Genomic DNA, 129,011 nt, shown 5'->3' on the forward strand with positions numbered 1-129,011 from the left:
AAGCCCTGCCCTCATGGTGAAAAGACCAGGATGACTCAGTCCCATACCTGGCCTCATCTTCCTCCTGGACTATCTTCCTTCGGAGGGAAAACCCCTTCTCCCAGATCAGTCCCCAGCCCCTGGGTACCAGTGGGGAGGTGGGGTTGTGGGAGCCTTGGGCCATCCCAAACCTGCTGGAACAATCTTCCAGGAAATGAGTGGGGATTGAGGCTAATGTGTCTGGGCTTCTTTGGAAGGCCAGTGTCTGGGATCCTCGCCCAGGTCAGAGCACCTGACTGCTCCTACCAGAGAAATGTCTGGTCCTACTATTTTCTCACCGTGAGCCTTCTGTTCCACTGTACATCTGTCCAAGGTCGGGATTCTGGCCAGGAGCTCCCAGGGAGGACGATGCCCTTCCTGCCCTTCTCAGGGTCTCCCCCAGCAGGCTGGGCAGACATCTCTGGCTGAGGAGTGTTTCGTTTTTTCCCCTCTTCCTCTAGATTTTCTGGGGTTTCCATAGACACAGGCAAACTTCTCTGGCACTGGAATTCCTTCTCCTGGGGAGTCAGGCCAGCTGGCTGTGGCACCAAGACTAGCTCTTTGTTCTTTCTGTATACAGTGCGAGTGGAGACAGTCTGGCTGGTGAGAGAAGTGGACAGGAAACACGCACCAATCTAGCAGCATGGGGCTGGGGAGGAGGGCAGGTAGGAGCACTCAGTATCAGGGATACAGGATTCAGATCCTGGGAGCCACGGGTGGCATAGGGGAAAGGACAGAAGCAATGACGTCCAACAGAGCTGGTTTCAAATCCTGTTTTAGTATATCAATGCTGTGTGTCTTACGGCATAAGGCTTATATCTGTCTGAGCCTGGGTTTCTTTATCTGTAAAATTATGCTATAACATTTTCTTTTTAGGATGCCTCAGGATTAAACAAGATAATGTTTGCGAAGAGCCTGGTGTAGCACCTTACACTCTATAGGCATTTAAACTGGCTTCCTTTTTCTTTTGTGGAGGTTGGGTCTGATTTGATACCAGATCACACACAATCATAATATCTTCCGTTTTTTTTGAAGATTTTATTTATTCATTTGACACACAGAGATCACAATTAGGCAGAGAGGCAGGCAGAGAGAGAGGAAGGGAAGCAGGCTCCCTGCTGAGCACAGAGCCCGATGTGGGGCTTGATCCCAGGAACCTGAGATCATGACCTGAGCTGAAGGCAGAGGCCTTAACACACTGAGCCACCCAGGTGCCCTCATAATATCTTTCAAATGGAGGTTATTCCTTTACCACAAGGTGGCTGGAAGAACCAAAGAAAATAACACATGGAGGTTACAGTATGAAAGCTGGGTTTTAGGCACAGGTCAAGGACTCTCTCTGCTTCTGTTTATTTTTTATAATAACTTTATTGAGATATAATACCTTATATTTCTTCCATTGAAAGTGAGTAATTCAATCGTTTTTAGTGTCTTTACAGAGTTGTGCTGCTATCACTGTGATCAATCTTTTTTCAAGATTTTATTTATTTATTTATTAGAGAGAGAGAGAGAGCGCCCAAGTAGGCAGAATAGCAGGGAGAGGGAGAAGCAGGCTCCCCACCATGATCAATTTTAAAACATTTTCAAGATTCCAAAAAGAACGATGTTACCTGTTAACCATCACTGCCTATTTTCCTTGTCCTCCCAGACCTAGGCAACTACTATTCTGCTTTCTCTCTTGATGGATTTGCCTGTTCTGGACATTTTCTATGAATGGCATCACACAACATGAAGTCATCTGTGACTGGTTCCTTTTGTTTGTATAATGTATTCAAGATTTACCTATGTTGTAACATGCATCAGTACTTCATTCCTTTTTATGACCAAATAATATTCCATTTATGACTGAATAATATTTCATTTACACCATAAAGTCGATCCATGTTTCAGTTGATGGCCATTTGGGTTTTTCCCCCTTTTTGGCTGCTATAAACAATGCCGCTCTAAAATTCTTTTATAAGATTTATGTGGGCATAGAGTTTCATTTCTCTTAAGTGTATATATTTGGAATGGAATTGCTGGGTTACATGTTAACTCTATGTTTAACCTTTTGATGGATTGCCAGACTGGTTTACAAAGAGGCTGCACCATTTTGTTTTCCCACTAGTAGCAAATGAGAGCTCCAGTTTCTCCCCATCTTTGACAATACCTGTTACTATCTGCTTTTGATTATAGCCATCCTAGTGGGTGTGGAATGATATCTCATTGTATTTTTGATTTGTATTCCCTTCATGATTAATGATGTTAAACATCTTTTCATGTGCATAATGAACATTTGTGTATTTTCTTTGGAGAAACCTGTATTCAGATCTTTTGCCTATTTTTATATCTGATTTTTTGTCTCTCTATTATGGGGCAGTTCTTTATATACCCCAGATACAAGTCTCTTACCAGATATGGTCACATGTATTTGTAAATGTTTTCTCCCATTCTATAGGTTTTCACTTTATTTCTTTTTTTTGGAAAAGAGTTTTATCTATTTATTTGAGAGAGAGAGCAAGAGTGTGGACACAAGTGGGGGAAAAGGGACAAGCAGACTCTCCACTGAGCATACAGCCCGACATGAGGCTCGATTCTAGGGCCCTGAGATCATGACTGGAGCTGAAGTTGGATGCTTAATCAACTGACCCACCCAGGTGCCCCAGGTTTTCACTTTCTTGATGATGTTTTTTTGAAGCACGGAACTTTAAAATTTTGATGAGACTCACATTATCTGTTTTTCCTTTTATTGCTTGTGCTTTGAATATCATATATAAAATCCTATTGCCAAATCCAGGGTTATGAAGATTTACCCTTATATTTTCTCCAAATGGCTTTTTATTTTTCAATTTTTAAATTAAAAAAAGATTTCATTTATTTGTTTGAGAGACTGAGTGAGAGAGTACAGGAGCAGGGTCAGAGAGATAGGGAGAAGCAGAGTCCCCCAGCACCAGGCTTGATCCTAGGACTCTGGGATCATGATCCAAGCTGAAAGCAGATGCTTAACCAACTGAGCCACCCAGGCGCCCCTCGTAATTTTTTTTTTTTTAATTTTAAACTCTTATATTTTGGTCATCAGTCCATTTTGAGTTGTTTTTGTATATGGGGTGAGGTAGGGGTCCAAGTTCACTCTTTTGCATGAGACTATCAGTTGTCCCAGCCCATTTGTTGGAAAGACTTGTCTTTCCCCTATTGAATGATTTTGGCATTCTTGTCGAAAAGCAGTTGAGCATGGACATGTGGTTTTATTTCTGGACTCTCCTACTGTCTTAATGAACATTCTATAGTAAGTTTTTAAATTGGGAAATAAGTCTTCCTACCTTATTTTTCTTTTTGAAAATTGTTTTGGTTATTCCAAGTCCCTTGAATTTCCATATGGATGTTAGAATCAGCTTGTCAAATTCTATGAAGAAGTCAACTGGGATTCTGATGGGGGTTGCTTTGAATTTATAGATCAATTTGAGAAGTGTTGCCATTTTAACAATATTATTTTCAATCCATAAACGCAAGGTGTTTTTCCATTTATTTAGATAGTATTTACTTATTCCAACAATGTTTTACAGTTTTCAGAGTATGATTTTTGTGCTTTTTTTTTTTTTAAGATTTTATTTATTTATTTGACAGAGAGAGATCACAAGTAGGCAGAGAGGCAGGCAGAGAGAGAGGAAGGGAAGCAGGCTCCCTGCTGAGCACAGAGCCCGATGTGGGACTCGATCCCAGGACCCCGAGATCATGACCTGAGCTGAAGGCAGCAGCTTAACCCACTGAGCCACCCAGGTGCCCTGTACTTTTGTTTTTAAAGATTTTATTTATTTATTTGACAGAGAGAAATCACAAGTAGATGGAGAGGCAGGCAGAGAGAGAGAGAGTGGGAAGCAGGCTCCCTGCTGAGCAGAGAGCCCGATGCGGGACTCGACCCCAGGACCCTGAGATCATGACCTGAGCCGAAGGCAGCGGCTTAACCCACTGAGCCACCCAGGCGCCCTGTACTTTTGTTTTTAAAGAACTTTTTCTTATGAGGTGCGGTTCATACAACATAAAAGTAATTATTCTAAAGTGTACAATTCAGGGGCACATTAACTGTGTATTCATAACACATTCATGGTATTGTACAACTGATACTCTATCAAAAGTTCCAGGCATTTTCATCATCCCAAAGGATGACTTTGTACCCATTAAACAGCCACTCCCCATTCCTCCATCCCTGCATTTCCTGACCACCAGCAGTTTTCTTTCTTTGTGGATTTATCTATTTTGGATATTTCATATAAATGGAATCATACTATATGTGACTTTTTGTGTTTTTCTTCTTTTACTTAACATAATGTTTTGGAGGTTTGTCCACATATAGCATGTATCTGTACGTACTTCCTTACTTTTAATAGCTGCACAATATTCTGTTGTATATGTATACCATATTGTGTTGATCCATTCTTCGTTTGATGGACACTTAGGATGTTTCCATCATTTCACTATTGTGGATAGTGCTGCTATGTACATTTGTTTAACAATTATTTGAGCACTTATTTTCAGTTATTTTGGCTATTCTAGCAGTTCCCTAGGGCTGCCATAACAGATTGGCACCTGAGAAACTTACTCTCTCACATTTATAGAAGCTTCAAGTTCTCAGTTACAGCTGTTGCTTGGGTCGTGCTCTTTGGGCACTTCCCTTAGTGTTCTAGGGAAAGATTCTTTCTTGCCTCCCCCAGTTTTTGGTGACTCTAGGTGTTCTTATTTTGGGGCTGCCTACCACCCATCTCTGCCTTCACATGGTCTTCCTCTTTCATGTCTAAGTGTCTCAAATCTCCCTCTGCCTTCTCTTATAAGGACATCACTGGATTTAGGTCCCATCCTAAACCAGGATGATTTCCTCTCAAAAATCTTTAACTTAATTGCATCTGAACAGACCATTTTCCCAAATAAGGTCACATTTACAGGTTCCAAAGGTTAAGACTTGAACATAGCTTTTGAGGGGCCACTCTTTAGCTCACTACAGTCTACGTTTTGCCTCCCCAAATTCATGTCTGCCTCACGTGCCAAACATATTTGGCCTCAAGTCCCTCAAAGTTTTGATACATGACAATATCATCTTAATCCAAGATCTCGTCTAAATATTGTCAGCTCAAAGTCCCAAATGTGGTTTTCTGAATCATCTAGATCTGGTATGGGGAAGACTCTGGGTCTGATCCATTGTAGGACAAAATTCCTTTCTGTGGTGGACATGGCAACCTGAAAAACCAGTTATATGCTTTCAAATACAATGGTGGAAAGACAAAGAGTAAACATCCTGCTCAAAGAAGTAGAATGTGGAAGAAATAAAGGTGTCACAGGTGTCAAGCACGTTTGAGATCCAGTACAGAAAATGGTGTCACAGGTGTCAAGCACATTTGAGATCCAGTACAGAAAATTCCATTACGTTTCAAGGCTGGAGAAGAATACTTTATGGCTTGATGCTCTGCTCTCCTGCCTTACCGCTCCACCCTCTGGGCCTGTAGCTCTGCCTTCTGCTTCTGCTTTCCTCTCTACCTCTGCCCTTGGAGTTGTTCTTTCTTTTCCTGAAGAGTAGCAAATGTTTGAAGACAACAAGAGTTCAGCAGAGAGAGGAGAGAACAAGTTCCACAACTGAGCCAGGTGCACACCATCTTTAAGATATAGACTCTGGGGGCTGCCTGGGTGGCTCAGTGGGTTAAGCCTTTGCCTTCAGCTTGGGTCGTGGTCTCAGGGTCCTGGAGTTGAGTCCCACATAGGGCTTTCTGCTGGGCAGGGATCCTGCTTCCTCCTCTCTCTCTCTCTATCCCTCTGTGCCTACTTGTGATCTCTCTCTGTCAAATAAATAAAATCTTAAAAAAAAAAAAAAAAAAAAAGAAGTAGACTCTGCAAAGGAGATTGAGATGGGGAACTGGAGAGATAGGAGGAATACAGGAAGTGAGCGGTCCATGTCCAGGAATCCACATGAAGAAAGTGTTTCAAGGAAGGAGTGATCAGTTGTATAAGTGCTGTCAATGGGAATGATGACCGAGAATTGTTTTAAAAACAGGAGAAGAGAGTTGGGGAGATCGGGGGGGAGACGAACCATGAGAGACTGTGGACTCTGAGAAACAAACTGAGGGTTTTGGAGGGGAGGAGGATGGGGGAACATCTGCCTGGTGGTGGATGTTAAGGAGGGCACGTATTGCATGGAGCACTGGGTGTGGTGCATAAACAATGAATCTTGGAACACTGAAAAAATAAAATAACATAAAAATAAAAACAGGGGGCTGATTACAGTGGATTCAAAAGAGAAAGACAGGAGGAATTTGGGATAGTGAGTAGATCAGCTTTTTTGAGGATATTTGCTGTAAAGGAGAGCAGAAAAATAGGTAGGTAGTTGCAGGATGAAGTGGAGTCAGAAGAGGTTTTTTTTTTAATTTGCTTTTGTTTTTGTTTTGTTTTGAATAAACCCAATTGCAAAGATAGTATAAAGGGTTCTCATATACCCCATACCATGTTTCCCCTGTTGTCAGCATCTTATGTTATTATGGTACGTTTGTTGCAATTAATGAACCAACATCAATGTATCACTATTAACTGGTCTATATTTAGATTTCCTTATTTTTACTGTCCTCCCCAAAATGTCCTTTCTCTTTTCCAAGATCATCCAGGATGCCACCACTTTTAGTTGTCCTGTCTCTTCAGGCTCCTCCAAATCATAACTTACAGAACACAGCTGGGTGTAGGGCAGCATGCTGTAATTAAATATTTCAGCGCCAAAATGTATAAATGTTCAAACCAGCTTAGGTCAGATCAATCTGTTCCAGGTTTTGCCTCTAAATAAGTTATGAAAGAAATTGGTTTTCAGAGTTTTGTTGTTATTTTTAGAATTGAGGAGGAGGGACTTTAGACTTCGCTCTTTGTGATTTTTGTACTAATATTCATTTTGGGGGTTAGTCAATGAGTTTCTCTTCTTGTGTTACCCTTACTTAGTTTTGGTGTCAAGGGTCAATTCAATTCATAAAATGCATTGGGCAACTCTCTCTCTCTCCACTCTTTGAAACAGAGTGAGAGGGATTTGGTTAAACTTCCCCCACTTGATGACTGTCTTGGGGGAGCAGCATTAAGGGCATAGAATACAATTTGAAGATGGGTTAAATTGGTGATGAGATTAAGAAGCCTTTAGTTTTGAGTGAAGCACAAGACAAGATAAGGTTCTGTAGCAAGTCCAGACTTCCATGCAAGCTGCTCTGCCAGCTGCTCTGCCATTTGAACCATATGGTCCAGCAGATCTCATGGAGCTCAAAGTCAGCAGCAGATAGAGATGTTGTTTGGGGCCTTTGACAGGCCACTAAAGGTGAATCACAACACAGACTCTGAGGATTTTGGAGTAAAGCTTTGATACTCTCTGAGGATAACTACTCTTTTTTTGAAAAACAGCTTTTGGCTTGCTATTGGGCTCTCATAGAGACTGAAGGCTTGACCATGAACCACCAAATGAGCATGTCATCTAAACTTCCACTGTGACCTTGGTCTTGTTGTCTGACTTACCAAGTCCAACATTGTCATGCACAGTAATACCACACCATCAAATAGAAGTGAAATGTGTGAAACTGGACTCCAGCAATCCCTGAAGGTACAAGTAATTTGCACGAGAAAGTGGCCCAAATGCCTGTGGTCTTGTGGTTGTCCCCTGCGATGAACTGATGAGGAAGAGAAAACTCAGGCCCAGTTTACAGATGGGTCTGCATGATAAACAGGCACCATCTGGAAGTTGACAGCTATACTACTTTCTGGGTACTTTCTTGCTTTTATTCCCCTGAAGGCCCACGGTGTAAAGAAATCCTCCTAGGCGGTAGAATATCAAGCTGGGCACTTGGTTGTTCATTTCATCTGGAAGGAAAAATGGCCAGAGGTAAGAATCTATATTAATTAGTGGACTGTAGCCAGTGGGTTGGCTGGATGGCTGGGGACTTGGACTTGGAAGAAAACTGGAGAGACCAGGTCTGAGGGTAGTCCTCTTCCAGCTAACAAAGAATGTGATGATGTTTGCATTCCATATGAATGCTCACCAAAGGGTGTCCCCAGCAGAAGATTTTATTTATTTATTTATAAAGATTTTACTTATTTATTTTACACAGAGAGACACAGAGAGAACACAAGCAGGGGGAGAGGCAGAGAGAGAAGCAGGTTCCTGCTGAGCAGAGAGCCCTATGATGCAGAGATCCCAGGACCCTGGGATCATGACCTGAGCCAAAGGCAGACACTTAACTGACTGAGCCATCTAGGTGCCCCAGAACTAGATTTTAATAATCAAGTGGATAGAACAATCTGTTCTATCTATAAGTCAGCCTCTTTCCCCAGCCACCACAATCACTGCTCAATGGGTTCATGAACAAAGTGGCCATGGTAGCAAGGAGGAAGGATAGGCATGGGCTTAGTGACTTGGACTTTGACTCACCAAGGCTGACCTGGGTGCATGTCTTCCTTCCTTTCTTTCTAGGGAGTTGGTTGTTAAACGTTTAACATTATCCCACTTGTTAGTACCTACACTGTCAGTTAGTGGCTCTCAGACATTGTTCATATTACAAATCTCCATGACTCAGTTTCCTCATCTGCAAAATGATGAAGATTACACCATCTATTTCATAAGGATGTTTTGAATATTAAATGAGTTACTGTAAGTAAAGGATTTAGAAGAGTGCCAGTCACTCAGGAAGCAATACCTCATAAGGGCTGGCTGTGACTACTATCATTACCATCATCAGTATCACTGTGTTTGCTGTTACTATTATTCTATCCCTGTAGCTTGTCTGGGTGGCTGCCATTGACTCACACAAGATTCACTGCCTTGGGGGGGATACAGACACCCAGGAGTCAAGATGCTGAGGGGATGCATGGTTGGGTCCCTGGGAGTGACTCATTATTGCTGGTCAGATGGACAGCTCGTTCTTCCAATTTCCCAGAGAGCAGAGCAGGGCGGGAAGCTTGGAGATGATGGAATGGACCCATGGCCAAGAAGCAGGAGGTCTGGGTTCTAGTCTCCTCCACTAAGTCATATAGGCCCATGACTTTCCTTCTCCCGGCTTAATTTTCCTGGCTGTGGAAGAGGAGTGGGGAGCTGGGCATGCTGACCTTGAAGGCCCCTTCTGACCTCAGCATCAAAGTGACCAAAACCACTATCAATGCCTACTTGAGGACCTGGCCTGTGACAACTGCCCAGCAAGTGTCTGTCACCATTGTTCTCATCATCTGTAAAATGAGGACCATAACACCTTCCTCACAGGAGTGCTTAGAGGACCTGGTGATAAAAAACACATGTGAGGGCGCCTGGGTGGCTCACTGGGTTGAGGCCTCTGCTTTCAGCTCAGGTTATGATCTCAGAGTCCTGGGATCGAGCCCCACATCGGGCTGTCTGCTCGGTGGGGAGCCTGCTTCCCCTCTTCTGTCTCTGCCTGCCTCTCCGGCTATTTGTGATCTCCATCTGTCAAATAAATAAATAAAATCTTAAAAAGAAAAAACACACATGAAAGTGCTCTGTAAACTGTAAAGTGCCATGAGCCTGTCCCAAAGCACCAATAAGATAATCTTGATCATTAGAATCATCAGCACCTCCTACTATCTGTTCAGCCCCTCTCCTAGACACAAACCCAGAAAACTTTCTGCGGCACCTGTCTTAGCAAATGAGGGCCAAATCCCACAGGGTCCCTCCCAGAGGCGTTCTCCGCCTGGGGCCAATTAGACAGCCCAGGTGGTTAGCACTGTGGGCCTCAGCCCTCCCCTTCTCAAGAGCCCACCCTCTGCCCCTTGAGGCCTGCGGGCCCCTGGGTCCAGAATCAAGCATCTGGAGTACAATCTTCTCTCATACCAACCCCTGGCTGACCTCACCCCCACTAGCGACTGCAACCAGCTCTGGGGACAGCAGGCAGGACTTCAGTTAGAGGTCATGTATAGCCATCAGCCCAGATTGGAGCACTGAAGCATGTGATATTGTGGACACAGCATCAGCCCGGGAGGCAGGCACCAGGGTTCCGGTGCTGGCTGTTCCATTGTTTAGCTGTGTGGTTTTGGCCAAATCCCTTGGCTCTTTCTGGCCATGTTTCATGTTCTGGGAAACAGAAGGTAGACTATGCTTGGCAGTCTTTAAGTAATTCCATCATGGAGAACTCAAGGTGTCCCGAGTTTCATCCTATTTATGACCCTAGATTGCTTCTGACCTGGGGCAAGTCAGTGTACCTGCCTGGGCCTCAGTTTTTCTCCTCCATTTAGCGAGAAGGTGGGCACCGGCATGGATACCTCTTCACATCCGAGGTGAGGGTACAAGACAAGTACTTCAGGGCCTTGGGTCCGAGCAAGGGGTGCTTATCCTTTGCATCATGGTTCTGAGAAAGAGAATTGAATGAAGCATGTGTTTATCATCCTGAGTTCTGCACCCAAACTCAGTCCTCCCCTGAATCTGTGAGCTCATCAGGAGGGGCTGGGAGAAGTGGGGGGATGTGGTTGGGGTACAGGGGAGGACTACCCCAGGGCAATCCCCTGAGAGTGTAGCTGAGGCTGAGGAAGAGCTGAGGGTTGGAGAGAGGCTTGGGATCACAGTTCCCTTCACCCCACCCTGCCCAAGGAAACACAAAGCAAATTCCATGCTCCTAGCTCCAGAGATGCCACGCAGGAGGGAATGTGTCCCCTCCCTGCCAGGTGTGACTCGAGGAAGTGGGAGTGTGAGGGGAGATCAGGAAGTAGATACAGGGATGAGATTAACCTTTACTGGGTGCTTCTTCTATGCTAAATCCTGGGCTCCAAAACACACACACACACACACACACACACACACACCATCTCTCACCGTCTATTGATTTGCATGGTAACAAAGCGGGAAAGGGAGAGGGAGAGGGAAGTGTTCCCTATTTTAGAGATGTGTAAACTGAGCTTGTCTCATCTGAGGAAGCCTGGACGCTGCCCCAGTGTTCCTCTGCTTCTCAGCCATGTGATCTTTGGCAAGTTCCCTACTGTTTCTTCACCTATCACATCCCTGTCCCCTGAGGCTGAAGTGGTGCCCATGCAAACTAAGCTTGGGGGGATTTTGTCCTTTGCTTCCACTGGGGCCTGGGAGGCACCAAATGGCAGAGCCAGCCTGCTACATGGTCTGCATCAGAAGGCCTCGACCATGGGTCTGAGGAGGCTGACAAAGGTCCAGACAGAAGGGAAGGAAGGGCCAGGGGCTATGCCAGACTGTCTGGGAGCCTCTGTCGGGGTGTGGGGGTGGGGGTGGGGAGAGGACTGAAGCTGGTGGGCTGTGCCTCTCCTGGATGAAGCTGCCCCTCAGGGCTCTCCTAATTCCTACCAATGCCTCCAGCATTAGATTATCCTGAGATCTCGAGATTCTTAGGACTCAGGACTAGAAGCAGTGGTGTGCTGGTAAATGTGTAATAATCATTCCTGGAAGGGAGAGAGGGGTTCTGATTTGTATCGTTTGCGGATTTCTATGGTATTAATAACCCATCATGGCCAATTTCAAGCTAAAAACATGATGTCACTGCACCCAGAGGTGGGAGGAGATGCACAGAATTATCTCATTATGGAGTATTTCCATCATACAGCTCTAGTACACGCAAACAACTTCTAGATCATGGAGAACGCTAAAATGTAGAATAATTAAGTATGAAGAGTTTTGAGCACTTTTTGATCTTTTTTTTCATTTTGTAAGCTGATTTTTGCTCCAAATTATTCAGCTATAATTGATATATGACACTGCACAAGTCTCAGGTATACAAATGTGATGATTTGATGCAGGTATATATTGTAAAACACTTACCGCTATAAAGTTAGTTAATGCATCCTCACCTCATGTAATTACCATTTTGTTGTTGTCTTGAGAACGTTATAGCTCTCATAGCAACTTTCAAGCGTACAATACAGTAGTGCTAACTGTAGTCAGTCACACGCTGTGCATTAGGTCCCCGGAACTTGATCATAACTGAAAGTTTGTACCTCTTAACCAGCCTCTCCAACCCCACCCCGCCGGGTCTGGCAACCATTCTTGTTTCTGAGCTTGATGTTTTTAATGTTCCACAAATAAGTGAGATCATACAGTATTTGTCTTTGCCTGATTTATTATACTTAGCATAATAACCTCAAGGTCCATTGCCATTTGTGTTGGTGTCATTTACTTATCCTTGTTTACATAGATTGAATTTAATAATGGCTTTGTTTAGTAACCCTCTGATGACATTTGTGAACATTCAAATGGGCTCTGTGGCCTGTGGCTGGTGGGGGAGGTGATCAGAGCCCAGCCTCCTCATTCTGAATAGACGGGGAACGGAGGCCCAGACAGAAGGCAGGTGCGAGAACTCATAGTCATGGAAGCATGGCCAGGACTCCTGCCTGGGCTTTCAACACATTATCATATTTAATTCTCCCAGGCACTGTAGAAGGTTGGGGATATTAAGAAATTATTATCATTTTACAGAGGAGAAAGCTGAGGCAGGCTAACAGCAAGTTTAAGAGAACAGGCACAAGAAGGTGATAGATCCTGCTTTGAGTTCTGGTTCTGTACTCAGAAGATGTGAGCCCTTGGGCAAGTTCCTTACTCGGCCGGACCTCAACTTCCTTATAGGCAATATGGGACTGCTCCATTTCCTTTCCAGATACTGTTTGCCAGGACTGGCTCAAGATCTGGCATAGGGTAGGTGCTTCATGGTCAACTCTTTAATTATCATCGGAGAGGCTGAGTAAGTTGTCCGAGGTATTTGACTGGTGGGGGATTGGGGGAGGATTGTGATTTGTCCCAGGTGGTTCAGTAAGCAATAGAGATGTGACTCAAACATGGTCTAATTGATAAATTGGGGGAACAAGGGTTTGGGAAGTAAGAGGCAAATGAGAAGGAGGCCTTTTTAAAGTTCTTAACATTTCTTCAAGTTGACCAGGTCCAAGCCCTTCTCCTCTGGCTGAAGCATATCCTCCAAAAGGCTGGAAAAGGAAAGCCAGGTTACTACCCTCCCCCGGCCCCCACCCCAACGTGGGTGTTGTTTGCTTTAGCTGTGTCCCCAAAGGCCTCTTTCTTGTAACGTTCTTGTTAACTATGTTCAGAGACATTTGCCATCCTCACCAGGGACAGGGATGGTGGCAGCAAGAGACAGAGGGATGGCCCTTCTTCAGGTCTCCTAGGAAAGCCTGGTGAGGAGCGGGTCCATAAAGCCTCAGCAGCTTGGTCCACTGAGAGGAGCCTGAGATAGCCAAAACTCCCTTTTCCTGTGCCCCAGGACCAGGCAGGCAAGGCCTTCAGGAGCCAGAGCTGCCGGGCCAGGTGCAGACAGCTGTACAATGGAGAGAAGGCAGGGGGTTCAGCCTCCAACCTCTCCGAAGTCTCATGTTTTTCTGGAGACTAGGCTGTCTGGAATCCTGATACACTGGACTCAACTGCCCAGGTGTGCTCCTGTTAAGTCTTTTCCTCAAGTTCAAGTGAGAGCCTCTCTATGACTTGTTTCTGTGGCTAGCTGAGGGGTGGGATGGTCACTGGGTTTGGGGCTGTGGTCAGGATCCAGGCATGTATAGGGCCTAGGAATCAGAAGTAACCCAGTCCCCTAGTCCCTGGGTCTTCTCTGGACCTCCCCACCAACACCTCCCGGCCCCGATTCCTTATTTCCTAGTGTTCTTACCTCACCACTTCACACTTCAATCCCTGCCATTCCTTCCTTCTTCCTAGACCCCCTTCTTTCTTTCACTCATTTATTTAATAAATATTTGTTCATAGTTGCCCTGTGTTAAGCCACTTTCCAAGGGCTAGAAACAGAGAAATGAATCATATAATTTCCTGAGCTCAAGGATCTCCCAGTCTAGCTGAGAGCTAGATCCATGAAAGGACAATGATGATAGTTATCTTGGGAGAAGCCTGCAACAATGACAGGGGTCGTCATGATGACTAGGACCCCCCTCCGTGCTCTCGCAAGTCTGGCTTGGGTATTGTCTATTAAGACAGAGACTACTGGGCTGACAGAATCTCAGAAGTTTTTTTTTTTTTTTTTTTTTTTTTAAACTGAATGATGTCCCTCATCCCATGGAAATCAACTACTACTCTGAGAGAGGCTTTTACGAAGATTTGCTAAATTCCAGAATGGCAATACTTTCCCATGGATTCTTTTTTTTTTTTTTTTTAAGATTTTATTTTTTATTTGACAGAGAGAGATCACAAGTAGGCAAAGAGAGAGAGAGAGAGAGAGAGGAAGGGAAGCAGGCTCCCTGCTGAGCAGAGAGCCCAACGTGGGACTCAATCCCAGGACCCTGAGATCATGATCTGAGCCGAAGGCAGAGGCTTTAACCCACTGAGCCACCCAGGTGCCCCCTCTTCCATGGATTCTGTCTGCTTCCTGTGCAATCCTGTGGCTCCTCATACCCATATGATGGGAGCAGATGGAGGGAGCTTTATGATGAGAGAGAGCTTGTGGCTGCCACTTTAGCCCTTTGCCTTTGGAGGATTCGATCCAATCTTGTCCGGTGGCTGTCTGAACCTCAGAGGCCATGATTCCATTGAGCAGCTCCTGACCAATCTCAAGATCAAACTGATGCATTGATGGGGAAGTTTGCTTTCTTCACCCTTCCCACGTACAGCCTGTTTGCTGGAAGCCAGTGAAGTTAATAATTAAGAGTTGGCCCTGAAACCACATTGCCTCCACTCCAACCCCAGTTCCACCACACAGACCCCATTATTTGGACTGAATCACTTCTCTCTGTGTGCCTTTATTTTTCCCTCTGTAAAATGGAGGTCATCGTACTTACCTCAAGGGGCTGTTGTGAAGATGAGGTAGTGTAACAATGTGTGGCACACAGAAATTAGTTAAATATTATCTATTAGTTAATTAGTTAAATATTGTCTATTATTATTATTATTGTTGTGGTTGTTGTTGAAAAGAAGGTTATAAATTTACCCATATATCCATACTTTATTACAGGTATTCCAACTCAATTGGTGGGAATTAAGTTAACGGGAGAAGGATTTCCCAAGATATTAGATCTCCAGCTGCATATCAGAACCCTCTAGGATTGCTGGGATTATAACTTGCCGGTAAGCACAGGTGTTCTGGGAGAAATAGAGGCAGCATCTAGTTGAGGTTTAGGAGTGGGAGATGGCAGTGTACGTCAGCGGTGGCTTCCTGGTGGGATGATACCTAAGCTGAAACCTGATGTAGGAATAAGGGCTGGCCCAAACGGAGTGCATGTGGGTGGAGGGATGCAGCAGGTGGTACTCCTCCATGCTGCAGACCTCGGCAAAGGTGTGAAGGTGTGACAGCGGTAGACACATACAGGAAATTGGGCACACCTGTATGGAGACTAGGCTTGTATGGAAGGAGATGCACAGGAAGAGGGTTGGGTTTCTGAGGCTGAAGAAGTCAGGGGTGGGGGGCAGATCTTTCAGGCAGGGCTCTGTGAATCTGTCTAAAGTGAGGGGTCATGGGGAACACTTAAAATATTTTTAATGGGGGAAAAACAGTGCTTCTTATTGTATTTATTTTGAAATTGATTTTTAGCCAATTTCATGATAATCAGAGAATATACTCTAAATGACTTCCATCCTTTGGATTTTGGGATCTTAAATTTCTTTTCTTTGTCTGTTTTAAAAGATTTTATTCATTTATTTGACAGAGAGAGAGAGCGCGCGCACACGAATGAGCACAAGTAGGGGGAAGGGCAGGCAGAAGCAGAGGGAGAAGCAGGCTCTTGCCAAGCAAGGAGCCCAGTGTGGGGTTCAATCCCAGGACCCTGGGATCATGACCTGAGTCAAAGGCAGACACTTAACTGACTGAGCCACCCAGATGCCCTCAGATGTTACATTTCTGATGCAACATATGGTCAATTTTGATAAATGTTTCATGAAGCGACATGTTTTTTTGACTAGTCTCTGCATGGTATATTTTTTTCTGTTCTGTCTTCCTAGTGCACTGGTGTCCTTAAAATGTGTTCCTCTCCTCCATCCCACCTTTATTGAGCTATAATTGACATAACATTATGTAAGTTTAAGGTGTGAATTGATTCGATACATTGAAATATTGGAAAATGGTTAAGGTGCTTTTCTTGTAAGCAATATGTAGGGTTTTTTAAAACCCAGTTTGAAAATATGACTTTTATTAAAATATTTAGTCCTTTTGCATTTAAAGTAATTGTTTAAGTACTTAAGTTCATATTTACCATTTTTCTATTTATTTTCTATTTGGCCTACCTCTTTTCTGTTTGATTTTTTCCCTCTCTCTAAAGAGCATTATTTTGGATTAGTAGACATTTTTTTGTCCATTTTCTACTACTTTAGGTTGTTAGTAATGCATTATTTATTCTTTTTTTTTTTTAAAGAGTTTATTTATTTATTTGGCAGACAGAGATCACAAGTAGGCAGAGAGGCAGGCGGGGGGGGGCAGCAGGCTCCCTGCTGAGCAGAGAGCCCAATGTGGGGCTTGATCCCATGACCCTGAGATCATGACCTGAGCTGAAGGCAGAGGCTTTAACCCACTGAGCCACCCAGGCGCCCCACATTATTTATTCTTTTAATGATCTCCTTAGAGATACAACCTAAATCTTGCATATTAAAGTCTAAGGCAAATAATTAATTTTACCATTTTTCCAGTTACACTGCATACTTAGAAAACTCTGACTTTATTTCCCCCTCAATTTCTTGTGTTATTGTTATCATTATCTTTGCCCTTCATTTTTTAAAATTCCACAAGAGTTTATTATTGTTTTATGTTCATTTTAAATTTATATTTTACCCACATATTTATCCTTTCCTTGAAGGACTTGCCCTTCTTTTTTGCATTTTCATGTTTCTATCACTTTCTTTTTGCCTGAAGAACTCCCTTCACATAATCTTACTTTTTGTTTGTCTGAAAAAGTTATTTCACATTTAAATATTTTTTTTTAAATTTTAAAAGACTTTTGGGAATAATTTCAAATTTATAGAAAGGCTGAAAGAATACTACAAAAAAATCCCGTACGCCCCACACCCAGATTTATTAATTTTTAATAATTTGTCATGTTAATGTTATAATTTCCAGATGACTTGAGAGTAATTTCCAGACATCCCATTCCCTTACCCTTTAATACTTGTGTAAATAGTTCCTGAGAATAAAGGAATATTCTCTTACATAGTAGTTGTCTAATTCAGGAAATTTAATGACACATATATCTAATCTAATTCATATTTCAGTTTTATCAGTTGTCACAGTAATGTTATTTATGCCATTCGTCCCTTCCCAAATTACATATTGCATTAATTGTTATGCTTTGTTTTTCAGTATCCTTCCCCCTATATTGATTCTCGGCTTGCCTTTCTTTCTTCCTTTCTCCTTTCCTTTCTTTTCTTTCTTCTTTTTTTTTAAAGAGAAAGAGTGCGAGAGAGCGTGTGTGGGGCGGGAGGATGAGTGAGGAGAGAGGCAGAGGGAGAGAGAGAGAGAGTCTTAAGCAGTCTCCCTGCTCAGCGCTGAGGGGGACTTGGGGCTTGATCCCATGACCCTGCCATCATGACCTGAGCCTAAGAGCCTCAACGGCCTGAGCCGTGGAGGCACCCCGATTCACCCAGCCTCTTTTTGTCTTTCGTGATGAAGATATTTTTGAAGATTAAAAGCTAGTTATTTTTATGGAGTATCCCTCAATTTAGGTTTCTTTGATGTTTCCTCATAATTAGATTCAGATTTTGCGTTTTGGGGCTGAACTAATATATAAATGCTATATTGTTAGGATTTCCCATACGGAGACACAGTGTGTCTATCTGCTCCTTATTGGTGATGTTAACTGTAATCGCTCAGTTAAGATATTGCCCAGTTTCTCCACTGAGAGCTACTATTTCTTCCTTAGGTAGTTAATAATACTTTATAGATAGAGAGCCTGTAACTATTCCCATTCCATTCCTTATCAAATTCACTTGACATAGAATTAACGTCCATACCAGTTAGGGTGCTGTCAGAAAACAGAACACATCAGTCCTGTGAACAGGGAAAATCCAATATAAAGAATCATTAACTGGTAAAATGTGGGTAACTATTAAAAAGGATGAAAGAGATCCAGAAATAGCAAGTAGGGGAAAAAAGCAGCTACTATCTCATGGCTGAGCGAAAGGACACACGGAGGGGGAACTGAGGATTTAGAACCTCTTTCTCTTTCACCCCTGCTCCTGATCCCCCCCACCCCCCAAAAGACGGATTTCATACTTTTTCAAAGAGGGTGTGGCTACCACAAGGATACCTGACAGCTGCTGGTGGCCAGGGTTTGCATAGGAGTGGCCACTGGATGGGAAGAGTGTGGCCTGTGTGACTATAGTTGGTCCATTGAGGTCAGTTGAGGTGAGTGCTACTGGCCCTTCCACCAGTCCACTGGCTCTCAAGCTGAGTGAAGGACTGAAGTCCCAACCTCAGTGCCTTCCGGTGATTAGCACATCACAGTGCCCCTCTAGCGCCCTCTATTGACAAAGCCTCATATTGACTGCCAGCCAAGGAGAAAGGTTTGCGGAATGAGGAGAGGCTTGTAGGGGCACTTCCAGACAAAGGATCTCTAAGGCAAAGGGGAACTCCACCTCTAAAGGTTTGAGGGCTGGAGCTGATGTGCTGTACTTCAATTGTTACTAGATGTGGGTAACCAATTTGTCCGTTGAGGGGTGGGGAGTAAGACTGGGGTGATTGCATATGAGCACTTGGCATTCTGTATTCTTTTAAGGCATTGTATCAGATGCTTTATATATATAATATATATCCTCTTATACACACACACACACACATATATATATATCCTCTACTCCTCATAAAGCCCCTGAGAGATGAATATTACGAGCGACATTTTGCAGATGAGGAGACCGAGGCTCAGAGATGTTAAGTAATTTGTTCAAGACAGTAGAGTCATGGGGGTCAGAATTAAAATCCCTGCCTCTAGGGCCGACATTCTTGCTGGATTCATATGATGTTTAAACGAGTGTGATTCCCTTATAGGCCCCACCATGTGGATGCCTCCAGGGCAGAACCAAAGCTGGGTTTCTGAGTTTATTCTTCTTGGCTTCTCCAGTGACCCCACATCCAACAGAGTCCTCTTCATTGCCTTCCTTCTCCTTTACCTGAGCTCAGTCCTGGGCAATGCGCTCATCATCACCCTGATCTGCCTGGACATGCAGCTCCACACACCCATGTACTTCTTCCTCTGCATCCTCTCCCTGCTAGATATGGGCTATGTCAGCACCACCATCCCCCAGATGTTGGTGCATCTCCTCGCTCACTCTCAGACGATCTCCTTCGCTGGCTGTTGGCTGCAGATGTATGTGTTTGGTGCCCTGAGCCTAACTGAGTGTATTTTCTTTGTAGTCATGGCTTATGACCGATATGTGGCCATCTGCCACCCACTGCGTTATACTGTCATCCTCAGCTGGGACCTCTGTACACAGCTGACAGCTGGGACCTGGGCCTGTGGTTTCTTCTTCTCTCTGATCCATACTTTCCTCACCATGAGGCTGCCGTACTGTGGGCCCAACATGGTCAACCACTACTTCTGTGAAGGCCCCTCAGTACGAAGCTTGGCTTGCATGGATACCCACTTCATTGAGATGGTGGACCTGATCATCAGTATCTTCATAGTTCTTGTCCCACTGTCCCTCATTTTGGCCTCCTACATCCGTATTGGCCAGATCATTCTCAAGATCAAATCTACTCAGGGCCGCTGCAAGGCTTTCTCCACCTGTGCTTCCCACCTGACCGTGGTCACACTCTTTTATGCTCCAGCCATATACATCTACATGAAGCCCAACTCCAAATATTCTCCTGAGCGAGACAAGAAGATCTCACTCTTTTACAATGTCTTCCCTGCCTTCCTCAACCCTGTGGTCTACAGTCTGAGGAACAAGGACATTAAAGGGGCTTTTTTCAAAGTGATGGGGTGGGGTAGGGTGGCCTGGTAAATTAGGAGACAGGAGAGGCCTGAAGTAAAGTGTCCAGTGCTAAGGAAAAGGACAGCATTTATGTCTGCAAACAGTACTGCGCATTGGAACAAATATAGCACCTAGTCAGTGGAATAAATGTGGTGCATGAAACCAACAGGGCCGACTTGCTGGACTTGCTACATTGTGGTACAGTGACAAAGAACTCCCTAATCTTCCTGGCTCGCAACAGCAGAAGCTCATTTATGGCTCATTTTCCATGTCAGTTGTAGGTGGACTTTGGCCTTCTGCCATTGGATTCTTGGATCCAATCTGAAAGGGGAGGCTCTATCTGGCATATCCCATTCTTGTAACAAAGAGAAAGACATATGGTGGCTCTTAAAGCTCCTGCTCAGAAGTGAAACACATCTTTTTGCTGATATCCTACTGGTCAAAGCAAATCATATGGTCAAACCCAATAGCAAAAGGGCAGGAAGTATTTTCTTCCCACAGAAAAGTAATACATGTCATGTGGCAGCAGTATGGATATAGAATTCTTCTATAGTGAAAGCAGCAATAATGGGGGTGGAATTAATATAATCTACCATAATGACATAGGAATAGGATACATGTAACCAACATGAAACATGGTAATTATAAATGACATGGTACATGGACACAGTAGAGGGCCAAGATGATGTAGATGATCAAAGTGGTACATGCAAACAGTGAATACATGTAGCCAACATTGAAAATTAAGCCACTGGTATATGGAACCAAGGTAGCCTGATACCTGACTTGGTGCACAGAACCAATGTGGTTCATGGAGTCAATGGTATACTCTGTGTTGTGTTGTAGAAGGACACAGAATCTGACATTAAGAGACCTGGGTTCTAGTTCCAACCTTGTAACTTGTTTTATGACTCTAGACAATTCATTTTCTTTCTCTGAATCTCACTTTACTCATCTATAAAATAATCATCTTTAATGTAATGGTATCCAAGACCTCTGTATCTCTAAAATTCTATGCCATAGAAGGTGGAGTAAATGAAACTTGAATGCGGTAAACTTGTGAATCCTCTCTGAACCACAAAATGGGTTAAGGAGAACCTAGAAGAATAAAAGTCGCTGCATGTGTGTTGTCTTTTTGTAAACTACAGTGGGCAGCACACATAGCAGTGACTCTCATTCTTTCAAGGGATTTAAATGACATATGAAGCTAAGAATCCTGGCATGGGGACTCAGAGTTAGCATGAACATGCAGCTTCTTTTCAGGCTTCAGTGGTGGCCCAAAGGCCTCAGGGATGAGTTGATTCAGTTCCAGTATTTCTTGAGCATCCATTTTGGCCAAGTATCAAGCCTTGGGGAAACCAAAACAGATATGTGGAGAGATTTACAGTCATGAAATTACAATGCCAAACCCAATGCCACAGTGACTCTGAAGGACTGATGACCTCATAGGAATGAGGTTCTCTCAATGGGTGCCAGACACAGAGGACCAGACCACCTCTCATCCCACTCCTATTCCCACTGCATACCCCAGCACTTTGTAAGTTCTCCAGAACTTGGAGTCAGGGAGAGGGAGACAGAAATCCCAAGAAAATGAGTATTATTTTTCTCATACTGGAGTGATAGCTCAAAATGGAAACTAAGCTCAGTTATTGAGAAATGAAGTTATAGTTGTCTCAGGACATAAGTAGGTTCTGCAATAGAGAAAAATGGAGGCAAATCTACTTACTGAAAGCTGACAGGTTAAGGCCCTGGTAAGGTTTAAGGTTTAGCTGATACCTGTGGATGAGAAGAGTCACCCTTGCAAAGAGTCAGGAAAATGGCATTTCAGGCAAGCGGATACTAGATACAAAGGCCTCAGGTCAGGAAAGGACTTTGCATTTTCCGAAGAGCTGGAAGAAGTCTCCTATGGTCACCATAAAATGAGCAGGAGAGGTAGAGATGACATTGAGAAGTAGGAAAGAGATAGTCCTAATGAGCCCTATAGAAAGTGTTTACTTTATGCTCAGTGCAGTGGGAATGTTTGGATTCTTACTGAGGAGCAGTGCCGATTTAGGAGTGATGGACTCCATTGTGGGTGTGGCTTGAGATGACCAGAAAGGAAGTGGGAGAAGAGGTCATTGGGTTGAGAATGTCTGGGAACTCACAGGTTAGGAATGAGAACCAAGAACTTCTCTCTTAGAGAGCGTGAGGGGGTGTGGTGTCCCCAGGGAGAATTCCAGGTTGAGGATACTGTGGGCGCAGTGGCTGAATATGAGGCCAAGATGGCAAAGAGAGACAACTGGGGAAAGGGAGAAGTGGGGACTTGGGTAAATGGAGGGGGGGATATGCAGAGTCTGAGAATAATGAATGACTAGAGAGCTCAGGGTTTGGGGGTGATAGAGATTTCGTCTCTGGTACTTAGGTGCAGATTTGGGTGCTAGTATTGTCCAAAAACATTTACTCAGTGATGAAACAGCCCTGGGCTAGGCAGGGCATTTGGGTGGGTGGGTACAGCTGCACCAATGGGCTCCAGTATCTGGCATGACAAAGAGCCAGGCAGCAGTTCCAGAGGGCTTCAGGCAGAAAGTGAAGGGTCTCGTGGGTTTTTGAAGTGTTTCCTTCCCCCATCTGGGGACAGGGTAGGAAGCTATGGGGTTGGTGGAGGGAACTTGGTAGCTGATGAGAGCTTCCTGCTTCAGGCCTTGTGGGGAAGTGGGCTACCTCGATAATGGGGAAGTCTTCTTGGCTGTCGGAGTTCCTTCCAGAAGGTGGGATGTCCACCTGGTGGCTCTTTTACAACTAGACAGTCAGGGATCAGGGTAGTGGAGAGGTGAGTCTAGTGGCTAAAGTGTGATGAGGTTTTATTAGTTTTTCTACAAGGACAGATTGCTACAGTTTGTAATTCAGGGTGATAATGGATTTTATCTTAACAATGATGAACGACCTGTATTTTTAAGCAACAGGGGTGGGGGATGGGGTGGAGGAGAGGTGGTGATGCAGTATTTTCAGAAGAATGGCTTGGGATACCTGATGAGGGGTTGGATTGAAGAGCACTTACTGAGGGAGATCTCGGCATCGTTTGTGAAGGTGCTTGTCATGGATGGCGGCAGTGAATGGGGAGATGCTGAAAGATGTGACAAAGGAAGAAGGAAGGATACGTAATGCCTTGGTGTGTTGGTGAACTAAAGAAATCAAGAAAGCTAGCAAGGTTTTATTTAAGCCAGCTTTACCTCCATCTCTGCTTCCCTATAGTTCGCGGATGGGAGCCAGTTGATTGCCCATTGTCATTCCCAGATCCCTGGCACTGCAGAAAGAAGTCACAGTCCCTGTCCTCTTGGAATTTGGTCTACAAACCAGCACAGGTCATAGGAGGCAGATGTATATTCAGGGATGGAGTTAGAAATTATTATTGTTAGGGATGCCTGAGTGGATCAGTTGGTTAAGCATCTGCCTTCAGATAGGGTCGTGGTCCTGGGGTCCTGGGATGGAACCCTGCATTGGGCTCTCTGCTCAGTGGGAAGTCTGCTTCTCCCTCTGCTTGCTGCTCCCCCTGCTTGTGTTTCCTCTTTCACTCACTCTTTTTGTCAAATAAATAAATAAAATCTTTAGGAAAAGAAATTATTATTAAATAAATTCTCTGTTAATTTGGGTCTCAATGAATTAGGTTTTCTTTGTTTTTGTTTTTTGTTTTTTGCTTTGGTTTTTACTCCCTTCCCAGTCAAGTTTCCTTGAGTTTTTCCTAGAGGCAACACTCTTGCATTAACTTTTTTCCTAAACACCTGAAATATTGCACACCTTGAAGTCTAAATTTCCTGTATTCTCCCTGTCCTCCAGAACTCCCCCAGTTCTCTCTAAACCTTAATACCACAACACTGTTCTCCGGCCTAATCGAATCCCTTTGTCCTTCCATTTCCTCCTATTTTGTACCACTATTATCTTGATGTAGCCTGGAAAGCGTAACTAACTCCTGTAATATCTCTACTATCCATTCTTTGCCCATGTAATCTGGGGGCTTGGTGTGTCCTGTCAGTCCTTCTGTGTGGTATCTGCTTGCTCTCTCCCAAGGCCCAGCATCTCTCCTCGAGCCTCCTTCCTTACTGCTTTCTGAAATATGTTCAATAAATGTCCTATAACCAGCTATGAAATGTGAGCCCAAATATTATCCTTCCAAATACAAGTTCTAGTAATAACTGCCATTAATGCCACAATTATTACTACTTGATTTGCTGAGTTCAAAACACCTTCAGTGATATCTGGTTGGGTTGAATCTGTATAACTTTTTTTTTTTTTAAGAATTTATTTATTTATTTGTTTGTTTGTTTATTTATTTGACAGACAGAGATCACAAGTAGGCAGAGAGGCAGGTGGGGGGTGGGAAGCAGGCTCCCTGCTGAGCAGAGAGCCCGATGCAGGGCTCAATCCCAGGACCCTGAGATCATGACCTGAGCTGAAGGCAGAGGCTTAACCCACTGAGCCACCCAGGCGCCTCTCTGTATACCTTTTGTTGGAACCATTTTGGTTTTATTGAGGACTATCAGTTAATGGAAGTTCCATCATTCTGAGGTTAAAGAGGCCTGATATTAATCACAACGTGGCTTAATAGTCTCGAATTTCCTTTGTGTTCAAAGCGAGAATCTAACAGTACTTTTCCATGGCATCATTACACTGAATAACCTGTCACTTTTATCCATTAGGTGATTTAGATTTCAAATTCAAAGCCAAATTTGGAACAGGAAAAGCTGGGATAGTTTTGTGGGCTATGGGAATTCAGAATCATGACAAAGATAAAATGAATGCCAGGAAGTCCTGCTTCTTTCCTTTTTTTTTTTTTTCCCCTGGTCGTAGAAAGATTGAAGGCAAAACTTGGAGATTTTGTGAAGGTCAGTAGGGGCTCCTCATGAGAGCTTACCTTTCTAATCCAGGCTTCACTGAAGTGTTGCTTTACTTTCTTGCTTCTGGAGTATTGCCTGACTCTTTTGATAGGTACTGGCTGGTCAGTTCAATTGCTGAGATTCTGTGGAGCAACTTTTCTGTGCCTCCTCCAAGGGGCTGGGCAGTCTATGGGGCCACAGCTATAGGCAAAGAGTTCTGACACTGGTAAAACAAGCCAGCACCATTATGATCATTATATCCTGCCATTCCCATCAGTATCCTCTTGAATCGAGTATTCTTGTAACACCATTATTACTCAGTTTAGAGTTGAAGAAATGTTTATTTAAAAAGCTCTACCCAGGGGCAACTGGGTGGCTCAGTGGGTTAAAGGCTCTGCCTTCGGTTCAGGTCACAATCCCAGGGTGCTGGAATCGAGCACCGCATGGGGCTCTCTGCTCAGCAGGGAGCCTGCTTCCTCCTCTCTCTCTGCCTGCCTCTCTGCCTACTTGTGATCTCTGTCTATCAAATAAATAAATAAATAAATAAATCTTAAAAAAAAAAAAAAAGGTAAAAAGCTCTACCGGGGTGCCTGGGTGGCTCAGTGAGTTAAAGCCTCTGCCTTTGGCTCTGGTCATGATCCAGGAGTCCTGAGATTGAGCCCTGCATTGGGCTCTCTGCTCAGCGGGGAGCTTGCTCCCCGCTCTCTCTCTCTGCCTGCCCCTTTGCCTACCTGTGATCTCTCTCTCTGTCAAATAAATAAATAAAATCTTTTAAAAAATTAAAAAGCTCTACCATGTGAGGATATCAGTAAAGGTATCTTTTGAGGAGTGCTGGCTGTTTGTAATCAGGTTCTCTTCATTTGGTATCTTGAAAGGGTGTCATAATTTTTCTGTAGTTTTTCCAATTCAGAGTTCATGAGCTTCTTGGTGACAGACCCAAACTTAATAAATCCACACCAGAATGAAATATAAACAAATGCCAACCTCTTTATTTATAATGTTAGCTATCCTTTCCAGAAAGCCAAGTGGCCCCTCTTTTGAAGCTGAAATGGTCTTGATCAGTTGCTTGGTAATTGTGGTATTAGGAAAGGGAAGTAGAGCATAACAAGAATGGCAATGTTTATATAAAGCGTGCAATGCATCGAGCACTATTTTGAGAAGCTTACTTGCATTAACTTCTCACAGCAATCTTACAAGGTGAGGGTTTGCTGCAAAGTATGCACTCTGACCTAGTGTGAAATGGTTTGGGTGATGTTTTATCTGTATACAAGGGGGCCCCTCAAAATATCTCTTCACCACAACAGGGACTCTCCGTGTACCTTGGACCCATACTCCCATGGGAAGTGCTGTATGAACACTGACCGATTTCTGAACCCTATTTCTAAGACCACTTTTCCTTTCTCCTGAGACTGTGTTTCTTTGATCTCTTCATGCTCCTGACTGAGATAAAATAAAGTCACTAATATGGGTCCTGTCAGTCTTCTTGTCCTGGCCATCTTGAGTTGATTTAATAGGCTCAATCCTTAGGAACTCTGCCATTTGATTAGCAAATGTTAATGATGCTTTGTTTGTTCCAGATCCTGGGCTAAGCCCTGGGAAAGAGAAATGAATCAGACACAAGTCCTGATTGGCACTTTGTCTACAGTAAAGTTGGGTTTCTTAATGTTTGAAGGTAGCTCAACAAGTCACAGCCAGGCACCTTCCTTATGTATTATCTTCCTTCAGTCTGTGATTCTTGCTTATCCAGTGGGTAATGCAATGGAATGGGGTGGCACTTGTGGTTTCAGTTCTGGCTATGGCCTCCTGTGCTCTGGTGGCCTCACTCAGAGGCCCTGCTCCAGCCTGTTAACTTGAGGAAAGCCCTCTTCACATCTTTGTTTCTAAGGCTATAGATGATGGGATTGAGAAAGGCAGAGATAACATTGTAGAACAGAGCCAGTTTCTTGTCCCTCTCTGGGGAGGCATTGGCCCCGGGGTTCATGTACATAAACATGGCAGGTCCACAGAACATGGTGACCACAGTGATGTGGGAGGCACAGGTGGAGAAGGCCTTGAGTCGACCCTGGGTTGAGCGGATCTTCAAGATGGTGGCAAAGATGCAGACATAAGAGGCCAGAATGAAGGAAAGGGGTACCAGGAGAAGGATGAAACCCAGGATGAAATCCACTTGGTCATTGAGGGATGTGTCCGCACAGGCCAGCTTCAAAACAGCAGGGACCTCACAGAAGAAGTGATTGATCTCATTGGGGCCACAGTAGGGCAGACGCATCGTGAAGACAGTGTAGACTAGGGAACAGCTGATTCCCCACAATCCACAAAAGACTACCATTGCCCCACACAGCCATGGGGTCATGATAATCTTGTACCTGAGTGGATAACAGATGGCTACATATCTGTCATAGGCCATGACAGAGAACAGCCAGCCCTCAGTGATGCCCAGCACCAGAAAGATGTACATCTGGGCCACACACCCAACATAGGAGATAGTTTTCTTCTGGCAGATCAGATGTACCAACATCTGGGGCACAGTAGTGGTGACATAGCTCATGTCCAACATGGAGAGGACACTGAGGAAGAAGTACATGGGTGTGTGGAGGTGGGAGTCCATGTGGATCAAGGTGACAATGAGCCCATTGCCCACAAGTGTAGAGAGATAGAGAAAGAAGAAGATGTTGAAGAGGATTACATTAATGTAGGGATCCCTGGAGAAGCCCAGAAGGATGAATTCAGACACGAAGCTGTGGTTGTCCCAGGGGAAGTTCTGCATTCTCCTTCAGCTGCAGGAAGAGAAAGAGAACTACTAGTAACCCAGCATAGGGTGCACATTCAGGTACCATGACAATCACTTGCTGACAAAGTCAGTGATTATTTGCATACTCCTTGGAAGTAATATGAAGTCAGAGACTGAGGTCTAGCCAGAACGAGGCTAACTTTGGGGAGGGTAAAGGGAAGGAAATCTTCTTGGTATTCTCTATTTCTCAGGCCCAAATCTTTTTTTTAAGACTGCCAGAGACTCATTTTATTATATCAGCCCCAGCAATGCCACCTGCTTTCTTGTCATTCAGGAGCTACCATCACATAGTACATTGGGATTCTTCTCCCCTAGCTCTGGCTATAGACGGGGGTGATGATCTGGAGTTCTCCCATCCATCTTCTCAAAAACCAAACACTCAGAACACTTTTCTTTGGTCCTCTAACCTTCCCATGATTACAGATATATAAAGTGGGTGAGTCAGAAATATGGGAGGATATATGAATCCAGAAATGTTAAAAGTTTTTAGAAAATTTTACCCATGTCTGTGTTTCTTAAATCTTTTGAGTCTCTGGAAGCTTCTTCACATGTGATTTTATTTGAGATGAAGTTGTTCACCACTCTGCCTTCTCCTGGCTTTACCCACGAATTAAGGGAGGAATCTGCCTGATTGACCCTAAAACTATAAGAGAGGTAGAATAATAACCAGGTTTTTGTTGTTGTTGTTTATTTGTTTGTTTGCTTAAAGGCAGCTTCAGTATCTCTGAATCCTTGCAACCTGGTGGGAAGCCCCTCCCAACCTATCCCTTGGAGTTCTTTCTTTCTTGCAGTTGAGGTTTATGATTGGAAGAGAGACATATTTAAAGACTGTGCATGGATTCAGTTTATATCTTAAAAGATAGGACTGTTTCCTTGATTGTGGTGCATAGAAGGTGGTGTGTTCTAGTGGAGCATGGGACTTGGAGTCAGAAGACTTGACTTCAAGTCTTGGTACTTCAACTATGACTCTGTTCAAGTAATTTAATCTCGCTGAACCCATTTCCTTCTTTGTAAGTTCTGTGTAATACCTACCAGGAAGAGATCTTGTGAGGAGTACATAATAGGTGTGAAGCCTATAGCACTATGACTAGGACAGAGCAGGAGCTTAGTAATGTAAGTTCCCATCAAATTCCCTTCCTTATGGTGTCATTCATCAAATGGTCAATAAACACTAATTGAGCAACTCTTACGTACCAGGTTCCGTTCTAGGAGGCAAAGAGACGAGGACAAACAAATTATATTCTTAATTCTCAAGGAGCTTACAATCTGGTTGGAGAAATAGAGGAATAGAGACATAAACCATATTCCAATGTGTTAAGCACTATGATGGAAATATGTGCTAGCAGTCAAACCTCTTTGCTAAGCACTAGGAATACAATAATAAAACTCTCTGACCTCAAAGACCATGCATAGAAAGGAGACTGGTAAGCAATGAAAGGCAGTCAAATGATAATTGCTAATAGAAGTAAGTACAGGGCATCACTGGAGCCCATTACAGAAGCAGCTAGATAGTCTTTGGGAGTTAGACTTCTCCAAGAAGAGGACACATGATGTGAATCTTAAAAGATGAGCAAGAATTAACTAAGTAAAGAACTTAAGGAAGAGTTTTTAAAAAGATGGAGTAATAGTTGTAAAGGACCATAACTAAGGGAGAGCTTTGTGAAAACACGGAGCACAAACCATAAACACGGATGCAGTCAGGCATCCACAGAGCACAAGCCCTGCACAAGGTAAGAGGGAAAAGATTGATGGGTATTAAGGAGGATTGCATGGAGTACTGGGTGTTATATGCAAACAGTGAATCATGGACCACTACATCAAAAACTAATGATGTGCTGTATGGTGACTACCATAACATAATAAAAAAATCAAGGATATTATATACCTTGATAAGGAGCATGGAGTTGATCATTTAGGTCATGGCAAGTTGCAGATGAGTTTTAAGCAGAGAAGTAATTCACTGAGGCTTAGGTTTTAGAGATATCACTTCTTGGGTGGAAGTTAGAAGAAGACATTGGAGGAAGACCACTTGAGGGTTATGGGGAAAAGGCAGAAGCAATGGAACATTCTAGACAATGAAGAAGAGAAGAGAGATTAGAGAGAAGTATAGGAAGTAGAAGCAACAGAACTTGGTATCTGAGAGGTTCGGAAGGTGAGTAAGAGGGAAGAGACAAAGATGAACTTGACGTTTCAGGCTTGGGAACCATTTCAAGATAAAACTTGGGTAGAGGTGGAGAAGGAAGAGATGGCATGGGGTAGAAAGTAACTGGCAGGTAATGATTAACTCTGTTACAGACATAGAGCTTGAAACATAGGGTAGCCTTGAGAATCTCCCCATCAAAGAATAGGACAGATAACCTTGAAGCTCAGGATGGAGATTTAAGTGGAAGATCAAAATTTGGGAGGTAAATACAGTCAAAATGGATGAGAACCCTCCTGGACACTTCAGATAAATCGCAAGGGATAAAAAGCTGCAACCTGGGATGTAAGCATCCCTCAGAATAATATACTGCCTCAAATATAATAATGAGGAGTTGTGCTGGTCACACAAGCATGCCTAAAGATGACCTTGAGAAAAACATGTACTAGCAGTGGGCCTCTGGTGGAGAGGATGATATCGGTCCTTGAAGCCCAGCAACTGGGGGTGCCTAGCTCACTCAGTGTGGAACACTGGCTGCTTCCCTTTCTCGTTGTCTCCGCTGCCTCAGAGAAAGCCTGCTGTTAAGATAATTCCTTTAAGTGTGCTTGGGCTACTACAAATTCCATGCTGCTCGACCAGGCACACCGTATTCTTTCTCTTGTTTACCTGTAAGATCTATGACGAATGTATAACCTTCTTCTCCTTTGTTGGTTGTTATCTTGTATCTAATAAAGAGGGGACTGAGGAGTTGTTCAGGGCGACAGTCCTTTCAGCTGTCATCCCCTGCTCCCTTTCTCTTACAGCTGACTTGTTTGTGCCTCGTTCTTCTCCTGAGCACTGGAAGTGGCCCTGGGGCACAGATCCTGGAGAGGTCAGCAGTGGAAGAGCCAGGGTTTGAGCAAGAGCAAGCTGCAAACTGAGGGAGCTGGCATCTCCCAAAGGGCACATGGTGCCAGACACTACAGAGAGGGCAGGAGGAGTAAAACTTTAAAAATATAATAATGTGGAAATTATTCTTGGCTTGTAAGTGGGAAATGTTGATGGAGCGATATAGGTGGAAATCAGACACCAGTAGGTTTGAGAAGTGAACTAGGTGGTGAAGTGGAGTAAGGGGGAGATATCTAAGGTTGGGACATAAGATGGTAGGAGTGTTTTGCTTATGTTGCTGTTTTTTAAGAGAGAGGGGAGTTCAGAATATATGTACACTGCAGGGGAAGCTGAAAGAGAGAGAGGGAGAAGTGACATTGCAAGGCCTCTGAGGCAGTGGGCAGCTGCAGGACGAAGGGCACAAGTCATGAGAGGCAGCTTTAGGAAGAGTACAAATGGAAGGGAAGGAGGTAAGAATGAGTTGCATACAGATCAGAAAATTCAAGATCATCTTCCCCTGGACCAATCAGTCTCATGACTTCTTCTTTCACAGCCTCTTACATAGATGGTGAGGAAGACAACCTAATCCAGTGGTTGAATCTCAAGTGGATAGAACAAGAAGCTGATGTCAAGAAAAGAAATGTTGGGGGTGCCTATGTGGCTCAGTGGGTTAAGCCTCTGCCTTCGGCTCAGGTCATGATCCCAGGGTCCTGGGATCGAGCCCCGTATTGGGCTCTCTGCTCAGCGGGGAGCCTGCTTTTCCCCTCTCTCTGCCTGCCTCTCTGCCTACTTGTGATCTCTGTCTGTCAAATAAATAAATAAAATCTTTTAAAAAAGAAAAAGAAAAGAAAAGAAAAGAAATGTTGTAGCACAAAGTTAAAATCCTTTGTTCCTTCCTTAGGTTGAAAAAGCCAACCATAACAGCATAGGTGGGGTAGCAGTTCATTGGGCAATAACTGAGGACTGAAAGTGGATCAGTGTAAGGAAACTTTCTAATAAGTCAATGTTACGGGCACATGGGTGGCTCAGCAGGTTAAAGCCTCTGCATTTGGCTCAGGTCATGATCCCAGGGTCCTGGGATTGAGCCCTGCATCGGGCTCTCTGCTCAGCAAGAGCCTGCTTCCTCCTCTCTCTCTGCCTACTTGTGATCTCTGTCAAATAAATAAATAAAATCTTAAAAAAAATAAAAATAAAAAGTCAATGTGAGTGACAACATTGATAAAGAATGCTGACAGATAACAAAAGGTATTTTGGAACCATATCTGCAGTAGCCAGACTTCCTATGGGGGCAGGTTTCTCATTTCTGGGGCCACATTTTTTTTTTAAAGATTTTAATTATTTATTTGACAGACAGAGATCACAAGTAGGCAGAGAAGCAGGCAGAGAGAGACGGGGGAGGAAACAGGATCCCTGCCGAGCAGAGATCCCGATGCCAGGCTCAATCCCAAAACTCTGGGATCATGACCTGAGCCGAAGGCAGAGGCTCTAACCCACTGAGCCACCCAGGCACCCCTCTGGGGCCACATTTTAAAGGGAGTGTGGCTATGTTGAAACAGGTTATAAGGAAAGGTCTGGAAGCCACATCATATGAGGGAGAGTTGAAGCAATTGGGGATGTTTGCCACGTGGAATGAAAGGTGAAAGGCATTCTGGAAGCCAAGGGCCGACTCTCTGAAAAGCTTTCACATGGAAGACTTATCTCAGACTTGTTCTGGGTAGTCTCAAGAGTACAGTTGGGAGTTACATTAGGGAGGCAAGGTTCAATGTAATGTAACCAACTTACATTAGTGAGGGCAGTCCACTGATAGAATCAGTTGGCCTGGAAGGCTGTGAACTTGCTGACCCCATGATAGGATCAAACAAAATGTCAAAATGCTAATGAATCGGGACGCCTGGGTGGCTCAGTTGGTTAAGCAGCTGCCTTCGGCTCAGGTCATGATCCCAGTGTCCTGGGATCGAGTCCCACATCGGGCTCCTTGCTCAGCGGGGAGCCTGCTTCTCCCTCTGCCTCTGCCTGCTATTCTGTCTGTCTGTGCTCTCTCTCTCTCTCTGATAAATAAATAAAATCTTTAAGAAAAATGCTAATGAATCATTGAACATTATGTCAAACACTAATGAGGTACTATATGTTGGCCAATTGAATTTTTTAAAAAGTACACAGTTATATTACCGAAGAAAAATGTCAAAATGCATTGTGACCGATCTGCTGATGGGGCAGGAGTTTCTTTGGTCTACTCTATCTGGAAGAGTTAAGGACTTTGCTATCCCTCTGTGCTCTCTTTCCAGCTCCATCTGGACGTGATGTCTGATGCCTGGACAATTGCAGTAGGCTCTCGGTAGACATCCCATCCCCGGTCCTTGCTACATACACAGTGACCAGAATATGGTACAGAATTAAGGAAAAGAGGAGTGTAGCGGGGGAGGGGATAGAAGGGCCAGGAATAGATGAATCGCCTCCAAGTCCACTGTGAGGCTTCTTGGCAGCTACCCCAGGGTCTGGCCTGGAGCTGTACCAGAGAGGAATGATAGGATATTAGTATCCTCTTTAGAAGCATTCATCTCCTTCCCCTTCCCAGTTAAGAGCATTGCAAATCTTCCTAGTTCTAACATCTCCCTCCGGCTCCTCTCCTCTATAACTTGTCATCCCCACTTTCATCTCTTCTACCAAGGCCTTGCCCTAGATTCTCCATGGAGAGCCAACTGTGTTAGCTCCACAGCAGCAAGCCTTCACTTCCTTCCACCTCTCTCCCCCTCAACTGAGGAGCACACCCAAAAGACAAGGAGAGAGAGAGAGAAGGACAAAGAGACAGACGGGTCACTGTATAGAGAGAAATCAATGTCACAGGAAGACAAAGGTCAGGAAGTTGAGCAGTTGCCTAGGAGGACCTGAAGTGGATAGAAAGGAAGGAGTCAGGCATTCAGTGAGACAGGCGGGGACAGGCATGGGTACCCAGGGATGGGACTGCATGGCTTGGGCCCCTCCCTCTGCCCCTTCTTTTCTTACCTGGCACTGGGCTCAGTGTGGGATGAGTTGCGAGCCTGCTAGGTCCCTCTCTTGTATTCTGCTCCTGATCCTCAGGGAAGACAAATCAAGTAGCTTCCTAATGAGCCTCTGTGTTGTGGGATTCTCCAGGGCCCATCACAGCGTTCCCAATCCCTGACCACACTTCACCTCCCCAGACTGGCACTCAATGCCTACAATGCCCAGGTCTCCAAGCCTCCTAGTTCAGTACCTCTCTGCTCTCCACTGGCTTCCTCCTACTCTGCCTTCAAGTCCAAGGAGACAGATGGGTGGGTGTCAGTTACCCTAAGTGCATGGATTGAGAAGTGCAAGACATAAGGGTTAGGCAGGCAGGCTAGGGAAGTCTTCCATGGACCATAAAGAATCCACAGAGGTTTTAGGAAAAGGAAGATGGCAAGGAAGGGCTCTGTTCTGCTCTCAGTCCCTGGGGCCCTGATGCACTCTCTCCATCGTGCCCTGCTGGGTACTGGCCTGTGTTGTGCTCTGACATCCTGTGCCCCCCAAAGACTGTGGCTCCCTGCAGGGTAGAGAATATACCCCCAACAATTGTGAGCTCTTACACGGAACCTGGCTCAGGATGAACAATTGATAAATATTGCACATGGGAGCAAAGTCCTAACCAGTTGGAAGGTCTGAACTCAAATCCTGGTTCTGCCACTTACTGATAGTATAGTATTGGACAAGATATCAGCCTCCCTGTACCTCAGTTTTTGGACCAGTAAAATGAGGCAATAACAGTATAGGGTAGCTGTGGGGATTAAATATGACTAGGTAGGAGGATGGACAGTGGTAAAATATGCATATTGTTTATGCTTGACATGACTCCCTAGTGTATGTCAGATGGTTGATCTGCTTGACCTACAAACATGTATTTCTACGAGACTCTGAGTGATCAGACCCTACAACATCTCCTTCTCAATCTGCTTCTTGCTTGGAGCAGGACACATAGAAGGTACCTCATAATTGTGGACAGAATCTGTCCCAAGCATGGATGGGGGAGACAGCCCCTTGGGTGACTTAAGGTGAGAAGTCTGAAGTAGCCTTCTTTGATTTGAAATCACTGTCACCGGAGTCCAACACTAGTGCTACTTGGAGATGGCAAATGGAGTTGTCTTATGTTCAAACTCTGGTTGGTGGCAACTGCCTAGAACACCAATCAGGACAGATGCTGAGCCACCTCAGGCTCACTGAGAAAGACTGCCGTGATTGATCAGTAACAGCTGCCATGAGCACTGGAAGGAGGTTAGTGGAACAAGATGTAGATATTAGTTAGTATGGTGTTTCAAAAGCCCCCTTCAAGTTTTTATCATTCTTTTTATTAGTATGTGCAATTCAATTCAGCAAAGTGAGTATCCTGTCCAGGGGATACTGGATACCGGATACTCCAGGTTTTCCAGGTATGTCCAGGTTTTCCAGGGGAAAACCTCAGCTGACTTTCATCCTCCTATCTGCAAACTCCCTCTATGTTTTTGTTGAAGAGAAAGAAAAAAGAACGCATTAGTTATGTTGAACAGAGCAGGGAAAGGGGGTAACACCTTGCAGCCAATTTTCCTGCCAGTTGCCACCCATTTCTTTGCTCCCCTCTGGAGGAAGTGGTATGCAGTTCCTCTCCCCACTTCATGTCCTACATTCTTGCCCAAAAACATTGTAGTCAGGTTTCACCATCATCATGTCACTGTGCCTGTTGGTTTGGCAGTGGTGGCCAAGAGGCAATCTCAGCTTCTAATTAAACAGAATGAAGGTTTTCTTTCCTAATGAAAGGATTCCCCCTTTGAGCACTAGAACCTCCAAACACCCGCAACCTGAAGTTGCAGAGAGGAAGCAGAAATTTCTCCAGAGTTTTAATTCATGCATTCGAGAGAGGGACCACTCCCATCACACCTGGACCCATATTTCCCTTCAGAGGAAGATGGTACCATATAGTGATTGCTGGTTTAAATCACAAACTGTGTTCTTTAACAACACTAGAAACTTACAGGGTGTTTTCTCCCATGTGACATGATAACAGAACCTTCAGTAGTAACTCTTTCATCCCATTAGACCCAGATGTTTCTGGGTGTTTGGGCACAATGAGAGACCATTGAGTTTTGTGAGTGTAAGGTCATTGTCATATACATATATATACACACAGACATATATAAAAATATTTTTTGAGATAAAGTGTGTCTCTTGTTCAGAGATGATGCTGCAAGTGATACTATGGCGATGGAGAACACTGTGCTCACTGTGATAACATATGCTGTGATAACTGGTAACATATGCTCACTGTGCATGTGTATGTAGCACACGTTTGTGTTAGTGTTCTGGGTCATGGAGAGGCACATCCACATGACCTTCTCTAGATCCCACATCATTAATCCTCCAATCTTCTTCTTTCCAAGTTTCTCCCATCCCATTAGCAACTGCCCATGAAATAGTGTATAGCCACATTGAGGGGCCTCTCTTATTCCCTGTAAAGCAGATAGCCAGATATACACTTAATATGTGATTCCATTTCTATAAGATTCGTTTTCTTTTAAGAGTTTATGTATTTATCTGGCAGAGAGGGAGAGCTCCAGCAGGGAGAATGGCAGGCAAAGGGAGAGGAAGAAACACACTGCCAATGAGCAAGGAGCCCGATGCAGGGCTCGATCATGGTGGGTCCATGGTCAAAGGAAGGAGACTGATACAAAGCGAAGGTCAAGCAAAGCTTTATTTCGCGCCAAGCATCGAGAATCAAACCCACCGTCCGGGGCCTTCTCTTTGCAAAGAGGCGACCTCTCCCTGCTTTACAGACTAACTTTTATAGAGCAAAGGCCATGTGGTTGAGCCTGGCCACACACAGGTGGCCAATTGAATTACAATTCACCCTATAGTAGTTATTTGAACTAGCCTATCGCTCTGGTCAGTATTGGCGCCCAAAAGGCACCCAAAAGGCAGGGCCCACATTCTTTGGTAGTCAGGGAGATAGTATGTATGCTTTACTGATTGGGTATTTCCACCTGGCCTGACTCATCCTTGCATTCTGGGCTCTGTTATCTCTCCCTGACCTGACACATCCTGGTATATGGGCTGTTTTATCAGGGGCTGGTTGACCATATTTTACCCTTTTCCCAGACCCGTTTCTAAGTGAGTTCCTCTGGGGTGCAGGGTCAATCTAAGTTCACTGCATAAACAACAAAATGGCTGTTCTACCGAGGTGGGGCTGCTTGGGCTAAGTAGATTCCAGTGATGAAGTTCTAGAATATAAGTGAGGTTCCGTGGGATGGAATCCAGAGCCGATGACCAAGAAAGAATTCTTGAGACATCTTTGGTGCAGAGTGGTGGTTTATTAAAGCACAGGGACAGGACTCATGGGCAGAAAGAGCTGCTGCCCCTGGATTGTGAGGGGTGGCAGGTTATACACTATGGGGTTGGGGAGGTAAGGAAAAAGAGAGGTTTCAAAAGAACTTTCATATGCTAAAGATACGGGAGGCCTTGAGGCCTTGCCATTGTCAAGGTTTTTCCCTCTAGCAACATATTAACATTAAAATAGTTGGGAGATTCTTAAAGAATGCCACAGCAGTCCCACCCAGGAGTGGGGGTGCGGGAAGGTTGCATGGTGTCAGCTTTTGCTTCGTTCTCAGCCAGCCTTCTTCTTTTTTTTTTTTTTAAATTAAATTAATTAATTTATTTTCAGAAAAACAGTATTCATTATTTTTTCACCACACCCAGTGCTCCATGCAATCCGTGCCCTCTATACTGATCCCTCATCACCACACCCTGGGATCAGAACCTGAGCCTAAGGCAGATGCTTAATCAGCTGAGCCACCCAGACACCCCCATTTCTGTAAGATTCTTGAAATGACAAATTAAAGTGATAGAAAACAAGTTAATAGGTAACAGGGTGAGAATTTTGGGGAGAGATGACTACAAAGGGGGTAACATGAGTGTCTATGGAAATGGAACAGTCTGTGATAAAATATCATAGAACTCATACTGGTTTGCTAGGACAGCCATAACAAAATCCCGCAGACTAAAAGAATTAAACAAAGGAAATTCATTTTCTCACAATTGGAGGCTGAAAGTTCAAGGCCAAGTTGTTGGCAGGGTTGGTCTCTTCTAAGGCCTCTCTCCTTCTTGCAGACAGCTGCCTTCTTGCCAAGTCCCCACAGGGTTTTTTCTCTGTGTGCAAACATCCCAGGTGTCTCTCCGTGTGTCCTGATTTCCTCTTTTTATAAGGACCCCAGTCAGATTGGATTAGGGCCCACCATATTGATGAGGGAGCAGGAGGCTGGCTGAGGACAAAGCAAAAGCTGGTGCCTTGCCTTGCACCCCCCCCCTTCATCCGCTCCCCTCCATATGTGTAGCATCCCTCAGGCAGCCCTGACTGCCATGAACAATAAGCAAATAGTTAACTTGCAGAGCTCACAATCCTGCTAGACCGGAGTCTCCCTTGGCTTACAAATGTTCTAAATCTCACTAACAAAGACGATTGATAACAGGATTGTGACACCCCACCAAAAAGTCTCCCAACTATCTTAATGTTAATGACTGGTCTAAAGACAACATTGATCCAGCAGCAAGGGCAAGGCCTCCGGCAGGCCCGGAACATCCTGGCACCTTGTAGGCCCTCTTTAGCATATGAAAACTCCACTGAAACCTCCCTTCCCCTCACCTTCCCCCAACAGCAGGGTACATAACCTGCCATCCCTCACAACCCGGGGCGGCAGCTGCATCTCTGCCTGCCCACGGGCCCTGTCCCCGTGCTTTAATAAACCACCATTTTGCACCAATGACGTCTTAAGAATTCTTTCTTTAGTCGTCGGCTCCGAACCTCCTCACCCCACCGAACCTGACTTAGGTTCTGCGACTTCATCATTTTTGGCGAGCCAGCCAGGAGATTTGTGAGTCTTTACATTTGGACTCTGAGCTTCGGTGCAAAATTGGTGAGTACTTTCTTTCCATTTACTCTGATTTCAGGGGCTTTTCAAGGAGTATGGTCTTATTGGAACACTTGCATGTCAATTGCTCAGGCTGTAATCCTCTAGCCCGTGGCTACTCTATGGGGAGGAGAGCGTCTGCCTTTTGGCTGTAAGCTAGTACCCTGGCCGGAATGGCAATAAGACCCAGAAACTTGATGGCCTCACTCTATTCCTGTTCTTATAGAAAGTTGTCTCTCTTGGGCACGGGACAGCCACCTAAGTCACCAGGACGGCTGCCAATCTTAAGACTCCCGTGTGAGGTTTCCTCCTGAATGATCTAATGTGATCCCCTCCACATGTCCGGTCTAGCCACTTCTGGCCGCGAGACCTCCACTGGGAGCCGGCCGAAACCAGTACCCGATTGAATTAAAACGCAACCGGGGACCATTTCCTAGGGAAGTTGGCTGTAAGGACCACATGTGTTGGAATGTCGCATAGACCATGACGGATTTCAATCTTTACTGTTTCTCGTCAGTGTCCTCTGCAAACCGCCTAAAGCTATGAAATTGGGTAATTTCCCCTTGCCAAACTTTTCTAGTACTTCCATGGGTTAATATGGCAAAACAGTATGCAGTCTTCAGGACATAGGATAGTATGGCACAAGCGTTTTAGTCCATTCACCAGGCACCCATTGGCAGCCTAGGATGCGATGGGGAAGCGGAGGGGCGCCGGCACCCCTTCCAGGGCCTTTAACGGCAGGAATGCCTTCCCAGGGAAGGCAAAACGGTGATCAATAGCGATTTTTGTTGAGGGACGCCTCCGGTCGCTTTTGATACACAGGAACCTCTGACATATCCTGCGTGGGACGCTACCCAGGAGTCAGGGGGGATTTGGTAATGGACCTTCATTACTTTTCTGGAAGCATGGCCTCAGTAGGCTTCTTCAGTTCCCAAGGACTCTACCTTGGGGTGCCTTTTAACCCACTGGAAATAATTTGGATTGCAAAACTTAGGAAAGGACTGAGCTCCTGTAACACTGCATGGCCTCAGTGGGATCTATCAGTTAGATCTCTGCAGGAAAGAGGGCAAATGGACCTAGGACACCTTCACTGCTCATACCTAGGCCTTTATTGCTCTACACCAGGACCCCAGACTAAGGGGCTTTTGCAAAATGTGTTTGCCCAAATGAGTCAGCTAGTAAACTTTCTCCTGACATATTGGATGGTAATTACGTAAATAAGCCTTCTTCTAGTAAACCCAGGTTGCTGGGCCATCCCTAGCAAAGGGGACTCTGGCTTTATTTCTTTCTGTTTCTCTTAATAGATGTGGGGGCTTCTCCCTCACTCACATCCCGTGTTAATGGCTATAACTGGAGCCAACTGGGGTTGGTCTAACTCGAGACCGAGACTATAAGGAATATTCCCAAGCAGCTGCCGAAACTCTCTTTGTTTCGGGGAAGTTTCCCTGTGTTCTCTGGCCTGACTTGGACTGCCTAACCCCTCCCCCCTTGCTGGTGGGAAAGCATGGCGTCTGCTCCTCTGTTGGGGCTTATGAGCTCTGAAACCGGGAATCCCTTCTCTGCCTCGTGGCAGCACTTTGTTTCCTCTGTTTTCCCCTTCTGTTTCTGCACCAAGGTGCGTGCAGCCTGCATGACTAGCCTCTAGATCATGCACCACGGCTCCTTCTCTCTTCACTGTCAAGGAGCAAGAAGAACACCCCCACTCCAGATCTTCCCACTTGTGTCTCAGGTAAACATTCAAAGCGGAGTGGGCCCAGGTGGAACGTAAATCGCTATTGAAACTAAGTTAAGTTTGTTGGTTTAATTAAGATAGATGCATCTTTGAAGTTAACAGCAGTAAATGTGAAGCTTTATTCTATCGAAGTTTACTGAAGGTCAAATAAGCTTATGTTACTTGTTAAAATCTGTTAGCAAAGAAATGACTAAACTGATGGTTAATTGTCTGTCTCAAAGTTCTAATGGGTAATTGCTGAAGTAGCTTTCAAAGTCTTTGGTAACCTGAAAGTTTTAAAGTTTTGCTTGGATGACAAATGGAATTAAATTGTGGACATCTGTATCTTAACCAAACAGGATAAAATGCTAAGTCGTTAATTACTGGATGTAGGCTTGTGCTTTTTGACTTCTTACTGCAAAGAAACTAAGAGTATTTAAATCTGTTGGTAAACTTGTTTGCCACTTAACTGATTCATAAATTTGCCACCTGAAGAATTCTGTTGTAACAGTTCACAATTGGTTAATAACTAAAGGTGTTTCTAAGAATACAAAGTTCTGCTTAGTGTAACTAAGACTGATGGAAATAAAGGGAAACTCTGTATGTAGGAAAGTAAGAGATATGTAAGAAAGACTTAAGGAATGGAAATACATTTTGTTGAAGGTAAAGGAAGGTAATTTTGTCCTAAATGAGATGGTTGTTTAGAAGGAAATGGCTTGGGACAAAACCTGAATGCAAAGGAAAGTTGTAGAAGGTTTGTGAAGGGAAATCTTCAGAAAAGGAATTTTAGCTATGGTCAAGAATGGATTAAGATTGAAATGAATGGGTTTTAAAGGTACATTGGTACAAGACAGAAATTGTCTCTGTTCAAAAGGACAATGTTTTCTTAGATCAATTGATCTGCTGTTAAGAAAATGTAAATGGTTTTCTCTTTGCCTGCCCAGAAAAACGAGTTTCTATGTTCAGTTTTATCAGGTGTTTAACATCCCTAATTATATTTAGGCATGTGCTTCAAAACTTTCTAAGATTTTAGCAAATGTTGACAAGATTTAAATTGTAAATCTCTTTAACTCAGGCTTTTCCTTGGTATGTGAAGTTGCTCATGAAGTACTACTGAACCAATGATAAACCTTGGGTTACATTTGGGAAAATGCTATAACTATTCTAGAGATTCTATGCACTTCCTAAAGTTTTAATGTTTTGAGAGATCATCGCTTGATATTGTAATTATGGGAATGTTATATGTCACAGAAATTGTAACCTGATTTCCTTGCAGCTAAATTGTAAACTCCCGTGTCTCTTTAGCTCTAACCATATCCATTCTGAGTTTTTGTCATTTATAATTGTTTTAATTCTCTGGTAAAATAAGTTTTATCTTCAAGTAGATTCCTATAAAGGACTTTCAGGACAAATACAGATATTTGATATGCTTGAAAATCCTAAAACTGAAATGGGTAAGAATTTCCAGAACTGACTAAAGCCGCATTCACCAGAATTAGTAACATGGGACTAAATGAACTAAAAGATTATAGTGTTGTGTCTCTTAATGTTTTGTCTTACTTTAAACATTGCTGGTTCTCTCTAATGTTTGCTCTTCCAGACTAGGGATACTTCTTAAGTTATCTGTAACTTTACAGAGATGTAAAAGTGCTCATTTGTAAAGATGCTCAAGGCATTCACCTTTTCTCTCTATCTGAACCCTCTGAAACCAAAAGGTCTTAGTAAGTATTTTTCTTCCATGACAATCAGTCATTTGCATAAGTTCAATAAGAATCTGTTCTCCTTGTAACAGGAGAGAATTGGAAACACGGGTTATTTTACCAAGGCTTTGACTGGGATGTCATATTTGAAAAGACTCAGATATGACCAGACAGCTTTAAGGAACTAAGGTTAACTTTATGAAACCTGGAGCCATAAAGCCCCTTGGGACTGTTGGCCTGATACCTTGCTTACAGAGTTCCCAGCAGCCTCACCAGGTGAGTAAAGAATGTCACTCCTTGGTAGGTGCAGTCTCAGGAAGAGGAATTCACCCAAAGGTATTGCAGGCAAGCCTGATGGCAAATACAGGGCTTGGCTTCTGGCCCGGAGAGGCTACTAAAAGTTCAACCTAGAGATTCCTTATACAAAGTCCCAGCAAAGCAGATTCTAAAAGATCTATTGATCACACTCGCTGTTCTTGCTGAGCTTATGTAAATAAATAGGCCAAGTTTGTTAAAACTGGACTTATTTCACAAGTGAATTAGTCTTGATTTGGCTACCTCTGTAAATGAGGGTTATTTTAGAGAAAAATTATGTTTTAGTAACACGCCTTTATGGATGTTAAATTCTAGATTTGATTGTCTTTAAATGTTTACCTATGCTAAACAATTTGAGGTAAACTTCAGAGAAGTTGCACAATAGCTTCTTTAGTCGATCTTATTATTTTGTGGGGATATTAGCAGACCCCACTGCATATGATTAAACAACTGGAAAATGGGATTGATTCCCTGCAATTGTATAACTTAACTAACACCTTGTGTGTGGCTGGGATAATGAAATTGCCTAAAAGCCAACCTATCGCACTCCATAGGATTAACTATGGACTTGTGGAGATAATGGATGACCCCACTTTCTTTATGAGTGGATTGAATGATCCATGGGGGACTCCCCTTACCTCTTGACAAGTTTTCTCCCACTTGACAATGATCCTCTGTAATCAGGATATTGTTAAGGCTGGACCACTCAAAGGTCGTCTTATTGGTTTCACCCCTTTGTCATATTTATCCTAGAGGCCACCTCTGTTGAGGTGCAATTGCAAATAGATGCTTTAGCTAAGCATGGAACAGCCCTCCTATAAAAGAGCCTCAAAGCTCACTATGGGACAGTCCTTGACTGTAATGATGTCACATCAGGTCCAGATTTGTCTTAGAAGGCAAAGGCCACCAATGGATGATGGAGGCCAACTTATTAAATACTGGGCTACATTAACAGATATGCCCGAAATAAAACTTGTCAAACTTTAAACCTAGTTACCTGTATGCCTGAACCTGACCACTGTACTTCTTTCTCTATAGAGCAAAAAGGTTATTGATCTTGCATACTCTATCTGGCCAGATTTAAGATGCCCCTGTTAAAAATATGAACGACAGTTGGTTTTCTGATGACAGTAGTTTTCATAGAAAAAATAAGAAAAGCTAGGTGTGCCAAAGTGCTCACTAGCACTTTTCAATTGCCAAAGCCTAAAAACATTAACACTGACTCCAAATATGCCTTCCTGGTACTACATGCCCATGGAGCTATTTGGAAGGAAAGGGGATTGCTGTCAATCCATAACTCCCCAATCCAATATGGGCCTAAGTTCCAAAACCCTCCTTATTGCTATACTAAGGATGGCCTTAGATGTCCTGACAGCAGCCCAGGGTGGCACATGTGCAATTATCAAGACAGAATGTTGTGTGTACATTCCAGACTATCACAAAAATGTCACAGGACTAATAAAAGACATGAACACCCAGATTAAGGCCCTACAAGATCCCTCTCTCTCAGTGAATGGTTAAGTTCCTGGTTTGAAGGAGGACTATGGCCAAATCTCCTTTTCGGGCTTCTCATTCTTATCGCCTTATTAACCTTAATATGTTGCTTTGTTCCATGTTTCTCTACTTGGTGCCGAGACTCCATTGCTACAATGACTACACCACGACAGACGATCCTTGTCGCGCGCGAGGACGCCTCCTCACTGTCAGCGCTGGATTCAGCTGCCTCCACCTTTGTAACTCCCTTATGTTCCTACCTTGATCAATATTGACCCGAGCAGGTAGGGACAGCTCTACGCCCCTATTCAGCAGGAAGAAGTTACAGAAGAGGAGACCTTCCACCTTCAACCACCTTAAAGATTTAAGGGTCAAAATTGTTCAGGGGGGAATGATGAGGGAGCAGGAGGCTGGCTGAGGACAAAGCAAAAGCTGGTGCCTTGCCTTGCACCCCCCCCCTTCATCCGCTCCCCTCCATATGTGTAGCATCCCTCAGGCAGCCCTGACTGCCATGAACAATAAGCAAATAGTTAACTTGCAGAGCTCACAATCCTGCTAGACCGGAGTCTCCCTTGGCTTACAAATGTTCTAAATCTCACTAACAAAGACGATTGATAACAGGATTGTGACACCCCACCAAAAAGTCTCCCAACTATCTTAATGTTAATGACTGGTCTAAAGACAACATTGATCCAGCAGCAAGGGCAAGGCCTCCGGCAGGCCCGGAACATCCTGGCACCTTGTAGGCCCTCTTTAGCATATGAAAACTCCACTGAAACCTCCCTTCCCCTCACCTTCCCCCAACAGCAGGGTACATAACCTGCCATCCCTCACAACCCGGGGCGGCAGCTGCATCTCTGCCTGCCCACGGGCCCTGTCCCCGTGCTTTAATAAACCACCATTTTGCACCAATGACGTCTTAAGAATTCTTTCTTTAGTCGTCGGCTCCGAACCTCCTCACCCCACCGAACCTGACTTAGGTTCTGCGACTTCATCAATATGACATCATTCAACTTTAACTACCTCTTAAAGGCTCTATTTCCAACTGTAGTTATATTGCAGATTAGGGCTTTGACATGTGAATTTGGTGAGGGACAGGGGAGACACAATTCAGTTTGGAACAAAACTTCCAAAAAAGCTAAATGCATATTTAAAAAACTGGTGGAATCTGAATAATGTTTAGCATCTTGGTTCTTTCCATAGTTTAGCGACTGTGGCCATGGCTTCTATGAACACTGGGGTACAGATGGCCTTTCTTTCATTACATCAGAATCTTTGGGGTACATACCCAGTAGTGCAATTGCAGGGTCATAGGGAGGCTCTATTTTTAATTTCTTAAGGAATCTCCATACTGTTTTTTAAAGTGGCTGTACCAACTTAAATTCCCACCAACAGTGTAAGAGAGTTCCCCTTTCTCCACATTCTTTCCAATATTTGTTGTTTCTTGTCTTGTTAATTTTGGCCTTTCTAAGTGGTGTAAGGTGGTATCTCATTGTGGTTTTAATTTGAATATCCGTGATGGCTAATGATGATGAACATTTTCATGTGTCTGTTAGCCATTTGTATGTCTTCTTTGGAGAATTATCTGCTCATGTCTTCTGCCCATTTTTTGATATGATTATCTTTTTTTTTTAATTTTTAAAATTTTATTTATTTATTTGACAGACAGAGATCACAAGTAGGCAGAGAAGCAGGCAGAGAGAGAGAGAGAGGAGAAAGCAGTCTCCCTGCTGAGCAGAGAGCCCGATGTGGGGCTTGATCCCAGGACCCTGAGATCATGACCTGAGCCGAAGGCAGAGGCTTCAACCCACTGAGCCACTCAGGTGCCCCTGATGATCTGTTTTTTGGGTGTTGAGTTTGAGGAGTTCTTTATAGATCTTGGATGTCAGCCCTTTGTCTGTAGTGCCATTTGCAAATATCTTCAGCTATTCTGTGGGTTGCCTCTTTGTTTTGTTGACTGTTTCCTTTGCTGTGCAGAAGCTTTTTATCTTGATGAATCTACCTGATTTCAAGCTTTACTACAAAGCTGTGATCACCAAGACAGCATGGTACCAGCATAAAAACAGACACATAGACCAGTGGAACAGAGTAGAAAGCCCAGATTGGACCCTCAACTCTATGGTCAAATAATCTTCGACAAAACAGGAAAAAATATACAGTGGAAAAAAGACAGTCTCTTCAATAAATGGTGCTGGGAAAACTGGACAGCTATATCTTGATGAATCTAATACCTTTACCTTTTTAAAAATTTATAATCAATTAATTAACATACAGTGTTATTAGTTATTAGGATTATTAGTTTCAGAGGTTTTCAGAGATAGAGTTTAATGATTCATCAGTTGCATACAACACCCAGTTCTCATTACATCCAGTGCCCTCCTTAATGACCATCACCCAGTTACCCCATCCCCCCACTTACCTTCCATCCAGCATCCCTCAGTTTGTTTCTTTTGAAGAAAAAAATATATATATATATTTATTTATTTCAGAGGGAGAGAGTTTGCAAGCACAAGTGGGGGGGGTGGGCAGAGGGAGAGGAAGAAGCAAACCCCCCGAAGAGCAGGGATCCTGATGCAGGACTCAATCCCAGGACCCTGAGGTCATAACCTGAGCTGAAGGCAGATGCCTAACCACCTAAGGCACCCAGGCACTGTTTTCTATGTTTTCTATGTTAAGAGTCTCTTACATAACACAATAAAAAAAAAATTTTTTTTAAATCAGCTTATTGATAAAGAAAAAAGAGTCTCTTATGGTTTTTCTCTCTCTCTGCTTTTGTTTTATTTTATTTTTCCTTCCTTTCCCCTATGTTCCTTTACCTTTTTTTTTTAAATTTAATTTTATTTATTTGACAGAGAGAGACATTACAAGTAGGCAGAGAGGCAGGCAGAGAGGGAGATGCAGGCTCCCCGCTGAGCAGAGAGCCCGATGTGGGGCTTGATCCCAGGGCCCTGAGATTATGATCTGAGCCAAAGGCAGAGGCTTAATCCACTGAGCCACCCAGGTGCCCCTGTTCCTTTACCTTTTTATATAAATTTTCAGATCTACTTGCTCATATCAACAAAAAATTTCTGCTGGGATGTTGATAAGAATTGCATTAAACTGTAGACTAATTTGAGGGAAAATTGGCATCTTTGTTATGTTAAATTTACAATCCAGGAGCATGAAATGTCTCTCCATATATTTACTTCTTTGATTTTTTTTTCATCAGTGTTTTACAGTTCAACATAGATACTGTACATATTTTGGTAATTTATACCTAAGTATTTAATTTTTATGATGCTATTATAAATAACATCGTGTAATTTTAGTTTCCAATTGTTCATTGCTAGTATATAGAAATGTGATTTATTCTTGCCTGTTAATCTTGTATTCTGTGATATTGCTAAACCCATTATCTAGTTCTAAGAGTTTTTATGTAGAATCCTTGCCTTTTTTCACATGGACAGCTAGGTTATCTGCAAATAGAGACAGTTTTACTCCTTCCTTTCTTATCTTCTCTTTTCTTGCCTTATTGCACTGGCTAGGACTTCCAGTACCACTTTGAATAGGAGTGGTGAAAACAAACTTCCTTGTTTTGGTACTGGTTTTAGGGGGAAAGCATTTGGTCTTTCACCACTATTTATGAGGCTAACTGGAGGTTTTACCAAAAAATGATCACAGAGAATAAATTTCCTTTTACTCCCAATTTGCTGAGATTTCTCTTTTTTTGTCTTTTTTTCTTTTTTTTTCAAATTATGAATGAGAGCAAGGACATTCCAAGCTACATGCATTTGAGCCTTATGAAAATATATTTGAATGATATGTTTGCAATTCTTGGTGTCAAAGGGACTGGAGGCTAAGATAAGGGTTGGACTCCTTTAGATCTCTCCCAGCCAAGTATTCTATGTGGGACAAGGAGGATGAAGAATTTTTTTTCTGGGCTGAAAGTAGTTAGGAAGCTTCCTGAAGAAGGGACCTGCATGAGTCCCTTATGGATGAACACGTAGATAGTAAGCAAATGCGGGACAGAGCTCTTTGGGTGGAACAGCCTATGCGAAGACCTGAGCAGTCGGGACTGGCCAGAGGAGAGGGATCGTGCCAGGAGGTGGGAACATTGAATGGGCCTGCTATGTATTTCTACTGCTTTGAGAACTTGAAGAAGGAAGCCCTATTAGTTCCAGAAGATGATCCTCAGTTGCCACCTCTAATGACCCAGAACAATTTTCCTAACAAGTCCCCAAGACACACAATCAGCATGTTTTGCTGACAATTCTTTTTTTTTTTTTTTTCCTCAAGATGATCAAGGCTCCTCTTTCCCCACAGTTTTTCTCCTTAGAGGTTGTGGCCTTCAGGGAGGGGAAACCTTAGGACTACAAACACTTCCCTCCTCAAGATTCCACATCACTCTTAGAGTTCTCATTCCTTTAATGCTTGGGGAATGCTAAGAGTGCTCTGGGCTGACCATCCTCCTAAATTTATCTTCTGGAGAAAGTTGCTAATCAGCAAAACTCACTTGTAGCATTTAGTAATCTTTTAGGCTTTATTAATGTTCAGATAATCCTTGTTTTAAAATAAAACTTTTTTCTAAGTAGCTAAGAAAAATTGGAATATTTTGTTAATTGAATTCTATTAGAAAGATGTGTAGAGAGCAGTTGATTTTTAAAAGGTTCATTTTATATTGCCGTCTGGAAAGCAATTTAATATTGGTCTGAATTCAGAGTGACCGAAATTTGATTTGCTTTGAGAGAGTTAGAAATACTTTAGTTCCTGGTTAATATGGCAGCTGATGTGATTGTGTCTCACTAATTTTGGTGTGTGTGTGTGTGTGTGTGTGCGCTTAATGTATGATTCCGTATATACAGTCAGTTATCATCATGAGTATCTAACCCACACATCCTGACCTCACACTACTGATCTTAACACTTACATTTGACAAATACAAGCTACCGTTAAATAACTTAATGAACATTTTCTAAGGTATCTAGCTTTGAAGACAATGACTCTCTAATGATAATTCATATAATCATTAAAGTTTTGAGGCCTCTTCCCATTTGAACTTAAAAATAATTTTATATTATAACCCGAGTCAGGTATGATCACTATCTCCATTTTAAAGATTGGGGAACCAGGGGCACTGAAGTGGCTCAGTCATTTAAGCATCTGACTCTTAATTGGGCCCTAAATCAGGCCCTGAGCTCAGCAGGGAGTCTGCTTGAGATTCTCCCTCTCTGCCCCTCCCTCTACTCTCTCTCTTTTTCCCCTCTCAAAAATGAATAAATAAATCTTTAAAAAAATAAAATAAATATTGGGGCACTGAGTTCCAGAGAGATTAGTTGTTTTTTCTAAGTTCTCAACAAATTAAGGAAGGATTAAACCTCAGGGATCTTCCCATTGTCCCCGTGGTCTCTCTGGTGGCAAAAGAAATTTCAGAGTAAGTTAGTTGTGGAAATCAAAACACTCTATTTGTGAATAAAAGACTAGGTTTCTGGAAGCTACAGTTGCAGTTATGTATAATGAAATGAGAGAGAGACCCAGGAAAGTGAAGAGGAGCTGAAAAATTGGGGAGCTTGCAGACCAAGGACAGAGGTGGGGCTAGGAAAAAGCACTCAATAAACACTTACTGAGAAGTTAATGGTCTACAGCACAATGCTATTTATTTAGCCTGTGGAATGCTGGTGAGGAAGATCTAAAGAGTCCAATAGAGCTCTAGACTTCATGGGTTTGACCCTATAGTTGTGGCTTAGAATGATAATCCTAAGTATACATTTTCCTCAATACCATCGCATCCATTATCTCAGCTGAGCCTCAAAACTCTCTATTAACAATTCAAGAAATAGCATAATATAACAGATGGCATTTAGCAACTTACTTAATCTTCTTGTGCCTCAGTTTCTTTGTATGATGAAGATAATAATACCTATCTCTGGAGTTAATACTAAGTGTATATAGTATATTAGTAAAATTCTAAGTATATATAAAGTGATACCACTTAGTGACACCATATGCAAAGCAATCAATAAAGTCAGTTATTATTACTTAAGCACAATGAGTATCATAAAAAACATTTTATAGATGTGGAAATTACATCTCAGAGAAGCAAGGTGATCCTTCCAAAGCTGCAGAAGATCAATGATGTATTTAATATTTTTTGTATTTACTTTGTTTATTTTTTCTTATAAAAATAGAAAGTCAGTGATTTTTTTGGTCAGTGATTTTTTTATTACATTAAAAGTGAAGGTGATTATAAAACCTTTAAATATTCTCAGTATGATGATGAAAAAAAAAAAAGTTGAACACTTTTCATAGAAAGCCATAAGCCAAAGGCAATTATTTCTTGGCTCTTTTTTTTTTTTTTTTTTTTTTGCTCAGTTATGTAAATGTCCATTTGTGCGAGCAATGGAGTTGATCCAGAATATCATTTTATTTTATTTTTTATTTTCTTATTGTGTTATGTTAGTCACCATACAGTGAGTGCATCATTAATTTTTGATGTAGTGTTCCATGATTCATTGTTTGCATATAACACCCAATGCTCCAAGCAATCTGTGCCCTCCTTAATACCCATCACTAGGCTTACCCATTCCCCCACTCCCTCCTTTCTAAAACTCTCTGTTTGTTTCCTGGAGTCCATAGTCTCTCATGGTTCATCTCCCACTCCGATTTCTTCCCCTTCATTTTTCCCTTCTCCTAATGTCCTCCATGCTAGTCCTTACATTTCACAAATAAGTGAAACCATATGATAATTGACTTTATCTGTTTGACTTCTTTCACTTAGCATCATCTCCTTCTGTCCCTTCCAAGTTGATGCAAAAGTTGGATATTCATCCTTTCTGATGGCTGAATAATATTCCATTATGTATATGGGCCACATCTTTATCCATTCATCTGCTGAAGGGCATTTTGTCTCTTTCCAGATTTTCCAGTTTCCACATTTTGGCTATTGTGGACACTGCTGCTGTGAATACTGGGGTGCATATGGCCCTTCTTTTTGCTACATCTGTATCTTTGGGGGTAAATACCCAGTAGTGCTATTGCTGGGTTATTATATTGTATTGTATTGTAGGGTAGCTCTATTTTTAATTTTTTGAGGAACCTCCACACTGTTTTCTAAAGTGGCGCCTGGGTGGCTCAGTGGGTTAGGGCCTCTGCTTTCGGCTCAGGTCATGATCCCGGGGTCCTGGGATCGAGCCCCGCATCGGGCTCTCTGCTCCGGGAGAAGCCTGCTTCCTCCTCTCTCTGCCTGCCTCTCTGCTTACCTGTGATTTCTCTCTGTCAAATAAATAAATAAAATCTTTAAAAAAAAAATAAATAAAGTGGCTGCACCAATTTGCATTCCCACCAACAGTGTAAGAGGGTTCCCCTTTCTCCAGAACTTCTCCAACATTGGTTGTTTCTTGCCTTGCCAATTTTTGCCAGTCTAACTGGTATGAGGTGGTATCTCAATGTGGTTTTGATTCGTATTTCCCTGATGGCTAATGATGATAACTCTTTTTCATGTGTCTGTTAGCCATTTGTATTCTTCTTTGGAGGAGTGTCTGCTCATGTCTTCTGCCCATTTTTTGACTTGATTAATTGTTTTTGGGGTGTTGAGTTTGAGAAATTCTTTATAGACCTTGGATATCAGCCCTTTCTCTGGAGTGCCATTTGCAAATATCTTCTCCCATTCTGTGGGTTGCCTCTTTGTTTTGTTGACTGTTTCCCTTTGCTGTGCAGAAGCTTTTGAACTTGATGAAGTCCCAGAAATTCATTTTCACTTTCGTTGTCCTTGCCTTTGGAGACATGTTTTGAAAGAAGTTGCTGTATTTAAGCTTTGAACACAGTTCTCCCTGAGTCATTTCCTAATATTTTTTAGTGGTCAAATTAATGCAAAGTGTTTTTTCTTTCCAGATATTTTCCTTACCCTGGGCTCCTCAACCAGTCCAGTGACTTCAATGGAAGTGTGGATGGGACGAACAGAGATCAGAGATGAGGGCACTGTAGGTAGCCTCAGTTCATGGCCTATTGGCCATCCTCACTCATTCCAATTAACTTGAGGAAAGCCCTCTTCACATCTTTATTCCAGAGGCTATAGATGATGAGATTGAGAAAAGCAGAAATAACATTGTAGAACAGGGCCAACTTCTTGTCATCCTCTGGGGAGGCTTCAGAGCCGGGCCTCATATACATGACCATGCATGGAATACAGAACATAGTGACCACAGTAATGTGTGAGGCACAGGTGGAGAAGGCTTTTATTCCCCCCTGTGTGGAATGAATCTTTAGAATGGCCATAAAGATGCAAACATATGAGGTCAGGATGAGAGATAATGGGATCAGGAGCAAGAGGAAACCTAAGATAAAGTCCACTTGGTCATTGAGGGATGTATCTGCACAGGCCAACTTCAAGACAGCAGGAATTTCACAAAAGAAGTGGTTGATTTCATTGGGGCCACAGTAGGGCAGATTCATTGCAAAGACAAGGGTGCAGGTGAGACTACAAAGGGCAGAGCTGACTTCCAGGACTACACACAGGGTTTGACCCATCTTGACCCCGTAATGGAGTGGATAGCAGATGGCAACGTATCTGTCATAGGCCATGGCTGCAAAAATCCAGGTCTCAGTGATGCCTAAGGTCAGGAAAATGTACATCTGGACCACACACCCAATATAAGATATGGTCTTTCTCTTGCTTATTAGATGGACCAACACCTGGGGCACTGTGGTGGTGGCATAGCTAAGATCCAGTACAGAAAGGATGCTGAGGAAGAAGTACATGGGGGTGTGTAGACGTGCATCTACTCTGATCAGGGTAACCATGAGCCCATTGCCCAGGACTATAAATAAGTAAAGAAATAGGAAGAGGAAGAAAAGGATTCAGTTGGTCCTGGGATTTCTGGAGAAGCCCAGGAAGATAAACTCAGTTACAGAAGTGTCATTTCTCCAGCCTCAGCTATGCATGGTCTTCATTCTGAGGAAAGAAGAGAATATATTCCTGAATATCTTGCTGTCTCAATGAGAGGACACCACACAAGATACACAAATGCAGGGACCAAAGGCATCTCGTAGCTAAACAATCAAACCAAGTATGCACTTCCATGCCCAGGGAACATTCTGTTCCAATCGGCCAACTGTTGCTCCAGGCACTTAGTAGGAATTCTAGAAATATGTATTGGTTTGTCTAACAAACTAGCTGTCATAATATTCTAAGGGTTCTCTGGAAGGAATTGTACCAGCAGAAGTTTTTTGAAGAATACACACACATACACACACACACACACACACACACACACACCATAAACCAAAGTACAGAGGCTAGAAAAATAAAAAATGTTTTATAGTAAACCAAAAGTTGTAGTGGTCTCTGTAATTCTTAGTCATTCTTTCAAGTATCAACGCTGTTAGGTGTTGGAAAGGACAGTGTATGTGTGAAACAAACAAAACCCTTAGATTCTTCTCTTTGCTTTCTTCCTCTCTGGTGCTGTACCATTGAAAACTCACATACCGTAAGTTTTCAGGAACAAGGCAAGTTTTAGATAATCTTTTTGGGGAAGAGCAATATTTCCCCTAGAACATTTATCCCCTTTTATACTCCCACTTCCAGGCCTACCTGCGGTGATTACAATTATAAAGAACAAATTGGCAGATAAAGATGGTCAGAGATTCAACAATTGAAACCTAGAGAAAACGTCTGTGCCCCTGGCATTTCTCAAGAAATGAAGCATATTTACTTGAGAATTAGGTACCTGTGTGTCTGGAAACTTTTCTTAAAAACCAATAAGGGCTCTTTCACAGTCATATTGCTCTCAGGAGAGATTTAGGTAGTGGGTGAAATTCCAGTTAGACGGAGACTCAATCCTTAATGCCACGTGGGCAGACCTGAATGACAGAACATGTCACTGACCAGTCCTTTTCTCTTTCTCCTTGCTTTAGTCCCTAAATGACTGCAACAGAACACAGACAGCTGGGTGCACCCCTTTTCCAGACCCAAAAGAAAGAAATGGTCATTTATAAAATGGCATTCTATAAAAATGTTCTAATAAATGTGATTTTACTAGATTATCACCGCAACCCATGGAGGTCAGAATTACTATTCTCATTTCATAAAATTAGCCACCTGAGGTGAAACAGAGTAAGACTCAAACTTCCAAAGTCACAAGCTCTTCACACCACATTAAACTAAAATATGTCTCTCACACCATTAGATTTCATGCAGGGTTTAGCAGTTATTAAACACAAAATAGGCCCACTTTAGGTGACATTGTGAGAGAAAACTGACCTGTGTAGAGGGCAGAGTGTGCGTATTGCATAGCCTTGCAAATGGTCAGGTCTTTTCATAAGAGAACCCTAAAACCTTGGATCGGTATTTCAGTAGCTGGAATTGACTGGTAGTGAAAAGGCTGAGAGCTGTCAATTAAGGTTAAAATAATGCCATATGAAGTCATGGACAGGACTCAGGCTCAGAGGGATGAGAATAATAACACTGATACTCATTTAGAGAAGCAATGGAATGGTGGCTAGTGGGATTTGAATATAAACCCTCACTCTGATTGTATATACAACCTAAGGCTTTAAATAGTGGTGTATGTTGATATATCTTTTTTTAACTTAACATATAATGTATTATTTGTTTCAGGGGTACAGGTCTGTGAATTATCAGTCTTACACAATTCACACCACTCACAATAGCACATACCCTCCCCAGTGTCCATCACCCAGCCACCCCATCCCTCAGCTCCCTCCCCTCCAGCAACCCTCAGTTTGTTTCCTGAGATTAAGAGTCTTTTATGGTTTGTCTCCCTGGTCCCATCTTGTTTCATTTTTTGCCTCCCTACCTACCACAACCCCCCACCCTGCCTCTCAAATTCCTCATATCAGAGAGATGATATAATAATTGTCTTTCTCTGGTTGACTTATTCCGCTTAACATGATACCCTCCAGTTCCATCCACATCATTGCAAATGTATGCTGGTAAATCTGAACTATATTTCTATCCTAGATTTCTTCTCTTAATTCATTTATCCAATTGCCTCCTTGCCATCCATCTTCATTTGGATATTAAACAGGCATGTTAAAATAAATATTTTCTAAGGTCAAACTTCTAATCCCCTATAAGCCTGCTCTTCTCACAGCTCAACTAATGGCAATTCCACCTTTTAATGTGGCTTAGAGTTTTTAAAAAAGCAAATTAAAGACTTTCTAACTTTTCTCTTTCTCATCAGCAATATTGCCAGTTCTCTTTTAAAATATGTATCCCAAAAAAAGATCACTTCTTATCATCTACACCATTACTGGTCCAGATAATTATCTTCTCTTGCCAGGAATATTGCAATATCCTCTAACCAGTTCCTGGGAATCCACTCCCTTCCCCTACAGTCTATTCTTAGCACAGTAACTACAGTGATCCCATTAAAGTATAGGTCAGATCATTTAAATATTACATAAATCATCCTTTCAAACTTTCCAGTGGCTTTAGGTAATGCCCAGAAGAAAAACCAAGCACCCCCACCCCCATCACTTCCCTGGCTTCTTCTCTTACTTCCCACTTCTCACTCTGTATGTCCAGCCAACCAGCCTTCTGTTGCTCCTCATTCAAGACATGTTTCTACCTCAGAGCTTTTGCACTTACTGTTCTCCCTGTTAGAAATTCTCTTTCCCCTTCATCTCCTTCAAGTGCTTGTTCAATCTTCTCAGGGAAGACTTGAGTCTTTCTGACCATCCTGCTTAAAACTAAGATATCCCACACACCCTATCCCCATCTCCTGTTTTATTTTTCTTCATTGTAGTTTCTTCTAATATACAATATAATTTTAACAGTTTCCCTCACAAGAATGTAAGGATTTTTATCTTCCTGATTGATTGTGTACCATCAGATTCTAGAACAGTGCCTGGAGTGGAGTAGGCATTATAAATATTGGATGAATGGATGGACCGAATCTGAGCTGGGCCTCTGAGGGGGCAAGCCACTGGTGATACTTATGATGGAACTATATTTAGTGCTGAACTTGGCTTCCTGTAAAGCTAGCTATTGTGATAAGCTCGTTTTGGGCTTTCTCTTGCACTTACATAGCTCTCCACAGGTTTCTAAATAAGAACTGGACCAGACCATCTACAGAGAGACACCATCAATAGTCATCCCATAAGGCCACAAGGTCAGTACTTGCTATTAACTAGGTAGAGTCCAAAGGCTGCCCAGAGAAGTTTTTAATTTTTGGACCTACAATTTAAAAGGGAAAATGACAAACTAGAGCTTGTCTACACAGAGAAAAGAGCTTTTCAGTAAAGGACCCATGAAACCATGCTATTGAGGGAAGAGTGGAAGATACTAGAATGCTTAGTTATGGGATTTATGAGGAACCAGAGAAACCTCACCAAAGACTTCATAAGTTGTCCTACAGAGAAAGGTGGAAAGAACCAAGCTGCCCTTCAACGGACGAATGGATAAGGAAGATGTGGTCCATATACACTATGGAGTATTATGCCTCCATCAGAAAGGATGAATACCCAACTTTTGTAGCAACATGGTTGGGACTGGAAGAGATTATGCTGAGTGAAATAAGTCAAGCAGAGAGAGTCAATTATAATATGGTTTCACTTATTTGTGGAGCATAACAAATAGCATGGAGGACATGGGGAGTTAGAGAGGAGAAGGCAGTTGGGGTAAATTGGAAGGGGAGGTGAATCACGAGAGACTATGGACTCTGAAAAACAATCTGAGGGGTTTGAAGTGGCAGGGGGGGAGGTTGGGGGAACCAGGTGTTGGGTATTAGAGAGGGCACGGATTGCATGGAGCACTGGCTGTGGTGCAAAAATAATGAATACTGTTATGCTGAAAATAAATAAAAAATAAAATTTAAAAAATGTCATGCCACCCAAAACAATCTCCACATTCAGTGCAATCCTTATCAGAATACCATCAGCATTTTTCATAGAGCTGGAACAAATAATCCTAAAATTTGTATGGAACCATAAAAGTTGCTGAGTAGCCAAAGGAATGTTGAAAAAGAAAATCAAAGCTGGTAGCATCACAATTCTGGACTTCAAGCTCTGTTACAAAGCTGTAGTCATCAAGACAGTATGGTACTGGCACAAAAAGAGACACAGAGATCAATGGAACAGAATAGAGAACCCAGAAATGGGCTCTCAACTCTATGGTCAACTAATCTTTGACAAAGCAGGAAAGAATATTCAATGGAAAAAAGAGAGACTCTTCAACCAATGATGCTGGGAAAATTGGACAGCCACATGCAGAAGAATGAAGCTGGACCACTTTCTTATACCATACTCAAAAATAAACACAAAATGGATGAAATACCTAAAAGTGAGACAGGAAACCATGAAAATCTAAGAGGAGAACAAAGACAGCAACCTCTTTGACTTCAGCCACAACAACTTCTTGCTGGTCACATCTCCAAACACAGGAGAACTAAGCAAAAATGAACTACTGGGACTTTATCAAGATAAAAATTTTTGCCCAGCAAAGGAATTAATCAACAAAACTTAAAGGCAATCTACAGAATGGGAGAAGATATTTGCAAATGTCTTATCAGATAAAGAGCTAGTATCCAAAATCTATAAAGAACTTCTCAACACCCAAATCCCCCCAAAAATCCAGTGAAGAAATGGGAAGACATGAACAGACATTTCTCCAAAGAGGACAACCAAATGGCCAGCAGACACATGAAAAAATGCTCCACATCATTCATTATCAGGGAAATACAAATCCAAACCACAATGAGATGCCACCTCATACTGGTCAGAGTGGCTAAAATAAGTAACTCAGGAAACAACAGATGTTGATGAGGATGCAGAAAAAGGGGAACCCTTTTACACTGTTGGTGGGAATGCAAACTGGAGAAGCCACTCTGGAAAACAGAATGGAGGTTCCTCAAAAAGTTAAAAATAGAGCTAGTCTATGACCCAGCAATTACATTATTTGGTATTTATCCAAAAGATACAAATCCAGTGTTTTGAAGAGGCACATGCACCCCAATGATTATGGCAGCAATGTCCACAATAGCCAAAATATGGGAAGAGCCCAGATTTCCACTGACAGATGAATGGATAAAGAAGATGTGGTATATATATATATATATATATATATATATATATATATATATGATGGAATATTATTTAGCTATCAAAAAGAATGAAATCTAGCCATTTTCAACTATGTGGATGGAACTAGAGGGTATTATGCTAAGCGAAATAAGTCAGTCAGAGAAAGACAAATACCATATGATTTAACTCACATGTGGAATTTAAGAAACAAAACAGATGAACATAGGTGAAGGGAAGAAAAAAATAAAATAAGATGAAAATTGAGAGGGAGGCAAACCATAAGAGATGTTAAACTCTAGGAAACAAATTGAGGGATACTGGAGGGGACATGTGTGGAGGAAGAGATAAGTGGGTGATGGCCATTAAGGAGGGCACTTGATATAATGAGCACTGAGTGTTATATGCAACTAATGAATCACTAAATTCTGCCTCTGAAACTAAAAAGAAAGAAGAAAGAAAGAAACAAAGAAAAAGAAAGAGAGAGAGAAAAGGAAAGAAAGAAAGAAATGGAAAACTCATGAGGGGAACATGATCAAGTAGATGGTAATGAGTTTCCTTTTGAACATGTTAAGATCTGCCTCTGAGATATTAAGTTGGATGCCAGTTAGGCAGAAAGACACAGATGTATGTTCATTAACTTTAACATTATAGAGGGCTAAGATTTACTATACTGAATCCCAATATTCAAATGGAATTGGAATTAGTTTCACTCCATAGCACAGGATTTTAGAATTTCCCTCCATCATGGGCAACTGGGTGGCTCAGTCAGTTGAGCATCTGCCTTCGGCTCAGGTCATGATCTCAGGGTCCTGGGATCCAGCCCACATCAGGCTCCCTGCTCGGTGGAGAGTCTACTCTGTCTCCTTCTATTCCTACCTGCCCCCCGCAACCCCAGCTCATGCTTGTTCTCTCTCTCTCAAATAAATAAATAAAATATTTTTAAAAAAAGAATTTCCCCCCATTGTAGCTCTCCTCCTCACCATTGCACATACTTTCTTTCTCTAATATTGGACATGAATTTAGAAATTTCCATTATGGCCCCAAGAGCTTCAGTTGCTCTGTATTGAGCAATTTTTATTTACACCCAGACATAAGGGTGAGAAGCTTTGTCCTTCCAAATAATTCATTTTCAGAGCCATTTAGACCTTCTCTCCTCTCCATGAGGGAACCTCAGCTTGCCTGCCAAGGGTTAGATTGGCCTCTTAGGAACTATTCATTCAGTTCCATAACATTTGCCTGGGAGCCAAGGAGAAGATAAAATTTTAAGCAGGAAGCATCAAATAATAGAGCTGAATACCACAGAGAAGATCATCCAGAGTCAAGTCTTTTAAGCTGAAGCATACTTGCCATGCCAGAAAAGAATGTTTCACGCCAGTTGAAGGTTTTGATGTTATAACCCTGCCTATAACCAAACTCACATCAATGCAATCATTCTTAGATCTTGATATTAGTTCTCATAATGAGCTGGGGAAAAATCTTGAAAAACCAAATTGAAGCAAACTATGGATAATTTCATTTTTATTTGTCTTTTTCCAAATAATTTTTCTTCATAGAAAACTTGTGTCACTCTTTTCCACCCTGAGTCCTATTAAGATTATTTTAAATATTAGTGAAATAAAACTTCCACACAGTGTAATACACATGCATCTTAAATGCACAATGATAAATGTACATGTACCTAATACATGTACTGTATTAGCAACAACTGACAGAATTAAAGTGAAAATCGGGCAATTTCATAATTGTAGTGGCAATTGTAATACTCTTGTCATAGTACTTGATGGAACAATTAGACAAAAATCATAAAGATGTAGATCTGAACAACAATGTCAATGCTCTTAATCTAATTGTCATTTATTAATCATTATAGCCCAAAACAGCATTCATTTAAAGGCCATATGGAATGTTTATCAGTATAGACCATATATCAGGCTATAAAATTTCAAAATATTAAAATCTTACAGAATATGTTATTTGAACACAATGGAATTAAATTAGAAATAAAAAATATATATATACCTGGAAAAGATCCAAATATTCGAAGTTAAACAGCACATTTCTAAATAACTCATGTCTCAAGGAGGAAATCACAAAGGAAATACAATATTTTGAACTGACTGATAATGAAAAAACAACATAGTAAAATCTGGGGCTGCAGCTAAAGCATTGCTTAGAACATTTATAGCTTTAAGTACTTATGTTAAAAAAAAATGAAAGGTCCTTTAAAAAAAAATCTCAGGTTCCACCTAAATAAATTGAAAAAAAAAATCAATGAGATAGAAATGGACAAACTATAAAGAAAATTAATAAAATCAAAAGATAATTCTTTGTATTGTTCAATAAAATTGATAAATCTCTAGCTAGTTGATGAAGAAAAAAAAAGGAAAACACAAATTATCAGTATTAGGAAGAAAGACGAGGTATCACACAGGTCTCACAGATATGAAAAGAGTAATAAGCATATGTTCTGACCAACTTCATGACAGTAAATTCAACAATTAGATAAAATGGACAAAATTCTTGAAAATTACAGCTTATCGGAATGGGCATGAGAAGAAACAGAAAGTCTGAATATTTCCATGTACTTTAAGTAAGTTAAATTCATGACAAAAAAACTTGTTTCACAAAATAAAAATTAATAAACTGGATTTCAGCAAAATGAAAAACTTTCACTTATCAAAAATACCATTTAAAGTGGGGGGAAGCAGGCACCTGGGTGGCTCAGTTAGTTAAGTGACTGTCTTTGGCTCAGGTCATGAGTCCGGAGTCCTGGGATTGAGTCCCACATTGGACTCCCACAAATTTTACTATGTTGTTAACCACAGAGGGCAAACTTACCATTACTGGAGGGGCAGTAAGTGGGGGATCGGTGAAACAGGTGATGGTGGTTAAGGAGCACATTTGCTGTGATGAGCATGGGATGTTGTATGAAGTGTTGAATCACTATATTGTACACCTGAAACTAATATTATACTATATGTTAACTAACTAGAATTTAAATAAAAACTTAAAAAGCACCACTAAAAAATGAAAAGGCTCAAATGGATAAAAAGTTTTGAACATAAGACCCAAAACCATAAAATTCCTAGAAGAAAAGACAAGTGGAAACTTACTTCAGCCTAAACTAAGATGCTCACTGAAAAAAAAAAAAAAAGAGCTAAGGATGTACATACAGAGATGATCATTATACCCCAGCTTAGAAAAATATAGCAAAAATAGGACAGTTAGTCATCCTCTCTAATGCCACACTGAGATTGAGAAGCTGAGCTCAGGGAATGGAAGGACAAAAATCAGACTTAGGGTAGTTTAAGGAGGAGTGCCCTGGCAAACATCACAGACTTTCAGTTTGGGACCCCCAGGGGACTGTGAGTAAAAGTCAAACAGGAATATACCCATAAATACAAAGACTGAAGCTCAGCTTTGAGTCAGCTCAACCCCTGAATAACCTAAGGTGATTTTCCACTGCCCAGAGTGCCTCCCAGAGCAAAAAAGTAAATCCACTCTGAAGGGATACAGCATAATCCAGAGCCTTAAATAATCTCTAGAAGGTTTTTTATTCTTAGTGTCTGGAATTCAATAAAAAATTACCAGACAAACAAAAAGATAAGAATTTACTCAAAATTAAGAGGAAAAACAGAGGCAATAAGAAATGGACCTATAGGGCATTTAGGTCTTGATGTATATCAGACACAGACTTAAAAATAACTGTGGTTAAATAATAAGATGGGGAGGGTGCCTGGGTGGCTCAATGGGTTAAGCCGCTGCCTTCGGCTCAGGTCATGATCTCAGGGTCCTGGGATCGAGCCCCATATTGGGCTCTCTGCTCAGCAGGGAGCCTGCTTCCCTCTCTCTCTCTCTCTGCCTGCCTCTCCATCTATTTTGTGATCTCTGTCTGTCAAATAAATAAATAAAATCTTAAAAAAAAAAAAGACAGTCTCTTCAATAAATGGTGCTGGGAAAACTGGACAGCTATAAGTAGAAGAATGAAACTCGACCATTCTCTTACACCGTACACGAAGATAAACTCAAAATGGATAAAAGACCTCAGTGTGAGACAGGAATCCATCAGAATCCTGATGGATCCATCAGAGGAGAACATAGGCAGTGATCTCTTCGATATCAGCCACAGCAACTTCTTTCAAGATATGTCTCCAAAGGCAAAGGAAACAAAAGCGAAGATGAACTTTTGGGACTTCATCAAAATCAAAAGCTTCTGCACAGCAAAGGAAACAGTCAAGAAAACAAAGAGGCAACCCACGGAATGGGAGAAGATACTTGCAAATGACAGTACAGACAAAAGGTTGATATCCAGGATCTATAATGAACTCCTCAAACTCAACATACACAAAACAGACAATCATATCAAAAAATGGGCAGAAGATATGGACAGACACTTCTCCAATAAAGACATACAAATGGCTATCAGACACATGAAAAAATGTTCATCATCACTAGCCATCAGGGAGATTCAAATTAAAACCAATTGAGATATCACCTTACACCAGTTAGAATGGCCAAAATTAGCAAGACAGGAAACAACATGTGTTGGAGAGGATGTGGAGAAAGGGGAACCCTCTTCCACTGTTGGTGCAGGCTCTTTGGAGAACAGTGTGGAGATTCCTCAAGAAATTAAACATAGAACTTTCCTATGACCCTGCCATTGCACTCCTGGGTATTTACCCCAAAGATACAGATGTAGTGAAAAGAAGGGCCATCTGTACCCCAATGTTTATAGCAGCAATGGCCACGATCGCCAAACTGTGGAAAGAGCCAAGATGCTCTTCAACGGATGAATGGATAAGGAAGATGTGGTCCATATACACTATGGAGTATTATGCCTCCATCAGAAAAGATGAATACCCAACTTTTGTAGCAACATGGTCGGGACTGGAAGAGATTATGCTGAGTGAAATAAGTCAAGCAGAGAGAGTCAATTATCATATGGTTTCACTTATTTGTGGAGCATAACAAATAGCATGGAGGACATGGGGAGTTAGAGAGGAGAAGGGAGTTGGGGTAAATTGGAAGGAGAGGTGAATCATGAGAGACTATGGACTCTGAAAAACAATCTGAGGGGTTTGAAGTGGCGGGGGGGTGGGAGGTCGGGGTACTAGGTGTTGGGTATTATAGAGGGCACGGATTGCATGCAGCACTGGGTGTGGTGAAAAAATAATGATACTGTTATGCTGAAAATAAATAAATAAAAAAAAATAAGATGGGGAATTTCAGCAGAGATTTGGAAACTAAAAACGAATAAAATTAAAATTTTAGAATTAAAAATATAGTTGTAATTAAAACTTTATTCCTGGGTTTCATGGCAGACTAAACCCAGCTGAATAGAAAAATTAGTAAAGGAAAACAGGTCAAAAGAAAAAAAGGAAACTGAAGCACAATAAATAAAATTATGGAAAGTATATGTGTAAGAGACATATAGGTCATGATGAAAAGGTATAGAACAATCTTTATATATGATCTCAATTGTGACCAATGTTACATAGAGACATAAAACAAGACACAAAAATATTAAGAATAGTTAGCACTGAGGGGTGACATTTGAGGCATATTTTAATTACTTTACATTTTTCTGTATTTCTCCCCTCAAATCCACCCATTCATACACTAGCACTTCTCCAAGTGCATTGTGGGAAAATTCTAGTTTCTTCAGGAAGAAAGAGCTCTGTGATCCAACAAGTTTGGTAAGTATTGTGTTAAAAAAGAATTAGCATAGGTGTTTTCCTTGTTTTATCTATTAACACTTGTTTATCTATTCATTCATTCATTTATTTATTTATTTATTTTTTTTAAGATTTTTTATTTATTTATCAGAGAGAGAGAGGGGGAGAGAGCGAGCACAGGCACACAGAATGGCAGGCAGAGGCAGAGGGAGAAGCAGGCTCCCTGCTGAGCAAGGAGCCCGATGTGGGACTCGATCCCAGGACGCTGGGATCATGACCTGAGCCGAAGGCAGCTGCCCAACCAACTGAGCCACCCAGGCGTCCCCATTCATTTATTTTTAAGGAGAGACAGCATGAGCGGGGTGGAGAGGAGCAGGAGAGGACCAGAGGGACAGGGACAAGCAGACTCTGTGCTAAGTGTGGAGCCTGAAGCAGGGCTCCATCTCCTGACCCTGAGATCATGATCCCAGACAAAATCCAGAGTTGGACACATAACTCTGTGTTATGGAGCCTCAGTGTTTTCCTTGTTACTAATTTTTCTTGTATCTATTGGTTGATTACTGTCAGTCTTCTCAGATTCTTTAACATCCTATCTTGTGCCCTGTGAAGCATGAAGAGGACGTCAGTGTTTCTGAGGCTATGGGCAAGAAATCTTTTCATTGTTTCACAGGGCCAGAGTTCCAGGTATCTGTACTTGGTAAATACAGTCATTTAGAGGAGAGGAAATCCTGAAGTTCTCTACCACTGCTGAAGTTCTTTACCCTATCGGTCATAACTGCTCTCCCCTCCCGGGGCCTGTGTCCCAGCCATCCTGCCCATTCTCTATAAGCTCCACGCCTCTAGGCTTTCAACATCCTATCTCCCCTGTCTAGGATTCTCCCCACCCCTGCTCCTTGCTCTCTTCTTCAATGTATCCAGTTTCTACTCATGCTGCCAGCACCCAGCACAAATATGGCCTCATCACTTCCTCAGAGCTTTGAACATGTTTCCAGCAGCACAGTTAGTACCTTATAGCATCCTTGTCTTGTACTTGTCTCTTACCAATAGACAGGGGCTTAGCTTATCATGCCTGCACCCACAGGACCTAGCATTTTGTCAATGAATGTTTGATGCCATCATTATGGCTAATTTTCTTTTCTCAGACAGGACAAGTATTTCTCAAGTAATCTTAATTTCTTTCTCCTATAAAGATAATATATACTGATTGTAGACATTTTAGAGAGTAGAGAAAATAAGAAATAAAATAAAAATCATTCATTATCTTACTATCTGGAGATAACCATGTTAACATGTTAATATGTATCCATTCAGGGGGCGCCTGGGTGGCTCAGTGGGTTAAAGCCTCTGCTTTTGGCTCAGGTCATGATCCCAGAGTCCTGGGATCGAGCCCCGCATCGGGCTCTCTGCTCAGTGGGGAGCCTGCTTCCTCCTCTCTCTCTGCCTCTCTGCCTACTTGTGATCTCTGTCAAATAAATAAATAAAATCTTTTAAAAAAAAATGTATCCATTCAGGCTTTTAAAAATGAACATATTGCATGGAGCACTGGGTGTTGTACATAAACAATGAATCTTGGAACACCACACCAAAAACAAATGATGCATTTTATGGTGACTAACATAACAGGATAAAAAAATAAAAAATTTTAAAAATGAATGTATGAATATTTTATAAAACTTAGACTAACTTTATATATATATAACTTTATATCTCGATTTTTCTATCTGACATTATATCACACTTTTCAATGCCATTAAATATTGCTTTAAAGCATGATACACAGTATTGATTGCATAGCATTTAATAAAGTTGATATATCATATATATAGCTTCTTCTAATAACACTCTGAATAACATATTTGTACATAAAACTTGATCTACATTTCTGATTTTGTTCTTTTTTTTAAAGATAACTTATTTTACTATGTGACAGACAGAGATCACAAGTAGGCAGAGAGGCAGGCAGAGAGAGAGAGGGGGAAGCACGCTCCCTACTGAGCAGAGAACCCGACACGGGGCTGGATCCCAGGACCCTGAGATCACAACCCAAGCTGAAGGCGGAGGCTTAACCCACTGAGCCACCCAGGCACCCCTCTGATTTTGTTCTTAAGACAAAGTTCTAGAAGTGAAATTTCTGGACCCAAGCTTATAAATATTGTTAAGTTTCATGATACATATTATTACATGCTTTCTAATTATTGGTGCTTTTATTAAATGAATTAATATATGTAAAATTTTAACAACTGTGTTGATACAGAAGTTTTGAATAAATAAATCCATAATTATTAGTATTATACTCTTCATATAGCAGATTTATTGAGTGCCTACTATGTGGAAGGCACTATTCTAGAAAGGTTCAACCAAGGATATTCTTTTCAGCAATACGTGTGGGTATCAGTCTCACTGCATTCTTCCCATGGTCTCAGGGTCCTAGGATCGAGGCCCGCATCAGGCTTTCTGCTCAGCGGGGAGCCTGCTTCCCCTCTCTCTCTCTGCCTGCCTCTCTGTCTACTTGTGATCTCTCTCTCTGTCAAATTAATAAATAAAATCTTAAAAAAATAAGATTGACATGTCTACAAGATATTTCATGGTGACTAGTCTGTCAATTAAATGTTTAAGACATTGACTGTGCATCCTGAATATTGTTTCTCTGTTCTCAGCTATCCTTCCAGGATCTCATTCTGGAGCCCTGCCCCAGCCCACTACCTTGAAGAAAGCCCTCTTCACGTCCTTGTTCCTGAGGCTGTAGATGATAGGGTTGAGGAAAGCAGAGATGACATTGTAGAACAGGGCCAACTTCTTGTCCTCTTCCAGGGAGGCCTCAGAGCCAGGCTTCATATACATGACCATGGCTGGCACACAGAACATGGTGACCACAGTGATATGGGAGGCACAGGTGGAGAAGGCTTTCAGTCGCCCCTGGGCTGAACGGATTCTCAAGATGGCAATGAAGATGTTGACATAAATGACAAGAATAAGGGAGAGTGGGACCAGGATGACACTAAAACCAAGAATGAAGTCTACCCAGTCATTGACTGAGGTGTCTGCACAAGCCAGCTTTAAGACTGCAGGGACTTCACAGAAGAAGTGGTTGATCTCGTTGGGACCACAATACGGCAGACGCATGGCAAAGACAGTATAGATAAGAGCAGAGATGACACCCCAGAGTCCACAGAAAATGACCATTAGCCCACATATCCATGGGCTCATGATGACCTTGTACCTGAGTGGGTGGCAGATGGCCACATACCTGTCTATAGACATCATGGCAAAGAGCCAAGACTCAGTGATGCCTAGCACTAAGAAAATGTACATTTGGGCCACACAGCTGGCAAAAGAGATGGTCTTCTTCTGGCTGGCTAGGTGTGCCAACATCTGAGGCACAGTTGTAGTGGTATAGCCCAGATCCAACATGGAAAGGATGCCAATAAAGAAGTACATGGGTGTGTGGAGGTGTGAGTCCAGGCAGATGAGGATGGTGATAAAGCTGTTGCCCAGAATAATCAATAGGTAGGTCATCAAGAAGGCTGAGAAGAGAAGAGGAGTTGTCCTGGGGTTGAATGAAAAGCCCAAAAGGATGAATTCAGTCACGTAGGACTGGTTAGGTTCTTGCATCATGTCCTACTTCTAAATGAAAAAGAAAAGAATCTATTCAGACAGAGAACTAGCTAAGCTATGCACCAGGGTGAGGGTTACTGATGGGACTGGAGTAGCAGTTGTCAGTGTCCAGTTATGATGAGACACCATGATCCCCCTCAACATGACAGCCCATTTATTTATTTATTTATTTGAGAGGGAGAGAGAGAGTGAGAGAGAGAGAGCAAGAGCACAAGCAGGGGGAGCTGCAGAGGGAGAGGGAGAAACAAGCTTCCCACTGAAGAGAGAACCTGATATGGGGCTCAATCCCAGGACCCTGGGAGCATGACCTGAGCCGAAGGCAAATGCTTAACCAACTGAGCCACCCAGGTGCTCCATGACAGCCCATTTCACCTGCTCTTGGCCACTGCCACTCAAGAAATCTGTGAAGAGGAAAGGGCTTCCACCTCAGGTCAAGGCTCTGTCTCTGACCCACCAGTAATTACCCATTTCAGCCTCTGATCCCTCAGCTGTAAAATGAAAGCATTGGGCTAGCTGATCTTTACTTCCCCTTAGCATCCCTTCTCCTTAATAAGGCAGCCAGACATTTAGAAATAAATATTGGCATACAGCCTCTATGCAATTTGGCAAATTACAGTGAGAGAACTTAGTTTGTCCTGTTGAAGACATCAATTCTTCAGTTTAATTTTATCTTCAATCTGCCCCAGGCTGGGCTATTCCTCTGCTACCCACAGGCCCTCTCTCGGGCCATGGCGCAATAGAAGGCACTGAGTTCTAAGTCCCGGCTCTATAATTTACTAAGTGAATGACCTTGAGCAAGCCCTTTACCCCACTCATGTACCCCTTTGAGACTGCTTCCTTGAGCACAAAATGAGGATGACTGTCTCCTAGCTACAAGTTTGCTGTAAGAATATGATATCTATGATATATGATATCAAGGAATGACGTTTGGGCATGAAAAACATCACACAGAAGGCCAACAGAAGGGGTAGGTGCATAGTGAATGTTAACTGTATTTCTGGATGGTTTTCCATACACAAAACTGAGATTCAGGTCCGAGCTATGCAAGCAAACTTCCTGAGAAGTACCCCATCATACTTGAAGCCCATAATCAATTTTCACTCTCCCAGATGTCCACTCTCTGTTGCTCCTTCCTATAACAGACAGTATTTCTTTCTTTCTTTCTTTTAGTTTCTTACTGACTCTCAGCTGTTTCTCAACCTCCCTGAGCTTCAGCTTCTTCATGCAGAACAGGGAAAGGACAGCCTCACCGAAGAGGTGTCATCTGCATCATTGGTACTTAAGGAATGGGAGCAATCTTGATGCTGTCAATATTTTCCTTCTCCTAGCACTAATTTATCTGATGCAACCTACTTGTTCTCCAGTCTGCTTGTTCTTCTTTGGAGCATCATGAATGAATCTGCGCAAAAACTTGTGTCTCCATTGAACCCATCAGATGGTTTCTTGACTTTGACCAAAGGACTGCATTCACTTTGAACCTCCTATATGCTAGGCATTTTTCCAGAACCTTCAAAGACATTATCCAATAGTCAGATAGCTGGAAAATAACTATTTTTTATTAAATCCCTACCTTTCACTGAAGGGTCTTTTTTAAGTCACATTCTCTCCCCCGGGGGAAAGAGCGTGGGGTTTAGAGACAGTGGGTTCTGCTTCGATCCTAGCTCTGGTTTTACTTGGGCTGCTAGCTTACTTCCCAAGCCTCAATTTCTTCATCTGTAAGATAGGAATAAAAATATTTACCTTACAAGCGACCCTCTTCCTGAGAGGAAGTTTCCCACGGACCCAAGGTTAGAATACTCCACCTTGGGGCCAAGAGTGGGAAAATGTGCTGACATTTCTGCTTTTAATTTTTTACACACAACTGATGGATGGACTGACTCTTTCATGGTCTTATGTTAAAGAGTGCTTAACATGGTTTATCCGTGCAGGGAGGCTGAGAGCAAGTGGAACAAGCTCTCCATAAACCAGCAATGTATGCCCAAGGGTGATGTTCCATAACCAGGATCTTGGGTCAGAAACTCAGGCTCCCTGAACCCCTGGCTCCCTGTCATCCTTCCCCGACTCTCCTGAGGGGAAAACATTTTTTTTTTCCCCTGGGGTAAAAATTGCCTGACTCTCAGGATTATAACCAGAAGCCCCATGTGAGGGAGAACAAAGGGAGGCATTATTATCTACCATGATGAACTGGCTTCTGTGACTCTATTTGGGCCAAAAATATAGAATTTGGCTTTTGAGGTATAGCTTACAATATACCTTGACATTCATTCTCTTTGAGCAGCATGATGACTCTGTGAGATGTATAGGATAGGGGTCATTGTTCCTATCTCATAGATGAGAAACTGAGGCTCAGAGATGGAGAATATAGGAGAAATGGAGTCTCATTCATTCTGTAGTAACAATAAGGTTTTCTATGTGTAGCAAAACCATAGCTAACCAGAACTCAACTAATGAGTCCTCAATTTACTGAAATGTTTTCTGTTTTTGATTCTTGGGGGAAAGACAGATGTGAGGGCAAAGAATTTTGTGTTGGGCTTTTAATTTAACTATATATGATATATGGGTATAGATGTGTACATGCGCGCGCACACACACACACAGATTAATTGATGGTATCTCTGAGGTGAACAATGTCATATCAATCAGAAATGAGAAAATCTCCTCAGCTCCTTTCCCAGCTCCCCACATGCTATCCAACCCCAACTTCCTATTGCTGCCACTTTCAAAATGCCTTTCACACCCACCTGTCCCTCTCCAATCCTACTGCCACTAGACAGAGTCTAAACTAAACACTTGGCCCCTCTCCCTCTGGTTTCATTTCCATCCTGCAGCTGGGTCTTTACCCAGACCATTCTTTGCACTAGCCTCCAGAGTGCTCTTTCTAAAACAGAACTCTGACGGGGCCATTCCTTCCTTTCATCCTTCAGCAGATCCCTCGTCTACAGGGAAAAGTCTAAGAGAGTTAGACCCATACCCTGGCATCACTCCTTAAAGTCAGATTCAGTTTTGGTCACCAGGTTCCAAGGCAGGTTGGTGGGATCTTTGGCCACTGCAAGGGATGAAACAGAAAGCCTCCCTGTGACCCAAGATGCTGTGTGCAGAGAGGACACATAGGAAAGAGACAGATCCCAGGTCACAGTGGGAGCTTGTCCCAGAGTTCAGATTAGGACCCAGAACCCCTGGCTACCAGCTGCTCAGCTCCTCAGCCTCGGTGCTAGCTCAAGATAAGCCCAAGCAAACTGGGATCCTGAGGTCAGACAAAGCCTGCTAGCAGCTCTTTAACTGTGTGCAATTTAATGGTTTCCCACTGTACCTTCATTACTTCATACCGAGCCCAGTGCATAGTAAGACCTAGTAACTGCTTGGCTGAATGATAAACAGACTGAGAGACCCTGGGAACCAGAAAAAAAAAAGAGGGAGAGAGCAAAGGAAGAGATTCCAGACATTGTCTCTGTCCTACACTTTCCCTTTGAGTTTATCAGAGATCTGGAGAAAAGTATCTGTGTCTGGAAATCATGAGTGCCTTGGGGAACAGTCAGGACGCAAGTAGGTTAGGTTGAGGGAAAAAGAATGAGAGAGTTGGCACTCAGGTTACAAATCTCTTTCATTTCTCTCAACTCCTGTCCTAGCCACTAAATAAAATAATAAAGCAAAAACACTATTTTAAAGACTATAATAATTTAATAATTAAGGTAGTGATTATTACTATTTAACACTTTAATAAAATATTATTCTTGTTCTTTTAGCAACTCTCTATGGACCAGATGCTGTAACACATGCTTTACATGCACTGTAATTGGGGCGATAGCTGAAGGATTTGATAGTAAATATGGGCACCCTCTGATCAGAATACACACCTGCCATAGGAAACAGGAAAAGCTGTACCAGCAGGAGCGCAAGCTGAGCAATAACCCTGCGCATAGCCACCCTACGAGCGGGTGTTATTGCTGAGTCCACGCTGCAGGTGAGGAGAGCGGAGACACAACTTGCCCCGGGGTGACAGCTGTAGCTGACTCCAGAGCCTGGGCTCATAACCACCAGGTGATGCTGCCTCTCGGAGCTTCTCTGGTAGGAATGGAGTTGGACTGACCCACCTGGAAATAGGTCCTCCTGTTTTCTCCTCATCCCCTACTCTCTCACTTGCTCTCTTGTTTTCTGCCTCCTCCAGGGTAGACGCTGAAATGAAAGAGAAGAGGAAGAGCAGGAATCGTGGCCAAAAAGCAGAGGGAGTGAAGCTGTGGGGAGGCAGCCCTTCAGGCCAGGCAGATGCGGGAGGCAACAACGCCAGCCATGCTCCTAAGGCTGCTGCTGCCGGCTCTGCACACAGCAACACAGACATATGCTGGCCCTGCATGAGCCCATGGGTCCCCTCCACTCTCCTTTCCATGGACTCTGTCCTCCCAGCAAGGTCCAAGAGGGGAACCGGGCACCCTGATGGGAGGTCAGAGGCTAGGCAGGCGCTGGCCCGGAGCTGGCCCTTCCCACACGTCCTCTGCCGCAGCATCCGGCAGCCCCTGGAAGCCTCCAAGAGAGCACTGTTTGTGCACAAGGGCAACCAGGGTGTTCTCTGATGGGCCCGAGGTCATCTGCACCAGGGGATTGGTGGAATGAGCCACGGGAGCCTGGTGAGATCCAGAGAATGCTGGGAGACCAAATACAGAGCAGGTGTAAGGAGGGGTCTGAAGTGGCAGCTTCCCAACTAAGGGCAGCAAGGATGGACTAGGGCATGGACCAGAGACCCAGAAGCAGACCAGGAAGGATCAGTGTACACAGATGGACAGATAAGAGGACAGAGGACTATGAAGGCAAGTGAAAGTATGACTAAACTGGAAAGGGATGGAAAGTGAAGTCAGAACCTGGCTGCTGGGCTGGGCGGGGGGGCGGGGGGGGAGGCTTCCACCTTCACTCACCCCCTTGCCGGAGCACACCGAGCGTGGATGCCGGAAACATACAGCCTCTCCGAGCACTGCAGGCAGATGCTGGCTTCAGAGTAAGACCCTGCCCATAACACTCCCAACCCTGGTCCCCCCCTCCCAGCCAAGGAGGGCAATCCCAGTCCTACTAAGATCTTGTGTCAGGTGGCAGGTGATTCACCAAACCTTGGGACTGGAGGCGATCTTGGAGAATCTAATCCCGGTCAGGACATGCATTTTCTCTACAGCCTCCCTGGCAAAGGATGCTCCAACTCTCGTTCACATATTCCCAGGGACAGGAGGCTCAGTCTCTCTCAGGGTAGCTTAGGTAGCCTTGACTGCCCTTCACAAAATCCTTTCTTGTACTGAATGGAAAACAAGTACTTCTGACATCAACATTGTGTTCTATAAAATACTTCTTTGCCCCTCCACCCTGCTGCTTCTAATCACACCCCCCTCTTCCAGAGTCCCCAGTCTGCATTACAATACACTAGCAGCCCTTACCTGCCCCACCTTTCCTTAGGAGGGTCTGTGAGGCTGTGTGGGCTGCCTTCCTTGCCCTTGATAAGCCCTCCTGCTCTGATCAGCCCATTTTCCCCAAGCTGGAATCCTGCTTTGCCCAGCATCTCTGATGCCAGGCAGCACCCCACCAGAGCCCTCACACTGGCAGCCCAGGGAGGGCCCCACCCTTCAGCTCAGCACCTAAGGGCTCCAGTGAACAGCCTCTGGGGAAGCAACCAGTGCTCTGATGAAGACCCAGGGATTCATAGTCAGGCAGATGTGGACCCTGTGGCCTAGTCAAGCCACACAGCTTCCCAGAGCCTCAGCTTCCTCTCTGTAAAATGCACCTGTGTTCCCTAGATCAAAATAATACTGGCTATTGGGTTTTAAATTTTTATTTTATTTTATTTTTTCAGTATTCCAAGATTCATTGTTTAACCACCATACCCAGTGTTCAATGCAATACATGCCCTCCTAATACCCACCACCAGGCTCCCCCATCTGCGCACTCCCACCCCTCTAAAACCCTCAGTTTGATTCTCAGAATCCACAGTCTCTCATGGTTCATCTCCCCCTCCAATTTTCCCCAATTCACTTTTCCTTTCCTTCTGCTAATGTCCTCCATGTTATTCCTTACGCTCCACAAGTAAGTGAAACCATATGATAATTGACTGTCTCTGCTTGGCTTATTTCACTCAGCATAATTTCTTCCAGTCCCATCCATGTTAATACAAAAGTTGGGTGTTTATCCTCTCTGATGGCTGAATAAGATTCCATTGTATATATGGACCGTATCTTCTTTATCCACTCGTATGTTGAAGGGCATCTTGGCTCTTTCCACAGTTTGGCGACTATGACTGTTGCTGCTATGAATATTGGGGTACGGATGGCCCTTCTTTTCACTACATCTGTATCTTTGGGGTAAATACCCAGTAGTGCAATTGCAGGGTCATAGGGTAGATATTGGATCGTGTGTGCGTGTGTGTGTGCATGTGTGTGTAGCCATTATGGGCCAGACACTTGATATTTGCACAGCATTATCATCACTACTTTAGAAATACAGAAATGGAAACTCAAAGTATTAAGGAGCCTATACAGAGCTGGGATTCTGCACGTAGGTTTGTCTGACCACAGAGGCTGTGCTCCTAACCAATGCTGAACCCAATGTCATGATCAGACACAAGGCAGACCAGAGGCAGGGAACCGTGGGGCAGCTTGGGGTGGGAGGAAGGACAGAGTCACAGGTGGGGTGGAAGGTGGTTGGCTTATGCACTCTACACCTAAGAGCAGCATTTTTGAGGGTGGGAGGCTCTTCGGGGACTTCTTCCAGATACACAGTATCCTGAGGATAAGGAAGGAAATGGGGAAAGGGTCAGCATTTAAGTACCTCTATGTGCCCAGCACTTCACAGGTACCATTTCGTGCAATCCTCCAAGAATCAATTTATTTCCACTCTATCAATGAAGATACTGAAGTTCAGAGAGGTGAAATGACTTATTCAAGGTCAAGCAGCTATTGGAAGCAGCCAAGATCCCAATGTAAGTCTCCCAGATTGTAAAGTGCCTCTAACAACACACTCTGCTTGGGGGTGGGGGAGGATGACAAGCCAGGAGCACCCAAGTCTCTAGTCTGGGGATGGGGTCTGCCCCCAGCTTTTCTGATTCTCCTAATTTGCAAACCAGCCTTTCTTCAAGTCCAAACTTGTTTCTGAGGCCTCCATGCCTGCTACAAGGTGCTAGAAGCTGAGTGAGAGACAGAGAATCCTGTTCTCAGTCAAGAGGCTGTTCCACTGCGAATTCCTTTATATCCAGAACAGTCCCTGATGGAGTCATCCCTGTTTTCTGAGTTACAAAAGTAACTCACGTTCATCAGAGAAAAGTCATAAACAGAGAAAGGTAGAAAAAAGAAATAATTACTCTTCAGTTCTTTCTGTACTAGAGAACATTTCACTGATGGCTTCCAGATGTTTCTCTCTAATATTTTCTATGCCTGGATGATAGTAGCTTTTTCTCCCTCATTTCATTAATAGCACACTTTACATACAACTTTATTGTGACAGATACTGCTTGGCTAACTGTCCATTTCTCCCTTCTTTGCTGATACAACTATGTTCTTGCTGACAACATTTGTTTGAGGCAGTCAAAGCCCAAATGACAGTGTTGTTTCTTCCTTTCCCAGAATCCTTCTCAGCGAGGACAGTCACAAGATGTAGTCCTGTCCAGTGAGGCATGAGGGAAACTCACCTGAGGGGATTTTGTGGAAAAAAAAACCCTTCTTTTCCTAACAAAAAGGATAGAATGACAGATACATCCCCTTCCCCCCAAACCCCATGAATACAAATGTTATGTCCACAATTGGGCAAGTCACCTTGAGACCATGAGGAAGAGGCTGAGAGAGTCACAGGGGTTGTCTCACTAATGTTATCCAGCTGCAAAATATTAAGTAGCTTCCTACCTCGAAACTTCTTTTTAGATGAAGAAAATAAAATTGATTCTTGTATATCTAAACCACTGTTCGGTGGGTTTTCTGAGTTTTGTATGCAAATCCTAATGGATTAAGTACCTGCCTTTTAAAACATTTACCATTATTTAATAAACCTGTCACCATCTACTTACCTATTCTTTATAACCATTAATGTCAAGCATTTATTCACCTATTGTTGGATATGTAGTTTTAAACCCATTTTTTTCTATTACACATGATACCACATTGGATATTACTGCAATGTATTGATTTCCTGGCACAAGAAATCTATTGGGTTGAATTAGAGTTATAAAATAGAAAGACACCGGTTCCATACTTTTGTTCCCAATCAGGATGAAGTAAAAGAGACCAGAATTACTGCCCCACCTGTAATAACCAAAAACCTAGACAGATTGCATGGAATAATGTTTTCCAAGACACTGGACATCAAGCAACAAAATACAGGGATTTGTGAGAGATGAGAAACTGATGAGTTGAGCCCTGCAGTTGTCCCAGGTTACTGTTCACAAAGTGCCCCAGGCTGCCACAGGAAGTGAGGACTCAGAGGAGGCTAGTGGTTTCCCTGGGTGGAAGACACAGAATTGAGAGTGTGGGTGGCTGCCATGGACTGAATATTTGGGTCCCCTCAAGGCTCGTGTGTTGAAATCCTAATCCCTAATGGGATGGTATTTGGAGGTGGTGGTCTTTGGGAATTAACTAGGTGATGAGGTTGGAGCTCTCATGATGAGATTAATGCCCTCATAAAAGAGGAAGAGACAACAGTGTTTCCCTCCACCACATGAGGACACAAAGAGAAGACAGCCAACTATACCTCAGCAAGAGAGCTTTTACCAAGAACCTGACCATGCTGGCACCCTGATCTTGAACTTTCAGCCTCCAGAACTATGAAAACTAAATGTTTGTTGTTTAAATCACCCAGTCTATGGTACTCAGTTATAGCTGCCCAAACTGGGTAAGACAAGGGCCAAGTTTGCTGGAGTTCGTAGAATGGAGTACTGGAGAAAAGAGAGTTCTGGAGGCCTGCAGAGGGTCCTGTGCAAGTCTCAGATGAGCACTGAGGAGTGGATTGTGTGAAGAAAGCACACAAGTTGGGGAAGGGGGAAGACAAGCGGAAGGGTTAGATGGAACCATTCTCGGAGCTTGTCCAGGGTCAGGGATGTGTCCTGTTCTCACTAGCTAGACTAAATTCTGCTCTCATCTTGCCCAACAAAACTTAAAAGCCAAATATAAGAGAGTCAAACTATTTACAAGTAATATAACTACATTCTAAAAAAAAACAGCTTAAGAATATTTACCACGAATTCAAAAAATTTGTGACACTCAGTAAAGTAAGATTCAAAAATGCCTGGTATCCAGTGAAAAGTTACCAGGAATGCAATGAACTGAGAAGATACGACCCATCATGAGAAACATCACCCAGTTAAAACCAACTGAGAAACAACACAGATGATGGAATAAGTAGGCACAGACATCAAAAAATTATATCTAAATTTCCTATGTTTAAGAAGCGACAGGAAAGACTGAGCATATTAAGGGAGAAATTGAAAGATAGAAATCTAACTTCTAGAGATGAAAACTGTATTAGATGAAAAAAGCACTGGGTGGGATTACAAAGATTAGTACATTTTGACAGCATGATGATAAAAGCTAAAAAATTTCATAGTGATTAGGGTTTTTTTTTGAGAAGATGAATAATATTGATAATAGTCTAGCCAGACTGATCAGGAAGAACAAGATAAAACACAGATTTCCAATGCCAGGAATAAGAAAAGTAACATCCGTATGGATTCCACAGATACTAAAGAGATTTCATAGATATTATGAAAAACTTTATTCCAATAAATCAGATATCTTATATGAAATAGACAAATTTATTGAAAGACATTAATGAACCAGAGCTCATTTGACAAAAATAAGAGAGCTGATAACCACATATCTATTTTAAATTTTGAATGTGGCATTAAAACCTTTTCACAAAGAAAACTCCAGACTTAGTTCCATACAAGTTTTAGGATCATTTGTTCCAACTCTTTAAAAATGCCGATGGTGTTTTAATAGGGATGGCATTGAAAGTGTAAATTGCTCTGGGCAGGATAGACGTTTTAACAATGTTTATTCTTCCAATCCATCAACGTGGAATGTTTTTCCATCTTTTCGTGTCTTCCTCAATTTATTTCATAACTGTTCTATAGTTTCTTTTTTTTTTTTTTAAGATTTTATTTATTTATTTGACAGGCAGAGATCACAAGTTGGCAGAAAAACAGGCAGAGAGAGGGGGAAGCAGGCTCCATGCTGAGCAGAGAGCCTGATGCGGGGCTCGATCCCAGGACCCTGGGATCATGACCTGAGCCAAACGCAGAGGCTTAATCCACTGAACCACCCAGGCACCCCTGTTCTGTAGTTTCTAGCATATAAACAGTTTACCTCTTTGGTTAGGTTTATTTTTAGGTGTCTTACGGATTTTGTTGCTACTGTGATTGGAATCGATTTCTTAATTTCTTTCTATAGTTACATTGTTAGCATATAGAAAAGCAGCTGATTTCTGGGCATTGATTTTGTGTCCTGTTGCGTTGATGGATTGCTGTATGAGTTCTAGTGCTTTGGGGGTGGGGTCTTTTGGGTTTTCCACATAAAGTATCATGTTATCTGTGAACAGGGAGAGTTTGACTTCTTCTTTGCCAATTTGGATGCATTTTATTTCTTTTTGTTGTCTGATTGCTGAGGCTAGGACTTCTAGCACTGTGTTGAACAATAGTGGTGAGAGTGGGCATCCCTGTTGTGTTCCTGACCTTAAAGGAATACAGCTTTCCTCAGCTTTTTCCTCAGCTTTCCTCCACTGACAATGATATTTGCTGTGGGCTTTTCATAGATGGTTTTTATTATATTGAGGAATGTTCACTCTATTCCTATACTTTAAGGAGTTTTAATCAGGAATGGATATTGTATTTTGTCAGTTGCTGTTTCTGCATCCATTGAGAGGATCATGTAGTTCTCTCTTTTCTTTTATTGATGTGCTCTAGCACATTGATTGATTTGCAAATGTTGAACTACCCTTGCATCCCAGGCACAAAACCCACTTAGTCTGGTGAATAATCCTATTGGATCCTATTAGCTAGGATCTTGTTGAGCATTTTGGCATCCATGTTCAGGGATATTGGTCTGTAATTCTCCTTTTTGATGGGGTCTTTGCTTGGTTTTGGGGCAATAGACACATGAAAAAATGCTCAACATCACTAGCCATCAGAGAAATACAAATCAAAACCACAATGAGATACCACCTTACACCAGTTAGAATGGCAAAAATTAACAAGACATGTAACAATAAATGTTGGCAAGGATGTGGAGAAAGGGGAACCCTCCTACACTGTTGGTTGGAATGCAAGCTGGTGCAACCACTCTGGAAAACAGAATGGAAGTTCCTCAAGATGTTAAAAATAGAGCTACCCTACAACCCAGCAATTGCACTACTGGGTATTTGTCCCAAAGATACAAATGTAGTGCAAAGAAGGGCGCATGCACTCCAGTGTTCATAGCAGCAATGTCCACAATAGCCAAACTGCGGAAGGAGCCAAGATATCCTCCAACAGATAAGTGGATAAAGAAGATGGATGTACAGTATATTACTCAGCCATCAGAAGGGATGTATACCTACCATTTGCATCGACATTAAAGGGTATTAACCTAAGAGAAATAAGTCAAGCAGGGAAAAAGAATTATCATATGGTTCCACAAATATGTGGAATATAGGGAATAGGGCAGAGGATCATAGGAGAAGGCAGGAAACCTGAATGGGAAGAAATCAGAGAGGGAGAAAAACCATGGGATTCTGGATTCTGGGAAACAAAGGTTGCAGAAGGGAGGGGAGGGATGGGGCAAAGGGGTAACCGGGTGATGAGCATTAAGAAGGGCATGTGATGGGACAAATTATACATTATATGTTAATAAAAATAATAACTTAAAAAAAGAAGGGCGTGTGATCTGATGAGCACTGGGTGTTATACGCAACTAATGAATCATTGAACAATACATCAAAAATGTACTATATTATGTACTACATAATGTACATATTGCTAATTCAACTTAATTTAAAAAGGAGAGAGAGAGACTAATAGAGAGGCAGGGAAGTGTTCCGGAAGGAAGGGGCACCAGAAGGGCACAGGTCTGGGTGCAGCTTACCAGCTGTTGGCCTCAGAGGAATGGTGATGATTATGACCATGACCATTACAATGACCACAACTTCTTCCATCCCTCAAACACATACCATAATTCTAGTGTCAGATGCTTAAATATTCCATTTCGCTTAGTCCTAGAACAAAAATGTGAAATTCACACTTTTCTCCAAATTTTATAGTTTAAGGAACTGAGGCTTGGAAAGATGAAATAACTTGCCTGAGTAACAAGTAGGGACAGACTGGGATTTGAACCACGTTCAGGACTGAATGACAAGGACTAAACAGTTGGCACCACACAGCCCGGCTCAGTAGATGAGCTCCCTTATCTGCTCAGTCATTTATGGATGCACCAGCCCCTCTGGGATGTTAAATCTCTGCTTCCTGTCCCAAAGATGCCAGATTCGAAAGTTTCATCCTCTTTTTGGGAGGAAGGAAATGACCACTCCACAAGCACAGTCCCCTCTTGCTTGAGAAGTGTGACCTGGGTGGGGGTTCCACTCTGCAGGCGGGCATCCAGGCTCCTGCCCTGGCTATAGGGTGTCCGGCTGCCAGCTAGGGAAAAAGTAGCTTGACCCTTAATACTGCTCACTTATTGCTGTTAGTATGGGATCTGCCACAACTAAGTCCCTTCTATGGACCAGCACTTGTGCTCAGCACCTTACACGTACCTCCTTAGTCCTCACAGCATTGCTTTCTGTTCTAAATATGATGAAAATGAGGCCCAGAGAGGGGAAGTGATTTTCCCAATGTCACGTGGCAAGAAGGGTAGGGACAACATTCGACCACCAATCTGTCTGGCATTTTCTTCCCTGTCTTGCCCAACAAACACTGGCTTTGTGTCTTCTGGAACTTTAGAACCTAAGCCTGGGGCAGAGAATGATGTAGAGATAAACAGTTATGAGAGAAAATATATCAAAATCTAGGACTCTATTGTGCATCACCTGTTCCCTGTGCCCTGGGTGGGGCTGCCCCATGTCAGGCAACCAGAAGGCTCATGACCGCTAACATAGACCATATCAAGTCCAAATTCAGACACATTTTGAGAGTAAAAAGGAGAGCTTAAAACAGTGACAGGAGTTAATTGATTTACAGCAGGAATAAGCCAGAACTGTTCCACAAAAAACAGTGTATGAGATCACCCTACCCAATCCCATCCTTGCCTGTCTTGTCTCCCCACAGTTGGAGCCAAGCACTGTAACTGAGACTTGTCAGCCCTAAAAATCTATGTTGTCTGGATGTGCTATGTCTCTAGAATAACATCCAGTTTTTCTCACTGCTGGCTTGTCCAACTTTGCCCTCTAAATATGTTACCAAGAGTTCTTTGTTCTTGACCTTGAGAACCTGTCCTTGAGGATGATTTGCTCTTTTCAGAACCCCTTCCAGTTCCCAGGTCTCAACCAATTCTGCCCTCTCAGTTCCCATCCAGTGTTCTGTAGACAAATACCCTTTGAACTCTAAGTATCACTTGAGCTGGATTCTTCATCACTGACTTCTAGCAAGGTTAAAAAAGTACTCCCGTTTGTTCTCAAATCCCCCAGTACCCAAACTAGACTTCATCTTGCCCTGAACTTCACCTTCATTGCCACACTCCTCAGAATTTTAATTCTACCTCGCTGGACTACACCATCACTCATAGTTGTTTGGTGCCTCCCACCCATGGGGCAGTCTCCTTTCCAGTGAGCCTTGTCCTGTTAATGAGGCCAAGCCAGTCTTCTGACTTTCTCTCCTGGAATTCCAGAAGGACCCAAGAGAGCACGTAGTAGGGGAGAGTGTCTTCCAAGTTGACCCGAGAAAGACAGAACATCTGTGCTGACCTTTGACCATCTGGCACCTACATCTACAGCCTGACTGTACACAACCTATAAACCAGCATTGCACCTTGGCCATAGAGATGCTGCGGGAGAATGATCTCCAATCTGGCAGATCTAGGTTCAAATTCAGACAATATATTTATCTGCTAGGAGGTATGAACAAGCCACTAATTCTCTTAAACTCCTGACTACCAAATGGCTTGCTGACCTTTGTTGCAAGGGTGAATTGTATTGTGTGTTGTGCCCAGTGTACCGTATGATCAAAGTAAGTGCACAGTACTAGGCAGTTATTGCTAATGCAATAGGTTTTGTAGCATTTACGCCGTAATGAGGTCTGTGGCCTTGGATAATGGCAGTTATAAGGATATAAGGACACTAGTATTAGCAACATTTACGCTGTCCGTATCCAAGCCTTAGGCACACAATCATGGGTAAGATGCTGGGAACATAGAGATACTTATGTGTGCTTCTGAAGGAAACAAAGCTCATCTTACTAGTACAATCACTATGTCACACAGAAACATGGTAGCTCAGCTGTAGGACTCCTCCCTCCTCTTGAATCTCAGTGGGAAGAAGTTTCAGTCCCTAGTGGAAATTTAAGAAGGATGCCCAGCTCACTAGCTCTAGGGGCCAAGCGTGAAGTGTCTTGTGGCATTAAACTCCCTGGCCTGGGCTCTCATCCAGCCCAGTGGCTCTGTGTTGCATTTACGAGTGTGGGCAAAGAATCCTCAGGGCTTTTCAGGGATCAGAAATACACTCTCTAAACCCACTGTAGTATGAAGGGGACCTCCAGGTCTGCTGGCTGGAAGCCCTTCCCTGCACTTAATAGGGACACTGTCTCCCCTGTAAGCCACCATGCTAAGGTGAAGGGCTGAATCCTTCTATATTGTATGAGACTAAGAGAAAGCAGGCTGTTGGTACCACGGGAGGGAAGGAGACTACTCAAGCAGAACAAGGTACTGATCATTTGTACATGGAACTGAGGGAGGGACTGGGGGGTTCCTTCCCTGAGCACCTCCAAGAATGACAAAGGAGCCCGGTCTTCTCTACCCCAGCACTGGGGAAGGAGATAAGGGAGGACCTGCCTCACTGAATAGGAGCAGGATCTCTAGTGCACTTCCTAGACTTGCACAGGTCCGTCTCAGGAGCACCCTACCAGGCCCATGCCCAGAATGGGTGCTGGGACCCTTGATAAGGCATCCTCTTTCCTTTTGTGCACCCAAAGAGCAAAGGTTGGAAAGGAACAGCGAATTGTTGGCAAGTGGAGAAAGGAGAGCAGTTTTGAATATGGCATTTTCCTAGCCCAAGTGCTTGATCTAATTGTTTCTTCATTGGTGCTTTGAGACACAGTCACGCAGTGATTAGAGCCTGGCAGACTATGCAATCAGAGACCCAGTCCTGGAGCAGGTGCCCAAAGCAGCCTGCCAGTCCCTGCTAGATAGTGTAGAGAGACCTAAAAGAGACATAACCTTTGCCTACATCCTGGCTGGGAGGACAGTACACAAAATGGATAGGGCTAGACTGGTTGAGTAAGGAGAAGGAAATCCGAAGCTGAGCCTTGGAAGTCAATGGAATGTGGAGAAGCAGAAAGAGTTACAGAAGGCATTCCCACAGATAAACAGCTCAATAGAAAGACAGTGTAGATCACCATGGTACATGTGGCTGATACTAAGAAAGCTGGCTAGCTTGAAAGATCTGTGGCTCAGATAGGAGGGCATCTCAACTGCCCAGACTAGGATCCTTTGGGGCCCATGCTGTTAACTCATGGCTCTGAAGTCTCCGTGAGGTACTGGTGAATCACAGACCTGGAAATGTTTGGAGACAGATGGGAGACTCCTTAAATTCCAGTCTAATGAGGCACGAGAACAGGCAGGATAGATGACAGTACCAGTGGCGGGTGGGTGGACCGGGAAGAAGATCACCAAGAAGCCCCTGAAAAAGCCCAGTCTGGGGTGTGGACATTGTGAAAGAAAGATTTGATCTCCTCCTTCTTTGCAGCCCTCATCCTCCGGGCTTTGGGGTTGGCCACTGGCACTGCTGACCAGTCTTAATCTCTTCAAAAATTTCCCCTCAATGTGTAAGACTCTGAGCTTCCCTAGTTCTCCTCTTTGCTTCACAAACATCTCTGATCTAGGACCTCTTTCTTTTTCATCCAATTACTGGTGTTCCCTAAAGCTCTACACAAAAATATGAACCATTTTCTTTTGCCCAGACAGCCTCAAACAATGTTTCCATCTTCAAGATTCCCCCAGCACCCCGCGGCAATGAGTCCCTACAATCGTGTTTTCAACCCTGTCCTCTGGAGCCTCAGATGCTTGGGAATGCCAGGATAGCTCCTCTCTCTTCCCTCTACCCCTCCTTCCACTCAGCTGCCCATTATCTAAATGCCCCAAAGTGAGCCCTGTCATTAGATCAGATATATTTCGCATGATCTCCGCTAAGGAGGAGGTATGACACATGAAGGATGTGGGACTCTGAGAGACTAAGTGACTTAGGATCAGGTTAAGAGGCTACAAGATTCAGGTGTGTTGACACCAAGTCTACAGTCTATGTATTCTCCTCTGGTCTCACATCTCCAACTCCCAGAAGGAATCTTGCTGACGCAGTCCTGGTCAGCGGACTGCCCAGCTCAGCTTTTCCCTTGATGTTCATGGCACAGGTTCACAGGTGATCACAGGTCTTCAGTCTGCTATTCCTGGATCAAAGAATAACAGAGATCACAGTTTTCTTTGGAGTGGGCAAGTCTGACAGCCTCACTTAAAAATGGGACTGTGAAGTTCACAGAAGGATATGGAGTTACCCAAGATCACACAGCAAATCAGGGACATAGTAAGGATCAGCCCTTTACTCTTCTCATTTCCAGATTCATTCCACTTGTACTAATCCCTTTATTTGTCTAGCATTTTATACTTTGTCAAATGTCTTGACATACAGAATCTCATATGCTCCTTCCCATTACTCTGTACCTAGATTCTTCATATCTAACAGGTGGGATGACTGAGGCCAATGGAAGTGAAGGGACTTGCCCAAGGTCACACAGCTGGGTAAGTGACAACCACGGGACATTCAGAAAGAGTGGAATTTAAAATGTGGTCATGGGGTAGTAACTATAAGAATTCAACAGAAAATCTTCCAGGTATCTAAGCACAGGATATAAAGGGGGATCTGGGGGTACAAGTCAGGAGCCAGAGTCACACTCTCAGTGGCTTGGGCTGTGAGGTCTCTTCTTTGCTGCCCTGCATGTCTGCTCTATCATTTCTGCAAGGCTGCCACTTTTCCTCTCTATTGTGCCAGCTGTCCTATGGCTATGTCATCATCACTGGCTCCAGTTTATTGGTACCTCAGGCACCCACAGCCCACTGGCATAGACATCGACAATGTTGTAATTTTGAAATCCCACCAGAGAATTGTCCTCCAGACTGGGACAGGTGTACACCTTTGGTACAAGTCAGCAGTGGCCAGAGGTTGGCTAGGCCTGCCACTATAAACATAGGTACCGAATCCCTTGCCCTCTGTGGGTAAGGGTGATTTCCAGAGAAGGACCTGTGGGCCATCAGGCATCCTATGTTCTATTACAGGAATGAATCCAGATCTCCTGACTTATTTCCTAGTGCCACAGATGCCCTCTCTTCCTTTCCTGCTGCACCTCACTCAACAGGTTTGATGAAATTACTTTGAGCTACTGTGCAAGGCGCTCTGTGTGTGTGACTCAGCTTCTGTCAACTCTGTCCTCCCTCCCCCAAGGCTAAAGGCAGAACAGGGAAGTCCTTGTCTCCTTAATAGGCAGACCACCATGCACAGCCTTGGCAAGAAGAACCACAGCTCTGTGTCTGAGTTCATCCTTCTGGGATTCTCCAGTGAATCACAGGTCAGAATAGCCCTGTTCTCCTTCTTCCTTCTCCTCTACCTCGTCACTCTTCTGGGTAATGGACTTATCATCACCCTGATCTACCTGGAATCACACCTCCACACACCCATGTACTTCTTTCTGAGTATCCTCTCCTTGGTGGACGTGAGTTATGTCACTACCACTATGCCCCAGATGTTGGTTAATATGGTGTGTCCAAAGAAAACCATCTCCTGGGGAGCTTGTGTAGCCCAGATGTTTATCTTCTTGGTCCTCGGCATTGCTGAGTGTGTCCTCTATGCCATTATGGCCTATGACAGGTATGTAGCCATTTGCTTCCCCCTTCACTATCCCCTACTCATGAGCCGTCCCATTTGTATCAAGATGGTCATAGGCTGTTGCTTCATTAGCATAGCTGGGGCCCTGATCTATACCATCTTCACCATGCATCTGCCTTACTGTGGCCCCCAGAAGATAAACCACTTCTTCTGTGAGGTCCCTGCTGTCCTGAAATTGGCCTGTGCAGACACGTCCTTCAATGACCATTTGGACTTCATCTTGGGTTTCATCCTGCTCTTGGTTCCATTCTCCCTCATCCTGGCCTCCTATATCCGAATCTTTGCCTCCATCTTAAGAATCCACTCATCCCAGGGGAGGCTCAAGTCTTTCTCCACATGTGCTTCCCACATCACTGTGGTCATCATGTTCTATGGACCAGCCATGATCATGTACATGAGGCCCGGCTCCTGGTATGACCCAGAGCGGGACAAGAAGCTAGCCCTGTTCTACAATGTTGTCTCTGCCTTCCTCAACCCCATCATCTACAGCCTCCGGAACAAAGATGTTAAAAGGGCCTTTCTGAATGTACTTGGTAACAGAAGAACTGCTCACTGATCCAGGATGTTTCAGAATTGTCCAGAGTCATGGGCAGACTTGACAGGGCTCATTTCGTATCATACAAGTAGGTTCTAACCAACCTGAGCCTTTCTAGGGTTGTGAGCAACCAAGTTAGGAGTGGCTGTATGGGTACCCCTAAACTGAAGGCCCCTCCATTGGCTGCCACCACCCTAATGCTTCAATTGAGAGTTGAGGACAAAGGCTTTCTTCTACAGTGACTATGTCATGGTTCCAGGCATTGCTTTATTGCTTTTCCTGGGTTCTCTCCTCACCTCTAGAAGTTCATATCATTTCACTCTGATTACAGCCAAAAGTGTACACATGATTTTCTACTGTGTAAGGGATGTGGAGGTGAAAATGACATCAAAAGTAGACATGTCATGCAGAAGCAGTCTTTCCATGTGCTTACAAATAATAATCAGCATCGTTTTTTGCACTAGGAACTATAAATTCCAAGCTAGAACTATTTTAGACACATCTCTGTAACAATGTGTCTAATAATTGATTTGGTCTGGACTCCGCTTGTGATACTAACTCTTCCCTCTCTAATTTTACTACCTAAATCTCACTTTTATTTTGAGAAATAAATACTCCATATATTTCATAAAATAAAAAGATATGTGTTTATGTATATCTACATATCTGTATGCATTTATCTATCCCTATATAGAAAGGGAGACAAAGAGAGAGAGAGATACTTGCAGACAGAAATAAAAATACAAAGACCCCATTTCTCCATACCCCAAATAAAACACTTAATGTTTTGCCATATTTAGTCTGAGCCTTTTTATCTTTTTAAAAAAGGATTAAATAATTACAGATGCCATTGAAGGGTCCTTTGAATATTTCCAGCTCCAGGAATCAACCACTACCATTAAACTGAGTCATCCCATAGGCCTTTAAACTTTTGCTTACAGACTATCGAACCCATAGAATTGTTCTTGTATGAGTTTGAAAATCTATAATGGTGGCATGATATCCACATTATTCTGAAGAAATTGTAACTCAGCGTCATATTTCTGACATCTACCTATTTGTTATACACAAGCCTACTACATTCTCTGTAGCAAGCATTTGAATATACCACACCTTATTTACCTTTTTTTTTCTCTTGAGAAAGAGAGAGAGAGAGCACATCTTTTTTTTTTTGTCTCATTTGTACTTCCCTGGTTGCTAGTGAATTTAACATTTTTTTTCCCATAAGCTTCTTGGTAGTGTTGGGTAGTGAACTAAGCTCAAAAGCCAGACTCCTGTGTTCTAATCCCAGTCCTACCCTTTACTAACTCAGTGGTGATGGGCAAGGTTCATAACTTTCTCTGAGTCTCAGTTTCTTCATCTGTTAACAGGAAGAAAATAGTATAGACCTGAGGAGGTAGCTGGAAGGATTAAATGAGATAATACACGAAAAGAATTTGTCATAGTGAAAACCAAAGTGTAAATATTCAATGAATATGAGATATCATTTGCCTTTTCATAATTTGCAGTTTATTATGTATTTTGGATCTTCTTTGTTTATTGCGTGCATTGAGAATATCTTCTCTCAGCTCATTGCTTGTTTTCTTTATTGCAGAAGTAGTACCTGTTTATTCTTAAGTTTAAGAGCACAGATGCAAACAAAAAGAAGAAAATGAAAATTACCCATTACCTTAGACTTGGTGATAATTACTGTTAACAGTTCAGCATCTGTATTTTTGGGTTGAAAAGATTTTTTCATTGTTTTTATTAATACTTTAAAAGAAATAGAATACATTTATTAAACTACTATGTGTTTTCATGATTTCTTAAATGTTTTTTAAGCACTCAATTTTTTGGTCAGATTCTCGCTTTATTTTATTTATTATTGTTATTTTTTTGAATATAGTTGAAACACAAAGTAGTTTCAGGTGTTCAACAGAGTGACTCCATATCGCTATACATTATGTTATGCCCACCACAAGGGTAGCTACCATCTGTCACCATACAATGTTATTCCAATATCATTGACTATATTCCCTGTGCGGTGACATTTATTCCCACGACTTATTCATTCCATAACTGGAAACCAGTATCTCCCACTCAACCTCACCCATTTTGCCCATCCTCCCACCTCCCTACCCTCTGGCAACCATCAGTTTGTTCTCTTTATTTATAAGTCTGATTCTACTTTTGGTCTATTTGTTTGTTCTTTTGTTTTTTAGATTCCACATACCCGTGAAATCAGATGGTATTTGTCTTTCTCAGTCTGACTTATCTCACTTAGCATAATGCCTCTAGGTGTTCCTTCCATGTTGTCACAAATGGCAAGATCTCATCCTTTTTTATGGTTGTGTGATTATTTTTAAATTGAATTATACAATATACATTCTTCTGTAACTTGAGTCATTCACTCAATAATAGGTTTTGACATTAATCATGTTGTTTTGTTTCCACTACTGAAGAGTCTTCTTTTCTTTTGATGAATAGAACAATGGTTTTTAATAAATAGAATTTTCAACAAACTTATGATTCTCTACCTTTATGGTTTTTCTTAAATGAATATGTGTCAAAGATTTCACTAAGCTCATTAATTCATGAAGGAACCGGTAACATATTAAGATTGGTTCAAAGGAGAATTGGCGTTCAGAAATTTATATTCTCTACTGGACAAATTTTGTTTGTGTTCCTATGAATAAGAATTAGTTGGATTATTATAGACAGAAATCTTTTACTTCCAGTTTTCTAGACCTTAACAGTTACACCTGCAGAGTTATAAAATATCCAAGGCCTTAGAAACTCAATTAAAATAGTACACCCTTATAAAGCCAGATAATCCTCAGAGGGTCTGCTAGACAACCTCAAGCACTATACCAAGAGGGCACCATGAAATCCCTGTTGCCTTCTGCGAGTCTTAAATGATTTTTTTTTTTTTTTACAACACTCACCCTTGTGATCTTAAATAACCTTCAAAAATTATTCTTGATTTAAAAAAAAAAAAAAACTGGTCTCATTATTTCTGGCCTCACTGTATCAGTGAGGAACATTAGGTCCATAGGAAAGTTAGCCATATGAACCGTCTCTAGTTTGTCTTGCAAATCTAGAGACACACAGTATTGAGCCATTTCTAAAGCCACAGAATTAACTTTTACCTGGAAGTTTCCATATGGAATCTGAACTTGGACTTTTTCAGTGCTCTATTATTTGTTATGCTGTAGTTGGAAAACCAATCCCAAGAAAATCTGTCCTTTCTATTTCACCCATAGGACCTATAAATTTGGGTGAATTCCTCTCCAATCAAGGTTCCAAAATTTACTTAAGTTTCCTTCTGGCCAGTAGGTGATATTCCTTATCATCTCTAAGGTTGGGACATTATAAGCCAGGTCAGTTTTTCAGGGAGAGCTGCGTGGAGATTGGATTCACAAGCAAAGTCAACTCAACCCTTGCCACTTAATAGTATCTCAGCATGCCTGATTAAAAGGAAATACCTCTTAAATATAATCTTTTTTAAACAATCAATTTGACCAAGTCTATCCTGGTTAAATACAAAACATGATTATTGAATGTAGGCTAATAAGTGAAGAGGCTAATTGAAGTGTCTGAATTCTGGTAAGTCAGTAAAAATCAGGTATCAGTTAAAAATGTTTCACTGCAGTTCAAAAAACTTTGATATACTAAATCAAGTGTCAGAGACAGCTTGAGGGGAATGAGAGTTTTCTCATACGTCCAAAAACCCCAGAACATTAAAAACAATAGCAACAATGATGCAAATAACCTCATTGATTTATTCAGCTCTGTGGGAGTACTCTTGCTCTGCTGAATTTGGGGCCAGCAGCTACCATCAGAGTCCCATGATTGTTGGCAGGCATCAGTTCCTCCCTGGCTGTTGCTCTGATGGCCTCGGTTCCTTGACCACACTCTGTTCCTTGCCACAGGGACTTCTCCTTAGGGCAGCTCACGACAAGCCAACTTACTTCATCAGAGCAAGAAATTGAGAAGAGTTGGAGAGACAGAGAGAGTTAAAACAACACGGAAGTCAAGTCTTTTATTACCAAATCTCAGAAGTAATATCTCATTGCTTTTGCCCTGTTTTACTCATTCAAAGGAAAATGCCAAGTCCCACCCACCCTCCAGTGCTGGGGATTACACAGAGGGGTGATTACCAGGAGGTAGGGATCACTGGGGGCTCTTTTAGAGAGCTGCCTACATGGAGGCACATGAATGGAGATCAGACAGGAAAGAGCAGTTGGTCATCTTGCATGACTTTTCCCACAGATGAGAACCAATGAAGGTTCTTGAGCAGGGGAGGAACCAAGTCAGAGATGAAAGACGACTTTAGCAGCTGTGTGAACGCTTATTGCCTACAGAGCCTCAAAGGATATGTATTTAGTCTTCTGGTTCCTGGCACAGAGGTCCTAAGAACCTTAGAATTTCCTAAGTGGTGAGAACCATAAAGGCTCTTTTGTTGCCTTTTGTTTTGTCAGTGAGGTGACTTTTGGGCAGCCAGTGGAGCCAACCATAGGATTAAAGAAGTTTCAGTCCCACTCTTAACTTCTGGGAATATGAGAGAGATGGAGTTGAGTCACTAATGGCCAGTGATTTAATCAATCATACCCATGTAATGAGGCCTCCTGTAAACCCCAAAAGGATAAGTTCGGAGAGCCCCTGAGTTGGTGACCACCGGATATGCTGGGACACCCCATGCTCCCTCCCACATACTTCATCCTGTGGGTCTCTGCCATCTGGCTACTCCTGAGGTATATACTTTTACAATGAACTAGTCATCTAGTAAATAAATATTTCTCTGAGTTCTAAAAGCCACTTAGCTAATTAACTGAACCCAAGGGGTGGTCACATGCACTGATGACAGCCTGGACTTCCATTTGGCATCTGAAGTAGGAGAGTGGAGGAGAGTCTTGCAGGGCTGAGCCCTTTATTTGTGGGATCCGGGCAGATTATGTCAGAATTCATGTGAATTGTAGGACACACCAACTGGTATGGGAGATCTGCTGGGTGATAGGGGAAAAAACCCACACTGGGATTTGGTGTCCACATAACCACCCAGCCACATGAGGAAGGAGGTGGATCACACACCTACAGTCCTGCCACTGAGGGGGAAGCACCCAGCCCTCCTGTGGCATCAGTAGGAGAGGGAGGGGACTTCCTGAGAAGTACAGGGTACAGTGAGGCTCCAGGAATCCCATCCCTGGCTTCCCACACCCTACCACAACCACAACCATGATGCAGGTCAGTATGAGCCAAGTGGCCCAGCCTGAGGAGGCCCCCTGTCCCAGAAGCCCTGTTCCGGGGCTTAGCCCGCAGTGGCTTCTCCTTCATGGAGCTCCCAACTAAACCATACCTGAGTAAGGAAGTCAAACCCTAGTCTGGCTCCTGGGGGACGTATTGGGCCAAGTTCCAAATGCTATGGCAGCCCCTGGGGCCATCTGTGAGCAACGGGTCTTCTCAAGCCCAGAAAGAATGGCGCCTGACGTTTCTTTCGCCCTCCAGGCAGAATCCCCACCCTTTGGCCAGAAACACCAAAAGAGAGGGCTCCAAGGTCTTTGCTGCTACCTCAAAGTTGCAAGGTGTAAGTTCTTCCTGTTACCTGTCTTCATTCCTTGTTGCTACAGTTCGGGCCCTTTCTCTCTTGCTTTTCTCTCCACCAAGAGGAAGGTTTCTCACAAGCGATCTGAAATGACAGAACATACCCTCAAAGGGCGGAGACCTGAGAGCCACTGGGCAGTTTAAGACCTCCATGGGCGTGGCCCTTTATAAGACACAGGAAAGTATAGCTATGTCTCACATTAAGCGTAATTAATGTGTCACTGTATACCCATGAAAAAGCTAATGAGTTTCCCCTGACCAACTGATAAAATGTTATGTTAAAGGTCACTTAAATATTTGCTAATTTTTATTCTGTGAGATTCTTATTTTTCGACCAGTATCCTTTTCTTTAGGGTCTCCAGCATGTTTGTAGGTTATGAAAGCCCAAGGACCCTAGGCACTTTGCCTGATGTATCTAATGGGTGAAACAGCCCTGGGGACACCACTTGGCAGAGGAGAGGACAATTTCTTGGCCTTTGTCAACCTAGACCTCCCATGGTACCTCATTTTTTTTTTTTCCTGGGGAAGGAGGAACAGCTGAGGAAAGACCTGTGCTCAGCGCCCTGTCTGAGCCCCACACAACTTCTCCCCAGCAACTGCAAAGCCTCCCCCAGCTGAATTTCATCTCCCCTTCCCCATAGACCCCCACTGGACGTTGGCGTCCAGGCCGGCACTGCCTGGGGTCCTTGGGGAGTGAGGCTCCTCATGGCTGCAGGGACTGTTCTGACTAGGGTCCTGGGCCCACATGCCACTCAGGAGTGGCCTCCTGAGTCTGAGAGAGCCCTGCCCACAACCTCCTTCCCTGCAGGGTTATAAGCTCGGGACACCAATGTCCCCAGCACGCAGGGAGGTCGAGGAGGAGCCCAGCGTGGGCCATAGTCCTGCTCACCGGCCGCCTGTCTCTCTCCTCATGTCTATGTGAGTGTGCGCCCGACCGCCTGTCCCTGCTTTTCTCTTTCTGGCTTTCCCTCCCTGCCCACCGGCTCTCTGTGGCTCTGTTCCTACTTGCTGGCCTGCTCCTCTGCCTCCAAGTTTCCGTCTCTCTCCTCCGCCTGCCTGTGCAGCTCTGGTTGTGCTGTTCAGACTGGGTCTGCCGCTCGCTCTGCCTCTCGTGCCTTCTTGACTCCGCCGGGGATTGCTCGCTTGGACTCTGCATGAGCCTGTGGCGAGGCCCCTCTCTACCGTCCCTGGGTGTCCTCTTCTCTGCCTCCGCTGTCTCTGTGATTCACACGGATTCCCCGCTTCGCTGCATCTCCCCATAGAACCTGGCCCTCGGCCCATCCCTTCTTCCCCCTTCCCGCCTCCTCAGCCTCCATCCCTCTGTCCACTCTGTCTGGTCTGCAGTCTGCCACCTGCTGGCTCTCCTCTTCCAGCTCCTTCTCTCTCCTCTCTCCATGCCCCTGTCCTATGGCCTCTGTCCCTTTCCTTCCCTGCCTGGCCTCGGCCGGCTCTCGGGGGTGCAGTGGCCCTGGGCAGCCGTCCTAGGGATCCCCCCCCTCCGCCACCTCCCCAGCACGAGAGACAGACCCGGGCCTGTCTCCTCCTCTAGCTCCCGCCTCCTTCCCCTTCCGTGTCTGGCCACGTTCCATCCCCCTGACTCTCTCCCACTGGGCTCCACGGCTCCATGGCTCTTTCCTTGAGTCCCTTCTCCTCTTGCAGCACAAGGGAAAGAATGGACCTTCTTTCACCTTCTTCCTCCTTTTTTCCCTCTCTGGCCCGTGCCCCTCGCATTCTGGGTCTCTGGGCCTCTCGGCCTCCTTGTTGCTTGTTTTGGACTTTTTTTTTTTTTTCCCCTTCCAGAGCCTCTCTCTCTTTCCCATCATTTTCTTGGATTTTGTGGTTCTCTGGGTCAAGTTTCTCTGAGTCATTCTTAGCCTTGGCAGGTCAGTGTTAATCCTGGGGGAGGATGTGTGTGTGTGTGTGTGTGTGTGTGAGAGAGAGAGAGAGAGAGAGATGGGGAAAGGACTGGAGAAAGAAAAAGGGAGGAGAAATCATACCTATCTTCAGAATTTATATTTCAGAATTAAATATTACTGTAATCAACCATCATTTTTGCTGATAAGAAACAATTGCCAGCTCTGATTTATGGCAGTAAATCCTAACATCGAAAATGCAAAACTCTTGAGTCTTTCATCTCCTGACTGTGCCGCAGGAAAGCGGATAGGAGAGGAGGAGATCAATATAAGGGTCCTCCACATGAAAAGAGGAGCAACTTTCCCCTGATTTCTCTTACATCCTAACAAGGGAGCAAGGCCGGCACTCCTAGCCTCAAGCCTCGGACAACGCGGCGACTAGTGGCTCAACCCCTACCAGGGCCTTGCAATCACACCACCCATTCTGTCTTCTCAACAGCAACAGGTCATCATCAAACCTGGCTGTGGGAGGGTCAGAACCAGAGGCTCAGAGAGGCCAAGCAACTGACCCCAAGACACACAGCAAACCAGCCAAGGAAAGTGAGAGAAGAAACCAGTCCCCAGGCTGCATTCTGGACAAAGACACAAATTCTTCAAAGGCCAAGGAGTCCTGGGAGGCTGAAGCCTGTCACCCACATCTCTGTTTCCTCTGTCCTCAGTTGGCAAGCACAAGCTGGAGGTAAGACCCAGGCAGCCTCTCATCACTGTGGCCCTTGTCTAAGGACCTCCATGTCCCAGGAGCTGGGAGAGAATGTAGTTTGCAACAACAGGTTCCCTCTGTCCCAAAGTACCATTCCCAGCTCATGGCTCATTTCTGAGAGCAGCACTGGGCAGGGCAAGAGCCCCGACTAAGGATCAAGCTACATGGGTGTTCTTCATTCTTGAGACTTGCTGGGTGACCTTAGACCAGTTGCTTTCCCTCTCTGAGCTTTAGTAAAACCAGTGGATTGTACTAGTTGTTTTCAAATTGAGCTTCAAAGTCTGTAACTAGTAAGGGGAGCCGCCGGGAGCTGTGTGTGTCTGGGTGAGGAGAGCGAGGATGGAGTGGGTTCTGAACACCTGCAGAAGTCCAACTTCGACAAAAGCTGAAAATGCATAACCCCATGCCCTGCTTCCCAAGAGCCCAACGATCCAACATTCATTTTCAATTCTGTTCTCAAGAGTGGCCCATCTAGAGGACGGTGTCCCTGCAGTCACACATGCCTCCCCTCCTGGCTCAGCCTTGAGCGTCCTCCGTGGAGACATTAAGCACAGTGCAGCCTAGGCTCTTACCCATAGGACGCTGGTACCCACTCTAACTCGCCAGCCCCAACCCATGTTCCCTCCAAATTGCCTCCAGTTGCATCCAAATCTAGGAATAAGTAGAAAAGCATTGTGTATCTGTCCTGGAGATGTTACAAATTGCCTGCCACCCTCTTTTACAGATGAGATCACAAGGGCCAAGCAGGTGGGTGACTCCCCAGAGCTAGGCGGCCAACTAGCACTCCAGGGAACAGGAGAATTGGACTCTTATAGGACACAGGAGAGCAATGACCAGGGAAGTTGGCTGGGCCCTAATATGAAGGCCTGTGTGCATGTTAAGAATTCTGGTCTCTTATATTATTAATGATGAACAATGGCCTCCTGGCCCTAGCTGGTTGGCAGGCAGGGGATGGGGGAACAGGGCAGGATGTAGGCTGCAAGGAGTGGGCAGACTCATTCTGATCTTGGGTCCATCTGCTGAAGAGCTGTGGCTGGGGGTTGGCCTCTTAGGAGGGAGCCCTTAGGTACTTGGGGGGAGTGAGTAGCCAGAGCTCAGCAGCCTCCCCAGGGCCAGTGGGCTTCCTCCTCTCCTCTCAGCGGCTGGAGCCTTCTCTGGTGGTTTAGGAGGCAGAGATATGTCTGTGTTTTATGTCCCTCTGCCCGTGCTGACTTAGGCAGAGACACCAAGTCTCAAGACACCAGCCCCTCATGTGTTTTTGATATTTATCTGCCACTTACTTTATTCACTGGCATGAACCCAGGACTATCTTCATCCGACCTTCAGCCACCCCGCAGAGTTCCCACGGTACAGACAAGGTTGCTAAGGTTCAGAGACGTGGGGTAATCTGCCCGGGTTACACGGTAGCATATATCACAACCATCATTAGTTTTTTTTTAACTTAGAGAAAATTATTTTGCCCAAATTTTCAACTTTCCCTTTACTGTTTCGTTTTTATGTTTATATGAAAGGCAAAACAATTGGCATTTAGGCGAGGGAAAATATGGACACAGAGAAATTGAAAGAAAGATAGCCAACTTTCTTGGCACACGAAAGTAGATCAGTGGTTCTCAAAGTGTGGTCCCACTAGCAGGCAGCATGTGCATTACCTGAGAACCTCTTACAGATGCAGATTCTCAGGCTCTACTCCAGACCTCCCAAATCCGGAGTTCCTGGGTGTGAAGCACAGCAGCGTGTGACAAGCCTTCCAGGTGGTTCTGATGCACGAGGCGAGGAGATAGGAGGGTGGAGTCTGTGGCTGGCTGCTCAGGCGACAGGAGGAAGGAGTCCTAGAACAGGGAGACAAGGGTAGAGGGGACGAGGCTCCAGGAGGGAGACCAGACCCCAGTATGACAGAACAGTCATCTTGGGACTAGAGAGAAAAAAACTGCTGCAGGGATGGCTTAGGGACTTTTTGGAATTAAATATTCAATTCAAATTGTGCTTCATTATAAGAATCTTTGACTCTTTTTTCTTTTTTTAAAGATTATTTATTTATTTATTTTAGAGGGAGTGAGAGAGCATAAGCAGGGGGAGGGACAAGGAGCAGGCTCCCCACTGAGCAGAGAGCCCCAGCGGTGCTTGATCCCAGGACTCCCGGATCATGACCCTAGCTGAAGGCAGATGCTAAACTGACTGAGCCACCCAGGTGTCCTTAGAAGCATCTTTCTCTTCCTTATTTATATGATATGATATGATATGATATTATTATGTTAATCATCATACATGAAAAAATATACATCATTAGCCAACAGGGAAATTCCAATCAAAACCACAATGAGATACCACCTTACACCAGTTAGAATGGCCAAAATTAACAAGACAAGAAACAACAAATGTTGATGAGGATGTGCAGAAAGGGAAACCCTCTTACACTGTTGGTGAGAATGCAAGGTGGTGCAGCCATTTTGGAAAACAATATGGCGGTTCCTCAGAAAGTTAAAAATAAAGCTACCCTATGACCCAGCAATAGCACTACTGGGTATTTACCCCAAAGAGACATCTTTCTCTTAACACACCTTCAGGACGAGGCTTATGACAGTGTTGTGTGGGGAAGTTTGGGGCGTAAAGGAGAAAGAGAATGGGGATGAGCCATGAAGGAGGTCAGTATGCACCCAAGAGTTCAGTGAGAGCAGAAAATTTGAGACGTAACCAGGGATACACAAGGAACCCCTAAAACTACTACAAATCTAAGGAGAGGGAAAAAAAATCAGACTTCTCCCAGCAGATGGGCTTAGGAGGTATGTTGCCTTGTGTCCATATTAAGGTTCATCACCATGAGGCTGAAAGACTCCCAACATTCAGATCATGCTTCAAAGGTCTTTCTTGTCTCATCATAAAATAAACATTCACCCATATATTTTCCTGTAGGTTGCTTTATCATTTTTACTTTTTGCATTTACCTGTTTAGCATAGTTAGAATGTATCTTGGTAGGTGGCATAAAAGAACTTTTTCTATCCAGATCATTAACTAATTGGCAGTGTTTGTTAAATAGCTTCCTGCCTTCTGACTTATAATAGGCTCTTCATCATGGGCTAGGGTCCCTTTCCAAGCTTTCTGTTCTGTCCCATCAATCTGTGTGTCTATCAATGAGCTCATACTACATTTTTACGGTATTACAGTACATTATAATATTATAGTATTAAGTTTGCTCCTTTGGAAGAGTGTTTTCCAGGATAAAACACAGGATGCCCAGTTAAATTTGAATTTCAGTTTCATTTTTATTTGCTAAATCTGACAACTCTGCTTCCATTTCATTGTTCTTTTCTTTCCCATAAGTATTTCCTTGACTGTTCCTATGCACTTATTTTTCTATGAGTGTTTGAATCACATTATCATGTTATTACGAAATCATTTTATTGAGTTTTAATTAGATTGCATTAAAAATATAAGTTTGAAGATGTTTTGGGTTTGTTTAGATTTTTGTGGGGTTTTTGGTGTGGTTTGTTTGTTGTTTTGTTTTGCCAATTTTAGTCTCTCTTTCCAGAAACATGGACAAGGTGTATCCCTGAACTTAAGTGAAGTTTTCTTTATGTCTTCTGAGAAAGTTCTGCAGAATCTTCTGTTTGTTTTGTTTTCATTTGTTTGGCTTTCATAGGTCGTGAACGTTTCTTATGAGGTTCATCCCTAGGTGTTTTTGTAATTTTGTTTATTTGCTGCTTTTATAAATCTTTTTTCCTGAACCATTTCTAACTTTTTATCTAGGACAAAACATTTCTACCTTTTGGATACTTCGTAGTTTTTTAATGATTCATAAATATACATACTCATGGTAGATAAAAAGCAAAGAGCCCTGAAATGTAAAAAGAAAAAGGAAAGGTGCCTCTTTCCATCCCTAGAGGCTCCCTCACCACTGTCACAAATCTCAGTCCTCAATGATAATAAATGCTGACAAGTCTGTGAATACTTGCAGGCATTTTCCATGCATCTAAAATGTGATGTAAAATACGTTTTTGAAAATTTGTATGCATATACATTTCTGTACACATGAGATCTTACTATGTGTATTGTTCTTTGAATCTCCCCCCTTCCCTTTTTTTTTTTTTTTTTTTTTTTTTTTTTCCAAATCTAATTTGGTTGCGTGGCGCTAAGCGGAATCAGGGACATCTCAAGAAGCCGGGTTCGGGGAGATGGGCTGGGCAGCAGGGCAAGCGTCAGGACCCGGATGTGGGTGTCACGCGCACTCCTGGGCCCCCAGTATTTTTATATTAGGCCAATTTAAACAAACTCTTCCATTAGTTCTAGAACTGTATCAGTTGATTCTCTTGGATTTCCAGATACGATAAATATGACATTTGCAAATCATTATAATTTTCTAATCTTTAAAAATTTTTTCCCTTGTCTTCAACTATTTCTTTGGCTACAGCTTTCTGAATAATATGATATGCCAGAAGTAAGAGTAGCTCTCACTTTGAGCGCACACCATTAGACCAGGGATCATAAATTTAAATGCATGGGGTAGGGGGCAGGCATAGGCAGTTTAACAGAGTAAAAGTAGTCTACGAAAAATAAGGGACCACAAGGAATATCATGAATTGGGGGGGTTCACACTCCATCCAAAGAAGAATCATCCATTCACCTGGATGGAGGAATAGGGCCCATTTTTGCCAACTGTAGCTTGTGATGCTGAAAATCTAGTTTTTTATGTGTAAGCGCCACTTTTTAAAACACTGGCAATAAATTTAATTTTTAAAAACTATACAAAATATATCTATGGGTTATATTTGGCCTGTGGACAGCCAAGTGACCTCTATGCTATAGTTTTAAGCATGATACTGGCTCTTCATTTGGAAGAGATATTCTTTACAATATCAAAAGATTTTGGAGATGCCATATTAAATGTCTCTATGAGAGTTAACAAACCAGAAGTTGAGAGCAATCTATAAAGCCATGGGAACAAAGGGCGTACAAGCCAGCAATGGTTAAGGAGGTAGGCTGGCGTAACCACCTGGACACAGTGCATGAGTTTAGGAAATGCTTCCTGACAAATTGTAACTCTTCTCCATGAATTTCCCTTTCACAAAACTCTGGGTTTTGTGGATTTACTTCTGCATAGTTTCCTCTAGTCACTAGAATTTTTAATATGCTCAGAACAAAATATAAATTTTTCTGAATCATTAGACCAGAAAGGCAATGAGTATGAAAGGTGGACCAGCCATAGGGAAAATTTTTAAACCTCAGTATGTTCCTGGCCTCCAACAAAGCAAAACCAACTGATTGGCATCATATGGACAGTGTGAAGGAGGGAGTCTTTGAAGAGTTTCTCATTAAGAAGGTATGATAAATGAAGATTAATTGTACAATATACACATCATTAAAATTATATCCTCTTTGCATGATGTGCTGGAGTTGACGAGCTGGGGTTATTCGTTTTTTGTTTTTTGGTTTTTTTGGCTAACTCTAAAAATTGTTTATGGGACTATACCTATGATCTTTCTTTGACTATAAAATCTCCCTCACATTTTGGAAGACAACGAGTAAGCATTTGGTAAGAATTTGTTGGATGAATGATCTAATTAATGAACACTAAAGAAAAAGCTCATTCACAGGAAAAAGCTAAATCTTAAATATTAACTCTAATTTTTATTCTTCCTAGCATTGACTTTAACCCTGCATTCTAACCTTAGTCCTAATCCTAACTGTGATTTTTAAAAAAAGGTAAACCTTAACCCAAATAATGAGTTGTCTTTCCCTAATCCTAATCTGAAACCAAGAATTTGCAACCTCTATACTTCCAAGAGAAAATAGAAAATGGTGGGAATAATAGAAAAGCAAGGATGGGTCAGAAAAAGGAAAAATATACCTAGAGGCCAGAGCAAAGCATAGCATACAGCACCTCCCTGATTTGGCATTCACCCTTTTCATCACCATGACCCTCAACTAAATCCTGAACCCAACCCCAATATCACCCAAGCAACTATGGGGACATATCTCATGGTGCTTCCATCTGCCAATCCAAACTTCCTCTTAAGAAGCATACATAAAACGAGTGTGAAAATTCCTCACATACCCTTGTGCATAGACACCCAATCAATTACATACCCTCAAAACTCTTTAAACAGGCAGATCGCAATGCAGGAACTCAACCAGTCCACTGTGACAGAATTCATTCTATTGGGCTTTGCCTCCAACCCCAGGACAAACCCTCTGCTCTTCACCTTCTTTCTCATCTTTTACCTGCTCATCCTTGTGAGCAACAGCCTCCTCATCACCCTTATCCACCAGGACTCCCGCCTCCACACACCCATGTACTTTTTCATCAGTGTCCTCTCCATGCTGGACATGTGCTACACAACTACCACTGTGCCCCAGATGCTCGTGCATATCCTCAGCAAGAAGAGGGCCATCTCTTTTGCTAGGTGTGTGGCCCAGATGTACATCTTCCTCCTCTTTGGGGTCACCGAGTCCTGGCTCTTCTCCATCATGTCCATGGACAGGTATGTGGCCATCTGCCATCCTCTTCGGTACAAGGTCGTCATGAGCCCCTGGATGTGCCTCCTCTTGGTGGGCATCTGTGTAGCCTATGGCGTGGTGGGTGGCCTGTGCTACACCTTCTTTGCTGTGCGCCTGCCCTACTGTGGCCCTAATGAAATTGACCACTACTTTTGCGAGGTCCCTGCCGTCCTGAAGCTGGCCTGTGCAGACACATCCCTCAATGACTTGGTGGACTTCATCACGGGCTTCAATGTCATCGTGGTCCCCCTCACCCTGATTGTCATTGTCTATGCCAACATCTTTGCCACCATCATGAAGATCCGCTCATCCCAGGGACGGATCAAGGCCTTCTCCACCTGTGCTTCCCACATCACTGTGGTCACCATGTTTGCAGTTCCGTGTATCATCATGTACATGAGTCCTGGCTCTGACTCCTTGTCAAACAATGGCAAGAAAATGGCCCTTTTTTATAACATTGCCACAGCCTTCCTCAACCCTGTCATCTACAGTCTGAGGAACAAGGATGTGAAAAAGGCTTTCCTCAAACTGATGGGACGGGGCGGGGTCTCAGAGTGAAGCTTTAAAGTGGAAGACCCTGGGAGACAAACAAAGCAGGACTCACACCCACAGCCCCACCAAAGACTCTTCTTCCATGAGATCTGGGAGACTGAACTCCATCAAATCACACCATCACCCTGGCCCAGCTGGGAGGGAACTGGGTGCTCAGACAATGGCAGTATCTCTCTATAATGTGGTTGGTGACAGAGGAAATTGTGAAGGTAAAGTATGCTGATTAAAAGGCAGGACCTCAGTGCCAGACAGAGTAGGATAAGAGACTTGATTTGAACATTAATAGATATGTGACATTTTGCAAGTCATTTAACTTATTCTAAGGTTTACATCTCTTCCTCAGAGGGAAGTTGTGATGATCAAATGAGATACTATATAAAACATGTTTGGTATGAGACTGGCAATAGCTTTCAACAGATACTAGTTTTTTTTTTTAATTTTTTATTTTTTATAAACATATATTTTTATCCCCAGGGGTACAGGTTACACACTTCACAGCACTCACCAAAGCACATACCCTCCCCAATGTCCATAATCCCACCCCCTTCTCCCAAACCCCCTCCCCCAGCAACCCTCAGTTTGTTTTGTGAGATTAAGAGTCACTTATGGTTTGTCTCCCTCCCAATCCCATCTTGTTTCATTTATTCTTCTCCTACCCACTTAAGCCTCCATGTTGCATCACCACTTCCTCATATCAGGGAGATCATATGATAGTTGTCTTTCTCTGCTTGACTTATTTCGCTAAGCATGATACGCTCTAGTTCCATCCATGTTGTCGCAAATGGCAAGATTTCATTTCTTTTGATGGCTGCATAGTATTCCATTGTGTATATATACCACATCTTCTTGGTCCATTCATCTGTTGATGGACATCTAGGTTCTTTCCATAGTTTGACTATTGTGGGCATTGCTGCTATAAACATTCGGGTGCACGTGCCCCTTTGGATCACTACGTTTGTATCTTTAGGGTAAATACCCAATAGTGCAATTGCTGGGTCATAGGGCAGTTCTATTTTCAACATTTTGAGGAACCTCCATGCTGTTTTCCAGAGTGGCTGCACCAGCTTGCATTCCCACCAACAGTGTAGGAGGGTTCCCCTTTCTCCGCATCCTCGCCAGCAAACAGATACTAGTTTTAATTTAAAAATTTTATTTCTCCGGAGGAACTGTCAGCCTTGAATTAGTCATGATCCTCTTCCAGGCTTTGTAAGTGACTAGAACCCTAGACGGTAAAGGGCGGGGGGGAAGGAGGGAGGGAGTGGAAGTAGTAAAAACTCAAAAACCAAGAAGTGGAGAATCTTAGGGAGAGAAACTCAAGAATGAGAAAGTGAACCCCTCTCTCCCCATCCACAAATTGGGCACACTGCAATTATCTTACGGTACCAGTTTGTGGCCATTTGGATTTGTGCTTTTGTATCTTTATACCTTTTGAATTTCCTTTTCCCCTTGTTTCTAATAAAGTCCATTTTGGAAAACTATAACCTGTGTTGAGTGATGTCAAGGAAGAGCGATTCTGTCCACCTGAGGATGAGCAAAATTAGACAGGGGCGTGTAGGCAAAATGTTCCCCCAGATGCAAAATGTAGGCAGTCCAGAGAGAGGTTAAAATATCCCTGGGTGGCTTCTGCTCTGCTCCCTCTTGCTTGGAGAGACCTTCCCTAAAACTCTGCTTACTCCTCATAGAATTTTTAAAAATGTAGATTGCTTTTCCCCAAGTTTTACCTTTCTTCAGGGTTATGTTCCTGGGATCAAACACACTTACAGGCTTTGACTGTTTGCTGCTGTAGGAATTCCAGGACCCAACAAAGTAATCTCCGTGAGGTTCTAGGGACCCGTTCCACAAGCTAACAGCCAACCCCTTTGGGTTGTCCTTACCCAGTCACTTGCTGATATACATTTGCTATGAGACTCCTTGCAAAAAATAATAATAATAATAATCAGCTGGGTTAGCCAGAAAAATTCAACATGGATGCCTATGCCCCTCACAGGAGACCAGGGTCTGTGCCAAGAGATGTCCTCAAAGATACTGCCCTACGCACCCACACAGGAACCAGAATGCTGCATCAATAATAAAACAAAATTAAAAGGCAGTTAACAAAACAGTGTGTTTCATTGCAATATACTTACAGGCATGTGGATAATAACATAGAAAGAGCTTTTACAAATTGGTAAGAAAAACACAAACACCCCATAAAACTGGCACAGATCTGAACAGTTCATAAAAAAGACATTCAGATCATCAATAAACATATGGGAAAATCCCACCACAGTGGGCACTAAAGAAATGCAAATGAAAATAATAAGATTACTTTTTTGCCTTTGAAAGGAATTTTTAATTTTATTTCTTTCCTTGACAAAGAGAGACACAGCAAGAGAGGGAACACAAGCAGGGGGAGTGAGAGAGAGAGTAGTGGCTCCCCTCAGAGCAGGGAGCCTGATGCAGGGCTAGATCCCCGGACCCCATGATCATGACCTGCGCTGAAGGCAGACTCTTAACGACTGAGCCATCCAGGTGCCCCACGTGCAGAGTTTTTAAAGAGAGTCAGAGGTGGCTAGAACACTGTGAAACACACACTTCCATGTGTTGCTTATGGGAGTAGGAATTCATCTTTTTGTAAGGTGGTTTGGCTTTATGTAGCAAGAAACTTAAATATGCTCATAACTTCCTACTTTCTACTTCTACTTTCAGGACATTTTAGGAAATAGACATCAAAAGGGCGGGAAACATAGCACAATCATTTTCATTCTGTTAGTCAAATAGGAAAAAGTTGGAACCAACTGAAAACATTCTGTAATTGTGCATGAGTGATTAAAATATGGTAAATATGGGTGCCTGGGTGGCTCAGTGGGTTAAGCCGCTGCCTTCGGCTCAGGTCGTGATCTCAGGGTCCTGGGATCTAGTCCCACATCGGGCTCTCTGCTCAGCAGGGAGTCTGCTTCCCCCTCTCTCTCTGCCGGCTTCTCTGCCTACATGTGATCTCTGTCTGTCAAATAAATAAATAAAATCTTTAAAAAATAATAAAAAATAAAATATGGTAAATATGGTATGGCCACATAATGGTGTACTATGCAGCCACTGAAAACGTATCTTATAAGAATATTTAATGATGTGAATGCTCATAGCATGGTACTGGGTGCATAAAGGCCAGAAACAGCTGGAGAACAGCATGTTGTGATCACACCATTAACAGTCATAAATACATTTTCACCCTTGAAGTCAGACATTAACGCTTAGAATAGGAGAGAGGGCCACTGAGTCATACATCTGTACACACACACATACACATATGCACGTGCCTGTGCACATACACACACACACAAGCTCCCCACCTTTTCAAATTAACAAATTAATAAACTAACCAGGGCAGCTTACCTTGCCTGTGTTTTCAACTCATTCTCTTGCTCCCCTCTTGCCCCGATTTAATCTACCCCCAATCACGATATGTCCAGTCATCTGGCAAGTCGTGACTTTCAACAACCCCATCCACTGTATAGACCCCTTCCCTCACATCCACACAGCAGGGATGGAATCATGGACTCCCAGGAAGTCCCAGTGATCAAAGACACACAGTGTGCCTGGATAGGGTCTCTGGCACTGTCACCGACATCTCATTTTTTTTTTTTTCCCAAACAGGACAAACCCCTTCCATTCTGGAACAAGCTTCCCCACAGAGCGTCCTCAGCGAGTCCCATCCAGAGTATCTCAGATTTCTCTGTACAGAGGTCTGACTGTGCCTGCGGTCGTGGCAGGCAAACTCACCCCTCCTCCAAAGAGCTTCTGGTGATTCCTGTTTCCCTTTCCTACTTCTGCTTCAGTCAACATTGGCAATTTAACATTTTTCTTGAAAACTGTCTATTTTATCGAGATTTTCAAGTTTACTGGCATCAAGTTGTTTTTTAAAGTATACTGTATATGTAGCACTGTATCCCCTTTTAATTTTTAAAATGTACCTTTCTTCTCCCTTTATTCTTTGAACAGTTTTGCCAGAGGAGCATCTAATTTATATTTTATTTTTTTTAAAGGTTTTATTTATTTATTTGACAGACAGAGATCACAAGTAGGCAGAGAGGCAGGCAGAGAAAGGGAGGGTGAAGCAGGCTCCCTGCTGAGCAGAGAGCCCGATGCGGGGCTTGATCCCAGGACCCTGAAATCATGACCTGAGCCGAAGGCAGAGGCTTCACCCACTGAGCCACTCAGGCGCTCCTGATTTGTATTTTCAAAGAAACAGATGATGGTTTTGTTAATTAACCTTCTACACATTGATTTCCGCTTTTGTCTATAGATTTCCCTCCTGCTTGCTTTTTGCTTACTCTAACCTATCCTTTTGAGTGGAATGACTACCTCAGGAGTTTTGGTCTTTCTCATTTTTTATAAAGATTTTATTTATTTATTTGAGAGAGACAGTGGCAGAGAGAGAGAGAGAGCACAAGAGGGAGGAGGGTCAGAGGGAGAAGCAGACTCCCCGCTGAGCAGGGAGCCCAAAAAAGGGTTCTATCCTGGGATCCCGGGATTATGACCTAAGCCAGAATGGTTATGCCTAACCCACTGAGCCACCCAGGCACCCTCTCATTTTGTAATAAATACCTGCAGAGCTGTAAATGTCCACGCAAAGACCTCTTCATCACTTCCTACAAAGTTTAAACATGGTGGTTGCCACTCAGTCCTACTCTTGGTCTGTTCTGCTACAGTGCTCATTATCATCACTAGAATTAGCTCAAGTCAACCAATCAATACAGGAATCATGTCATTTTAAGTGAATCTCATTGGTTCATACCAACTAACCAGGGCAGCTTACCTTGTCTGTGTTTTCAACTCAAACACATTCACATTTTACACAGCCAGGTACATTAGTCCAGATCCTGATTGCATGTCAGCCAGAATTTTCCCTAAGTCCATGCTATGGCTAGAGCATTGCAGGAAAAAAAAAAAAAATCTCTTCAACCAGCCATATTCCAGGGTTTGCTTTTTTTTTTTTTTTTTAAAGATTTTTTTTATTTATTTGAGAGAGACAGAGAGAACACAGGCAGGGGGAGGGGCAGAGAGCAAGGGGGAAGCATACTCCCTACTGAATGCAGGGCCCATCCCAGGGCCCTGAGATCATGAACTGAGCCAAGGGCAGACACTTAACAGACTGAGCCACCCAAACACTCCCCAACATCACGAGCTATTAATCATATGCAAATTACAGCCACAGAGAGGTGTCACTCCACTATTACACTATTTAGTCTGGTATATTGACTTACATAAAAAATACTGACCACACTCAGTGCTGGAAAAGATGCAGAGTAAAGGGATCTCTCCTACAAAACTAGTGGGAATGTAAAACTGTACAGCATCTCTGTAAAACAGTTAGGTATATGCTTTAAAAAAAAAAATAGCTATATTGAGATATAATTTACATACCATAAAACTCATATACTTGAACTATGTTAATGCAGTGGTTTTTCTTATACAGGATTGTGTAACTATCACCACAATGCAATTTAGAAACATCTTCATCACCCCCAAAAGAAACTCTATACCCATTAGCAATCACTCCTTATCACCCTGCTCTTATCCCTAGGTCTGTCCAATGACTACTAATTTAATTTACTTTCTGTCTATAGATTTGCTTGTCCTAGATATTTTATATAAGTGGAACTGTGTAATACACAGACTTTTATGACTGGTTTTTCTCATTAATTTCATGAATCATCCATTTAGCATTTATCAACTGTTCATCCCTTTTTATTGCAAAGTAGGATTTCATTGTATGGATAAGCCACATTTTATCTACCCATTCAGTTGATAGACAGTTGAGTTGATTCCACTTTTTGGCTACTATGAATAATGCTGCTAGGAATATTCATATACCAGTTTTTGTTAAACATATATGTTTCATTTCTCTTAGATATACATCTAGGAGTGGAATTGACACATCCTATGATAACTCTATGTTTAACGTTTTAAAGAACTATCACACTATTTCCCAAAGCAGCAGTACAATTTTGCATTCTTACCAGCAATGTGTAAGAGTTTCAATTTCTCTACACCCTAGTCAGTACTTGTTAATGTAGTTTTTAAAATTGTAGTCATCCCAGAAGGTATGTAATGGTATGTCATTGTGGTTTGTGTTAGAATATTGTAATAAGCATACACATATCATATGACTCCAGCAATCACATTCCTGGGAATTTATTCTAGGGAAAAATAGCTTACTATTTTTAACTTTACACAAATATTCATAGCAAATTTAATCATAATAGCACAGAACTAAAAACAATGCAAATGTGCTTCAACAGGTGAACGGATAAACTCTGGTACCTCCGTACAAGAGAATACTACTCAGCAATATAAAGGATCAAACTACTGATATGTGCAACAATTTAGATGGCTCTCAAAGGCATCAGGCTGGGTTTTAAAAATAATTAGACTTAAAAAGTTACAGACTTCATGATTCCATTTGTGTAACATTTTCAAAATTAAAGTGACAGAAAAACAGATCAGTGACCATCAGTGCCAGATTTCTCTGTGGTAATGGAACAGTTTTGTATCCTTATTGTGGTTATATGAAGCTAAGAATTTAATAAAATTCCTAAGACCATATATCCCCCAAAATGAGTACAGGTAATAAATGGTGAAATTCTAATAATGTCTATAGTTTAGTTATTAACATTGTGCTGATGTCCGTTTACTGGATGTGATAATGTACTACAGTCATAGATATCATTATTATGGGACAGCTGGATCAAGGGTACCCGAGAGCTCAATTTACTATTTTTTGCAACTTCTTGTGAATTGTAAATTACTTCAAAATAAAATGTGTGGGTTTTTTTTAATAGCTCCTATATTCTGGAAGAAACTGAAAACCTAACTATGGGTCATCAAATGACAAGACAAACAAAATCGCCCATCATAAACTGTTATCATATCCATGGAATCATCCTACTGGACACACACAGAAGAATTCTATTCTAAAATGAAAATTTTATATACAATCTGAGATCTAGGTGGTGAGCTTCATAAGTATTCACCAAGTCTCCCATGGTTCTTGCTCCTACTTTACTGCCTCTCCCTCAGCCCCATTGGAAATGCCCTATAGCTACTTAACAGAGGACGGAAAGGCCTAGTTTAAGGCAGCACTGAATATGGTAAAAGAAAATTGTTTCCATGAGTAGAATTTTAGATGGTATATCTGGCTGTCTACTTTACAGGGAATGAGAGAGGCCCCTCAGTGTAGCTACACACTATTTCATGGGCAGTTGCTAACGGGATGGAAAGGTGGCCAGAAACTTGGAAAGAAGAAGATTGGAGGATTAATGATGTGAGCTCTAGAGGAAGTCATGTGTATGTGCCTCTCCATGACCCAGAATATGAACATAATTGTGTGATATATACATATGCAAACTGAGCATCTACTGTGGGGAGTGTCTCTCAATAATCAGGTAGACTAGATGATCCACCTGTAGATTGGTCAGCCTCTTTCCTGACCCACACAAGTGCTGCTCCAGCCATTGCAGTATAACAGAGACTATGTATGGACTCAGCTGCATGAAGTCAGCCTCACCAAGGCTGAGATGGCCACTGTCACTACTGTTTGCCACACTCCAGCAGCAGAGACAGATGCTGAACCTTTGATGTGGCACCATTCCCTGAGAGAGCTTCCAGTTACCTGGTGACACATAAATTACATTAGATACTTTCCATCACGAAGGGGCTGCAGTCTGTCCTCCCAGAGATAGACGCATATTCAGGTTTCCTACCTCACGCATCTCTTATGATTCACCATTAATGGTCTGATGGCATGTGTTATCCATTGCCATAGTACCCATGCAGTATCATCTCTGAACACGATATGCACTTTATCTCAAAACGTGTGACAGTCAATTGCTTCTTGGCCTTTTGGCTAAGATCAAGTGTAAAAAGTGTGACAGTCAACTCACTCACAGAATTCAGTGGTCTCCCATTGTGCCCAAACACTCAGAAACTCCTGGGCCTAAGAGGATTGTGGAATTACTGATTTAAGTTTCGATTATCATGCCATTTGGGGGACAACATTTTGTAAGGTTGTAGTGTTATCTTATAGAATGCACTTTATGACTTACACCAGTAGTCACTCTATGGTGAGAAAGAGAAGGCACAGATCCAGGAGCAAGGAGATGTAACAGGAGTTGTCCCTCTCACCAATATAAAAAGCTTCCCATAGAAATTTTTGCTTCCTGTCCCTACAACTTTGAAGTTGTGCTCAAAGAAGGAATTCATTCATCAGGGAGGAGGTCTATGGTTCTGATTAATTAGAAGCTGAGATTGCCTCCTGGCCACTTTTGCTAAACCAAGTGGGAGGATATCGCTCTCGCCAGCAAGAACGACTCGGAGACTCACGTAGCGGTGAACCTTTTTTATTAATCGCTTTTTTCTTCCTTCTCCCCTAACCCCGGGCACATGGGTTTTTATGCAGGCAGTGTTAACCAATCAGAATGCAGTGCTCATGCACCTCCCGCGTGAGTGGACCTAAATGAACAGCCAATCATATTCAGTCCCTTACAGCTCTTATAGTAGGCCTCCTGTACTGGCTCCCGACATCTCCCCCTTTTTTATTTATTTATAATGGCTGAGATCGTGCCTGTCTTAGGTTGCCAATCCTCAGCACACATGCTTACCCGTCATCGGGTACTCTCCCTGGTCGAAGAGCCCCTGTCTTAGGTTGCTATGGTGTGGGATCAGTCTTACCCGTCTTTGACTACTGATCTAGCATACTTAGCCATATCCGGGGGGAGGTACCAGCCTCAAGAGCCATCATGGCTTGAACCATGAGGTGTTATTGTCGTTGATTGCGACGGACACGGCCACACACCCAACGTAATATTAGTACGTTAGCTGTGATTAAGAGAACAGCCATGGCACCAAGTCCAGCCCACTGTTTGAGGAACGAAACAGATTGCTGTAACATTTTTTTTTTTCCACTCACTAACAGGTGCAATAGTTACTTTGGTAGAATTTATGGATATAATTGCTTAGTTAAATTTTGAAATTGACGGTTCCAGGTACCATTAAGCATTCTTCCCAATTGTCGAGACAGATTGGCCGCTACCGACAAGTTATTGTAAGCTACGGGAGTAACACAAAGTCCCACCATATTATGTATACATCCTGTTGAGATTATAGATTCTAAGACATCTATTTGTTCCTGTACTAGATCAACTCTTTGATTTACAATAAGGATCCCAGCATGCAAATGTCCGTTAATTTGTTCTTGCGTAGCCAATGCTTCAGCGACCATTCCTGTGACGTTGTTGAGCATGGCGGCTGTCTGTACCGAGGTTGTCAACGCTACCGCGGCAGCAGTAGCAGCAGCGGCGGATGCGGCGATAGCTGCAATAATGGCTGCTGTTATTCCAAAGTCTCGTTTATGTCGAAGAAGCACCGGCAGGCTGTCAGGGTTCACCTGTACTGGCATCGGGATATACGTCGGTATCTTGGCTATTACTGCCGAGTCTCCCACCGTGGCGTTCCAACATTCTGATAGCAGACAATTCTGGGACTCACAAGAGAGACTAGATGACTTGTTAATAGTAGAAGCATTAAAAATTATGAAGAGAAAGGGAGCTCTAATACAGACGGGCGTTGGTGAGTAACTTATGTGCTTAGCTGAGGTGCAATTGCAAGTAACATTTGTTTCAAATCGAGAGCCTACGTGATAGTTTTACGTACAGTTATGCCATGTAGACCCATTAATAAAGTGAAGGCTTTCCAAGCCTGTACATGCCTGTGCAGCGTTGCAGAGCCGCCACCTATCTAGAAGGTGAGCTGACGTGCCTTGCGCTGGGTCTTGGTAGGTATAATTATAGCCAAAAAAGGTGGAGTTAGAGTAAGTGGGGATTTTAGGACTGAATGAGAATCCTGTTCCCACCCAAACTCCTGAGAGGCTACTATGGCAACCACTCATGCGGTGCAGCTCGCACAATAGCAGGCCTTGGTGCAGCAAGGTTTATACGGAGGAGGCCCCTCGTAAGGTGGCGCTGTTGGGGCTGGGCGCGTGGGCATAGGATCTAAATTATCTACCACTTCCGTCTTTGTTTGTAACTGCGCCATAGCTCCTTCTTCCGCTTTTAATTTCAGCTGCGCCATAACTTCCCCCTGCATTTTGAGCTGCGCCATAGCCTTCTTTAGCTCTTCCTCCTTTTTTGCAAGCTCCTTTTGCATCTTGCTCACCTTTTGGCTTTTGGGCGATTTCCCTCCTCTGCTCCTTTCATCATCGCTCGAGCTAGATCCCTCACTGTCTGAGTGTCCGTTTGAGCTTTCACTCTCAGAGCTAGTGTCCTTCAAGGAGCCTTTACAAAATTCCTCTTTCACTTGTTCTAAGATCTCCCCTCCCAGTTGCACCGCCTGGCGTATGGGCTCTCGCGGGGATTGCAAACAAACTTTCACTAAAGACCAAACGGCCAGGGTTCCCGGCGTAGTGCGCAGACCGCGTCTAAGGTCTTCTCCTAAATGCTCCCACTGAGGGATGTTTAATATCCCTTCCTCCAAAAACCAGGGAGCCGTTTGTCCCACTTCTCTCAAAAACAAATGAGCTATTTTATTTTTTAAAGGAGTACCAATTGCTTTAAGGATATCAGAAAGTGGCCCCAGCATTTTATATGTGGCCATCTCGTTTCCCATACCGGAAAGCTTTACTCTCGTCCTTATCCTAGGAACTTTGCAGCCATCTCGTTTCCCATCCCGGAAAGCTTTCTACGCTCGTCCTCAACTTGAGGAACTTTCCCTGTCACTAGACAGAAATAGGTGCACTCTTTACCTGATTGTCGCCGACTCTGTGCGTCTCTCACGATGAGATTCCCGGGTTTCGGCACCACTTATCGCTCTCACCAGCAAGAACGACTCGGAGACTCACGTAGCAGCGAACCTTTTTTATTAATCGCTTTTTTCTTCCTTCTCCCCTAACCCCGGGCACATGGGTTTTTATGCAGGCAGTGTTAACCAATCAGAATGCAATGCTCATGCACCTCCCGCGTGAGTGGACCTAAATGAACAGCCAATCATATTCAGTCCCTTACAGCTCTTATAGTAGGCCTCCTGTACTGGCTCCCGACAGGAGGAGGAATGGCTTCTGCATTTCTTAACTCCTGAATGATGCTGTGATGCTAATCTCCAGATCATTCCTTGATTAGCAAGAGTCTAAATCTCAAGAGAGAAGCTGTGATTGAATCAATATCCCCATCACTCAGGTAGTCATGCCTTTGGGTAATCCCATGACCTTGAGTTTGGGCTGGACCTAGTAGAGATCTTCTCATAAATACCCTGAAAGTGATGGTAAATCATGTTCAAATTTAGGTTACAAAAGATCCTTGCCCACTCCTGCTCATGACCTCCCTGATTAAGCTAACTGCCAGGTGATGAGCTGCTCCAAGGAGAGGCCCACATGGAAGAAACTAATGAAGCTCTGTACAACTGTCAGGAAGAAAATGAGACTCTCAGTCCAAGAGTCAGGAGCTAAATCCTGGTGACAATCAGGGAAGTTTGGAAGAAGATCTTTCCCCAGTTAAGTGTTAGGGTTTCTGTAGCTGGTGACTTGATTGCAGCCTTGTGAGAACCTCCTAATCCAGAGGGTCCCTCTAACTTCACTCAGATTCTTAACCCAAAGAAAATACAAAAAATAAATGTTTGGTGTTTTAAACCACAAAAAATGGGGGTAATTTGTTACACACTGATAGGTAACTAATACAAAGGAACTGCAAAGAGTCACAAGGAAATTTTGGGGGATGTTGATGATAATTATCTTGATCATGGTGATGTTTTCACAAGTATATATGTATTTCACAACTCATCAAATTGTATACTTTCAATATCTACAGTTCACTATATGTCAATGTACTTCAGTAAAGTTGAGAATACATTATGAAAGTGTCTGAGTGGGAGATTTTTCCAGTTGTTAAGAGATCCTACTTTCCCCTTCAAATATCATTTCACTGAGACAGAGTTCCTTCTTTTAGTGACATGAGGGCTTATGTGACCTAAATTCATACTCTTCTAATAGTATCAAATGAAAAGTGACCTGTATTACTTTCCTGAACCATATTTTGTATGATCACCGTTGACTTTATTAAACTATTCTGTCTCCAGAACTTGTCAAATCCCTTCTGAGCTACAATGGTGTCATTAACTTAGGAGGCTGGAAGTCATCTTATGCCCATCAATTTGAATTTATTTCATGAGTCCAGAGCTCAAGCGCTCATGTTCATGTTCATTCAGTGACAGAAAACATGAATATTGATGCCAATTTTATGCCAGGTCTTGTAAACTGGTGATACAGAAATGAATCAAATACAGGTATGCCTTCATGGAGTCCCCTGTCTGCGGTCTTTATGCTTGAGGGAAACCTACTGCCATAACCTTCTGGGTTTTCTCATGTTATGATCTTACTGGGTCTAATCCATTAATATATCATATAGCCTACTGGATGTTGGAAAGAATTTGGATGGAGAAGTCAGTAGGTTGTGTTCCAGGTTTGGTGTCGATGCCCATGCTTCTGTGACTTCATTCTGGTGCTTTTCCCCAGCCAGTCACTTTGAGGAAAGCCCTCTTCACATCTTTGTTCCTAAGACTATAGATAATGGGGTTGAGGAAAGCAGAGATGATGTTGTAGAATAGAGCCAACTTCTTGTCCTCTTCTGGGGAAGACTCAGAACCAGGTCTCATGTACATAACCATACATGGTATGGAGAACATGGTGACCACAGTGATGTGGGAGGTACAGGTGGAAAAGGCCTTGAGCCGCCCTTGGGCTGAGCGAATCCTCAAGATGGCAGCAAAAATATTGATATAGACAATGATGATGAGGGAGAGTGGAACCAAGAGAAGGATGAAGCCCAAGATGAAGTCCACCTGATCATTGAGAGATGTGTCTGCACAGGCTAACTTTAAGACTGCAGGTACTTCACAGAAGAAGTGATTGATCTCATTGGGACCACAATAGGGAAGAATCATAGCAGAGACAGTGTATATCAGGGCACAGCTGATACCCCAGAATCCACAGAAGGCCACCATTGACCCACACAGCAAAGGGCTCATGATGACTTTATACCTCAGGGGATGGCAAATGGCCACATACCTGTCATAAGCCATGATTGCGAAGAGCCAAGACTCAGTGATTCCTAGCATCAGGAAGATGTACATTTGGGCCACACATCCAATGTAAGAGATGGTCTTCTTCTTGCAAACCAGGTGTACCAGCATCTGGGGCACCGTGGTGGTGACATAGCCCATATCCATAATGGATAGGACACTGAGGAAAAAGTACATAGGTGTGTGGAGGCGAGAGTCCATGCGTATCAAGGTGATAATGAGCCCATTGCCCAGAAGGGTGATGAGGTAGAGGAAGAGGAAGACGTTGAATAGCATAACATTTATCTCTTTGTTTTGAGAAAATCCTAAAAGAATAAACTCAGTAAGAGAGCTATGGTTTCCCCCGAGCAAGTCTTTCATCCTTCTTCTGGTATAGAGAAAGAATAGAGCCATAATCATTCATAAAATAAAGTTTCCACATTCAAACTCTGATGCTACTCTTTTATTAGAAATGTCAAGTACCAGGATGCCTGGGTGTCTCAGTTGGTCAGGTGTCTAACTCTTGGTTTCAACTCAGGTCATGATTTATGGGTCTTGATATCAAGCCCTGCATTGGGCTCCACACTCAGCAGGGAATCCACTTAAGATTCTCTCTCCTTCTCACTCTGCCCCCCAAAACCCCTGCTCACACACACACACACACACACACACTCTCTCTCTCTCGCTAAAATAAAATTTAAAATCTTTAAAAAGAAGAAGTGGCAAATATCAGTAGCAAAATAAGTGCATATTAGGACACCACAAAACTAAGGACCAAAAATGTTTTAAGAACTTCCATTTTATATGAAAGAGCATGTTAATATTGTATTACTTAATCCCAGTTTATTCTGAGATCACAGATAATAAATATCACACTTCAAAATGTAGAACTTATAAAAGGAGGGTTCAAAACTCTGTTCTGTACTTCATGAACTTGCACAATTCATGTGGTTCATAAAGGATTTCTAAGTGGTTAAAAAACTAATCAGACATTTGAGGATCTAGCACCTGTTGTGAGTTTCATACCAAATGAAGATTTCTGCCCCGTGTTTGAAGCTCTTATCAAATGGGCTTCCGTGGGACTACTGGAATAGCTTGATAGGTACTTTAGAAATTTAGAAACATAGCTATTAGATATCTGACTCAATCCAGAAAATAAGTATTATTTGGAAAGAAATTATACTTCATGAAAAGTGAAAGTCTTGTGTTTCCATGGACCAGCAGTGGATAATACATGAGACAGAGACAGAGACAAAGAAAAGGGAGGGAAAGGAAGGAGGGAATGAGGAAGGGAGGAGGGAGGGAAAGAAACTACCATGCTAGGATACTATACTCAATAAATATATCCTTAAGAAATTAAAGCTGTTTGTTCTTCCCACACACCAAAAAAAAAAAAAAAAAAAAAGAAAAGAAAAAGCAACAACAACAACAAAAAAACAGATAATTAATTACTAAAAGACTCACAGTAAAAGAAATATTAAAGAGCTTCTTTAGGTTAAAGGAAAATGATCCCTGATGGAAGTATGCAATTGAGAGAAAAAAAAATGAACACCAGGAATCATAAATGTGTGGGTAAAAATTATAGAATATTGCTTAAAGCAAAAAAAATGGCAACACATTATTGGAGCTTACATATACATGTAGAAGTTGAATATATGACAAAAATTGTCCAAAGAGTAGGAAGAGAACATGGATGGAAATCCTTGTTAGATTTTACATTGTTTGGGAAATGGCAATTTAGGTAAGGTTATACTAATCAAATATGCATATTTTATTCTCTAGATAAGATGTCAGGACCCTTTTTCTGTAAGGAGCTAGAGAATAAATATTTTGGGCTTTGTACAGAATACAGTCTGTGCAAAATACACTGCAGCATATTTTTTGTATTTTTAAAACCTTTTTAAAAATTTAAGGTTTACCAATCCCTGTTCTAGAATAACAAAACAATAATTCTTTTAAAAATAGTAAAACTCAAAATACAATACAGAATATAAGGGGAATAATTAAAAGTTTTTGATTAATTTGAAAATAAACAGGAAAAGTAGAATGAAGAAATGAAGAACACTTGGAACAAATAGGAAACAAGTAGTAAGATGATAGACCCCAAAATAATTACAATAGTAACCACATTATATGTATTTTACTAGCAAGCCCACTGAAAGTCAAAGATTATCAGACAGGATTTTTAAAACCAGTAGCAATGAGAATTCCATAAGGAAAGGAATTATCTTTAAATACAGTGAAGAGGGCACGTGGGTGGCTCAGTTGTTTAAGCATCTGACTCTTGATTTCCACTCAGTTCATGATCTCGGATTGTGAGATCAAGCCCAAGCTCTGCGCAGGGTGTAGAGTCTCCTTGAGATTCTCTCTCTCCCTCTCCCCTTCCCCAACCCTCCTTCCTCTCTAGAGAAAAAAATACCAGAGAAGAACTGGAAGCACAATTTTTAGATTATCAGGGCAGTACCATTCAACTCAGGACTATCTTGCCCCTCGCTTCATCTCTCTCTTACTGCAAGCCTGGCAGTGGCTGAAGCCACTGGGATTTTGGATGAGAAACTGACAAAATAAAGCATGGAGAAACGTACCATACTTCCTTGTTTTGACGGCAGGCAGTTTGCTACAACAAGCCTAACTCAATCTGGAGAATTATGGAAGGCATCCTACAGGAGGTAAGAGTCAAGCTGGTCTTTGAAGAGTGGGTAGATTCTAACTAAACACAGGGGAAGTTCAGAAAAGGATATTCCAGGCAGAGAGAGTCATCTGTGTGAAGTTATGCAACATAAACTAGCCAGAGAGTGATAAGGGAGGGGATAGAGAGGTAGGTAAAAGCAGACCACAGAGGACCTATCAAATCCTGCAAAACAGGCTATCAAGGGTGGATTTTATAGAGAATAAGATAAGGAAGGGATGCCCGGGTGGCTCAGTTGGTTAAGATAAGGATACACCAAACAGACATGACATCAGGCTTATTTCTGACATCAGACAATCACTCTGGCTGCAGTGTGAAGACTGCAGTTATTCAGGGAGGAAAAGATAAGCATGGAGTGACTATTGACATGAAAGGTCAGTATTAGACAAGAGTCTTTAGGAGGTGGGATCTACAGAAGTAAGTAAGTGATTAGGGAGTGGCGAGAAAGAAAGATGGGTCAAAAATGAGTTTCAGGTTTGGGTAAATGGGTGAGTGATGGTGCCATTCACTGAGGTCGGGAGCATAGGAGTGTGAAGTTTAGGAAGGAGGTGAAGAGGACACATGATGAGTCTAATTTTGGACTCAGGGAACTTGGGATACTCCCAGTATTATTGGGCTGATGGTTGAGAGCTGAAAAGAAAGTTCTAAGGAGAGGAATCTGAGTGTCCTCAGCACTTCTGTAGGAACTGAAGCCATCAGAAGAGAGCACCCAGGGAGAGCGTGTAGAGAGCAAGAAGACAGCTGACAGCAGAACTCTGAAAAGCCACAACATTTAGGAGCTGGATTCAAGGACAGAATCCAGAGAAGAAGGTATCGAGGGGCCAAAGATGGATGACATGTGACACAGAAACCCAGGAAGAGACAAGGCCTGCAAGGAGAGGGTCTTTGTGGCCAAATATGCATAGATAACAAGTGAGACAAGAACCAGAAGTGTCTAAACCAGCCCGTCTTCTGGCTTAAGTACATCTCCATATTTATATCTCCTGCCCAGATGGTCCCCTTGCATTCCATGTGTCCAAATGCCTACTTGAACTCTGCCCATGGATGTTTAATAGGACATTAATTTGGACATGTTCTCATTACATGCTCTAACTCTTGAATCTCATCTCCCATTACTGTCTCCTTGGTTCACTCCACAAAAACCACACTATCATCCTTTCTAGTCCAACAACAGCCAACTAGACTTTCAGTTAAAGACCTGTGCCACAACATCCAGAACTTAAGCTCTCCATTGCCAGATCTCTTTAGGGTGAGTTCTTTATCTTCCTTCACATCTCTGCCCAACTGTCACTCATCAGAAAACTCCTTCTTCACCATCTTGTCTGAAATGCAGCCATTCTTCAGGGACTCCTTTGTCGGCTCTACTTTTCTTTATTGTACTTCTCACTTCCCAAAAACACTTATCTACTTACCTGATGATTGTCTGTTACCCCCAGGTAGTCTGTAAGAGCAGAGACTTTTTTAAATTTTGTCCACTAGTATAGATCCAGCATCAACCATTGTGCCAAGCATTTGGTAGGAACTCAATTAATATTCATTAAATTCTTAAAGCAGGGATGCTGGTCTTAGACTCCACCCTAGAAGCTATGTTGGCAGGATAAATAGAGGTGATTGATGCCTATCCCTCTAGTGGGGCAAATTTCGGACTTTCTTTCAAATGTAGAATTTATATCTGTGACCCATGCCTTAAGGAGGTATGTGAACAAGTTGTGGCTTGTGGGACGATCTATTGTGAAAGTACAGAAATAAATCTGAGCAACTGGTAATGTTTTCCTTGCAGAAACTGAAGTTAGGGAGGATGCTGAGGACTGTCTACAGAAGTATATAAAGGGCTGTATTAAGGAAGAAGATAAGAATTGCTCTGCATAGTCCCAAATTTAAAATTAGTATAAATTTTGACTGGGATATTAGTTTTTTGAGTGTTGAGTTTGAGAAGTTCTTTACAGATCTTGAATATCAGCCCTTTATCTGTAATGTCATCTGCAAATATCTTCTCCCATTCCATGGGTTGCCTCTTAGTTTTGTTGACTGTTTCCTTTGCTGTGCAGAAGACTTTTATATCAAAAATATATTTAAAATAAAATATGTTTTATTTTTATTTTATTATATTATTTTATATCATTTTATTTTATATTTATTATTATATATTTTAAAATAAAATATACATAAAATAAAAATATTTTATTATTTTTATTTTGATGAAGTCCCAAAAGTGAAGTTTATTTTCACTTTTATTTCACTTGCCTTTGGGGACATGTCTTGAAAGAAGTTACTATGGCTGATTTTGAAGCGGTAACTGCCTATGTTCTAGGCAGTTCTCTAGGATTTTGATGGCTTCCTATCTCACATTGAGGTCCTTCATCCATTTTGTGTATCATATAAGGGAATGGTCAAAAAATGGTCAGAAGGCAAGAACAAATAATTCTCTAAAAAAGACATACAAATGGCCAAGAGACACATGAGAAAATGTTCAACGCCACTAGTCATCACGGAAATACAAATCAAAACCACAATGAGATACCACCTTACACCAGTTAGAATGGCAAAAATTAAAACAGGAAACAACAAACGTTGGTGAGGATGTGGAAAAAGGGGAACTCTCTTGCACTGTTGGTGGGAATGCAAGCTGGTGCAGCCATTCTGGAAAACATCCTCAAGATGTTAAGAACAGAGCTACCCTATGACCCAGCAATCGCACTACTAGGTATTTACCCCAAAGATACAGATGTAGTGAAAAGAAGGGGCATATTGCACCCCAGTGTTCATAGCAGTGATGTCCACAATAGCCAAACTGTGGAAGGAGCCAACATGCCCTTCAACAGATGAGTGGAAGAAGAAGATGTGGTACATATACACAATGGAATGTTACTCCGCCATCAGAAACAATGAATACTCACCATTTGCATCAACGTGGATGGAACTGGAAGGGATTATATTAAGTGAAGTAAGTCAAACAGAGAAAGACAATTATTATAATGGTTTCACTCATATATGAAACATACGTAATAGCATGGAGGACCACAGGGGAAGGTAAGGAAATCCAAAGGGGGAGAAATCAGAGAGGGAGATGAATTGTGAGAAACTATGGACCCTGAGAAACAATCTGGGGATTTTAGAAGGGGAGGAGGGAGGGGGAAGGCAGTAACAGGGTGACGGGTATTTAGAAGGGCATTGCTGTGATGAACATTGGGTGTTACACTTATCTAATGAATCACTGAACTCTGCATCAAGGACTAATTGTTTACTATAGTGGCTAACTGAATATAATAAAAAAATAAAATAAAATTAGTATAAATTTTACCAGAATGCCAAGCACAGATTGACTAGAGGATGTCAGAGACGTTCATAGACAGAAAGGACTGTCCTGAGAAGAAATGAGCTCGCTATTTTTGTTGAGAGCTTCAGGCTCAATCTAGCTGACCATATGTCAGACACACAGTGGGATCAGCCTAGACTAAGAGAGACATGGAGCAGAACGGCTGCTGAGGTCCATTCTCCCTGGAGAAGTTAAGGACTTTCCCATCTTCTCTGTCCTCTTTATTATCTAACTTCATCTTTTTCCTACAGAGCCCTGTAGCAGCCTCTCACTGTGACTCCCATACCCCAGTCCCACCCACCCACTCATCCTACAGCATTTTTTAGGAACAATCTAAATAAAAGAGCATTTTCACCATGGCCTTTGTCTGCTCATTCTACTGGTGCAGAATGTATGTAGGAAAGAGCACTGGGCGCACAGAAGAGAAACAGAGGGAAAGCAAATGGGGGATAGGCTCCAGAAGCACACTCAGCCCCCACCCCTCCTGGTGACTATGACAGGGAGCATCGCTGAACTATAGGTATCTTGGTGGGAGGTGTATGCCTTGCTCCCCCTTCAATAAGAGATTTTTAGAGCAGCTTCCAATGTGGACTTCCAAATCCCTGCCTCCCTGAGATCTCTTTGCAGCATCACCTCCTTCTCTCCCATATCCTCGTGCTGTCCTATCAGCCTTCCTCACCTCTCATCTGCATCCTTTGTCTTGCCCACTTCTAAAGGTCCCCCTGATTAGGACAGGGACATGGGAGAGCCCAGCTGCCTCAGCCTCCCCAGCAGCAGTCCCTCCTCTTCTCTTTGTCTTCATTGGCAACTGAAGGCCAGATGTCTTAAGGGAATTGTGCACACCAAGCCAGATCGAGACAGAGGGAAAAGAAAGGTAGCTGGGTGGTGAACAAGTCAGAGAGCTGGGGAAGAAGCTGTGGACAAAGGAAAAGACAGAGCAAAGAGCACAGGCATGAAGGAACTTGCAGATGTGCAGATTTGTAGACAGAAGACAGAACCAGAGCAGGCAAAGAAGGGATGACTCAGAGGAGAAGACACACAAGCCATGGACCACTGTCCCCACAACTGTCCCACAACTCCTCACCTGTTGTTCTGTGTGAGGGATGGGATAGGGGTCTAAGGAGCTCTCCTTTGAAACTGGGCTCCTAGGGGCCCTGGTTCCCAGGGGGACAAATCCCACGACTTCCAATGAACTCCCTCGGCCTTTGAATCCCCCAGGAACCGAGCATCAAGTCTGAACTTTAACACCTGGGACTTAAGGCTGGGGACAGTGAACAGTAAGACCCTCCCCTGACCTGAGCCCTGACTGCTCCCCAGAGGTCCAGGCCCTCCCAGGCTGCATATTTTCTCTGAGTTAGCGCCAGAATTCATGGGTTGGATCTCTGGTTTCATAGTTACCAGCTGTGACTTTGGACAAGTTTCAAAAACCTTTCCAGGCCTCCAGGCCTTTTATCAGTAAATGAGAACCTGCTCCATAGGGAAGATTGTAGGGAAGATAAAATGAGTCAACAAATATAAAACTTTGAAGATGGTGCCTGGTGTATAGGAAGTCAGCTGTACATTTACTATTCTCCCTCATTTGCAACTTATGAAGACCCTCTCCCCTTATGTCTTCAAGTCTGCCCTAAATTTCAGGTCCACCTCCCTCAGGAAGGCAGCCACAACTACCTGATGTGTGCCGGTGAGGGCTCTGAGGAGGGAACGGGGGCACGGAGGTGTGAAGTTTTTATATATTACTGGGATTCAGTTTCAATATGTGGAGATTCAATAACACACTCTTACATAACCAATAGGTCAGAGGAGGAATCACAGGGGAAATCACAGGGGAATGAAGAAGATATCTGACGTGAACGAACACAAAAACACAACATACCAAAATTCATAGAGTGCAAAAAAAAAAGAAAAGACCCCCAAAACAGTGCTTATTTAAAAATAAGAGGTAATTCACCTCATCGTTCACCACAAGAAACTAGAAGAGCTTGATTGAACTGGAAGAGAACTAGCTCAACTATGGTGATCATTTTACAATGTATGTATATTATCAGAACATCACATGATACCCTTTAAATCTATACAATGTTTGGGGCACCTCAGTGGCTCAGTAATTGGGCATCTGCCTTAGGCTCAGGTCATGATCCCGGAGTCCTGGAATCGAGCCCCGCATTGGGCTCCTTGCTTCGCGGGGAGCCTGTTTCTCCCTTTCCCTCTGCTGCTCCTACTGCTTGTATTCTCTCTCTCTCACTGTGTCAAATAAATAAATAAAATCCTAAAAAATAAATCTATACAATATTTATTTGTCAATCACACTTCCATAAAGCTGGGAGAAAAGAAGTATTAGCTTTTAGTGAATCTTTTTTCTGCAACTATGCAGGTGGTCATTTTTTTTCTTCTTTTTTCCTTTCTTCCTTTTTTTCTTCTTTAGTTCACTTACCCAGTTCACCAAAATTGTCAAAATTATTGTAATAAAACTGTTAAGGATCTATCTTTATTGTGTGTTTTGATTTTTGCAGATTTAAGGGGGACTAGCATCGAAGATAAAATTAAAGGGGACTTCTACTTATCTGTATTGTTTCAATGTTTATAATGACTGTATTAATGGTCATTTGTATAATTAGAGAAAAATAAAGGGATGTTAGAAATGGCAGTAAAAGCACTTTCGGAATTTCTGGGGTAATTAGGCCACTGCCAGCTTCAAGTCTTTTAATAGCACTGATCTTTGGTGACTGACTTATGTGTCAAGGCTAGTTCAAGGAGGAGAGAAACTTCTCGGCAGCATCTGCCAGCTGAATCTGGGGCTCGTCCTGGGACTGTGCATGGGGCTTCTCAAGTGTTCTTCCCAGCCCCAGGCTTTGAGCTATTGAGAATTTCCCGCCAGCTCTGCAGTAGTTGGACGCTTCCCAGGAGGATCCAAGAACTGTCTGTTACACAAAATTACACTTTTCTCAGCTCAATTAAGATCAGAAATAAATGTTTTGCTCACTCTTCCTCCTCCCTGCTCCTGCCGTGAGTCTCCAAGTTTGTTCCCCAGTTACAGGGAGCACCCCGGAGTCCCTCTGCCCCAGGAGGTCCTGGCTGGCCGTGGCCCAACTAAGCCACAATGGAGTTGCTCTGAAGTGAGAAGTCCTAGGGGGGGATTGTTAAATTCCGAGTCTACGAATATGGAAGGAGCATCATTAAGAACTTCAGCTCGTTAGACAGCTGAGCAAACAGCAGCCGCTACGCAGAAAGATCACAAGTGACCCAGTGTCCCTCGGGAACCCCTGAAGATACTTGTTTTCTTTTACCTGACTTACTCATCCCAAGTGCATACACTGGCATGTGTTTGCACCTCTGCCTTCACCTTCACCACTACCATCATCTGTCATTTCCATCAGACATTACATCACCACAACCACATCACCCCATTAGTGTCCACCTTGAGTTTGCCATTGGTCCCAAATTATCACCCTTCCCCTAGTACATTATTGCCTTCATTATCACCCAACTCAGCAGCTCTCCACTACCAGCATCGGTATCATCAGCATCCCGTTATCACGCAAACACCCTCACCAGATCCACCGGTCCGTCAGTCCGTCAACATCAATGCCCTCACTCCCGGGGCCAGTGTTGTGATAGGCACCCACAGCTTGTGAAAAGAAAACAGCATGCTGGACTTTCGGGAAAAAATGCCTTTATTTGAAAAAAGAAAAAAGAGAAATATTTTAAAACACCTGTTCTGTTTCTCAGAGTCCACAGTCTCTGGGAAACAAACTGGGGGGTTTGGAGAGGAGCGGGGATGGGGAGTTGGGTGAGCCCGGTGGTGGGTATTAAGGAGGACATGTACTGCAGGGAGCTCTGGGTATGGTGCATAAACAGTGAATCTTGGAATACTGAAAAAATTAAATTAAATTAAATTAAAATACTTGTTCTGTGATTTTAGTCAAGTACAAGAGGACAAAGCAGGCCATGTGAAGAAAACAGACTAAGATAAGAAGGCCTTAAGTCAAATAAAATGAATTGAACACAGTAGTCAAAAATAGCCTGAATTGGAGACAGTAAATGGAGCAAGGGACTTTGCATAAAAATATAACTATTCACAGAATACAGGGAGAAAGAAACAAAATTATGATGATTACAGATTGAAGAATTTCTAAAGAAACACTACATGGATCAGAGGCAATATCTAAAAGTATAATATCAGAAACCTTGCTGAATCTCAAAAGAAATACTCTGAAGATTAAAAATGCCCCACTATATTCCAGGGAAAATTAATGAAAGAGGTCTACACCTGCATATATATACCTGGCAATTGGTTTTCCACACTGCAGCCGGAAGGATCACATTCAAAATACGAGTCTTAGAGGATCATTCCCAGTTTAAATAGCTTAATAAATTTCCAGGGCTCTTAAGATAAAGAACAAATTCCAAGGCCCATGGTTTGGGTCTGCATCTCTCCATAAGCTTCTCCCTTTCTTTCTGCCTAACTGGCCTTCTTTCTGTTGCTTGCACACACCATGCTCCTGCTGGCATTAGGAAATTGGTGTATGTTGTTCTCTCCCCCTGAAAATGTTCTCAACCCTCCCCATAAAGTTCCTCTAGTGAACTCCTTCTTTGGGATCTCATACATCACTTCCTTGAGGGAAACTTCCCAGACCTCTCTAACTAGACTAATGTACCCATTAAATGTTTCTGTAATACCATGTACCTTCCACCTTAGTACTTCTAACAACTAGATTTATATTTATGTGTATGATTCTTCGATTACTATCTGCATGTCCCTCAGAATATAACATCCACAAAGGCAGAGACCAAGGAGCAGAGTCAAGTTTCATAGTATTATCTAAAATGGCAGGATGTACGCGCAGCATCCAACTGGCCTGTGGTAAACACACACATCCTTGCAACACCAAATGGGAGTGCAGGCATTACAGCTGCTGGCTCCCCTCCCTGCCTTCAGGGGCCTCTTTGGTCTGCCTCTTGCCTTAAGTACTCCCCAGGTGGGAAGGAGGCACCAGTCTCACTCATCCTTAAAACTCCAGGGACACGTGTCAATCTCCCAGTCCCTCATGGTGCACCGACCCTACTGCATCCTGGGTCCAGGGTAGGGAGGAGGCCTAGAGATGAAGCTTAGCACAGATCTCTCTCTGTGGCCTCTCTGACTACTCTCTTAAGAGTTTTCCCCACATGACTGGTGAGGGGCCAGGGAGTACCCACTCCCCTCCCTCGCTGAAAGGGGAGTGGAAGAGCACATTACTCTCCCATAGCACAAAGCCTACACATACTCTCCTATGCAATGAATCTCCCTTTTGTGTTTCAAGTCTTTCCATGCAGTCTACCGGCGCATGATGATGGGTGACAATCACAGGACTGCTTTGTGTCTAGCAGCTCACTGAGGCTTTTTGAGAAAGTGGAGCTTTAGCCAAACTTTTGATAAAGCAGGAAAAGCCCCAGTCAACATCCTGTTATGACTACACCCGCTAAAAGTTGGGAAGATAGAGAATAGGAATCAGTCATAATCCCACTTCTCTAAAATCAATGGCATCTTCTTTTTCATGTTTTTTTTTTCCATTATCTTATCAAGTACAAGTTTTTGTCTAAATCTGTATTTATTTTATGCTGGTTCTTTTGTAGACTTTTTTTTTCCCACTTCATGGTATACCACATGCATTGCTCCGAGTTCTGCCACATCTAACATATCTTAGGTGAATGCATAATAACATAACATACACGGTAACAAAACTTCCTTTTATAAACAATTCTGAAATGAACATCTTTACACATGTAGAATTCTTCATTCTTGGACTAATTCCTTAGGAGTGATTGCTAAAACAGTGTCATAGAGTATGCTGGTCATCTGATTTTTCTGGCCAGTATCTGTTCTAATTGCTTCTACTGATAATGCCCCAAAGCTTTCCTCCATAAAAGAGAAAATATTGGTATGTTGTGCTTTCATTTTTATCCAGTTCAAAATAATTCTAATTTTCCTTGTTGATTTCTTCTTCTGTCCATGGGTTATTTAGATGTCTGTTATTTAATTTCCAGGTATTTGTAGATTCTCTAGGAATCTTTGTTACTGGATTCCTCATTTAATTTCACTGTGGCCAGAGAACACACTCTCTATGACTTGAATACTTTTCAGTTTACTGAGACTTGCTTAATAGCCCCGAATATACACTGTATTGGCCAAATATCCCCTATGTGTTTGAAAGAAATGTTTATTCTGCTGTTGTTGGATGGAGTGTTTTATAAATGTCAATTAGCTCAAGTTGTTTGTTAGTGATGTTGAAGTCTGCTATATCTCTGGATTTTGTATCTGTTTGTCTTACTGATGATTGATGATTGAGATTTCCAAAAATAACTGTAGATTTCTCCATTCCCCTTGCAGACTTCTGATTTTGCTTCACTTATGGTGAAGTTCTTTTTACCAGGATCGCTTTCCTAGGCCCCTCCCAGAGCAAACTCACTATCAACCACCCCTACCCCTACCCCCAAATCAATAGCTTTGAGGGAGAGCCAGGGTGCTGCAGACCTTCTTATGTGCAGTTAGGAGCACACCTAGACCAGTCTGCCAGACTTCCTTTGCATCTCCCAAATTCTTTATTGCTGTTATTATTTTAGTCACATCGTGCTTGTTTAGATTTGTCTATGTTTACCAGTTTCTTTGTTTGTTCATTGCCATGCCAGTTACCAATGTATGGCCTGTTGGACCAGACTCAAACTCACGGGGCATTGTGTGCTCCTAGAGCTGGACCCAGGAACATTTTTCCTTTATCTGCTAACACACTGTAATGTTAAACAGTGTCAGTAGGGACAGCACCAGAGGGCCCCTCAGGAGGAAGGGGCTTTTCTTTGTTTTCAGTGTGCTCCTATTTGTCTAACACCTACAGCCAGGGGGACTGCCAGCAATGTGCAAGCACTTTGCAACAAGTTTTGTAGTCACTAGTGGAAGGCTTCCTACTTACCAATCCTAATTTATGGTCCCCTGCTTTGGCCTTAATTCTTGAATTTCCTACTTCTTGGGATCAAAATTTCTTATCTTTTGTTTTTTTTTTCTTAAATAAGAGTTTATTAGTGGTAAATTCTCTTTGTTCGGCACTTGGTCTTAAATGATGGACATGTCTTTATTTAGCACTCAGTCTTGAATGATAATTTGACTGTATATGAAATTCTAGATTAATATTTACTTCCTCTTGTCACTTAGAAAATAACATTGCATGGTCTTCCATTTTCATTAAGATTTCTCTTTGAGTTTAATTTCTTTATGGGTAATTTATCTATGCTCTCTTACTGCTTTTTTTTAAAAAAAGATTTTATGTATTTATTTGAGAGAGAGAGAGAGTGAGAAAGAGAGAGAGCATGAGAGGGGAGAAGGTCAGAGGGAGAAGCAGACTCCCCACGGAGCTGGAAGCCCAATGCGGGACTCAATCCCGGGACTCCAGGATCATGACCTGAGCCTACCAACTGAGCCACCCAGGCACCCCTCTTTTACTGCTTTTAAGATCTCTTTATCTTTAATGTTTACAGTTTCACTCAATGACTCTATTTTTTCATTTTGGGGTTGGTTTTGTTGTTTCCTTGTTTTGCCATCAATTCTTTCATATCTTGCACTTTTTAATAGAATTTCAAGTTCTTATTTTATGCCTTTAATTACATGAAATTATTGGTGAAGCGTTTGTGTAAATACGCCCTTTGTTATACCTACTGATCATTCCTCATGTGAACAGTTTGCTCATGAGTTTTGTAATTTTGGATTGTGAACTCATCTTCAGTGGGGCTTTCCTTGTCTCCTGGGCTATGGCAGTATTCCTACAGATTGATAAATTTTGTATCTAACACCTTGGAGGTAACATTGCCTTGAAACCAGTTTAATTGTTTCTACATCACATAGTTCACATTTTAGACTCAAAACCAGGGCAAGTGGTAGGCACAGGATTTCAATATCTCAAGAGAAACTTTTTTTTTTTTTTTAACTCAGATCCTAGTCAGAGACCTTGCCATTTCTTTGTGATGATGGATAATTGTTTTAGTTCCATCTAGATAAGCAGAAAAACCCAAGCCCCTAGCTGTTAACAATTTCAATAATCCAGGGCGCCTGGGTGGCTCAGTGAGTTAAGCCGCTGCCTTTGGCTCAGGTCATGATCTCAGGGTCCTGGGATTGAGTCCTGCATCGGGCTCTCTGCTCAGCAGGGAGCCTGCTTCCCTTCCTCTCTCTCTGCCTGCCTCTCTGCCTACTTGTGATCTCTCTCTGTCAAATAAATAAATAAATAATCTTTAAAAAAAAATTTCAATAATCCATACCCCACCCCATCCTAAACTCCCATCAATGTCACCTCAAGTACTTACCCCTCCTTACTTTTTACATCTGGACATTTCCTTTTCATATTCTATGGCGTGGCTGCACCATAATTTACCTAAGTCCTTATTTATAAACATTGAGGTTGTTTTCCATTTATCTTTTACTCTAATAAACAATATCACCATGAATATTCTCATAGGTATTGAATATTATGTGTATTATTTAGTATTAATCTTCCACATTGTATGAAAAAAATTTTTCCAGCAGCATCCAACAAACAAGCAAGCCAAATTTTTAGAATCACCCATATTAGGGTTTTTCCCCAAGGAAAGCCACAATGAAAGGATATGGCAAGAGAGTTTAAAACCATGATAAGAAAATCACTGAAATTCTGAATCATAGATTCTGAAGTGGGTAAAGAGAGAAATAAAGATAAAAGGGAATCAGAATTAAAAAGAAGAAACTAAGAGTCCATGGTTGTAAGCCCCAGTGACATGGGAACAACTAATTACACAGTAAGTTCAGGAACTAGTGGTCAGAATATGGAATGTCTGAATACATTAATACAGCTACACTGTAAAGCCCTGTTCTGAAGCACCCCTACCAGATCGTGTCCAGAAACACAGGAGAAGGTCATGCTGACAGTGCTCTGTACCATTTGGTGTACTCTCCTGCATGCCCCATATCCCCCAAGCTTTGGCTCAAGTTTCAGTCACACCTGCTTTGTCACCTGCTGCCTGCTTATCTAGTTCCTTTTTTTTTTTTTTTTTTTTGGTAAAATGGACATAGTATCTCATATCACCTCATATTCATGGAGTGACATAAGTGACGTACAAGGGCTTTGAAAAATGTAGTAAGTTAAAT

The 129,011-nt window shown here is 42.8% G+C and overlaps 8 protein-coding genes and 2 long non-coding RNA genes across 11 annotated transcripts in view; 4 read left to right on the plus strand and 6 right to left on the minus strand.

Annotated features, from left to right (window-relative positions):
- Positions 1-393, minus strand: part of LOC309842918 (L-amino-acid oxidase-like) — a 7,514-nt gene extending 7,121 nt beyond the window's left edge. Inside the window, exon 1 of the mRNA XM_082687902.1 lies at positions 318-393. The gene's annotated coding sequence lies outside the window, so the exon portion shown is untranslated. The remainder of the gene's footprint in view (positions 1-317) is intronic.
- An 11,932-nt stretch (positions 394-12,325) lies between these two features.
- On the plus strand, positions 12,326-55,749 carry LOC309842655. Of its 2 annotated transcripts, none has more exons than XR_014299714.1 (3): positions 12,326-12,649; positions 14,913-15,025; positions 55,678-55,749. It is a non-coding gene; the product is annotated as an uncharacterized lncRNA (long non-coding RNA). The 2 variants fall into 2 exon arrangements; XR_014299715.1 differs by lacking the exon at positions 55,678-55,749 and adding an exon at positions 31,054-31,361.
- On the plus strand, positions 18,935-19,882 carry LOC309842649 (olfactory receptor 2A12-like; the record flags this gene model as incomplete). The annotated part of the gene is made up of 1 exon (XM_082687159.1): positions 18,935-19,882. The coding sequence occupies one exon, from the start codon at positions 18,935-18,937 to the stop codon at positions 19,880-19,882; it is 948 nt and encodes a 315-aa protein (XP_082543285.1).
- On the minus strand, positions 26,522-27,469 carry LOC309842648 (olfactory receptor 2A12-like; the record flags this gene model as incomplete). The annotated part of the gene is made up of 1 exon (XM_082687158.1): positions 26,522-27,469. The coding sequence occupies one exon, from the start codon at positions 27,467-27,469 to the stop codon at positions 26,522-26,524; it is 948 nt and encodes a 315-aa protein (XP_082543284.1).
- LOC309842652 (olfactory receptor 2B2-like) lies at positions 51,607-68,450 on the minus strand. Its single transcript, XM_082687162.1, has 3 exons — positions 68,302-68,450; positions 53,344-53,476; positions 51,607-52,568 (listed from the first exon to the last, which is right to left on the minus strand). The coding sequence occupies exon 3, from the start codon at positions 52,415-52,417 to the stop codon at positions 51,620-51,622; it is 798 nt and encodes a 265-aa protein (XP_082543288.1). The 5' UTR covers positions 52,418-52,568; positions 53,344-53,476; positions 68,302-68,450; the 3' UTR covers positions 51,607-51,619.
- LOC309842650 (olfactory receptor 2A12-like) lies at positions 66,007-66,948 on the minus strand (the record flags this gene model as incomplete). The annotated part of the gene is made up of 1 exon (XM_082687160.1): positions 66,007-66,948. One exon carries the CDS (start codon positions 66,946-66,948, stop codon positions 66,007-66,009), a length of 942 nt encoding a protein of 313 aa, XP_082543286.1.
- Positions 68,451-84,619: 16,169 nt separating the features above from the next.
- Positions 84,620-85,567, plus strand: LOC309843213 (olfactory receptor 2A12-like; the record flags this gene model as incomplete). Its single annotated transcript, XM_082688557.1, has 1 exon — positions 84,620-85,567. The coding sequence occupies one exon, from the start codon at positions 84,620-84,622 to the stop codon at positions 85,565-85,567; it is 948 nt and encodes a 315-aa protein (XP_082544683.1).
- A 3,720-nt stretch (positions 85,568-89,287) lies between these two features.
- On the minus strand, positions 89,288-91,199 carry LOC309842656. The gene is made up of 2 exons (XR_014299716.1): positions 91,128-91,199; positions 89,288-89,495 (listed from the first exon to the last, which is right to left on the minus strand). It is a non-coding gene; the product is annotated as an uncharacterized lncRNA (long non-coding RNA).
- Positions 91,200-99,851: 8,652 nt separating this feature from the next.
- On the plus strand, positions 99,852-101,132 carry LOC309842651 (olfactory receptor 2D2-like; the record flags this gene model as incomplete). Its single annotated transcript, XM_082687161.1, has 1 exon — positions 99,852-101,132. The coding sequence occupies one exon, from the start codon at positions 99,852-99,854 to the stop codon at positions 100,788-100,790; it is 939 nt and encodes a 312-aa protein (XP_082543287.1). The 3' UTR covers positions 100,791-101,132.
- A 12,168-nt stretch (positions 101,133-113,300) lies between these two features.
- On the minus strand, positions 113,301-114,248 carry LOC309842815 (olfactory receptor 2A12-like; the record flags this gene model as incomplete). The annotated part of the gene is made up of 1 exon (XM_082687625.1): positions 113,301-114,248. One exon carries the CDS (start codon positions 114,246-114,248, stop codon positions 113,301-113,303), a length of 948 nt encoding a protein of 315 aa, XP_082543751.1.
- Between the last annotated feature and the right edge of the window lie 14,763 nt (positions 114,249-129,011).

The sequence above is a fragment of the Mustela nivalis genome (genome assembly GCF_964662115.1).
Source record: "Mustela nivalis genome assembly, chromosome: 10".
Taxonomy (NCBI): Eukaryota; Metazoa; Chordata; class Mammalia; order Carnivora; family Mustelidae; genus Mustela; species Mustela nivalis.

Excerpts from the sequence above, each read along its gene's own strand:
- LOC309842652 (XM_082687162.1), bottom strand. The coding sequence starts at position 52,417 with ATGGTTACCCTGATCAGAGTAGATGCACGTCTACACACCCCCATGTAC.